Genomic DNA, 121,896 nt, shown 5'->3' with positions numbered 1-121,896 from the left:
GCACCTTGTCAGTTTGATTCACGTGGACCACTCTTGCTGCCCACACCCCTAAGTCTCTTGGTGTAGTTTTGAAGTTACTATACTGTCTCCTCATCTCTCTGTTTAAAGCATGTGCAAGCGTCATTGCCCTTCCATATTATAAATGAAAACTGTATGTCGTATAAAGAGTAATGCAATAGCTGGCTTCCTGATCTGAGTAATTTTAGGTGCCATGTGTGCTGCGAGTCCTTGCCAGGGCTGCTTTCTCTCTGTCTCTTTGTAGGTGTGTGTATTTTGTAATGTGGAAACAAGTACCTTCCCTCTTTTGCGTCATTAATTGAGATGGGGGTGGAATACAGAGTTGATTAGCTACATAAGTAATGGCTTGGAGGAAAGAAAAATGGCAAAAACCTTGCTGAATGCAATGGCAGTCTTCTCCTTCCTCTTCTGCAATCCTTACCTGACCCTGATGCTGCAGCAGAGAGCTGGCCTGCTGCTGCTGCTTCTCCTGAGTGTGTGCAGAGCAGGTAGGAGGGAGCAGAAGGAAATTGTGCTTCACAGGTCACCGGCAGGTTGCACAAGTTGCAGCTGTCTCTCGCTCCCCACCTCCCCCCCTTTCTGTTTATCTTCTAGGTAGCCGTGTTAACCTCAGTTTTTAAAAGTTTAACTGGATTTACATTTAAGACAGTGAAAGTGAATTTTTCATTAATTTCTCAAAAAAAAGTTTTTAGATTGTATTTTGTGAAGTGCTTTTGGATACTTGTGCAGTAATTTTTAGTTTTGTTTTTTGGGGAGGGAGGGAAGCATAATGACTCTTTTTTTTCTTTTTGGTCTTTCTGACTACACAGCTTGTTTTCACAGTCTGAATCACTTGGAAATAATTCCAGATACTAGTTCAGTCTAAAAAAGACTTTATTACAGGATTATAGGATTACTGATGACACCTGAGATTGACATGTTCAGTCAGTGCATTCTTTAATTAGAATCAGCTGTATAATAGGTGTGTGCTTTATAAAGGACATATTTGCATTCATTATAAGCTACAGTTGCATTTGTTCTAAGCTGCAGTTTTGCAACTTCTTTGTATTTATCTGATAATTTATGTCTCAGGTAAAGGGACAAGCCTTGACTAGAGATGGCTTTTTGTGTTTTAAAGGTAACGTACTTTACATTCTGAATGCTTATGTTCTGCAGCTCTTCAGTAGCAGATTTGGTTAGCAATACAGTGCTGTCAAACTTTCAAATATTCATGTCTTCAAAATAAGATACTATAGAGTGTAAAAGCTGAAATATGGCTTGTGACATAGAAAGAGCTCATCACTGTTGATATAAAACTTGGAAGTGGTCTTGTGCACTTAATAGTTTGAAAAATCTAATCTGTGATTGGATGGGTACTGTTAAGGATTTGATTGAAAGTTATTTAATTACAAGGGGAAGAAAATTAATAAATAGACACGAGTCCCTGCTACTAAATTATAATCACTCTTAAAAAGTGATATTTTCTCAAAATTTGTTTAGGTAAGCATCACGCTTTTTATATGAAATGACGTATGACCACTGTTTTGTGGCTTTGATGAAATTAAGCTCTAAACTTATAAACTCAGATGTCATTTTGAACTTCTGTGAGGCCTCTCGTGTTGAATCTGGAAGGTTTGTTGCTAAAGCAGTTTGTCTTTATCCGATCACTGGGCATGTATATGTATGTATCTATTGCCAATTTTGGATCAATCTGTTCTGACCTGATTTATGACAGACCTCTTTAACTTATAGTTCCAGGATCACTCAGCTGAATTATGTTGCTGGCAAAGGTGTTTGTTATTAAGAGGATATTCTGAATCTTATGTATGGGTGACCTTGTCATATCGGCTGTGGACATCAGAGTCCTACACTTGAAATACATATGCAATGAAGATGCAGAATAACAGAAACTCTAAGTTGTGGTAAAATATTTCCAAAGTTGGATTGGATGAGCTTTGCATGGTTTCCTAAAGCAGAATGAATTTAGATTCTGTTGGAAGGTGTGAATTTAAGATGTCTTGATTTTCCTCTTGAAATACCCTGTCCTGTGTGTTGGAAACTCTGTTCCTGCTGATATACTCAACTAGTGTTGATTTAGCAGGCGCTAGTATGCAGGAGGTTGTGTTACACATAGGGAGTTTTAAGTAAATAAGTAAAAATGTAGTTCTGAATGTATATTGCTGTGAAATTTGTGTACCAAGCAGTAGACTTTACATGAAGATACAGGTTTATGCTCACCTTTTGCCACAATCACTGGCTAATAAAAATTCCTGTAACCCACAAGTTATGGCATTTATACTGAAATGTTCATCAGTGCCCAGGTGCTTGAAACAAACCCTGCACTGTGTGTTCTGGAATTTAATGGAAGTGATGTGGTTGCTTGTATGAAACTTAATATAACAGTGCTGTAGTACATTTAAAAATGAAGCAAGTATGTCTGACTCAGCAAAAGCAGCATTCAGCATTTAATTAGGTACTGACAGTCTTCATGAGGACTCATAGTATAAAAGCCTAACTAAAAAACTTTTAAACTTAGAAGTAGCTTTCTAGGAATCTGCAGCTTTATTATGTAGCTACAGAGAGCTTCCAAGTTTATAGGCACAGAGTATAAAATAGTCTCAGTGTGAATGAGCCTCCACTATATAGAAAGTTATGCTTTGTTGTGGTGTTGTATTTTCAGTGTCAGAGTTGTGAGAGAACTTATAGGATTCATAATACCGTGGAAACTTTTCCCTATATTTGTCTGCATTTTGCAGCTACAGTGTTATTTTGGAATTATATGATAACAGTGAATATAAACAATGCTGTTAGGGAAAGAATGGCTTTTGCTAGCCAGATAAATGAAAATGTCTGTTTATAGAAAAAGTTATTGTTTTATTACAAATACTTGAAATACACAGAACTGTTAGCAAATATAATTTGCATGAATGCAGACTAGAAGCAAGAACCAGGATCCAATCCATGTAGATCAATAAGGTTCAGTATGAGAGTCAATTAAACATTCAGGCCCTGCATTTCTGTCAGGACTGTGTGTTGTCATTCTTGCTGTCAGTTTAACTTTCATATTTATAAATATGAAAATTCTTAAGCTTCAATCAAACCTAAAGAATGGCAAACTCATAAAATGAATTGATTAATATTTCTAGTATTTGAGTATAGAAGAATTTTATATTCACCAATAACCAGCTGCTCTTTTGTTACTAATCCTGTTGTGTAGGTGTAATAATGTGTGAAACATGATCTGGAGTTTATATTTAAAGAGATTGTTGAGTGGGAAGATGGAGGAGAAGGTATTGGGACCAGAAGTCGTCTTGGTACTCATCTGCTGCATAGTTGCAGAGGAGTCTTTTTAATGAGCTGAAAATAATTTAGATTACTGCATCAGTTATTTTTTGTTGCTATTCATAATTTACTCAAGTTTTAAACATGATTGAAATGCAAGATGACTTGAATAAATGAATAAACTCCTGATCAAGATGTTTTCAGGTTTCTTATTTTTGTAGTTTTGTAGCCGCTGAATTTTTCCTATTCGAGTGATATATACCATAGTAAGTAAATAAAATTATTTATTACACTGTGAGTCACCAAAATGTATTTTGTCAATGTGACCTCTTTATGTCTTCATGCTGACAGTGTATTTATCTGAAAATGCCTCCTGTTATTTCATCTTCATTTCTGTTCCTAAAAGTTTGTATCAAAAATGCATGCCTCTTTATGCCTTAGAATGAGAAGTGCCTTCGTGAGTCCTTTTTTGTATCACAGGGTTCCTAGTTATTAATGAAGTGTGTAATACTAGTGGCTCAGTTCTGTTACTTTGCTTTTGATTTTTGAGTTGTATAATCAACTTATGGCATGGCACTTAAAGGCAGCATACTGTAAGAAACGGGAGTGGTTAATAATTTGACTTTAATCGGTTGAGGATTGTTTTTTGTTTGTTTGGGGTTGATTTGTTTTTAGTGCAAGTATGATCCACACAGACAGCAATTGTCTTATACCAGTAGGTCTATAAATGACTTGTAGGCAGAATATTTTCAGTTCTCTGTCTGAATGGAAGTTGTCCACCAGTTTAGTAGTAGGTTAAGTGTTGTGATGATGGAATTAAAGAAAATTAAATCCACTGCATGTTATGAGAAGTGGGAGGATTCTTATGATTACTTGTGTGGGGTGGGAATTGGTGAACATTTCTTAAAATTTCACATGGATTTTTGTGTACTGCAGCATCTACACTATGAATGCAGTCTGAATGCATTGTATTTCTTTTTACTACTTCAGCATTAACTATAATCTTTTCCTGCCTCTTCTTTTTTCTTTTTAAAGGGTGCAAGAAACTTCCTTGTAAGGATGTACCGATATCATCACAAATGAATCCTCTCTGCCTTTCTCTAAGGGTGAAGTAATTGGAAGTTTCAGTCAGCTGGCATTTCCCTGCCTCCTTCGACTCCTCAGGATGGATATTTTTGAGATGCATCCAAGCAGTGTGTGGAATCCTTTGATTTGTGTTTGAGGTGTGAACAACCTCTGAAAGATCTGTTAAAAGGATAAGGAGGAACCTCTATGGGTAACCCTTGGCTGGAAACAATTACTGGTCAACCATGGTAAAACTTGCCAACCCTCTTTATACGGAGTGGATTCTTGAAGCTATACAAAAAGTTAAAAAGCAGAAACAAAGGCCTTCTGAAGAGAGAATATGTCATGCTGTTTGTGCTTCCCATGGATTAGATAAGAAGACTGTTTCAGAACAGTTGGAACTTAGTGTTCAAGATGGTTCTATTCTTAAAGTTACCAACAAAGGCCTTGCGTCCTACAAGGACCCAGATAATCCTGGACGGTTTTCATCTGTTAAACCTGGCACTATTCCTAAATCTGTTAAGGGATCTAGAGGAGCTTGTAATGAGCTTCGTAATGTGGATTGGAATAAACTCTTGAGAAGAGCAATTGAAGGGCTTCAAGAACCAAATGGCTCCTCCCTGAAAAACATAGAGAAGTACTTGAGAAGTCAAAATGACCTAGCAAATATTTTCAACAGTCCTGCCTTTCAGCAGAGGTTGCGTCTAGGGGCCAAACGTGCTGTGAACAATGGGCGATTACTGAAGGATGGACCTCAGTATAGAGTGAATTATGGCAGTTTGGAAAGCAAAGGAGTACCAAAATACTCCAGCACTTTCCCAGCTTCTCTTCCACCTGTCAGCCTTCTACCCCATGAAAAAGACCAGGTAAGCCTGAAAAATGAGAGCAAATGTAGTAATAAAAAAATGGTTCTTGTTGTTCTTTCTTTATTTACCTAATGCAAAAATAATGATTCTTTTTGTTCTTTATTTGCCTGTTTAAATATGTAAGTGAGGATACATGTCAAAAATGAATGCAGAATCAGGTCTGGTGAAGGAAGTTTACTTAGCTCCCTGTATGTTGTGATTCTGTGCTGGATAGTTTGCTTTTTGGATTTTCAGCAGGTAAACAGAGCACCAGGGAAGAGTACAGCTGCATACTCTCTTCTAGGTATGAGGCTCTTCTGTCTTGCCTGGTGGACTGGTGTTGCTGAAATGTGTGATGTGATTTGATTGTGGCCTTTTACCTTAATTTTACACCTAGGCATACTGATTTTCTTGTAGTTTGAACACCGCCTGAAATACTACAAATAGGACTCTTGATATTGAAGACTGTTAGAATTATTATTTTCAAAGATAGTTGCATGTAGCTACTTAGCTTTAAAACTGCATTTACTAGGAACTGAAGTTTTTGTAAATATTGTAGGAATGTAAGTGAAGATGTCAGAGAGACAAATTGAGCTGAACTGCAGAATCCTCCTCATATATCAGTTTTGTTGGACTTCCTACATGTGTTTATTTTTGCTGTTACTTGGGCCTTCTTTTCAGGTTAATTATTCACAGGGTTTAAGCCTTGAGGGAGAAGAGGGTGTCAGTGTTTTGTTTATGAAAGGATAGCATCAAAGACATGTCTGTAGGCATTCTCTGTTCATTCCCCATTTAGTATGGTGAAGTGTGTTTTGAGTGTTCAGTGTACTTGGAAAAGAGCTACCTGTTCTACTTGAATTGGGTTACTTAGAATATTTGTAAGTTGGTGTGTGTGTTTTCCCCCCGCTTCTCAGTGGTAAAGTTTGGCAGTCCTTTTTGGCATGGAATAACCTGGACAACTTTGTCATTGTAGAGCTGCCATTAGTGTCTCCTGGAAACTGCATGATGGTTTTCACTCACCTTTTTCTTTCAGCTGATTGTAATGTGCTGGAGGGTGCAGAGTAGGAAGTGCTTGTATTAGAAATATTTAGTGAAGTTTACAATAAAACTTGTTTGTGGAACTGTCAGGGGTGACACTACAAATGTTGGTAGCTGTAGGTTGATTTTTGTGAGCTTCTCTAAATATGTGTTAAATATGGCTGCTGTTATATGAGGATATCTGTTTCTGTCAAATTGGACTTCGTGGGTGTTTGAAGAATGCATGGAGATTCACACTCAATAAGCAGAGTGGAAGTTCAGAAGTGTTGCTGACTATGCAATTACTGCTGTAGCCATACACTATAAAGATTTAATTACTTGTAGCAATAAAGCTAAGTATTGTCATGATTCTTCTGTAATTCTGATAGTTTAGTGGCATGAAAGATTTGAATACTGGAGTACTGAGCAATTAGAATAGTTTAATAGTATGCTGCTTCACAGGAATTCTGTGGAAACAAAAATCTCACTTGTTAGGCTACCTACTGGGACTGGCATCCATTGCAAGGAATGTTAGTTGGGTCATGGTGCTGGAAAAGCCATTACTGCCGTACTAAAATACTAGTATAAGGATAAATCTGTCATTTAGAAGTTAGCCAAACAAATCTGTTCTTTTACGAAGTGCTTTGGCAAGAAATAAGCTTTCATTTGGGTGCCTCAAAATTGCAGCGTGACTTGAGTGTTTCAAAACTGTTTGGAATGCACTTTTTCCTGATGAAAATAGTTTTGGTGTGAGGTTGGCGAATCAGTAGTTGCATATCTATGTAGTGCGCTACTTAGTTGTACTAGTTGTGGCACAGGTTAATGGGTAAATATATATAGTCTTTGTTTAATTATGGGATTTTTGCTCATCTTCAAGCTGTTGGGCTTTAAATACATGTAAAAGACCATTCTGAAAGTACCTGTAAATAGATGCCTATTGTTTGAATGTGATTGCATGTTCTTTTGAAATTGGTGGTAATTCAAGAATGAACAGAATGACATGGCAAGAAAACTGTTAGACTGTTTTTATTGGAAGTATTTAAGTGGCAGTATGTGGCATGCCAAGATATTTACTGAATTTTATACAATAAAATGTAGTCAACTAGCATCTCTCAGGAATAGCTAGTCTTCTAAGAGATGGATGTATTTTAAAATTCCTTCGGCTGTTTCTGTATCTAGCACAAGTAAGAGCTACTTTTTTGTTTGGGTGGCTCTTTGTTTGTTTGGGTTTCTTGTTTTTAAATACTAGAGATGAAGTTCAAGTATATCTACTTTTGACTTTCCTTGAGGAATAGGAAGAACAGGAGGATGTGCAGAAATCTGTTTAGGTGGCTGCAGAAGTTTGAGTAATTCTGACTTTTTACTTCGTAATTAGCATCTCATGAGGATGAGACAGTTAGATTTAGTGCTTTGGAAGTGCATCAGAGTTCTGTTTGGCAATCTGAACTTTCAGTCATAGTACCAAATGCAGGCTACAGACCTTTCTTACTGAGTAAAAGGTGATCAGAAGAGATATAGTACTGTGTGTGTTTTGCTGTGTGTGAGTTGTGGTGTTTGTTTTGTGTGGGGGTTTTTTTTGTTTTGTTTTGTTTCCACACCCCCACTTCTCTCTCCCCCTCTAACCCTGCCCTGCAAGGCCTTGGAATATTTAGTGCACCTGGAGACTTGACTGTGTTATATGGTAGGTGTTCAGTGACATACTGATGTGGAACGTGGAGCTGGAAGTGCTAAGTGTTCCACTTAGTGGTGGTGATGATACAGAGCTGCTTTTCTCGTCTTAGTATTAACTTGGTGATCGAGTGCAACTAGATAGAGTCCTCTTGCTTCATTAGATGTAGACATAGCTGCAGTTAGTTACAGCAATATAGCTTGTATTGCCATATCTCTTCCTGTTACCTATAGGCCTGGAAGAAAGCATTTGTGTAAAAATGGTGTATTTCCTTCAAGTGTAATCCTGAATCTTCTGGATTTGGGCAAAGGTGTGTCAACTCCAAGTTCCAGGAAGTATGTAGTGCAGCTGTTTGAATCTTCTCTTCCTCCACCCCTTCTCATTCTCTAGTGTGTGTGGGGGGTTGCTTTCTCTCTTGTGTGTGAAGAGAGGCAAGAACAAGGCTCATAGGAAGGATAGATGCCACTGGAAGGTCAGTAGCTGTCATCAGTTATACAGTGTCTAGGCTGTACCTCATATAAAGTGTAATGGCTAGTATAAATTACATTTCAAAAGGACATCATGGTTATCCTGAATATTCTGGTGGTTATATTAAGGTAGATATTTACTTGATGTGGACAGGTAACTTGAAGCAAAGCACTTCAGCAGATGCCTGTTTTAAGGTGTTAAATTTGTGTGTTAAAGGAATTGACCAGCCTCTAGCCAGAAGTGAAGCTACATTAATGATGAAGGGAAACTGAAAACAGTGGTGTCCCTTAGGATGAAGACTTGTAATATGTTGTGGTGGATTTTGTGTGTTGTCTTGTGCTTTTTTTTTTCCACTGCAAGTAAAAAACAATAATGACACACAAGAAAGTAGAAAAAGGAAGTTTTTTGCTCAGTAGTTTGATCTTGTGTGCTTCACTATGTTGCAGTGCATAGTTAGTTTTAACAATTTAACTGCTCTTATGTGTTCTTCCTTATGTTCAGAGTATCTTGCATAAAAACCCTCTCTCTCCTGCTTCACACCTTCTCTCACCCAGCATCTTCTGAAAAGGGCTGTATGAGTATGTTAATCAGAAAATGCAGTGTAAAAACTGATAATGTAGTACGAAAGGGTGCGAACAGAGAGAAAAATCAACCAGAACGTATTGACTGTTACTTAGCTTTCAGATAAGGCTTTGATGCATTAAAATATGCTCCTGGAAATGCAGCAGTAAAATATCTAAAAGTTACAGTTAGTCTTTCAATGAGTGTTTAATTAATCTTTAATGGTGTCAATAGTAGAATGTAGGTGGTGTTTTCTGTGCATATGCACTGTGTTTTTCTTTCTTTTGCTTGTCACTTGGACAAGCTCTAGGAAGGTTCTGCAGTTTGGGAACTGCACGAGACCTACAAGGTCTTGGGAATTGGCCATCTCTTGAGCACAAAAGCTGTGTGGATGTGAACCTCAAGAAGCAGGTGTTTGTAGGCCATAGCTATTTATTTATTTATTTTAAAACATAATTTATAAGGATAAATTCAGCTTTAAAAGGTGAAGAGGCAGTAGCTATTGTAATATCTTCAGAGGACTGTGGGAATGTGTAGTATGTCTCAGTGATTACCACTTTGCTATGTTCAGTGTAATTACCACTTAGAGTATGCTTGGCAAGGTGCAGTGCAAATGGAAACGACTTGACCCATACTGCATTTTCTTGGTTCCCCTGAATGCTTTGTTGAACAGCTCATCAGCTGTATTAAGTTTTTTGCATCTGATTATTGGCATAAAAATTTTTATTAACCCCCCCTTCCAGTTTGTCTTTCTAAACTGACTTTCATGCAAAAACAAACTTGTTTTGTTAGTTTTTGATACTCTGCACTCCTGTCTAATTTTGTTTTCACTGGCCTATGTACACTTAGCTTTTCAAAGTATAGCTTGGCATGGGTTGAATTTCAGTTTTCTGGTAGGTAGCTTGTGCCAGTGCAGACACTGGGTGTTCCTCCTTCTGTCTTTCAGGCAAAGGGCCAATCTATAGAGAATTGCTTTTTTGGCATTCAGGCTCCTCCCTGCTTGGTTTTTCAGCTTCCTGCCTTCCTGTGGGTAGGCAACAAGAGACAGTTGGCTGAGATTTCTTTGCTCTACCTTGTTCCCTCTGGCCTCTAGACTTTCCAATGAGCAGAAACAGAAGAGTTAGGCAAAAAGAAAGTACTACACAGTGTATGATACTTTGGAGCTGGCTTTATGTGGAGTCTGTGCTCCTGAGGATGAGTCTGAGCACTAGAACGCAGTGATAGGCAAGTTCCTGTAACAGAGTGTCTGTGGTGCTACAGTTGAGGAAACTGTGGACAGGGGTATGAAAAAAGAAAAATGAATCTTAATGATCGATATTGTTTTTTTTCTCAGTATTGTGTTTGGATATATTTTGAAGAGACCTCTGAAAGACTTGGTTTCTAGAGAAGAGCTACTGATATATCTGAGAACAAGTTTATTCTGTTTCCTGATCTCTGGTGATAAAATTCTAATTTGCTTGATATTTTGCTATTACAAGTGAGTTTTGCTAAAAAAAATAAAAATAAAAAAACCAATCTTACAAGTTTTATGTGAAATTTACTTTTAAAGTTTTTTCCTTAAAAGTTTGTATTTTAACTGAAGAGTTAGCTGGGATATAAATATCATGGTGTACTTAATCGGAGAAGGGAACTAAAGTAACTTTCTCACCCCTGTGTAGCAAGGGAGGGAATCCTAAAATAGTTTTAGTAGCTAAAGTGGTTTTAACCTCGAGTCTCTTATTTTGTTTTTCCCCTCAAATTTCTGACAACAACATAAATAGCAAATATTTTCCTCTCCCCACAACACATGATTTTTGTTCACTTCACTCTTACTGATCTAATTGGGTGGTGAGCAGCTTTTAAGGTTAATTTTGTCTTTTATGTGCACAGCTATAATGATTCCTGTTGTTACTGCTTTCTTAAGCCGTGACAACTTGACTTTTTTTTAAGTATATATTTAATAGATCTTAGCAATTAGAGTAGACATCTGTTTGTAGATCAGTAGTAATCAAAATCAGTTACAAAGAAATTGTTGGCTCATGATACTTCTAAAATATTTCTGGAAGTTCGGCTTCTTCTTAGCTGTTGCTAAGAGAGAAATATTCATTGACATGAGGGATGTGAGGACATGTCAGCATGCTACCAGTTGTTTTATAGGCAGTTAGCTCTGTCGCCTTGCAGATGGTTGGAAAACTCTTGGTAGTGGGTAAATGTGTGCTGATTATCTCATTGAATTAAGGTAGCCTTTTGTCATTCATTGAATTCTGCAGACCAGGCACTGAGCAGCTGCTCTACTATTTGATTCTGGATTTAGTGAACACAACGTTTATGCTAAAGGGTATTTAGTCCTGTTCCAGGTACTGAGCATTGGACCACTGTAAGAACTTTTTTTATCTAGTGCTACCTTCAATGTGTTAGTAACCAAGACAATCCAGTAAGGCATTATTGTCAATATTTTGACTAAACTAGATTTTCCAACTTTGTTGTCACCACATTGATATTTTAAATCTTTGGAAGTAGGTCAGAAAGAGATTGCAAAGAGCTGTTGTTTTTTCTTCTGTCCTACTTCTCTTTCTCTGCCTTTTATGAAGTGATGCAAAGGGAAGTAACTCTTGTTTTCTGCCTGCTTTTTGTATTATTACAGTTTTGGGGTTTTTCGGTTGTTTCCCCCCCGGCTCCCAACTCTGCTTTGATACTAGCTCATGTGGCAAATATCACCTAAAATTCGTTCATGGTTTATTGCTGGGACTTGCCTCAAAAACAGTTGAAGCAATTCAGTGATTATAAAGTTCATAAATACATCTGTGTATTGACTTTGGATTATATTTGTGCACCTCATCTAAAGGTGATAGTTCACTGTCATGTTAAAACCTGCTTTCAAACTTGTTTCCCTGCCATTTTGAAAACAAATTAGTAGGCAGAATTAGGTTTTCAGTTAGTTTGCTTTTAATAAAGACTGTTTTCAAGATTGAAATAGAAATATTTAGTTTCTAGAATAATTGTTGGCAAGGGGTTGGGGAGGGACTTAGAGCATTACCTGACATAAGCCTAAATTATTTGAGATGCAAAAAATTAAAACAGTTCTGGATTGCTAGATAGTGCTTACAGACTTCAAAAAACAGCTAAGCTCTTGAGATCAGTATACCTTGTCTGTCTATTTTGTAAGGATCTGAAGGGTGGGATTTTTGATAAGAATTCTATTGCTTTGGAAATACAGTGGATAAAATATAACTGGAATAAGGTGGTGTTAGAGCAGTTACTTATGAAGGGGTATACTTTTATTAACTGTGCTGTATGGAAGGGGGCAATATACTCTGTTCTGTAACATAATAATGGATTGAGGACTTAAGGAATCTTCTGGAGAGCTACTTTCTCAAGGCTTTATGGTCCCCTCAGCAAGATTCAGAAATAGAAGTAACTGTGTAGAGTTACAGTATGTCTTTTCTGTGTTAAGAGGTAAAGAAGACTGAGTTTAAGGGTGTATGTGTAAAAGTCACTGTATAACACACCTTATAGGAGAAGGTCTTTCTAAGATCCAGTTTGGGTTCATCTTCAATGCCCTGCCTAAGTGTAACTTCAGCTTCATTCTTGAAAGTGTGTGGGGGTTTACTTTATTTTTATCAAGTATACAATGTTTTAATGGGTTCTTACGTTTCCTCCCAACCCTAAACCCAAATCATATGTACTGATTAGACTTCTGCCAGTAAATAGTTGCTCATCATTCATGCAGTTTCAGGAAGTATTGTTGGGCTGTTTTGTTGAAACTGCATTACTCAACAACCAGAAAGTCTAATTTCATGTCAGTATTGTAATGAAAAAGATGATAAAAAATCAGTATTTGAAGTATAGAATTTAGAAATTTTAAAGCTGAATGAGTTGTGTTTGTTACATAATATTATGATGCCCATCTTACTATAGTTTTCTGAAGAAATATTTGCAGGAAACTTGGGAGCTGAAGTGTTTTCCCTGCTGTAAAAATACCACAGTCAAATGATACATCTTTGAAAATATGGAAAAAGGGAAGTGGCTTCATATTTGTTTGATTACCGTCAATATATTTTTGCCCAAATAATCAAATAGGTTTCCATTTCTGAGTACAGTGTTAACACTTCGGTGGAATACATTCCATCAGAAATGATTGTTTGAAATAGCATCTTAGACTGAAGAAAAAGCTCTCCTCTTGTACTTAGTGGGATTTTTTTAACAGATTTTCTTTTTCTTCCCCTTCCAGTTTACTGAAATGCTGACATCTAACTCTAGTACATTTCCAGTAATTCCTCTCCACTTCTGTTAAGTATCTAGCAGGTTTATTTTGTGACCCAGTTCATATTTTGTAAGTTAATCATGTTCATAGGCTATAAAAATCTGAGATATTGTCATAGAGAAATAACTTTTTAAAATGGTCTGCTTAGCATCTGTGTGTTTGCCCCAGTGTTAAAACTAGCTATTGCATAATAGTATGTATGAAATCAAGCCTTTCATTTCTTGGCAACCTTTCTTAGAATATATTGGATGACTAAGCTGAAGTGGTTATTAATGCTTTCTTCAGGCAAACTGGACCAAATATGCTCATGCAGTGGTAGCTTTTAGTTGTGAGGGACTGTGGCCTCACAGGAGACGAGGATGAAGATATGCAGGCTGCGTGACAGCTTCAGAACTACCAGCTTCTAGTATCAGAGTTCAGAATGACAGCTTATGGTGTAGCCCTGGTTACAGCACTGTTGTTTCTTGGTGGTGCTATAATGTGACCAAAAATAGCACAGATAAGCATTAGGCATACTTGTTGGAACTTGGGAAGTTTTACTTGTTTGTGTGATCTAGTAGTCTCATTCACCTCAGGTCTCGTTAAGCCCTGTAGTAAAGTGTGCTTGCTTTTGAGGAGCTTTTAAATAAAATACTACAAAATATTACAGTTGGAGGGAAAAAAAATTGATTTCTTAATACTAAATTTAAACAGTTTTCTTGGAAGGAGTTTCACTAGGAAGAGGTACTACAGGGAATATTGAATATTATCTTATTATATCACTCTTTACTGAGAACAGGCTGTTAAACTATAAAGCCAATAAGAGAGGGCAATTAAATTCTTAATTGGGGTGGATATTAGCAGAGGTCCAGTGATAATTGTTTTGGTACAAGCAAAACAGCAACAGTGAAACATAATTTAGACTTGAATTTCAAACTAAGATGGCAGCTATAGCTTGTTAGGAGCGGTATGGATGTGTATTTCTTCTCCTGTAGTCTGATGCAGTGTTGACATTGATATAGAAGTAAAAATACTGTTTTTTCTGAGAGTTTTTTAGGTAGCACTATGGGAAAGTAATATTTGTTTTATTTGCAGGCTTAACTCATTTGTATTCACAAAACGGTATTCTTAGTATACAAAAATGTTTTTCTTAGATCTATTAAATTCCATTGCAGGTCTACTTGATACAGCTTATACTTGCTGTCAGCACCTATTCCCTCTGTGGCTATTACCACAGAAGATAGGTTTGCCTGGCTTTCTGTTTCCTGGGTATGGGGTGCCAATTACTTCTCAGGCTTTTCTAAGAGCAGTATCATCTAGAACCCATAACATAGTGAAAACAGTAGAATAACATAGAGTATTTTTTTGTTGTTGTTTTTAAAAAATGCTTTCTATGCTAACTTAGTGCATTGAAGATATTTTTTGAGACTAGTGTTTGTTGTTTAGCCTCATCAGTGTAAAACTCGAGGAAAGAGCTGTAGTAAATACTTGATTAACAGCTTAGTGGAGGTACTGAGAAGCGTCCTATTATGAAAGTGGGAGGCAGCATTGTATAGACTATATAAAACCCGTTTGCACTGCTTACAATTTAGCTGAATTCTTAGAGTTCTTTTGCCCAAATTACCAGTTTGTGTTTAGACTCTATACTTCTGAGGTCTATCAGGGCCAGTGAAAACAGTAGACTGTGTTTTTGTTACATCCGCGGTCACTTTAAATGCATCTCTAGAGTGCTGGTTAGGAAGTTACTAATACAAATAGCACACGTGATAGATGAGGCCCAAATATTGTGTCAGGATGGACAGGTTTCATTTTTTCTCTTCTGAATTTGTGGCTACTTCAGAAAGCTCAAGCTGAGCAGAAGATGTTTCTTTGCACAGCCATTCCTGAGCTTTTCCTGTGAGGGGACTTTAACTGATAAGATCTTAATATGGTTTTTGTGGTTTCATTGCTCATAATTAGGGGAAGGAAAAGCCAACTATGATGTGAGTTTACCATTGTGGTATAGGACACAGTATAGTTCATGCTGTTTCCTGTCATGTCATAATCTTTATTATGGTCGTCTGCAGAGCTAAATATTTTAATACTTAGCTTAAAATAATTTGGGGCAATGGGAAACATACATAGTAAGTGTTGGATTGTTCATCTGCTGAAGGAGGAAAAATAATCTTATTCTCACCATTCTAATTTCACTGGCAATATCTTTGTCCACCCACCTACTTACCTTCCAGCATCAGTTCACACAGTTTAGAAAAATAAAAAAGCTGTTTTGAGGCCCTTGATACAGCGTATTTCTTAACTAGAGTAGAATGGTCTAGAAAATGCAGGTTTAAGGCAATGCTTAGGTTTCCAAAGCCTTGGGAAGGGACAGTTCGGTCCCATCTATGGTGTGTTGTGCTGCAGGGTCTGCAGTGGTAGTGGTACCGGTACCAGTGAAGCCTCAGAATAGGACTGCCTCACCTGTTAGCTCAAGAGCTCCAGCTTTTATAGCTGGATTAAAATAATCTTTCTTTGATTCTGAGTTATAACACTGGATTAAATTGTGACTGAGTTAAATAGATAATCCACTAGAGCAGAATCAAAAGACCAAATTAATGCAATGAAGATGGTTTTTAGAGCCTAATGCTTAATTATTTTGACTTGGGAGAAGTTTCTATCTTGAAGGGTGTCATGCAGATGTCTTATTGGCAGGTGGAAAGGCTTTTACCTAGATTATAGGAGAGAGCTGTTCTGCAAAAGAATGAGAAAAGATGGAATTTTGTTAATAGAACTTTACTTAGAATTGAGCAGCTTGATTTGTCATGCAGAAGGTGTTATACTCAACTTCATCTGTATATGATCTTAACTAATGTATGCTGGTAACTAACTTGGAATTTGCTTTGTAGTCGCTGATTACAGGAATCTGAAGATTAGCCTCATTAGCTGCCTTGTCCATGTCTAAAGAATACATTTCTTTTAAGGTTGTCATGTTGAATTTGTGTCTTGAACACCAATATTCAAATCCTTTTAATGAAGTGCTGAAAACTTCCTGTTTTGGTCAGTTTCTTCCTCAAAAGTTACAATATACTGAAACTGTAATCCTATGTAATTAAAATAGTATTCTTTTGCTGTAAGGCTTTGCTTTGGGTTTGCTTTTGTAGTTGTAGCAGATTAACACAAATATGTCTCATAATTAATACTGTGATAAATGATAAAATCATTTATATTAAATGATGAAACATTGGGCTGGAAGAAGGGGGTGCTGTGCGACAGAGCTCAGTTATACTGCTGTGCTATTATATCATATGGCCATCCTGTAGAATTAGGTGAGGTATTTGCCTTGATTTTGAATTTGGTCAGTACATATTTTTATTTGTGAGATCTAGTGATCTTATGTAGAACTTTTTTTTTTTTAATGGGGTAAAAACCTGAAGTATCTTTAACGATTTAAAACAGGAATGCCAAATCAAAACTTAAGTGCAGCATATGGATTTTAAGGTGGAATCTTCCCTCGTCTTCTCTCTTCCCTTTCCCCATGGATTTTATAGCTTCATTTAAATGATGCTTCAGAAAATGCAACCATATCAGCAGGTGCTTGAGACACCTTTTCAGCTGTCACCAGCACTGATGAGCACCTACCTGTGAAAACTTTTGGAGACATCTGGTTAGTGTGTTATCCTTGATAAAATATATTCTCTCCAGAAGAAAATGTCCCAAGTGCTAGCAGGTTTTTTTTTGTGCTGGGTGTCAGACTGACAAGTGACACATGTTAAAAGTGCAAGGACCAAAAGGCAGAGGTTTTTGCTTCCTAACAGGAAGCAGCTTTGTTGTTCTTTGTTGTATTTTTTGTTGTTCCTAGTAATACAAAATAAAATACTTTGAATTGTGTGAAATTCCAAGCCATCATGATGTAAAAACAGTATTGACCATGAAAGTCCATAACAAAAAGCTGTATTGTGCAGTTAATGGGTGTTGTCCTTTAAATTCCAAGCAAGATGCAAAGAAACTATAAAAGGAGTGTTATTTACTTTCATGCCAGAAAGCAAAGTGTAGAAGTGGAAGGGGGGGAAAAATACTACCTTTCTATGAAAATTGTCTTCTGTGCATATGTATGGCAGTATAGAAACTGTTAGATTTCAAAAAGCATGCTTTCCTCATGGCTTTGTGCTCTTTAGGGATAAAGGGTACTGTACAGTACAGTTGCAGGCTCTTGAATCTTCTATCTTTTCTACTACTGCTTTCTCCTTTGATTCATTGAAGACCATTCAAGGCATCTATTGAGAGCCAACAAGAAAGGGCTTCTTGGTTTCCAGGCTTTCAGACCTTTTACACTAAACAAGGTGCAGGTATTTTCTCAGATCTTGTTCTTAGACAGAAAGGTTATGCACAAGTAGAGGAAAACATCTTATGGTTTCTCATGGCTTTTTAAAATTGAATATTTACTGAATTGTCCATTGTCTTCATGTCTACGCTACAGAGGTTGCCATTTCAAGCTGTCTGAGTAGGAGAAATTCAAAGCATGTGCATTCCAGGTTTTCCCAGAAGGGTTTAAGAGGATTTAGCATGTTGGTCACTAATATAGAGATTTGAGTCAGCTGGGAAATCCCCTGCTCCCTGTTATTCCAGGAGAGTAAATGGCATGGCTGGAGCTGCAGAACTTCTATCTGCATGTCTCATTCAGTGCTATAATCTGAAGTAAATGTATTAATTTCTAGTACTAGAGGTAAATAAATCTTGAACTGTTTTTCAGTCTCTTAAGTAATGAGTCTAATCTATTGCAGTAAAAGCTCTACCAGTCAATGAATGTGGTACTTTAAGTAATTCTGTGGTTTAAATCTAATTACTGTACAGTGCTTTTTAAATCAAACTTCTACTGGCTGCAGGGCAAAGCATCTTAGGCTTTGTCAAACTTAAACTGTATATGATGTGGGATTATTTTAAGAGTGATAACTAAGATCCTGTCTTGTGCAATGAGCTCTGTATTTACAAGAGTAGAATTGCAGCTGTTGAAGTTGGTCAGGTGTATAGGAAATAATGGGATCGACTGTACTGAGGTGCCAGAAAATAAGTGTGTAAATGAGAGCCAGACTCATTAGTCTGTGACCATCATAGAGTGAATGCGAGGTTTTAATGATAAACTAGGTACTAATTATGAAGCTTTTTCTATACTACAAATGAGCTAATTGATAAACTGCCAGCACCTGAAGAAGGAAGTTTCTTAGGGCAAGAGTCTTGTGTATTATAACATATTTATTGGTTTGATAAAAGCTGTGTTGCATTATCTGTCCAATTTAACCAGGAAGTATTTTTCTTATAATTTGAGTGTAAATCTCAAGAGGATAAAGCTGTAGGAGTGTGATTTTTGCATTCTAATACTGCTTAGCAGTAGTGATTCAGGAATTGATGTAAGTAACTGTTAAAGAGCTTCCAGGGAAGAGAATTTTTGTTTTCTTCTGAGAAGAGATTTTTGTATGCCTTGGAGTCTCTTACGTTCATACACAACGTATATGTGTGTACATATATAAATGTTTTATCTGTATCACCCTCATTTATACAGTGATTTCCAACCTCCTTGTCTTGTGAAGACTGACAGACTTTCATTTTAAAACCAGAAAAATAGGGTGCAAGTTTAAGTGAAGATGGCAATGAAAACCAGGAGACTAGAGGGAATGAAAGGTGAAAGAAGAAAATACTCTGTGTTCAGTTAACTTTGTAATGGTGATGTTTATTGTTGAGAGCAGCTTCCTTACTGCAGGTACTGGCAGCCATTCAGCAATGTTGATGTTTTTCACTTCTCAAGTTATTCAGTAACTTGGTGATACCTGCAGCCAGCTGCAGACGATTAGGCCAAAAGATGTAGGGTTGCTGTAACAAGTGGCATGGCACCATATCCCACTGCAATAAACCAAGCTTCTGTTATTGACACGTTGTTTGGTGGCCTTCTGAAATCATAAGCAAAATTGTCCTGGAAACTGTGGTGTCAGTGTGTTCCTCACCTGTGAGATAATACTGTGAGAAAGTCACTTGAGGGGTGGGAGAAACTCTGTAGGTGAGCCACTTGCGTGATTATGGATTCTTCTTTTTGTGGTAAGAACTTAAGGAATGGTCTTTACACTATCACACTTCCTTAGTGGAATAAGTGGTAGTTACCTGAACGTCACATAGTGATAGGTAACTGTTGTGTTTCTTGCTAGGTTGTCCCCCTCTTCCTTCCAGTCTAACATGTGACTGCTGTTTGCAACTCAGTTGTCATGTACTGTATCACTGCACTGTATCTCACTGTAAAGCCTGAAACTACATGTGTACATGTTTCTGCTTCTGAAAGAGTGAATGTGGAGGCATAAACTATGCAGAGTGGAAGTGGGGGGGATAGGACAGGACACAGCATTGTCTTGGGAAGTTAAAAACTAAACTTGTGAACTCCACCTCTTGAAATTGTATCAAAGATGTATTCTACCTGGAGTAGATGATGTGTGTGCACTTTGAGAAAATATAAATCTTCACTGGGTATATCATTTTACTTATATAATCTAGGATTTTGCTTGAGTGCCTACCTGAGAGCAAGCAGTCTCTTTGCAGAAAGCGTACCGCTTGTCTCATCTCTTAAGCTACAACAGAATAGAAAGGTAGATGTGTGTGGGAGTGATTAACATGATGCTCTTGAGTTACTGCACACGTTAAGCATGTTTTTAGTATAACTGTATATGTTTTGCCAGAGGTTTTCATACTGGATTATGCAGACATCAGGGTTCATGTGCCAGTATACAGTGACCATCATGCCTTGTCCTGGGAGAGCTTGGGGTAAAGGCTTCAAGCTGGAGATGTGCCCAGACTGCTGAACTGTTCACTGTGTTCTGGCAGCTGCATATGGACCTATGATTACTGCCACCTTCTACAGGGCTGCAGCTTTTGAATTTATGTAGAGGGGAGTGTTGGTATAGTTCTTTTAGCTGGATCTGTCACTTCTGCACAAGTTTGCCCAGCCCATGAATATGATGTCTCCTAAACTGGCTTTGCAGAAGCCACCCGTCACTGCTCTTGATCCCCAAGCCAACTATGTCTGGGAGCCACAATGCTAAACCACGTCTGTGTTACAAGAGTTAAACACAACTCTTAAAACAGGAAGCTGGGAGGTTGTCATAATAGACCAGGCTTCTGGATACTTCATTTTGGTGATCTTCCTGTTATTTGTCAATATGAGTTTCTGAGGTCAGTAAGAAAAGAGTATCTCTGTGCCTCAAGAAGATATATTGAGAGCAAGTAGATCATTAATATTGGCTTTTGCTCATATCAAATGTAAATGCCTTTATTGTATAATGTATTAATGGTTCTGGTTTGTTTGGGTTACTTTATAATGCACAATTGTTATAAAGGAAATGAATCTTTTTTGACTTTGTTCAAATACACCAAGCTTAATGAAAGGCAGTTCAAGCTGGATGTGATTTAATGAGCCTCACTTCTATCAAATTTACTGGTTTAAACCCAACTACAAATAAAGAGAATTAAAGACCAAATTATTTCAATATAGACGTGCATTGAGCCAGAGTGTTATAATGATTAATTTCCTCAAGTGTTTAATTCCCAGTAGGTTTTTGTGTCAACAGCCAGAAAGGAATTTATTGACTTTACATTAAGCATAGTTTGGTCTAGTTGATTATATTATTCAAGTGTGAATTAGTGGGTGGTAGAAGAGTGTGTTGTATTGGAATTTTATTTTGTCTTAAGCAAATTGGCTCATGCCTTATTAACTACCAGTGCTTAAAATGTATGGTTCTGACTCTTGGAATAGATGCAAGGGCATTCAGAACTGATTTTAGTGGCTTCTCCTATTCATTATGTGAGAACATGTGTATCCAAGCAGTGTTTTTCCCCCTCCCTTGCCTGAAGAGAGCGCTGTTAAAACAACATAGTAAGTTTGAATGTTTTATGGCAAAATAAATAAAAAAACCCTAGTGAATTTATTTTACAAGTGGTAAGATGCTTGGATTCAATTTCAGTGTATACATATGTACAGACCATTTTTTTTCATCAGGGCTATGCATAATTTAGACACAAAACACTTCCCAGTGCTTCCCTTCCAAGTCTGGTCTTATACTTGTGTTGCTCTAAATAGATGGCTTTCATTTGTCTCTGAGTTTTATGGATTACAGTCAGGAAAGATGATTTGACTAGTGTCTTCTGTCTCATGCAAAAAGATAATGCTAGAGGAGTATCTATTTTTGGTTGTGTTTTAAAGGGCAACAGAAGCCACGTGGAGTAGTTAATGCAGAGTATGTATAATTGTCAAAGAAGTATCCTCAAATGCATTATCTTCTCCCTTACTTTAGCATGGCATTCAAGTATCATTAGAAATGATAGGTGTTAAAATAAATGATCCTGATAGACCTTTTATGTTTCAATTAAAAATTATGCTGTCCAAATTTTTTTTAAAAGGCAGATTTCTAGTTGGACATGACAGCCCTTCAGTTTGAAAATAATTACTGTTGGATCAAACTTTCTGTTCCATGTCTGTTATCAAGTTATCTATCAAAGAAAATGAATGATTAAAAGGTTCAGATCAAAGGCAACTGATTTAGCTTCACTGGAGGCTCCCATCTTTTAATTTAAAATGTATCTATGTGTAACTGATTACCTCTCACATTTATAAAGAAATATTGACATGCTGCTAAAGTGTGCAATGACCTCACTTCTAGCTGAGCTGTGTGGGTTTCACTGCAGGCACTCTGAAAGCATTGATATTCCTGTAACCTTTTGAGGCAAGATATGTGTTTAGTGTATTAATGAGCTGGTTGAAGTGATGTACAGTAATTTCATCCTTGGGTAAAAACAGATGTGAAAGATTCTGTTTTAATATTTAATCAAGCTCTAAGCCTCTGTTGGCTTGTTTAAGTTGACCTGACAGTGTTATACCTGGAAACACTTGAATTAAACCCTGAGTGCTTGACCTTGTTCAAACAGTTGTAATTTAATAAGGCTGCGGTCTTTGTGGAGATAGTGCGCCGAATGGGCAAATCCTTTCTTGGACAGAATTGTTTTTTATAGCAGTGGAAAAACTTCCTATCTGCTCTTAAAGATTTTAATCAGATGAAATAATAAAAATGAAATAAATAACAAAATAAATTTTGTATGATGGTTGCTAGTCCTAGATGATAGTTAAAGAAGGGATTCTGGAACGTGCATACTTTCTTCAAGTGTCTTCCAGCGTTCTCTAGTGACGGGTACCTGGCAATCACTATACTGTAGCTTATCTCTTGCCAGAACTTTTCTTAGGGTTAGAAGGCTATTTCTCAAGTGTTCTCAGTTGGTTTGGCCTCATTAAAGTGAGTAAAGCTTGCATCAATTTAAGGCAAATTGAATGCTGCTTCCCCCCCCCAGCTTGTGCCTGCAAATATGTTTCTAAACTTTGGCATGTTTCTTAAAACAATGGGACCCAGAAAACAAGTGCTTGAATGTTTGTGAGCAAGTTTCACTGTCTTAATTAAGCTTGTGTGAAAAGAGGTGGTGATGAGGTAGAAGAATGATAACCAGTGAGCATCAAATGAGGTTTCAGCATGGTCTGTGGGGTCTAAATACAGCAGGCTATGTAATATGGAGAAGTCCTGAGAAAGAGTAGTTGTTCTCACTCATTAAGTTTAATCACCAAGGTAGGAATGAAGTGAGATAAAATTGTCCATCTTTTTTCTGCTAAATATCGTTTGTATATACTGAGAAATTGGCCAACGTTCTGGTCGTATTTTTCCAAAGGAATTGGACCTGTATGTCAGTTCAAATTCTACAGCAATATTTAGGTCAAACATGGAGAAATACTTTGTAGTGTGCATGTACATGGATTTCCCCGCTCCCCATGTTTTCTGCTTTTCTTGCACTTCCATGGAGTTTTGCTTGTTTATTTTTAACGTTTACCCAATAATGTTCTTAAATCACTTAAAAATATCTGTCTGAGTAAAACTGGAGACAGATTGTAGGTATAGGTTGAGCATTACCTAGAGATGACTTAAAGTTTGGATAGAGAAGAAAAAATAAGAGACAAATGACAAAGAACAGCTAGTTAATAAGAAAAGCGGAAGGAGCTGACGTACAGAAATGTAGATGGTTACATCATCAGGATCCACATCTTTCTGATTCTGTGTGTATATTCAAAGGCTTAATACAATTGTGTCAGACTTCTGAGCAGAGCTGTGCTTCTGTGAAAATCTGCCATCACATCTGATGGTTTATTTGACTGTCTTGCATCCCTAGGTTAAGCATGTGTTTTAGTAATTCTAGAGGCTACCTTGTTTAATAGTTTAGTAAAATCAGAATTAATTTGAAATAATTTTCATTCTGAAATATAGCAAAACTTAATTACCCTACAATATTATTGTAAAACATCGTATGGTTGTTGCTAAAAGTAGTAACATAGTTTGAAAGTATACAGTGGCAAGGACTGCCTATACTCATAGAAAGCTACTGCATGTTGTAAGAAACATGCCTCACAATGCCTGACAAAATTATCATTCATTAAATACCCTTTTTCTCACTCTAGCAAAATGTGACTGGTTCAGTAAGGCCAGTACTGTGTATGTAACTTAAAATGGTGAAACTAATCATGGCAGAATCTTGATGTCACCTAAAGCTTTTGGAGGTGCCTGGAAAGTCCCCAGTCAGCAAGGCTGGCTTGTGCTCCATGTCCCCCAGTGGATCCAGGTTATAGCCAGATGGTAGTTCAAGTAAGATAATTCTAGTTTTAATGTCATAGGGTTTACATGGATGTAGGACATTACATTACAGCTTTCTTCGTATTCCTAGGTTGCATGTGATAAACCTGATACGTATGGATGCATGCATTCTTTTCTGTTCTAGAATCAAGCAATGGATCAGGGTAAGCTTGACCATGCATTATAAAGAATGGTGCTAATACCAATTGATGCTCCAGAGTGGATGCAGCACATGGTGGTTTCTGCAACCATTAGTTTTTTCAAAGGCATTAAAAGGAAGTAGCTGTTGAGAGTTCTGCTAAATCTCACTGAAGTGTAGCTCCTTGTGTGTGGTCTTTGACTTCTGTGACTGAAGAAAGGAAAACAAATTCTGAAATAAGTGTTCTTTTATGTAATAGTTACTTACTTTATTGACACCTTGTCTTAAGGATTTTAACTACTCCTGTGGTTTGAGAGCTTGATAATGATTTGTCAGTCTTGAATTTGCTTCTCTGATCTGTCATCACTGTTGTTTTGTGCAGTAGCCTGCTTCTTCTAAAGCTTGCGTTCCTGTGGAAACTCTAGCCTGAGCACAAGGACAGCAGTGTTAGGAAGCCGCTGTCAGCTCTGCGTTAGTATTGGGAACCTCTGGCAAGGCTTTGGTTTCAGTTTTGGTCTGTGTTTTTGTGGATCTTCAGGTTCTGCTTTGACTGTTAACATGTTAGCTGACAGCATTTTGGCAGTTCCTTGTTTGGTTTTGCCTTAGAAGGCAGTTGATGTGATGCTTTTCACCTCCAGGTGACTATTTGGAGTATGGTTCACTGCCTTTACTGTGGGAGGTTATCTTGGCTATTTGCAGGCTTAGGTACATGACAGGGAGTCTCAGTCCAGTCCTCCATGAGCAGGTGTCCATTTTAGACTTAATTAGGGTAATTTCACAGCCTTGCAGTTTTCAAGAGAGTCTGGGCTATTGATTTCCTGTAGCATAGAAAATATGTCAAGGTATTGCCCTTTAATGCAGTCATCCCTGTTTTGATTTCTTAGAATGTGTCTGAAGCCATCTGAGAAACACATTTGAGGAAACTTCATGTGCTGTACTTGTTTTACATGCTAGAATTATATAGTCCTTTTCTAGGGCTGTTACAGGCTCATAGTACGTGAAGATGTGACACTGTTGAAGGTATTAAATGTTTCACAGTATCACAGTCTGTTTGGGATTGGAAGGGACCTCAAAAGATCATCTAGTCCAATCCCCCTGCCAGAGCAGGAACACCTAGATGAGGTCACACAGGAACATGTCCAGGTGGGTCTTGAAGGTCTCTAGAGAAGGAGACTCCACAGCCCCCCTGGGCAGCCTGTTCCAGTGTCTGTCACCCTCACTGAGAAGAAGTTTCTTCTCAAATTTAAGTGGAACCTCTTGTGTTCCAGCTTGATCCCATTACCCCTTGTCCTATCATTGTTTGCCACCGAGAAGAGCCTGGCTCCATCCTCATGGCACTCACCTTTTATATACTTATAGACATTAATAAGGTCCCCCCTTAGTCTCCTCTTCTCTAAACTAAAAAGACCCAGCTCCCTCAGCCTTTCCTCATAAGGGAGATGCTCCACTCCCTTAGTCATCTTTGTTGCCCTACACTGGACCCTCTCCAGCAGTTCCCTGTCCTTCTTGAACTGAGGGGCCCAGAACTGGACACAATATTCCAGATGTGGTCTCACCAGGGCGGAGTAGAAGGGAAGGAGAACCTCTCTCAATTTACTAACCACCCCCCTTGTAATACAGTGGAGGATGCCATTGGCCTTCCTGGCCACAAGGGCACAGTGCTGGCTCATGGTCATCCTGCTGTCCACCAGGACCCCCAGGTCCCTTTCCCCTACACTGCTTTCTAACAGGTCATTCCCCAACTTATACTGGAACCTGGGGTTGTTCCTGCCCAGATGCAGGACTCTACACTTGCCCTTGTTTCCTTGGAAGGAAAGTGTCTGGGCAGATTGAGTTCCTGTGAAACTCCTCAGAAGCTTCCAGGCCAAATCTTTACATGACTTTGTAGTATATGAATGCCGTGACTCACAAGAATGTTCACTGTGTACTTCCTTTATTCTGTGGTTATTAAAACTATATTAACTGCATTTAAAAATTGACAGTTGCTGATGCTGGGCCTGAGGAGGTGTCCAAGTTTTGACAAGCATAAGGTTGTTTTAAAATTCATCCCTGTAAGACTATGCAGAGGGAAGAAAAAACGGAACAAAACCGTTCCAGTGTTGTAGCAGATTGACAGGTTTTGTTTGAATGGGAAGTCACTAGTTGCTGTGCATCTTTCAACAGTGCTCGTTTCTTCTGAAATATATCCATCTTGAAGATACACTGCTGGAATCAGTAGAGATGCTTAAGGTGCGGCTGGCCCAATATGCAAGAGAGGAAAAAGTACTGAAGTATTGCAGTCTGTGTCAGTCAGATGTACTTTAATCATCTTCTCGTGGTAAAGTTTAACTTCATGGCCAGTTTCAAATAGCTTTTATTCAACCAAAATGACAAGTAAGTTTTTTGTAAATTGAGAGTGGAAGCATTGCTGAAGGAAAAGGAGGGACAGCTCTAAATACATCTTTGGTGATTTCAGATAATGGTAGAAGTGGTTGTCAGCTAAGCAATTCATGTATGATACTGGATTAGATGTGGCAAATGTTCCTCCTTGGTAGGCTGGAGACCCGGCGTAAATAGAAGAGAGGAGCAGGAATATTGGGGATGTGTGAGCTTGAGAGGTATAGTTAGAGAACTTGGAAATGAGAAGGTAGTGAAGAAAATACAACATAGGTAATCCAGTGAGAAACCAAATTCACTAAATGCGTTTTTCTGAGAAATTAACCGTTCGTAAAAATCCAAGACTCTAGGTTAAGCTAATGTTGTTACGAAGCTAAGTACATTCAAAATCTCATGGTTTAAGAGATTTCACAGCCTAAAATAGAAAGGGAAAATTGGGAAAATTGTGATTCCCCCCACCTGCGCACACCCCCCCCCCCCCCCCCCCCCCCCCCTTATTTTATAGCAACAGATGCAGATTTCATTATCTTGTTTAAACAGGGAATCTGCATATTCTGACCCTTAGCATAGGTTGTGGAATTAACCAGCTAGGATAGCCAGACATATTAAAGAAAAATACTTCAATTTCTTTGGTGTGATGTCTCTGTCCTTTTTGTCCTTTTCTCTCCCATCCTGTTGGCTTTACAAAAAATTGGTTTCAAGAAACACATTTTTCCATTTGTGTACCTTAATGAAAGATACAACAAAGCTAGGAACTCCTTAATTTTATTTAGGTGATCCAGGAATCAAATGTAAGCTCTTATTTTATTTTTTTTTGGCTGTAGACAGACTGAATATAAAATAGGCAGCCCGGTGAGTGGATTTTACTTTGATTACACCGTTTGGCCTGTATTCTTAAGAGATTACCTCTGGAATGTCCTGTATGTACGACTGCCCCCATCCTCTTAGAACTTGTGTAATAGAAGTACAAAACATGATTCCTGTCTGAAAAGTATACAGTGGTATTTTTGTTGTGCAGCTCTCTCCAGAAGTTGGAGAGCTGTAAAAAGAACAGTATGCTTTCCAGTGGATGAGGTGAAAAATTTGACAACTTATTTATGTAGTACTGATGAGTAAAATGCACTTGTATTTTTGTTGTTGTTGTTGTAAGCTTCTTCATTTGCTTTGCCTTCCTGAAAAATAAACACATGCTCATGTGATTAAACCAGGAATCAGACTAGGTTAGTTTCCTCAGTGTGAGGTGCAAATAATTTTACAACGTGTTTGTCATGACTACAGCTTTATTTTCTGAAGGTGCAAGCAATTAGCTGTGTTGATTTAGCTGTATAATTGCTATCAATACCCTGCACTGTGGCTTCAGAGTGATCAGTGTCACATTGAGTGCTGCATGGTAGGATCTGACATGCTTCTGTAACACCAAGCCCAGGGGGGACTAGCAGCATGAGCAGCAGTTTGCTTTTGACAGCAGAATGTCCTTGTTGCTATTGATTAGGTTGTTCAGTGAAGTGAAAAAACATTGATCCAGCTTTAAACTGGTGGTTATATGATAATCCTGGAGATGAATGACTATCAAGTGAAGTTTTGCTGGGGGGAGATGGCATGGGGGGAATCCAATACTGTTTTTTCATGTAGCTAATAAAAGGCTAATGATACTTTAAAAATAGATGGTTCATTATATAGATCTGCAATAAATTAAATGTAACTAAAAAATATGAAACAGATCTTTCTGTACAACAGATGTAGATAGTGGTAAAAAGGACATATGTCTCCTCTCTCTAATTCCCAAAGTAGTTGTTCTCTGTGTGTCTCTCTAGTCTGTAAGTAATGCTGATAACTTCACTGGAGATGGAGAGTGGGATGTTAGTCTTCCAGTATTTCAATGTCTGATTGATGGTTATATTGGGCACTGAGCTGCTCTGAAACAGCATATATCTGTTTTGCAACCACTGTCAGTTAATTCATGTTTCAGTCCCATCTCCCTGTCCTCGTTTCATCCCCCTGTTACATCTAAAGCTATCTGAATCATGTTACTTTCTCTGTAAAGCTTTTCCCTGCCCTGAAATGAAGAATCTTGGGAGCATGATTGTTTGCTTATGTTGTCTTACATTTATTCAACTTTCAGTCTTGCTTTATACACTTCTTGTGGTCAGGTGATTGTGTACTTAAACTGATTTGCCACTTTACAGCTTCTCAATTAAGTACTTAGTTGTAGTTGTTGTCCACAGTATCAAAATTGTGATGCTACTGCAACAGAACCTGGTTCTGTGAGTTGCCTTCTGATTTATCTTACATGCAGCATTTAAGTGTATGCACCTATGTACACATTTTCCCCTCTCCTCATTCTGTCCCTGCTAGTTTGAATATAAAACATTTCTGTTGTCTGTGTTGTGTGTTTTCCTGATCCAGCACAATTTGTTGCATGTAGTAATATAACATTAGATCCATTTGGTATAAGGTAAGCCTGCACATTAATCGAATTTGTTCAGGTGTTTTATTTCTAGCATCATTAAGTATTCTAACTTTTGATTTGCAATTAGATTACTGATGCTTAGACAGCAGGGGTAAGAGTTTCCTGCTCTGACCTGCTGTTTCCTTTTGTAGAGCTACAAGTAAGGAACTATTGGGAAAGATGTAGGCTTAAAAACTGTTCAGGACAAAACAATATACATAAGACTTCAGATATTTCCTTTGAACTAGTTTTTATGGTTTTCCTTTTTTGAGGGCAGATGGGAAGAGCAGAAGGACATACTGATGCACTTAAACTCTCAGCATATATTATGCATACTTCCTACTGTAAATGTATAGACAAAACTTTTTTATAATCTGAATTTTGGAGAAGGTCCTTTTACACAAAGGGGAGGTCTGTGTTAGAGATGCATGCAGTTTTTAAAAAGTCTCAGTGGCACGTGTATTTTCAAAAACATGACTAATGGGCTTAAGACTATTGTACATATTTATTGCTACACATAAATGTTTTTTTTCTAGCACTAGTTACTTAACTTGCTGAAGTAGTGTAAACTAAACCTGAGTACTTCTGTCCAGATAAATTGTGTATGCTGACATGATGTGTCACTGTAGGTGACAAATGCTGAATGATTTTTGGGCCCAGGAACCTATTTTGGAGACACTGAGAAATTCCATTTCTCCTTGCCATGGTCAAAACTGAAATTTGGCATTGGGGGGGGGGGGGGGGGGGGGAGGGGGGAGGGGGGCCATGTGTGTTCAATCACATGACTACGTGGTTTTATTTATTTATTCCCCCCCCCCCCCAATACAGTTTGTATGCTTGCCTAATAGGCACCTATTCTTAAAAATAAATGAAACATTTTGGTTTTCAGACTGAACACTTTTCAAATGGAAATAAAATGGAGCCTCCCTTTATTTTTCCTGATATATCAGAATGAGTGGAAGAGTGATTTTAAGACGGATGTTGCACTTTTTTCTGTAAAACAAAGTGGACTATTTAAAACCTATCAATAGCTGATCAGTTTGTAGATATGTTGTTTGGGGCATATGTGTCTCTACTGACCATGACACATTGACACTCTGTGCGTTCAGAACTGTAGTCCAATTGCATATTTGGCCCCCGTTCAAGGGATGGGGTCAGAACTCCTACAGGCTGAATACTGTCTGATGGTATTTAAGTATTGCTAGAAGAGGAAAGAACAGTCCTAAAGTTCTATAAGTAGCACTTTCTTCTAGTTAGTGTGTGTGTGATGCTATTAGCAGCTATCCAAAGACAGCATGAAGGGCATGAAATCACAGATCCAAACCAGAAGCTGAGTTTCTTCATTGAATTAGTATTCTAGCAACTCTTTCTATCTTAATTCAGGTGCTTTCAATTAAATGGGACTTTGAGAAAGCTGTAAAAATGCCCTGGTGCATTTTTTGGTATTGTGGAGACAAATGTAGAAATTAGGGATTAACTAGTGCAGCAATAAATTAATTGCTCTGTATAAACAGAAGTTGCAACTATGGTTCTGACATCTTACGCAACTGTCAGGTGGTACCACTGTGATCCATTTGCTGGTAGGTTGTATATGGTTCTCAGTAATGTCAAGCTTTTAGAAACTGGGCTTGTGATAATGGAAGGATTTATTCCTGAAAAAGTCATCAGACAGCCCAGAGAGGTTGTTGAATCTCCATCCCTGGCAGTGTTCAGGACTCTCTGATAGTGGTTTGTTATGTTTCCCTGTTGTGTGACTTCATCCATTTATTTTTTAACTGGGTATTTATCTGTTCCTTCTCTGGACATGCCATGGTAGTTCTCTATACTTTCTTACAAGGATGATTCAACAGAAGTATTCCGGGAAAAAGATGATGAACTTAGGAGATAGTGGTTTAAGGAGGCTGTATAGATTTGTATGAGGAATACCTTTTGCCTGAGCTGATGGTTTCAGTGTTCCATTCTACTTCCACCTTTGTCCTCCCAAGTAGCGCAGGTGCTCCAAAGGATGCTGTGTCAGCGGATTCTGCAAATTCTGATAAAGTGGGCAGATGTCTTGGTGGAGGTCTTGATTTTTCCTGGAAAGCAGTGGTGGAGTAGTGACTATACTGTGCAATTAGCTATGGTTATGGGCAGGAGAACAGCATTTTCTCCCAGCAGGTAGAAGTCTTAGAATGTAGAAAAAGACTCTTGCAATATCTTTTCTCTGGCAATTGTAAGGGAGGAGATGACAAGATGCAGGGGGAGGGCGAAAGTAACAAATACGCATTTGTCATGTGTCCTAACTTTTCCACATTCTTCTGTATCTGTGGCTATTATTTGTAGTTGTTGTGAAGGAGTAGGTGGTGTTTTCTTTATTTTTGGATTTTTTTTTAGTTTGAAGATACGCAGATCTTAAAGCAGAAGTTTATACATTTTAGCTTAAATTTAAATTTTCCAGGCCTTAAATGCTTTTTGTGTTTAAAGTTGAGTATTTAGGAAAACATAGCTAGTTGTATCCATTCTTCCTTTTCCCTATCATCCATAAAACAACAATTCATATCATGAATGCATGAAAGATCTCATCATTAATGTTGATGTTTTGAGGATGCTACTGTGCAAATTCTTTCCCCTGAACTTCTTGCAGAATTGTGATATTAACAGCAAATTTATCTTAGAGCTGCTGTTTTCTCAGCTGGCGTCTTGTGGCATGGAGATGGTCTTTGCCTTGTTTTTAATAAGGGGTATGGGGTATAATATGTAACAAAGTTTAGTTTTCATCAGTCTTTCCAGCACACTTTGAACAATAAACTTCAGTGAATGACCGTGAAATTTATAATTGTGCTCATATGAATACATACTAATTAAATTGCAATTATATAATTAAAAGGTATATAATAAATCTGCAGGTCATGGGCGCTGTCTCTGCTATGGGATTTGAAGAGAGACCTTTTGAGAGACATTTTTTTCTAACAGTAGAAATTCCTGACTCTTTCAGGGTGAGGTGAGTTTTGCCGGTGTGTGTGGGAATAACTTTTCTTGCTCTGCTGTCACCGGTAGAAGAGGCACTGTTGTCCTCACTACAAAGGCAGAAGGTAGAGAGACTAGTTGTGGTGTTCTCCCTGACTGCATTTTAACTGTGATTTTTATTGACTCATTGATGGACAGGAGGAGGTGGGAAAAGAGGGCAGTTGTGTTTAGTAGCCAGTAGCAGCAGAGCTACAACCTGTGAACTTTGCTCAGCAGAAGGAAAGGTGTTGCTGTCCCTAAGAATTTAGTATGTAGCAGAGGAATTGCTAAGAAACTTCTGTTTACCACAAGCTCATTAATTTTGCCAAACAGCAGCAGTTGTAAGATATCTGCCAGATAATAGTTATAAGTACCAATTTGTTTTCTCAGGTATAATGAAACTTCAAAAGCATTTAAGGGGAATACACTGTGTAAGCTAATGTCAAAAACCACTCATGACTTCTCTTTAAAGGAGAATCCTCTTCAGAACGCATTACTTTGTTCCTTAGTATGCACTTTGTGGTCTTGCTAAACAAACTCAGGCTAAATTAACTGAAATCTGTACTAAGTGGCCAGTAACATGTTAAGTGTTCTGCCTGTAAAGAAAATAGTGTTTGCTGTGATGAAAAAGTACTTGTCCTTTCTACTGGCTCTCAAGTCGCTTGGTGAACAAGTTGTGGAATTCCTGCCACAGTGCATCGGAACCCGGCAGATGTTGTGTGCAGTTTTCAGGTCTCCCAGCCAGCACCAATGAATGGTGCTGTTCTCTCTGCGTAATCCAAGATACTGAATATGAGAGTAGTAGAAATATGACAGCTTTACAAATGTCCTGAATGACTGGAAATATGCCTTCTACTACCCCCTCTGCCCTGCTGTTTTTTTTTTCCTATGTGTCACAGAGCAGAGTCCCATGTTTGCATGTCTGTGTTTTGGCTTAGGTAACTGGGTAGGCTGCTGTAAACCCTTTGAGGAGTGGAAGTGAACACTTCTGGAATATGTTTTATTTCTCCCCTCTCCCTTTTTAAAATTAAATTAACTCTTCTGTCTGCCTTTGTGGTCCTTATTTCATCAGTTACAGTGTCTTGGCCGTTTGGGGTTTGAATGCATTACCAGAGGGGCCTTCAATGGGGATTAAAAATGTTACCTGGAAAAATGGATATTTGGTTTTATTTATGTCTGGCTTTCATTGTCTATGTTTTAAACATATAATTTGAATTAATCACATTAATTTATTGGCAGGTTGGAAATGTAAATCTGAGACTGTTCTGCTGAAATGTAAAAGTGGTCTGTGCTTGATCTGAATACTGCTAGATATATCCCAAATGAGAAATGAACTTACTGTAATTAGGAGATTCCTAATCTCAGATAAGTTTTACAGAATATGTTGCATGATTTAGGTTTGTGTTTCTGAAGTTCTAGCAAACATTTCGTGAAATGGTCTGACATTTTAAAAAACTAACAAAGATTAGAGTGAAAAGTTGTTTTCAGTTGCTAGGTTCACTTGATTAATGTATTTTTGGCTTTAAAACTCCAGGCTTTGCCATGTTTTGAGTAATAAAATTATACAGGTTTTTTTTTTTTTTTTAATATTAATACTTTCCCTTTCCTTTTCCCTCTCTTTTTCTTCCTCTTGTCATGTTTTGTCACTGTCATCTCTCTTCAAGTATAGATTTATTTCTTATACAAGTTGTTGTTTTCTTTGGCAGGAGCTGCAAGCAAGTCTGTGCAAAATTATGTAATGTCTGAAAAGCTATGTTCATGATTAATTAGCCTATCATGAAACTATTTTGATGTGTGTGTGGAATAACTAGATCATACTTTTTATTTATTTGGCAGTGGTAGAAGGCACTGGTCAGATCAAGTAACTTTGCAGTGCCTTCTATTAACTATTATATACATTACGTGATTACATTTGCAGCATGAAATATGTTGGGTTTTTTTATTGGTCAGTTAACATGACCCTTGCATGTGGGTCCAAAAGAACTTTAAAGGAAACTACTTTGGGCTGCAATTATGTCTTATTTCCCAAATAGTAAAATCTATAGTTGTTTGCTTGAAGTTGAGCACCCTTTAAATGGCATATTTGAAGAAAAATTTGCAAGCAGTTAAAAATTGGGGAAATATGTTCTATCTAAGCTGTGTTGACATCAGTGGCACAGCTCTGAGATGGCAGCGGAGTCAATATCTCAACCAATATTTTAAGTCTTGAGAGGACTTTCTGTACACTTTATATTTCAGGTTTTAGTTTTCATTAGGTTTTGTTTTGGTGTGTGGTGTGTTATTTCGTTGTGGTTTGTTTGTTTTAAATCTATCTGATACAGTTAAACTAGGTTCAGAGATTACAAGGTGTAGATGTTGCATCTTTCAGATGTTGACTTGGTTAGGAAGATGACTTGTTAGTAATTAAGCGTTTTCATTTATATGGTGAGCATCCAAGTAGAAAGAGAGAGAATGGGCCTCTTCGGTGCATTGGGTTATATAGATTTGTTTATAGGCTATTAATGAAGCTATCTGGTTTTTAGACAACTAGTTTTTAAAACCTTTTTCTATGCTTTTAAAAATTCGGATTTGCATTGATATTTCAGACATGTTTGCTTTTTGCAAAACTGAGGGAGATATTGTGCTCATCCTAAATGTAATTACTCATTTAAATTAGCTTTGCTGTTAAAGACCACCACATTTTATTTTTTTACTTTCACTAAATGAATGGCGTTTTTTCTTATGCTATAAGCACAGAAAGCATTTTAAATACTGAAGAGTTAAGCTGCCAAAGGATAAGAGCTGTAAATAATACTTCGATTTTGAATGTTGAGAATTACTAGTATGGCTCATCTCTTTGCTTGTGTCTCGGGATTCACTGTCTCCTTGCTATATCTGACTGGTTAGGGGAGGTATTTTTCTCACGCTAGCCTATAGGGGAGTCTAAAATACATAGAATCTGTAGGGATCAGAATTGCAGACTTCCTTGCAAGGGATCAAGGTCAGAATTTTGTTGTATTTATCTGCTAGTGCTAAACCAGCTGAACAGTTAGTACACGACGTGAAAACTTGGCCTACTTGTTTGCTTATCCCTTGGCCTTACAGGTTAATCCAGTCCTAAAGACTGTTCAGTGTGTTATATAGTGGAACTCCTGTCATGCTGCTTCTGTTTCTGTTGGGATATTGCATTTTCTCCTGTATGTGAAAGAAGGGACAAGGGAAGAATCTCTACCCCTAAAATTTTCTCATGACATGGATTCCTGCAGTTATGTCATACATGACTTCTTCTGTGTGTCTTGGCCCAACCATGCTCTGTACTCACTTGGAATTAGATTGAAGACAGTGGTTTTGTGGTTGCACTGCACAAAAAAACTTGCATTGGAAGTAGTTTGAGTATTGCAGATAAGTCTTCTGTTTTAATGTGTAGTGGCCTTTAACTGTGGATGATGCTGTAGGTACAGATAATTTCATTACATGGAAATGAACAGGAACAGCTTCCTGGTACATTAAATAATCCTGTCAGTGTTGGAGGGAGGTTGATGCTAGAAGACTTCCATTTCAAACTTCGGCATAGTCCAATAGTATTGTTAAAACGATTTGTTAAGTGATGATTTTTTTTAATATATTCTTCAGTTATGCCTTTTTGTTGGCATGGAAGTTTCTTACCACCTTCTGTAAGCTATGTGCAATAGACTTGCCTTCTTTGAGGCAGTGCATAACCCCCTTGAAGCACTGTTTAAAAATCTCTTACAAAATTACAGCAAGAAAGCTGCTGGCTGAATGAACTTATATCCTTTTTTTTCCTGTTGTATGAATTCTGATGGTAGGACTTGTATTCTCTCCCTGGGTAGTATGGCAATTCAATATTATTGGTAGGACAGACAATGGCCTCTTGGACTTAAAGATTCTGTCAAACAAAATTTGTGAAAGGATTGAGTTTTGAGGGAGATGTGAAGTGTGAAAACACTTACTACTTGGGAAAAAGAATTTGAAATAATGTAGAAGATAGATTAATAGCAGAGTTTTAGAGCCTGATCAGATTTGTTTCCAGAAAGCATGCAATACAAATTGCAGCAATTTTTTTTCCCCAGTGTGAATGTAACACTTGAAAGCAAATCTCAAGCCTCTTTCTTTCAAGAGGGTTACATTTAACTTCATTTAATAGGCCTACTTGGAAACGTTTTTAAGAAAAGATGGTCTTCTGTGCAATATTGACTGTTTCGGTCTGAACTCTTTGAACTTTAATTTACATAGCATATCTAGTTAACCATGCTTTATTATAATCTAATGGAGATAATTGTGCTGTATTTGTAAAATGAACTACAGTGATCTGTGCTTTTAATTTAAAAAAATCACATTTTTATTTGGAGGGGTGTAATTTCCTTACAGTATGGCAATATTGGACTTTACCTATACATATAAAGAAGCAGATTAACAGAGCAATCTGTTTCATTTGTTCAAAATGCCAGCCTCTTGGGTAACTCCTTGGGGTACAGAGCTACTTTGCCTATTCATCTTTACTATCATTCAGCACTTGATCAAGTGAAAAACTGCTATTCTATTAGGTCTTGTATAAAATATGCTATATGTACTTTACAGATCTGGCAGATTTTCAATGGCATTGTGTCGAGCAATGGCATATAAAAGTAAACGTCTGCAAGTGATTTCAGTGTCTTGGCTGTTGAATAAATGGCTTTTTTACTCTCAAAAACAAAGTTCAGTCCCTGTTGGGAAGGGAAAAAAAATGAAGCTGTTGGCATTTAATCAGCTATCTGTCCAGCTTTCTACTTGTTCATAAAGGAGACCGAGAACTACTTCATTTAAAAATATGTAAATGAAAAATAAAACAGCTCTGTAGTTCAGCTTGTACAGTAGTATCTTAGTGCTGGTGTTTTTACAAAATAAAAACCAGTGACTCAGCAACAGAAAGGTCAGTGTCCTGGCTGCTGTCACTTGTTGCCCATAGGAATATAAATGTTTAGCCATGTTAGTTCTCTACTGCTTGGGCCCTGGTAAGAGAAGTGACTGTGTTGTTTACACTGACATCATTTGTATTACATCTGCTCTTAAAGTAATGGTTCAAACAGAAATGGTGTTGAATTACATGCCTGTGTTAAACTAAATCCTTTAAAAAAACCAAAAACCAACACACACAAAATCATAGAACAAAACCAAAACATGATTATTTAAAGCTTCCGTTTCATAATCGCATCAGTGGAAAAAATACAAAGAAATAGTTCTCTTGTAATGCCATATCAGGTTTTAGAATTTGCAGCCTTAATAATTTTGTTTTAGTCCTAATATTTTTCCATTCACATATATAGGGCAACTAGGCAGGGTGTTTCTTGGCTTTGTGCAGAAATTCAGCTGCTTTATCTTGAAGTAGAATGGGGCTGTGGTTGTGTTGTTAAAGATTGCATTTCAAACACTGGCTCACTCTCATGAATCTCTACTTGTGTTTTTAGTGCAGTACTACTCAGATCTAGATAGTGCTAAGAGTAAACTTGCCCCAAAGAGTAAACTAAATGAAATATGCATATCATCAATTTAATATGTGATTAAACATTTTCCCTGAGCAATTAGCATCAAGACAACTAATAATTATCCTGTGCAACACTGCAAACATATTTTACACATTGATGCAGGGATGGCTTTGATAATAAGTTATGAGTAAAAATACATATATACAAACATCTGAATAAACATAATAATATGGCAATGAACTGGAGTTTATTTAATCTGCTTAAAAGCAATACATTCCCTAAAGACTGTAAAAATTGACATACTCATGGGATCAGTCTGTGAATTGCACCACTGTTTGCCTGCTCGTGATGATGTGTGTAACCTGCTTCATCCTAGTTGCATTGAGGTAACAGGTAGAATTTGAAGTTAAGAAATGCAATCCCATTCAAACAACTGTATGTACCTGTGACAAAAACCAGTGGATTCTATGCCAAAAAGTTTGGAAATGTCAGCATATGATGAAAATGAGATACATGAAGGAAGGGTGAAAATAAGAAGCAAGAAGTGAGCAGGATTGTAGAAACCTAGGTATTTATGTAATTAAGTTTAGTTCTGAATGAAGACCTAGGATTGTAATTAAGGTAAGATTCTTGGAAGGTTGATGTACTTATGATGTGGATACTGCTTGTTTTTAACAACATGTTGTCAGACACAAGGATGGCATTGTGCTTGATGATACAGAAGATGAAGTAATGATGAGGATGATAGCGATAGGTCATTGTTTTAAGGCTTAAGTGCATCATTTTAGTGTTGCTGTGTGGGTGAATAACGGAAAGGTGTGATGCTTTTAAGAAGTCTGGATGGATTTAAACGAGTGAGTTTTAAGGGAGGTGTGAAGAGTGAAAACTTGTATTACTTTGGAAAAAGAATTTTAACTACATAAAAAGCAAAGGTGTCACTTGGAAGATGACCTCATACTTTGACTAATGATTGCTATGTAAGGAGTAATGTGACTTCAGGTATAATTTGCTTGATTGGATCTGCAGTAGCGATTTCACTTTGATCTGTGGGAGTCAATGGACTACTTTGGAGAGGGAATGAGGAAAAACAAGCCTCTTGGTACACTTAGGTATGCTGTGTGCCAGATTGAAGAGTTTAATTTAAAAGTGAACTAACTAACTAAAAATATTTATTTTATCCAGAAACTGAAGTTCAGGATATGTAGATTTTGAACCACTTGTTGTTTTCATAGTAAGCAAGTAAGGGAAAAGAAAGGATGACATTTGGAGTTGGAAAAAGAAGTTTTGGCGGTGTTCTGTTACTGAGCTATCCCTTCTGAAGACATCAGTTTTTTACATCTTAGATATAAAGAAAATGGACCTGAGTTCGCCTTATATAAAATCTTCACTTAAAAATATGTTTTGAATTAATTCCCCAAGGGTACCTTGCAGAAGGTGAAAGGGAGCAAACCCATAGTAGTTGAATGTGGAATTGTGAAGCAGTGTCTACATGCAGTACTGATGGTGCGCGATCCTTTCAGTCTCATCTGTTAGATAGAGACAACTTGCGAACGTGTATTCCTGAAGATAATTTATTGCCGCAGCTATCAATAGCCTAGCTGAAAAGTACTAAACTAACTTGCCCCCTCCCCTTGATCTTTTAAATTCAAAACCACTGAAGAGGCAGTTTCAGTAAGTTTGAAGACTGCTTGGCCCATCATTAGATTTGCACTGTGTAGATGATGGACATCAGAATTACAGGGAGATGCAACTAGAAAACTTCATTGTATATAGGATGTATTTACAGCTTGAGCTATCTATAACATGGCTGGTAAGTGTAAGTACCCCTTGGTGGCAAGATCTGTACTTGGACTGTAATCTTACAACAGAGAATGCAGAAGGGACTTGTGGATGGCCTTCTTCATAGCCCAGTTATATTAATAGCCTTTTAAATAGAACTATAAGACTTGAAATAGTGGAAAGGCAAATAATTTTTTTAAATTGTTTAGTCCCAGATGCAGGACCAAAGCAGGAAACACATACGTCAAATAACAAATTCCCCCTCATTCAGGAGGAAAGAGCCTTTTTAGTCTTGTAGTGCTACCATATGAATTGACAAAAATCACAGAAATTAGTAAAGTGTCTAACTTGGGTAACTTTTGAAATGATAGCAGGGTCTGCATATACCAAAAGTGTTGGTTTTCAGCTGTCTACAATAGTCTTGTGTGTCTATTAAACTTGCATTATGGTTTGAAAGCTTCTCCTCTGTAAGTGTAAAGGCTTTAGATTGATTCTGTTAAAAATGAAAGCTGGGCCTCCAGGGGACTGGGAGATTTATCTGTACTTTTGAGCTTCTGCTTTGCACCCTTCTCCAGATGTATCCTGTGCTTTTGGTAGTAATTTTTCAACAGAAAGTGGATTTTCAAAATTTTCAGTGGATATGAACTGCAAACAAAACATGAATGCAGTTTGGCATATGTTGAAGTTAATTAAGAAGACTGGGGAAAATGAATAAAACCCTTTGATTGGAGTTTCTTCTTCCATGCATGGTGAGCAATATTCACTATGGAGAGCACTAATCTTTGATTGTTTCTTGAATACAATGGAAACAACTTTAATAAATATAAATTAGTTTTGTTTCTAATACCTTGTACTACTATATGAAACAACAACAGTGTAACTTGAAATAGAATTATATTGTCTTTTGCAAGGAAAACAGGTGTTTGAAGCCTGAAGCTGCATTCTGTTTTCTAAGCAGTAATTGTTGTGAGATCCCCTGTTATAGGCTGTGTTATTTCCCAGTTTGGAAGAGGGAGCAGGAGTTTCCTTTTCATAACATAAAAATAGAAATGGTATTCAGAAAAGTATCTAGTAGTGTGTACTGGTTTATGTGTCTCCCTCATGACAGTGCTTGTTTATGAAGATGCAGGTTAACTTTTTGTCTGTTCAGTTCCATCAGCTGTAGTGTTGCTTGTTGACTGCTGAGGTTAATATGAAGGCACACAAAGTGATGTGGGGAGCCGTGTTCAAGTGGAACACATCATGTCCAGGGAGGTACATGATATGTTTTCCTATAAGAGCTAGTCAAAATTCCCTGGGATATACGTTTCTAAGCATAGAAGTCTGCATTGCCATATTTTTCAGGGTGGGAAGGAAACAGCAAGATTTTTGGGTTTACACTTCTTGGTTTTAAAAAGGAAAAGTTGTTTTAAGGATATTACTTGGAATTATTAGCTGAAGAACAACAAAAAATCTAGGAATAACATTGTATGCTCTGCACATGTCAGCTCAGGTTCTCAACGGAACTAGTGCGCTCAGGTGAAGAGAGTTCTTAGGCCTGTTTGAGGAACCACAGTTCCCTTAATGGGCTGAGGTGGGCGAGTGCTCCCCTTCCTGCTGTTACCTGGAGAAATAAGTCAATTTGGATGCACTTCCAGGAGTTTCCCACCTTATGAGGAGTGCAGGATGGAAGTGAGAATTTTCAGTTTTCAAGATGATGATTTAAGAACATTATATGAGAGAGAATCTTTGTATGTGTGCCCTCACAGGATGCCCCTGTGTAGTAAGGAAATTGGAGTTTTATAGGGCAGAAGAGAACACAAACCTGTATTCTAGCAGTGAAGATATTATTTTGCTACAAGAGGAGAAGCTTCAGACTATAGTTCTTCCTCAACACACTCTGTTCATGTAATTTATTGACTTAAAGGTGTAATAAAAGAATTTGACAACATGAAGTGTCATCTTTTTCTTGGAACTGCCGTTGTGCTGGCTTTTGCTTTGTGCTCTCTGAATGTATAGGTGCTGCATTAAGGTTTTTAACAAGTCTAATGTTTTCACACTTCTGCAGTGATAGCTAGTCAACGTGTTTTTACCATCATTTGAGTTAGTGTGTACTCTTAACCATGTGATACTTGCGAGGTACTATAAAGCTAATATGGGATCTACTGGACAGTTGTCATGAAGAAGTTGTTTTAAAAGATATTAAAGTTTAGCTTAATTTACAGTATCTAGTTCCTGAAACATGATGGATTTTTTCAGTTTCAGACAGTAAACTTGATTTTTTTATTTTTATTTTTTTTTAACCAACAGGATGGGTGCAGTAGCAGAATTGCAATTGAAAGTACTTTTTTGAAAAACAGTATTTAGAGATGCTACTGGTGGTACTTCTTGTTCAAAGACTTCTGTTCTTCTGTTTTTCAAACTGTGATATGATGATTCTCCCCCTCTCAAAAAAAAAAAAGGCAGCCCATGAAGGTGCTTTGTGAAAGTGCAGGAGTTCTGAGAAAGGAAGCTTGCTGCTTCTGGCCTTCCTAGGGCTGTAAATAGTTGAGGAATTGAAGCAGGGTAAAGATTGGGACCAGAACAGTAGATCCCCAGTGAAGGTCATGGCAGTTGCCATTTTTATTAAAATTTGCCTCTCTGTCCTGTTAAACCTGAAATGACTTGCATGCTGTTTCTGTTCATAGGATACTAGAGAGTTGATATTTGTGTATCATACATAAGGATGTGTCTTCCAGCAGGTTGTCAGATGATATTGATGTGTTTATGAAAAGGCATTGAGAGACAGTTGCAAATGTGAACAGTTGAGGTTTTTTGGTTTAGTGTTCAAACTTAAATTCCTTGGGAGTGTATGTGAAACTTTTAATGTCTTTTAATGTGTATGTAACATTTAATGAGACTAACATTTAAAATTGTAATTGTGTGTACACAGCTAATGCCTAACACTTTTCAGACAATCTATTTAAAGCCTCAGAGTGCTATAGCAATGCAAATAGTAATCTCCTTGCTTTCAGTGGGATTTATAGTTGTGAGTTACTTTGCATACTCAAAAACAAGATTTTTCGGGACTTAACAATGTGACATTTTGGGGAGTGGGATGTTATAACATGCTAAATGCCTTAAGAATTTCATGGGAATTATAATTGTAGTCAGATGAGCTTGTAAATTCTGCAAGCACAGAAACTACATTAGGAAGAAAATTGTTATTTTGTGCCAGAGTTTTGAGACAAATTCTGACATAAGGTAATAAAAGTCTGGCTGAATTTTTACCAAGGATTCATTTCATGCAGTGGCAAAGCTTGTTAGGTTCTCAGAATAGATAACTATGATTCATTAAAATAAATAAAATCATTTAATGGTTGCATAAATGACTTCTAAGTCTTTGCTTAAGTATGGAAACTGCACTGATGTACTTAAATGCTAACACTATGTTGTTATTTCTACATGAATATGATTGTTGCATGAACCAATCTCAGGGTTTGCAGTACACGTGAATACAGATCAGTAAGGATAGTGGGTCCCTAATGTTTCAGTTAAATTGTTGAAACTAATGTTTGGGTGGTGTGGTTTTGTGTGTGTTGTGGGTTTGTTTCGGTGGTGGTAGTGGTTGTTGTTTTTGTTTGTTTTGTTGGTTTTTGTTTTGTTTGTTTTTAAATGAATGACAAAACACTTAAGTCACAACTACCAGTATTTTGCATTATTTTCAGTCTTTATTTCTAGCACAAACTTACCAAACGTGTTTTTTCTTGTTATTTTCTGAAGCAACTGAAATGATGAAGCCATAATAAAAATTTACTGTACACACGTTTGTATAACTTAGTGAAAAACAGTCTTTAGTGTTAGGATAATTGCGAACAATTATTGTCTAAAATGACTTTAAAATGATGTTATGAAATGTGCTGATTTTAAAATGGGGTTTGAGGTGTGGGGGAGGAACCTCAACTTTTCAAGGTAAGGATGCTGGGAGCATTCAATGCTCCATTGACATCTTTAGTGCTATAATTCTGTAATGGAGTTTTTGTCAGGCTGTGGACATGGGGTTGCCATGAAAACCTCACAGTATTCCTTGGGTAGTCTGTGCCTTTCCCCCCCACCCCTGTTTTTTTTTATTTTCTTCCCTAATAGCTGCAGTAACACACATCTGGAAGCACTAATCTCTGCTCTTTAATTCCCTGTTCTTTCTGCACTGGCAGATGTTAAAGTTGGATGATATTTTAGATTCTTTATGGTGAATGATATCACTCATGCATTTTCTCTTTTCCTTTGTTATGTGGGTGGTTGCTTGTCCTTCCTTTTCCTACACTGTGTCAAAGGCATACCAGAGGATGAGCCGTGATGCTGTACTTTTCCACCTCACCTTGTGGACCAACGTGCAGTCTCAGAAATCTTCCTTCTCCCACCGCTTAGGTTGAGCATATGTAGGCAAACTGAGATGAAATGATCGGTTGGTTTCCATTGCCTTCCTGATGAAAGGCAGTTGCTTTCAAACTTGACCATCTGGTGATCTTCAGTCTTTCTCTCCAGATGCTTAATGACAGGCACTTGAATGTGATAGTTGTTCTGATAGTTTTGGTTGGTTTGTGGGGTCTTCTATGCAGCACAAAAAAAATTATATATATATCAGTGTGTATGGTATACCAGATTTCTTTTGGTAGTAACAGAGCTGCAGACCTTGCTTCTCCCCTCATCTTGTTAGTGCCCTTCTTAGAAAGATGGTGTTCATGATATCAGAGCAAGGATTTATACAGTGCCTAAAGTGGAGGCACTGATTGGGGCCTGCTAAATAGGCTGTGATACTCCAAGTAAGCGAGGCTCCTGAAAATGTACCTGCATAGCTTTTCTGGTTCGCACAGCTTCTATGACGGTGTTCTGATCAGCTGCAGTCGGTGGTTGTTTATAGGAATAATTTTGCCTCTGCATTTTTGCCTGAAGGGAAAGGGGGGATACATTTGAGACTTCCTATGGTGAATGTTAAAAATAATGCCTGGTTTAACATTTGCACTACATGTGTAGCAGGATTAAATAAGTATCTCCTACCAAACTCTAATAATTTGTTCATTAGTGTAAAGTAATATAACCTGCTTAGAACTTGTATGTTTTCGAGAAATTTATATACTGAATTTCACAGCATCATCCTTTCTTTCCTATTTATTGTAGGAAACTAAGAATGTGAAATCGGGCAGATGATCACAGTGTGTGCATCACAAGGATTTCTGAGTCAAAATTACTGATGTCAGTAATAATATTGTGATATGGTACTTGGTTTTAATGTTATTTAGAGGATTGATGGACTGTGGTGGTTGAATATGTGATTGATTGACAGTTGGATGTATGATGCTTAAATAAGTATTGTTCAGTTTCTAATTGGAAAGTAAAATTAAAAAAATAACTGTTTACAGGTGCTGAGTTGCTGGTGTATTATTGCTTTATGGTATACAATATATTATAAAAAGGTTGGGGCGGTGGAATTTACTGCCTGACTACTTTTTGCGAAGCTTCAGTTTCTGAATGCAACTACACGTTGGCACAATGTATGAATTTTCTGGAAATTTGCCCCTGCTGCAATTGGAAATGCAGAAAAACAGAGCAGCCTTTTAAATTTGGATGTACAACTTGTAGTGCCCTAGAAAACTGAACCCTTTTGAAAGTTGTAATTTACCTTTTTCCTAAATTTAAAGGAACAAAAAATTCTTCTTAGCCTATTAGCTCTGAAGAAATAGCAGTACATTAGTGGATAAGCATTATTCAGGCCTATCTTCAGTGACAGAGCAGACACCATATTTCTGAAAGTTTTTGTAACACAATTATTAATGTAGTTATTAAATATTAGATGAAAAAGTAATTTTCCTTTTAAACTGAGGTTGACTAACAGGCAAAATATTACTGATTCATCTGGTATAAAATATTGCAGTGTGGAATAACTGGCCAAACCAATTCCTGTAAGAGATGAGTTGGAATTAACCTTCCTCATGATTAATCATTGTTTTTTAGAGGATAATGATACTTGATTGCTATATTTTAGTAGAGAAAGTAGCGATTAAGAAAAGAGAGACAGGCAGGAGATGCATTTCTGTTTGGATTATATTCTGACCTACTGAAAAAACAGAACAGAAACAAAAAGCCAAAACAAACACCAAACAAAAACCTCATAGTATCGTAACAAACTTCACTTAGTTTATCCTAATTGACACAGTTGTGAGCCAGAAATAATACTACCAGTATGAATATGGTTTTGCTTTGACTGTGTAGGCTAAAGCAAATGAAACTGTGTTTTGTTCACTGTGATGACAAGAATGTGTGTATTCTTAACTTCCAGTAGCTCAGAGATCAGACTCAATAATACAACTGTTAATGTAAATGGCTTCAAAAATACACTGGAGCCTGTAAGTTTCTTGAAAACTTACCTGTGAAGTGCTAGGATTTGCAAGCTCTCTATTATTAGGTTTGGTCTAGGAACATCAGTCTTTGTATCCCTGAACTGCCAACAACCTTTGTCCTTTATTTTACCTTCAGTTAAAAAAAAAAAAGAAAAAAAAGGAAAAGAAAGGTGGGGGTGATGTGTTCTGAAATAGGGAAGTAAATGAATGTTGGCTGATGGCCATGTCTTTTCCTAGAGCAGGAAAAAAAATCTTGGAAAGATAAATGAGATTGTAGACTTGGATTTGTTTCATTACATGAATGATATGTGATATCTTGTAAATTATTTATCAGAACGAGCCTTTCTGAAATGGCTAAAGCACTCTTATATCAAAGGGAAGGAGAATGGTACAGTTGCCAAGAGGAGATTTTTACTGGATTCCACTAAAAGAATAATCTTTCTTTTTAAATTATCTGAATTAAACTTTAAGTAGCAGTTAAGAAATGTCCACAAGATGCTGCAAGTGAACAGTTGTGTTTGGCTAGCTCTGGACCATTTTTCTGCTGTGATTATTGGTGTAGTATATGTATTTTTTTTGTTAATAGCATTTTGCTCCAAAACCAAACTCTTTAAATGTCTAATAATGAAACAGAGCTGTTGAATTATGACATGTTACTGTAAAGAATAGTAACCAACTTTTTTTCTTTAATTTTTGTGTGTTGTTTTTAACTTGCAAGTGAAAAATTTTGCAGGTAATTGATATATCCTTTCCTACCTGTAGGATTACTGTTCTCATTCAATGCCATCCTGCCAAAATAAAGAATATCAATAAGTTTGTTGGTGGGTTTTTTGTTTGGTTTTGTGGGTTGTTTTTTTTTAAGCATGACTAAATTGGAATTTTGCCAGTTTTATAATGTCCATAATTATTTTTGTCCAGGTAGCAATTTAATATTTCAGCTATCCATATAATCCATTAAAAGAGGTCTTAGTAAGGACCACAGATGATGCCCATTTCTATCAGTTGTAAGAAGATAATGTTGTGGTTCCCTTCTGTAGTTTATGGAGGAGAACTGACATCTCCATGCTTAGGAATAGTCGTTGGCGCTGGTAATCTTTTACATATATTCTTTGGGGTATACATGTTAGTATTCTGATAATTATTATAATAATTGTGAAGAGATGAGCAGTGAGCAGATCTGAGGAGTAAGCTTTCAGAAGTGCTGTGCCTCAGGGTATGCGTATGTGGAAGTGGCTGTAGGAGAGGGTGTCCGTGCTCCTCTTGGCTGGGTAGGACAACTTTATCTTACTGGTGCCAGAATTCTTTGGAATCTGCTGCTTGATTTAAGATCATCCTAAAGCTCAATAATACGAACCCCATTTCAGTATTTCTGTGTTATGTTGAGGTATAGGGCGTATCTACACACAACTGATACCTTTTCAAGAATACGCTTAAAAACAGGCATTCCACACTTCTCAGAGCTGTAATGGAATACAGATTTGTTGATCAAGTGAAGATAGTCTGTCAGCTTTCCAAGTATTGTGGTGTAAAGTGGAAATGTACACATTGAAGGTGGAAACAACAAATAATTACTTTGATGTATAAAACTAACAGCATCGCTTAGCTAAATCTGGAAGCTATGAATTTGCAAAACAAACTATTTTAATTTTTGAGTTGCTGTGATAGTAGCTGCTAGCAGCCAGTCTGGGAAGGTACTCTAGCATTTTAATATCCCACTCGAAGAAATAGTTGATCATCATTTTATTTGTTACAGATCTGTTTACAAATACTTCTGTGTTGGCATTAATACATGCATGCTTTGGATGATGCAAGTAACTAGTTTCATCCAATCTCTCAAATTTACTGCAGAAACTGTTTTGGAGTATTTAATCTCTGGTAGTTTGTCACAATGCAGATTAGGAAGATCAAGAAGTAAATTTGTATTAGTTCTTAAGACTTTCTCTGAAAACATCTGTATATTGTGTGGCTTTTAAATTCTGATTGTGTGGTGTGGCTGATGGGACTCAGACTGGAATGAATAACTGTTGATTTGTTGAATCCAGTGTTTTTACCCTGAAATGGTAGTTTCAGTGGGAGATCTGAGTTGTATTGCATGGTAAAGTAATAAAATAGGTCTTAAATTTGCGAGTTTCTATAAAAATTACTGGTTTTCTTGTGGAAAGAAACTATATTAATCTCTAATGAAGGCCGGTTTGCATCTTCATCTTTGAGCACAATTGCATTTGAAGAACAAGTGATTGTATTCTGCAGCTGAAACTGTGTGTTCGAGTATGGTGTCCTAAGTTCTAATTTTTCCTCCTTTTTATTAATACTCATCTTGTACTGGAGATGTTTACATAGATTAGTACACAAGATTGCTTATTTCAGAAATTGTAAGTTGGCCTATAATACGTTAACATAATAAACTTCATTATTCCAAAATTAGTAAAATGGACACTTTATCAGAAATTAATACAAATACAAATTGGTACAAAAAATGTCAGGTAAAAATCAAAGAACAGACCACTGGGAAAGGCTTGCTTTTTTGTTATTGTATTGTTTTGTTTTGCTAGCTAACTCTATTTATTTTTAAATCTAGCCACGAGCTGATCCCATCCCGATATGTAGCTTTTGTTTGGGAACAAAGGAATCAAATCGTGAAAAAAAGCCAGAAGAGCTGTTGTCTTGTGCAGACTGTGGCAGCAGTGGTAAGTTGGCAGAATTTACTGATACTAAAAATGTTTAAGTCTGTTTTTAAGGTATTGAAAGTATTTTAAACTTCTGAGTGTCATCCTCTCTCTGGATGTAAATTGAGAACTGAAACAAAGCGAGGGTGGAAGAATTCTGTTCCCCGCCCCCCTCCCAATTTTGTCATCTGGATAACTACAAATGAGAGGTGTGAATTCATCTTTATGCCAAAAGTATAGATCTGCTGAGGAAATTAATAGGAAAACCACACTTGTAAAATATAAGACTTCTGTTATTGTTTGGGATCCATGTTTGATCTGAAAGCTCAGTTTTGCCTTGTGGCATCAAATGATGATCAAGAATTTTGCTTGCACAGATTTACAACATTTCAGAAGCTGAGGAATAATCATAATAATAAAGACTGTGTAGCAATCTGTGCTGTTGCTTGTGTATCCAGTTCAATATTTATAAAACGTGCTGAAGTTGTTAGGTACCTGTTACTTGTCAGGCCCAAGATAGTGACTCTACTGATGATGGGTACGGTGCTCCTGTGTGTTGCAGTAGCTCTTGCAGACTCCACATGGCTGTTGTGAATGCAAGTTCGTCCCTTGAAGTGAGCAACTAGGTTTATTTTGAAAATGAAATACTGTAGCACACTGTTCCTTTGTGCAGTGCTTGTGCATGGTTGATACCAAATGTGGTTTTGGCCTGAGTTATTCCTGATTCACAGAGGGATTTGGTTGAGAAACTTGGGCAAATCTCTTTAACAATTCTATGCCATAAAGCTTTCCCCAGTGCAGCTGTAGAGTTGAGGATATTAAAATCCTCTAATCAGTTTAGCTATTTTGAAGAAATCCCCTGTAGAAAATAGCTTTATGCTGGAAAAGGAGTTATTTGGCCAGTCTAGTTTGTCAGTTGAGTGGACTGCTTTTGTTTAGCTGTACCAGTAGAAAGCTTTTGCCTCCATAGGCTTACAGCTGGATTGGGAAGTACTTTTAGTGAAACTTTGCACTGCAGAACTTCTCATCCCAGCTCAAAGACAAACTTGCGGTGCTGTTTAGAGTCACTGGCTGCAACATGCAGCTGCTTAGCGCTACCCCTCTGTGATGGCACCTGGTTGCATCTAAACTGGCTTGAGGCGTAAATGGAGTTGAAAGAAGTTTGGTCTGTTCCCCAGTCCAGTTCACCGCACAGCCGTACCAACTTCTGTGCCAGAATGAAGAAGAGAGAAGTGCTTAGGAAGGAAATGAGAAGTGACATAGTCTGCATAAGCCAGCACTGCTTTTGAGAAAGCTGCAAGTGAAAGTATTGTTTTGGTGTCTTTGAATTCAGAGTCCATGTGTGTCATCATTCTGTAAGTGTGCTGAAGATAGTCTGTCTGGTGTACTGTGATAGCTACATAAGTACTTGAGTAACAACAAAACAGTGTGGATCAAAAATGTGTTTTCATTTAATCAGGATATGCTTTTATCATGTGCTTCTGAATCTGTCACCCTGGACAGATTCTTTTTATTATAGCTAGTGTATGTTTTAGTGTATTTAAGCAAGTGATTAAACAGTGAAGTAAGGAAGTGGCTTTTTTTCACCTCAATATGCAAAACCGAACTCCATAGGTATTAAACTGTCTTCCTTTAATGGTCTACAGGTTTTTTGTATTTTCAGATCTGTATTCTAATATTAGGAAATTCAGTAGGATTTTGTGCTTGGTTAGATTCTGGTTGGATTTGATGATCTTAAAGGTCTTTTCCAACCAAAACAATTCAGTGATTCTGTGGTATGCAGAGTTTACATTAATCAGCTAAGCTTAGGTATCAGCTACTCTTTGGTTGTGTAATAATCCCCTGGTAGGTCTAAGACACTTTAGAACTGGAAGTCTTGACTTTCGTGGATCCATTTGAATTAACACTGATACATTCTCTTTGCCTCATTAAGACTAAATTATCTTTAATTAGTTCCTGAGATGTATTAGATATAAAGAATTAAATGTTGAAACTGCCAATCAGATTGCTGGATCATTAAACTTTAGCTACTGATGCCTGACTAAAAAATAAAAACACTCTCAGTGCAACTTATAAATAACAAAACCTCACTCAAGTGAAGGTTTATTGTAATTGGATTTGTAATTTTGCACATTGTAGTGTATCTCAAAGCTGGTATTGCTGTCTAACAAACATAAAAGAAATTGCATGTTGTGCACAGCAGGCAAATTGTTGAGTTGATCAGAGATTAAATTGCAGTGCCCACTACTGGCATATCTGCTTTGTTTTTCTGTCAGTTGCTTGTGCCTCTTCAGGTAATGCTGTATTCTGAAAGCAGAAACCATCCAGATATCGGCACATTTCATTGATATTACTCTTATTTTGTAGTATTTGGGAGGATAATTTATTTGGGCAGTGGAAATGGAATACACTGGGCATTTTCTAAAGGAGTAAGTGAAAAGATGTTGGATGTCAGCAAACAAATCCTACTATGAAAGCAAACATAACTTTTTCCCCCATCCCACTCCCTTTTGTTTATTTCCCTTTTGATATTGAAAAATCAATATGCTTGAGAACTGGAATCGAACTCTACTTCCATTTTTCCCAATTGAGAGGTGCAGAAGCAACTAAAAAGCTGCTGCTGACGGGTTTTTAAAAGGAAGGTGAAGTTTTAGAAAGGGGATGGAAAAAAAATTGAGCGTACTGGGGAACTACAATAAATATTTTAAAAAGAGGAAAAAATAGCTATAAGTAGAACACCTGTGGGTGCTGTCCTTTCAAATAATTAGTATGTTAAGCTGAGAAGGCAAGAGGGTTACCCATTGAAGATGGGTACGGGGAGGCTGGAGAGCAGAACAACAAACATCAGAGTCAGGTCACGAGGCGCAGGAACAGAAAATGTTTGGAAAACACTGTGCAGAGATTGCTTTATAAAGGGGACTTAGAGAAACTCTAAGAAGGAAGGAATATGGGAATTGTCTTGATTATTGCTGTCTGTGGGAGGATGTTGGCTAGCTGGATAAACTGAACAGCTGAGAAACCTGCATGCAGAAAAGCCTACTACGTGTCTGAGATAGGTGCACTGATCCCCTCAGCTCATAGCATAAATCGCCCTAAGTAATACTGCTTTCTACCTAAAAGATTATCGAACACAAGGGCTTTTAATGTGAATTATCTTAGGTAAGTTCCCAAAATTTGTATCAAAGATAAACAGAGATAGTAGCATATCTCATTTAGCACTGTACTCATTTAGCACAATTGTTGTCACTGATATAATACTTGTTCTTTTAAAAGACTGCTTGTTTTGTGAAATGATTTGGAGAATAAACAAGGCCCAAATTTATGAGGAAACTAAAGTGAGCAGGTAAAATGAGTTGCGTTCAGTCACAAAGGAGTGAGATGTTCTGTTCTAATGTCCTCATCTCACCTTTTTCTGCAAAATCAACATATCACAAATCATAACCTTTTCTAACTGGGACATACAAGAATGAATTTTCAAGCCTTTAATTTTAATAGCTTAGCTTTACAGCAAGCCTATATGTATTCCTGGTGGAAATTGCCAGCTTTCAAATGTCCAAATTTCCAGTAAGCTGTTAAACTTGTGTGCTACATTAAAATATTGATGCTGTTGAGATTTACGAGAAAGTCAAGTGATGGAACCAGCAGAAATAACTGCCTGAAACACTTCACAAACTAGAGAGATTGATCAAGTGTTGAAAACTGCTTGGCAGATGTGTCAGCTTCTGGACGTGGAGAAGACAGTATGTTCTTGATTTCAGTTGAGATCACTTAGAGCTGAAATACTGCAAATTTTGAAGGCAGAAGCGTGCTTTCTCTCTTCAGCTCCTTCAAATTTCAAGTAACTAGCTGTAAAATCACTGAAGGTCACAGCGACTTCATTTAACTGACTACAGAAATTTGTTAAACGAAGTCTCTTTTAAAAGTGAAAGTTGTGTTGATTACCACTTCTTGCCTGGTAGGCATTACCCTCTACTTATTGTTTTATTTGGGATATATCAGTTTGTGTCCAAAATGAAGAGTGTAAGTATTATCAGGTATTAAAGAACAACACCAGATGATATTTTGAAATACGAAAGCTACTGCGCTGTCTGTGCTAGTGCATACCCAGGAAAGATGAGAAATGAACATAGCAAGTGCACAGTGATTCCCATTGATGCTCTTCCATCCTCTAGTGATTTGTGCCTCAGGGACTTGGACCTGCAGGAAGATTCTTTAATACCAGTGGGGTTTTTTTTTGACTTTTGTCTGACAGTAAAATTTAACACTTGAGGATATTAACAACTGTATTAAACTATATAATTGCCTGAATGAGAAATGTTGTGTTTGTAGATGACAGAGAAATAAAGTAACCCATTTACATATAATCTATGCATAGTTACCAACCAGCGAGAATGAATGTTTCTCATGGTTACACTTCTCAATTATTTACTTAAGGCCATGTTAAAATCAACAATTTAAACTACAACTTACTTGCTTCTTGAAGTAAATCACTTCTGTGCAGGCTAGATAACTGGAATTAAATGTACTTGTATGGAGGTAATTGATTTATGATTACACTTTAATGTGCTAATTTAGTTGTTAAGTCATGTTTGATGGAATAAGTCTTTCTGTGATATTGATTATTAATATTGGCCACTCTAGGGAGTTTTTTTCTTATTTCTTTTTTTTTTAAGTGAGGGACTTGTTAAGCTTTATTGAAGGGAGCAGTGTAGCATTGAACTCAGCTATGCAATTAGAGTATATTTGTCACTTTCAAGAAAAATAGTGCCTTTTAAGTTCATACTTGGTTTTAACTGCAAAAAATTGTTGATATATCTTAAATTGCATGCTAAGAATGAAGTGGCAATGTTTTTTCAATATCTTTGGTTCTGAAACTACCCTTTTAATTTATTATTGATTGATCTTTACCAATATATTATATTCCTGCATTTTATTTTGAGAATATGCTGTATTCATACCATTTACATTGTCTTTTGAAGTTTAACAAAAAGTGGGTTAAGCCTTGGGTACATACAATAAAAGGAAATAAAAGCTGAAATTCGCACTTTTCGAAGTGGCTTTTGCATTCCATCAGTCATCTTTTCCATTCATGCCTCAGTGTGTTAGAAGACAAAAATAGCAAATCCTCATGGATTAGCCTGTGTTCTTGGTTGTGGTGGTTTAGCTCAGTCTTGAACTGAGGAACAGCGGATGGAGAAAGTCTGAATTGGCATGACTAGACCATTGCCAGGAAGAAAGCACATATCCTGGCCCTGACAGCGAGAAGAAAGCTTCCTTCATGTACATCGTATCCTTGCAGCCATATAAGTGACGCACGGCACCAAGGATTCTTACCTCTGACAATTTGTGGGTTGATGTTCTTGATAATCTTTGAATATAACAATGGCAAAACCTGTTTCCCTGGGAAGGCTTATCCATTCCTGTTTAGCAGTGCTTTTATCTCTTCTGTATTAATGGTATACTCTGAGGTGGTTGACAATGTGAAAAATCACTGCCAGTATTGCCCAAGGTGTTGTATGTGTTCAGTTGTCTGATATCTTCTATTAATTGGAAAAGCCATGTAGGCCTTCTAGGCTGCCATGAAAAGAGGATAGTTGTGCCAGGGAATAAAATATAGTTTTGTGGGAGGTTGCAGTTCAGCTACTCTTCCCCTACTGCCTACCATTTAAAATCTTCCTTTGCAGTAGGTGTTTCTCGTGCCCATTGCTTGCTTAGTTTTTATTCCTTCTTCCTGCTATGAAGTTATTCTTCATATATAATTAAGTAATAAGTTGGAACAAAAAATGCATGTAGTTTGACTATTAAGTTTCTCTGGTAGATACTTAATATATTCAGAAAAATAACTAATACGGTTTTATCTAAAGATTTTCTCCGTTTCTGTTGCTCTGCTATGAAAGGGAAGTGGGGTCAAGCTTGTAAAAATACTTTTTTCAGAACCAATGGCAGTTTAATGTGCTATGAGAATAACCTAGCAAAAATAGAAATTCCATTTCAAGTGCTTGTGTAGACCATTCACAGGTGTCAATGAGAATAAAGTCAACTTTCTACCTCTCTTCATAAGTTAGTTTTATGGTAGCTATTCTTTATCTTTGTATGAAGTGAACGAGTTAAATAATGTGTTGTGAAGTTTTCAGAACAGCTGGTGTTGGCAGGGTTCTGGTGGTGCTGGCTGTGTGGCTGTGTTCTGCTGAACCTGAGAATCCAGCTCAAGCTTTTTTGTTTTTGTTTTTTTTTTTAAGGACATCCATCATGTTTGAAATTCTGTCCAGAGTTAACAACAAATGTGAAGGCCTTAAGATGGCAGTGTATTGAATGCAAGACATGCAGCGCATGTAGGATCCAAGGCAAAAATGCAGTAAGTTGCACTGTTATCTGACTCTTCTTTGTGTACTGTAGCTCTATGCTTAGCACATGTGCAAATACAAATCACTGATGTACAACTTCAAGCAATGCTGTATTAAGTATTTTTTTTTCCCTCTTCCCTTTCTCCCGCCCCCCTTCAGGATAACATGCTTTTTTGCGACTCTTGTGATAGAGGGTTCCACATGGAGTGCTGTGACCCGCCACTTTCCCGAATGCCAAAAGGTGATACTAAAAATCCTTTTGATGAAAATACTTTCATCACAGTCTTTTCTCATATTAAATGACAAAAAGCTCTTGAGCATGCCTGCTTCTTCATGCTTTTCCTAAGAGTAATTTAAAAAACAGAGAAAACACCTGTGTCTTCAGATACTCTAGATCCTGATACATAGCACCTTTCGTTTCTGCTCTCACATCTTTGTGGCTTTCCCTATTTAATCTTAAAGTTACACTGAATACTTTTTCCATTTCTGCCCACCCCGACTCCCAACCTCTACCCCCCCTAAATTCCCAGCCTTATCTATAATAAATGTGTTCAGATGTGATCACCTAACATTAAAAGGATGCCAAATTCAAGTTGTTGCATATTAAAACAAACATACCTAGGTATGATCTGGTATTTTCTTTAGTGTGCTCTAGCCGAGATTGCTTAGTAATGCTCATGTCATTTTTCTTTTGTCACTGTCTGAATTGTATATGAAGAAAGATCCTATGTAGTATAAGGAGAGACAAGCTAGAACAGAAATTCTTCCAAGAACCCATTTGCTCACAATCTTTTATGTGATTTTCTTTTTTTTTTTCTTTTTTAACCATTTCCATGAGCACTTTGCTTTCAAAAACTTCAAAGTATGAGTAGAAGTAGATGGCTTTTCTCTGCCTACTTCTCCTTCCCTGTGTCTTATTCATAAGATAATTTATTGACCTTGTGTACTTGGCATGTATCTTTGGAGACGCATGCAGTACAGATTAAATAAACTTTGTGCAATTAAACTTTTTTTTTTAATGTAGGGATGTGGATTTGCCAGGTCTGTAGACCAAAGAAGAAAGGGAGAAAGCTGCTTCATGAGAAAGCTGCCCAAATAAGGCGACGATATGCAAAACCTATTGGACGACCGAAAAATAAACTAAAGCAACGAATGTTGTAGGTTTCTCTTCAATTTTTTAAACTTTTTTTTTAATGATTCTGAGAATATAGTCAACTAAGAGTTGATGCAGGTTCAGCTACAGTTTTTAACTGTATTTCAAGTTGAGGAAAATACATGTTGAGTATTCTAGTATATGGCTTTCAACCTAAAGGCCAATAACTTCTTAGTTATAGTGGTTATTTTTTGTGTCATGTCAGAAGATGATGAAAAAAAACCTCTTCCTGTAGTTTACTTTCCCAGATCCCATATTTTTTAAACAAAACTTGTATTTATAGCAGATGCAAATAGAAGTCTCTATGATAACATATGCCACAACTGTCTTTTAAACATAACTTCAAATAATTGAACTACATACAGAATCTATACTAAGAAGATAATAGTGAGTTACTTAAATCCAACTTTAGGAGACTGTTCAGCTCTAAGACCTGTTCAAAAGTTGGATAAAAATTACTTCATTTGTTATTATCAGCTCACAAAACCCATTCCAAAAAGCAAGCTGGGCAAGTCCTACAGAAGTTCTGATTTCAGGGGTGCTCTGGAAAAAATTGTTACTTGAATTCTGCTGTTCGGCTGCCACTGGTTACTAGGGAAAGAGGTTGAAATTCCTCTTGCTTCTCAGGAATGTGTTTATCTAAGACAAGAGAGTGCTGTAATTCCTTTGGCATCTGTCTTTCCAGGGAACACTGTAGTTGGGCTTTAAGGCTTGGTTTGGAGGATTGTTTAAGTAGCTTTCAAATGCTCAGTTGACATTACATGGAGTGTTAAAGAGGAACAGATTCTGTGTTAATTCCAGTAGCATGTTGCCCTTCATCACGTGTTCTTATCCACATACGCCTTCCTTTGCCTATTTAACTGTTTGGCCACGTCAGCTCAGCAGCTGAAAGGCTTTCTGGCTCTATCTACTACTCATTCTGTCATGTGGCTGTTACCCAACCATTTTTCTCTATTGTCTAAACACGTGTCTGGTATTCTTCAGAGTTGCATGATAGCAGATGTAAAACTTTGCATTTTGCAACATAAGGATTTCTGGAGGCAGTGCGGCCAACGTGCACAAATAGAAGGAAAAAAAAATGGTACTAGAGTACAGCATGCTAGTCAGGTTGATGTACTTGGTGCTGTGCAGCTTGCTATGGTCTCTTTCTCTACTCTTTCTGCCAGGGTTTCTTTTCTTGCCATTTTGGTTCTTGTCCTAAAGGTCAGTGTGTGTTGCTCTGGGAAAGTAGTACAGGACAAGGATGAATTGTCGTGCTACATGAAAGTAAAAGGTGTAGTGGCTTATGAGAGCATGCTGTTAAACAGAGAGATGTGAAATATTCTTCTACTTCACAGTTCTCCTCCTGACTAAATAACTTGGGCATTTGAAGGTCATTGAAACAGCCATACAACTTCCAGCGTTTTAACTGAAATTCCTGTGTATCACTGTGCACAATAAAAATATTCCATATATCTCTAGCTACACCTCTGGCTTTACCTCTTTGAAAACTTCTAAACCTTCAACTAGGGTTCTAACAGAGTACTTGTCATCTTAGTTCTCTAAAAACATGCCCCTGATTTGGGTTCTCACAGTGGATTTAGCAGGAATGTCTGTCTGACACAGTAAATCTGCTTCTCCTCTTTTCTCATACATGTAGAATAAACGTTGGAAAGCTTGTGAGGGCTTTACTGTTACATTTTGCCAATGGGATTCTGAGCTACAGCTTTTAACATAAATGTCATGCTAAAGGATGCATAAGTTTTGTTAGCATTGGATGATGAATATGAATATTTTTATGAAAATCTTTTTTTGTAGCACATGAGCTCTGTTAGCATGTTGGAGTGGTACTTGGGGGTGGTTCTTTACATAATAAGTATTTGCAAGACTGTGGACACATTTCTGTTATTTCAATGTCTAATACATAAAACAAAGGAATCATGTTTTAGAAAACTGGAGGGATAAGAGAAGACACTGTTCCTTATGGAATCCTATTTAAAAGTGCTTGTAGGGTACAGAGGCTGACAGTGTCATACGTGAAAGTGTGTGGTCACATGAAATACAGGAAGGTTAGCTAATGCCACTTAGATATTTTTGTGTAGTACAAAGAAAAACTGTCCAGTAGTACTGGAATACTTTTTTTGCCTGTTGACCATCTGTGGGAAGCCCTTCCCAGGCAAATGACTGTGTAGGATTAACTAAAACCAGGTGTGTGTTGGCCTCTGGCACTGACTGCGATTACTGCATCTGGCAGAAAGAATAGGTCTTGTGATGGACATAAGCTTATGGCACCAAAGGATTCAAAAGACTTAAAAGTTTTTGGTTTTGTTGCCTCTTAGGAGCTAACCAAATTTAAGGATGTGTGAATGGAAAAGGGGCTAGTTCTTAAACTGGTGGGCCCTTGGAGTTCAGTAAGCCAGATGGTAGCCCCAGGCTGTGCAATCTCTAATTAGAAGTGACCTGTTGGAATTAATTACTTCTGCATCTCAATTAAAAAAGCAAAATCTGTAGAAGAAAACTTTCCACTGCAAAGTAAATAAGCTAACTTCAAAGAGCAGGATGGAAAAGGGAATCAGAGCACTTGATGCAATTATATAGCTTTGTTTGGATTTTCAATTAGATTGTGTCTCCTGATGCCTATTTCTTCTACTGCCAATATTTTTAAATTTTCTGTTTCTATATACTTACAGTATACTGCTCTTCAGCGTATCCTTCAATGTCGTTCTTCTCTTCAGCCCTTAGCAACCAGCTAAACCTGTACTTCTGCTGTCACGTTGGCTTTCTGTGTACCCTTTTTCTTCCTTTCTTCTTAACACCTTCCATGTTAGGCCTGATTGATTAACAGCTTAAGTGCCACTTGGTCTTAGTTTTGCTTTTTCCTTTCCTATTTTTGGTTTTGCTACTGTTACAATTTTTAAAGAAAAGAGTCCGTTCCTTTGGTTTTGTTGTAATGTTCTTAAACTTACCTCATTCTGCTTTTAAGTCTTTGATAGTAGTTTTCGTTACTAGTGTTGGCATACATAATCCAATGGGAGTATGAAAAAAAATAGCTTCTCAAAAAATGAGGACTGATAGACTTTCTCTACAGTTTAAGCCTGAAGTTGTGTTTTGATATGCAGTAACTTATTAACACTGAACTTGTGCATTTCTTTTGTGTGCACAATAATCTCTGTGGTGATGGAGCAGTTATGGTACCCAAAGTGCATTGACGTTCTTCTCCAAAGAAGCGCACTTTTGCCATGCATAAAAGTAGGTGGGGAGGCTGTATACTTGTGAGATGGCGCTATTCCAGCTGCTTCTATTTATATTTACTATAGACTGTCTGTTAAAGACAATGGGGTGGGGGGGAAACAACAGGGGGAAAAAAAAGTTGGATGTTATGTCATAGTGTGAAATGTATTTGCGAAGTGTGTATGTCTTTCTGTTTCTTTAAAGACTTTGAAGTGCAGTGGCGTAAGTAACTTTTGTATAACTGTGGTGTTATTTGACAGTAGTTACAGATTTTTAATGCTAATTTTTATTTTCTAAATTTTTGCATAGGTCTGTAACCAGTGATGAAGGATCCATGAATGCATTCACAGGAAGGGGGTCACCTGGTAGGGGTCAAAAGACTAAAGTCTGTACCACACCTTCATCTGGTCATGCTGCATCTGTGAAGGATTCAAGCAGCAGATTGCCTGTTACAGACCCCACTCGGCCTGGTGCCACCACCAAAATCACCACCACCTCCACCTACATATCTGCCTCTACACTTAAAGTTAACAAGAAAACCAAAGGGCTCATTGATGGCCTTACTAAGTTCTTTACACCATCACCTGATGGTCGCAGATCACGAGGTGAAATAATAGACTTTTCAAAGCACTATCGTCCAAGGAAAAAGGTCTCTCAGAAACAGTCATGCACTTCTCTTGTGTTGGCTACAGGTACCACACAAAAGCTAAAACCTCCACCTTCTTCACTTCTACCCCCAACCCCCATCTCTGGTCAGAGCCCCAGTTCACAAGAATCCAGCACTTCCACTTCTTCTAACTCTCCCCACAGGTCTTCCAGTCAGTCAAGCGTGCCCTCCTTTAGTGGCCTTCCTAGTAACAGTCAGATAAAGGGACTTTTCGATGGACTCTCTCATATCTATACCACTCAGGGACATTCTCGGAAAAAGGGACACCCAAACTATGCACCACCCAAACGCTTGCGTTGTAAACCAGACTTATCTTCCACATCAAAATCTAATAGCCATTTCTATGGAAAGAAAGCTGTTAGGACTAGGTTTATTTCTCGTACCTTTGGATGGGGTGTGTCTAGAGGACACGCTTTTAAAGCAATTGCTCACCTCAAGAGGGCAGCTTTCCTTAAAAAGCACAGGATTCTAGGCAGAATAAAGTATAAAGTGACCCCTCAGATGGGGACCCCCTCACCAGGGAAGGGGAGCTTGGCAGACGGAAGGATTAAACCTGATCAGGATGATGGTAAGCAAAGGTCAAAGCGCCAACCAAACCTGCGTCCCATCCAGAATCAAAATTCTTATATTGTCACATAGGTCTTAGCTATTTCTCTTGTTCTTGCTTCACTTTCATACAAAAGCAACAAAACTTTGACCTGTTATCTAATGCTGACTAAATCTCCAAAACATGTTGTGTTCTTTTTTTTTTTTTTTTCTGACTAATACCACACCACCTTTTTATTATTTTTTGCATTTGTAGTGACACTAGGAGCCCCAAGTGCCTTCATAATGTTGCTTATGGCTGTGTAGTACCGCATGAGTAGTCACTTTTCATGCTAGTTCCTTGTTATTCCCCTGCCATTTCTCTGGCAGTAGTTCTGTCATCATGATTGTGTGCTGTCAGTGCTTATAATGGTGGGAATTTCAATTCATTTCCCTCTGCTCCATTGCTTTTTCATGAACAATTCCATCCTGCTACAGTCTCCACAACACCCGGTCTGTACTGCTGTGAGCTACCTTTTTTTATAATTTTATTTAAGAAAATATGGTTTTATAATGTTTGAATGTAGATTTAGCTTAGCATTGGTCTCCAACTTCTAGGGGCAACTTTTTTACTCTTGTTTTTACTTTGTAGAGTGTACTTTAATAAGTATCAAAGTTTTAGTGATAGAATATATTCCATTTCACAAGGTTCAAAACTCATTTAGCAGAACTGGATTGTAAAGGCTTATACAGACAGACAAGCAAGTGCCAAAAATAGCTCGTGCAACAGCAAACTACAAAACCAGAAAGGGGAAAGGTTTCATTTCAGTTACTTAGTAATCCCAAGTTTAGTTAAAATGGTGAGTCATAACAGCTGTAGTTGCTGCAGTCCTATTTAGGAGTATCACTTTAAGGCATGTGTAACCTTCATGTCTGAATAAACTTTTTGCTGGTTTTAAATAACAGATACTGAAATCAAACTAAGCATCAAGCAAGAAAATACGGATATATTTCTGGTGGGAAGCAAGGTCACTGTTACACAGGAGGATTTGGAAGTATTTAAGCAGGCTCGAGAGCTTTCCCTGGAGGTAAGAATCAGTGTGTAAAATGTAGTTATTTCTGTAAATAAAAGCTTACTTTATTTTCATGTCTGTTCATCCTCATTTTTAATATATTCCTTTTTATCTAATGTGTCATGCTTGCCGTGAATTTAATTTGGGAGACACTGTAAATACAGTTACATTCTCTTAGGAGACAAGGCCTCACACTGGAATGGATCAGATGATGAGTGACACTTGGGATAGGTTTTGAAATATAAGCATTTTGGACATAGGACTACAACTGATCAAGCATAGAGATTAAGCATAGCTGACATCCTGGTCAAGACTGGGATGTTGGTTGGTAACAATGTGCTTGTGGATAAAGCAGCCACTGTGAAAAGTTGGGTTTGTCCCAGCAAATACTGCTTGATAGGAAACTGGGTTTACTGACTTCATGAGTTCATTTTACCCAATGATGTAACACACTTGGAGTTTAAATACTATAGGCTTTTTCTAGTAGCAGTGAAAATATTTGATCTGAATCTGACTAAAACTGTTTATACCAGCTGGTGTTAATGCTCTTCTTTAAGGTGTGTAGTGTTAATCTAAAGCTTGTGGAGACTGAGCTGGTTTTTTTGATAATGTTTTTGTTTGTTTGTTTTTTGACCAAGGAACCTGGACATGGCAACTTCCTGTGGCAAAATAGACCTTTATGTTTCTGTGTCTATGAATTGAGCAACTGGTGTCTTTGAGAATCTGAGTCAGAAGGGAGGTGCATGGAATGTTTCAACTGCTGTTGTTTATAAAATTGCATCATAAATTTGTCTTGTGGTTTTTTTAGTAATTGGAAATCACTTAATTTTTTTCAGATTTAGTGTACAAGAACTGTCATTACCTGCTATGGGTCAATGCAGTGACTTTTTTGTAGTTTAAATTCAGAGTTTGTTAAGGAACAAACTCAAACCAAGTTTAAAGATTCAATTTCATTATTAGTTTGTACTTCCATTTGTTCATGGAAGTGGCTCCCACCTCCTCCTTTCTTTGTCTTTCATATGCAGTCCAAAAATGTTAGGTGATAAGATTTCTAAAATTCGTGGCACTGAAATTACTTTTTTCCCCTTCTTTTTTTTTTTTTTTTGGTCTTTTGACAGCACATTATAGTCTTGCAGTCATTTTCTGATCAACTCGAGTATGATAGCCAAGATTAGTTTGTGTCGGTATACTGTTGACTGTTCAGAAGTAAACTGCAAGGACTCCAGAAGGTTTCTGCTGATGCCTTCTTTTGACAAAAGGATGGCATTGAGTTTGAACTAGAACTGTACAGAAGTCCTCATGCTAGATGCTATGGGAGAAGAGGACTGAGGCAATTGTGCCTCTTATTTGTCTGGGCCATGTACCATCTATTTGTATACACTTGTAAGCACTGCTCACTTCGCTTCATGTTTAGTTGTTTGGCACCTTGACAGACATCTTCCCTAGTTATATTTGGCTCTTTGCAAAGTCTGTCCTGTGCTTGTCCAGGTTGGAAGAACTTAAGCAACTGATTGACACAAAGCTAACTTTCCTTTTACTTTTTCTATAACTAATATTTTGCTTTTATTGCACCTGACAGAAAATTGGTTGTAAAAATGGTGGTGAAACGAGTGGGCGATACCCTTCTGTGATTGAGTTCGGAAAATACGAGATACAGACCTGGTACTCTTCACCTTACCCACAGGAATATGCAAGGTAGTAAGTTGTCAGGATGATTGGAATTTTTACTAATGTGATAATTGTGGCTTATTTTCTTGTTCTTTTGTAATTGTTCATAATTTACAACTTTTATAAGTAAATATGATTTTGTAATTTTAAGTGAGAACAAGGGTTGGCCTCTTTTTTTTTTTCTTTTTTTTTCTTTTTATTTTTTACTAGTTCTAATCAAAGATGCATTAAGAAGACTGATTTTTCCTAGTCCTGCATAGACATAATCTTGCAGCATGTATTGGTGTGGTTTTGTTGTTCTTGTGTGTTGGTGTGGGGTGGTGGTTATTTGTTTTTGTTTTTGCTTTTCTCTCCAAACCATTGCAAACAGGTAAGTCCAACTTCTGGCCACTTGGAGCAATTAACCTTGTTTATCATCCAGAATTTCTTAACATCCTTTTTCTAGGAACCAGGGAGAGGTCTGAACATGCTAGATAAGTCCAAGTGAGGAATTATGGCAACAGCGTCTTGTTTGTGGCTGCCTGTGCCAGGGCACGCCTTGGAGTCAGGCAGAGAGCATGAACTAGTGTGTGTGCTCAGCAGATCTCCTGATTTTTGCATGTGCTGAAAAGAAGTTTTTTTGATGAATCCATGGGATCAGTGGCACACATGGAGATTTTTAGAACTATATGTTTATCAAGCTCTGCCTCTATAGCAAGCACTCAAGTTATGTGGTCTATTCCAAAATACCTTTGCATAGCATTATTTTAAGCTGCCTTTTCTGTCAATCTCTCTTGTTCCTAGATATGGTCATCTTTGTGTGGTAGGAATGAGTTATGTATCATCAACTGGTAATATAAAAATCAAGGGTTTAGAAAAGTGTAGAAAGCATTTGTATTTCCTGCTTTTATAGTGTTAATATTTATTTGAGTTACTTTTTTATTCCCTCAATTTATGTTATGAGAGAGTTATTTGTTTCATCAATTAAATTAATCCCAGATAGAGGCATAATGGTGGATAATTATTAGAATGAGGCAATAGTGGGATGGCACCTGTAGGAGGCAGTGTGGTATTTGGCTCAGTGCAGTGGGATTAGCTCATGGAACAAACAGTTCAAATACGTTTATGTTGTTGATAAACTTGCTTAGAATACTGGAGTGGTGTAAACTATGGCTGTGCTCCCAATGTGATCCCAGGATCATACTGTTAGTAGCTTAAGAACACATAAAGATTGCCCTCTGCTCTAAAACTTTGTAGACTAGTTTCTGCAGCAGTCTTCCACTGCTTCAGTAATTTAAAAATGAAGGTAAGTAGCCATAAAATTCCTGAAAAGAGCAGTCCATCTCTATTGAATTAGGTTCATTGTGATTGATTGAATCTTTTCTAATGGCTGATGTGTATGTTTAATTATTCACTCTAATGTGATTATTTTTTTCTTATTTCTTTAAACTTAAGCAGTATTTACTCATGGTATCTTATATACAAATGGGGAGGGCTTTTAACTTTGTGGTAACTTTTCTGTTTATAGAATTTAACAGATTTTCTGTATAAAATATCTTTCTAATTTTCATACAGATTACCAAAGCTTTACCTGTGTGAATTCTGTCTTAAATACATGAAAAGTAAAAACATTTTGTTGAGGCACTCAAAGAAATGTGGCTGGTTTCATCCTCCAGCCAATGAAATCTACAGAAGAAATGACCTTTCAGTATTTGAGGTAAGCATATAAAAAGCTAAACTTCTGAGAGTTTGTAGATATTGTGGGCCAGTTATAGAGCTAGTGAAAACTTACTTAAATACTTCCTTGGAGACTCTTATACTGCAAAACCAAGCTCATCTTCCCCCTGTTCCACCCCACTGTATTCTGTCACAATTCTTATTTTCTTCATGCACCACTCTACCTCTTAAGATACTGTATAGTATGTATCTTTGGGGACTGCAATGGAAGCTCTTTTACTGGATTGCCTTTGCCTTCTCAGCAAAGGTACCTCTTGCACCCATTCATTTCTGGCTATTTGAGTATCTTGGGTGTAGGGAGAATACTAATAATGTAGGTGCTTCCAATGTATAAAAGCAAGCAAAGCAGTTTCTCGGTTATTGTTATAAAAACACGAACTTATCTATTAAGTGCTTTTGCCTTCATTTTGGATGTTTGAGAAACTTGCCCTGGAACAGCCTGGTTGGGTGACAGAGATTCAGTCCAACTTTGGCCAGAACAAACTGCCGTTAATTTAGAAAGTCAGAGTTGAACTTTGTGTATTATTTTTATAGTCTGAATTATTCTCTTGAGACACAACTTCTGTTAAAGTTGAGTGTTTTAAGGATATCCTGGACAATAGAATTCTGTGTTTCAAATAGCATGCCTGCAGTTACTACAGCTGTGCATTAACCTCCACATTCCTGTGTCTCGAGAGTTGTTACCTGTTGCATGAGCAGAAAAGACTGCTGGGATTACTAGGACTTCTTTTGAGGCTATTTATCAACAAGAGTATTTAGATGTATATTGATAACTTCTTTTTACCTGCAGGTATCATAGGTTCTTCTTGAAACTTATATAGTATAAATGTCAGTCATGCTTGGTTATTGCCATTGTCTACTCAAACAGTGGTTGATGGAGTCTTAAAGTCCTTACTTAAATTGGAACAATATCCTAATATTTGGTTCACTCTTTTGGATTTGTGCTATTAAAAAATAGCTATTAGCATCAAGATTCCTACCTTCCTGACTTGGGCAATGTTTATGAAGATTGTAGATCTCCCAGCAAAAGACTCTGGTTATAATATCTGTATATATATATATTTCCTGTCAAGAAGCAAAATTGTCCTAGTAAATCCAAAATAACTTAAATTTCTCTGTTAGCAGGTGTTAAGAGCTGTGCAGTATACAATAGGCAAATCCTGCTTTCCAGTTTAATTTCATTAGCTACTACCAATATGTGAATAAAAACTTCTCAAATTAAAATATAGCTCAGAGAAAGGGGTTGGGTATGGGCGGGGGATTGACACAAAAACACATGGCAAACAAGGTGAATGTGAAGCAATGTTCCGACTCTTTCTCCACTGCATTTATTGCCTTTATTTACTTTAGGTGCTTTAATAAGCACTTATGTTAAGATTTCTGAAATAAAGTAGGGTGGTTTTTTTTTTAATTCAAAGGCTATTGTCAGTTTTTACTCTGCTGATTGTGGAACCTTACTCATCAGTTGATGTCCTTCCTCACAGATACTTTCAGGAACTCTGTACACCTGTTTTCTGTTTGACAGAATGAAGGGTTTGTGGTTTCCTTCATGCTTTCTGTTTTTGAGATGAGTTTGACATTTGAGATTTATGTACCTCTGCCTAGAGCATGACTTTGACAGATTTGAGAGGAGACTTTGACATAGTTTACTACCACGCTGTATGCAAGAAACTTTTGACAGATGCTTGCTATTGAAGTTGCAGTCCCTCTTCCTCCCTCCCCCCTGATTCATTTAAAACTGATGAACAAGCTGAGTTTGTCTGGAATTTAAGGAGTTTTTTACACTTCTGTACAAATATTCTTGCTGAAAAATATATCTTGCATAATGTGGGTTTTCAGGATTGTGGGTTACCTGATGATGATTTCTACTTGGGTAATGCTTGCATTTAATTTGCACACTTGCTAATAAGTGTAAGAAGCAATAAAGCAAGCATCTAGAGAGTTGGAGTGAGTTGTATGAGAGTTTAATGTGTTTGATAGGTTCTTGAGTACTGCATGTAAGTTTATTCTGATGCCTTCAGGAGCAGTAGCTGTCCATTAAATGTTTTTTCTTTAATCCAGATACTGCAAGTATACTACTGAAGCCACCTTGAAATCCCTGGATATATCCTAAAGTTTGGGGGTTACTTAGACTTTTAACTAGGATTTTTACTAAAAACAAATTAGCATAGAAAATTGATTATTTTTTGAGACAATGCATGTACCATTTGGCTGTCTCTGCAAATGAAATATGGGTAGTGACTTTACTAAAGAATATTAGTACAAGCAAACTTTTCCATTAAGATTATTTCTAAAATGCTGTTGCCTTTGACTGAGCCTTCTCTTCCAGGGAGTAACTAATTGATTTAGGAAATCTGTGTCTGGCTCTTCTGTAGCTGTCTGAGTCACAGCTTGACTCCTTACACTCGTAACATACCTAGACTAATTGTAGTACTTAGCCTGAAAATTTAATTCTCTTGCTCAATAGTGTTTTAGTCTAGCATAGAAGTTTTGTCTAGTTTATCTAAAACATTGCTGTGATTGATATGTAGTTGCGAACTCATTCATTTGCCTTACATTTCAAGGATACAACACAATACACTTCACCGTTTTTGCTTTGTTTGACTGTTTTACACCACTGCCTTTTAGCAAACCACAGTTTAATATCATTTTAACTAGAACATTTTGTTATCTGCCAGTCACTAATTTTCATTTCAGGACTGAACTGGGAGAGGTAAGTCTCACTTGAACAATGAAAATGTGAACCGACTTTGTTTAATAAATCCAGATCCTTGGAGAATACTTGCAAAGTAATTAGTACTAACTGGAGAATTCTTATTTAACAAAAAGCTGGGGCATTTATCTTCTGAAACTTAATGTGTGTTTCTTCTGTAATTCCATCTTGTTCATGTTTCCTTCTAGGATATGATTGATGCAAGAAGTTGTTTTGTCCTAACATGTTGATGGCATTGAAAATAACTGCATCTGTCTTGCTTTCTAGGTTGATGGAAATGTGAGCAAAATTTATTGTCAGAATCTTTGTTTGTTAGCTAAGCTCTTTCTGGACCACAAAACCTTGTATTATGATGTTGAACCATTCCTCTTCTATGTCCTTACAAAAAATGATGAGAAAGGCTGCCATTTAGTTGGATATTTCTCTAAGGTAAAAAAAAAATTGTGGTTGTTTTAAAAAATACTAATTTTCACCTTTTCTTAATATTTGTGCCAACAGCAAAGAAGAAACAATTCAGTAGATTGAATGTTCTCTATAAATTTCCAATATAATGTGCCTTGTCCCAAATACACTTGTACTTTCTTGTCTCAGACACTGATGCAAATTGAGCAATTGTATGTGCATTCAGCCACATGTGGTGGGGGGTTTTTTTGTTGTTGGTTTGATTGTGTGGTGGTGTATTTTTTTGTTTGCTTTTGTTCTTTTTGTTTTGTTTTCCTTCCCCTAGAATGTGTTGTGGTTGCAGTAGAAAATCAAATCTTTTTCCTCCCTCTACCATTTTTGCAATACTATACCACGTCTAGCTTCTAAAAGTGCTCAGTATCTGAAATGTTGGTGTGTTTTCATGGTTTTACTGCTAGCAGTTCAAGCTGGATGTTCAGACATAACTGGCCAGCTGCATTCACCTCCTGTGTGCACTCTGATCTAATGCAGATACTCATTGCACTGAGTGGAAGAACGCAGTGCCTAACTTTATGGCAGATGCTTCCTTTAGAGTGGATGTCTTTTGGTTGGGGTTTTGCTTTGGATTTTAAAGTAACAGGTGACTGCTATAGACAAAAGTTATACTTCTGTAGACTGTCTTGACAAAGATGACAAAAATAATGGTGAAATAGTACTAGATGTGTCTGCAACAGAAGTTTCCATTAGTTTGTTCATAAGATATGTGATGAATTAGTAGTTACTCAGACATTCAGTACTTCTTGCTCCTAGTATCACCACCTCCCTCAGTATATAGTTTTCTTTGTTTATGAAGTGATTTTTATGAAGATGTTGCTTTTAGGAGGTTTAAAAATCATGTCAGAGTACCTCCATATTATAGTGGTTTCTTGGGGGTTGCCAGTTCCTTCCAAGATGGGGGCCTTCCTGGGATTAAAGTAACCGTGAGATGTGTAGACACAATTTGCACTCTTATGTCAGTCAGAAGTTCTTGTGGCATACAAATATGTCAACTCTGATACAGGCAAATATTTCCTACTAGATTTATTTCAGGTACTGGAGGTGTTGAATCTCTCTTGTTGTTTGTTCCTTCTTTTAGCAAGAATGCATTTCTTCCTCCACTTCACCCTTGTTGCTTTTGGCCAGTCTGTTTGTTACATCTGATGATCATGCATGTTTTAACTACCAAAACATAAGAAAAATAAAACCTGATTCCACTGAAGTTATTTACTGAACTGCATGTGTTGTCCTGGGTTTCACCCCTCCCCCCCGCCTTTTTTTTTTTTAAAAAAAAAACACATGTGTGTTCTTGCTGGCAAAAGTACTCTGGCTTTTCTTCCCTAATGGCAAATAATGTTGGCAGGATGTAAACTCTATGCTAGCAGCAGTCTTGTGAGTTTGAGAAGCCTCTACAGAGAAAATACTTCACTATACCATAGAAACTAAGACACCTGGTAAAATACAGCATGAGTATCTGCTCTCACAGCTGAAGAAATCTTTAGAAACCAATGTTCTGGCATGTGATCCTGACAGTGTCATCACTGGCCTGGTGTCATCTGATGTGTGGAAGCTGAAGTGATAACTGGTGTCTTAAACTGTCCCTGTGCCTGCCACAACTTCTTGTCGGTTATGCTGACCTGGATATTTTTGGTTGATTTATTGGTCTCCCTCAAAACTACCTAGTGCTGATGTTGAGAGATTTTTGTGTGTGTGTGTGTAATCTTTTAAAGGTAACAAGGCTTCAAGGCTCTTCCTTTTTATCAATAAATGTGAAAGAACGGATAACCTTAAATTCTTAGAACAGTTTCCTAGTTTAGATTCTTCCTTCTTTTGTCTTAATCAATGGAATATTTGCCTCCGTTTCCGGTATGTTAATTACTTCATTCTGTTTGAAAGAGCTCTGACCTCTGAGCACTCTTAATTTGGACTCAGGTGAGAAGGATTCAGCTTTGAAAAAGTCAATATGCTTCAAGTAAGACTCTGTTCTCAGAGTATGGAGTTCCTCCTCTCCACCCTGACCCTGTATTAATTCAGAGAGAGAAGGCAAAATAGAGATGGAAACCAGCAGGCACTTAGCATAGCAATTGCAGAAAATACAGCTTCACCATGTGTATGGATATTATTTTCCGCTTTTGTATCCTTGACAGAATGGTCAGTGGAGCATGAAAATATTGCCCTCTTCCTCCCATCCTTCTCCTTTACAGCACTTAAACTTCATCATGCTGTTTAGACAATGTATTTAATTTTTAAGATGCCAAGTAGTTAACTAATTAAAAAATATTTGTTTTGAAGGGTATGCTTGGTACTTCCTTGGTATAATTAAATATTAACATGGAATTATTTGACTTTGGTAATGACCCCATGTGTCTGTTCACCTTATTGGGATTATTTTACGAGGACAGTGGCAGGTGCAGGCAATTGCCTGCTTCAGCAGAGCTTTGACATACTTGATCTGTTTCTCCTTCCCACAGGAAAAGCTTTGCCAGCAGAAGTACAATGTCTCCTGCATAATGATTATGCCCCAATACCAAAGGCAAGGATTTGGAAGGTTTCTCATCGATTTCAGTAAGTGAAGTGTTTTATTTACACTTGTGATCCAGGGAGCTGATGGCTGTTACAAGAAATAGTAATATATGAAAATTTATTTAACTTGCTTTATTGTTTTTATCTATAGATAATGGGATTTCTGTTTATATTTACATAGGATAGAAAAGCTCCCTGAAGTGCAAAACTTAGTGCTGCTCTGTTGTTGTACTCAAGCAAATTGAGAATGAATCTCTCAACAGTAATATTAGCTCACAAAGCTATTACCCTGAATGAATTGTCTAAATTACTTTCCATTTTGCCTTGCTCATTAGTGTACGAAGAGGCAATTATTTGTGATTAAAGCTAAGAAGGTGTTAGTCCAAGGCATTCTTTACATTCTAATATTTCTTTTATCTTATTTGAGCTAAAGAACTTTTTTAGTGCAAGAATTGCTACATGGAAGGAATGTATTTTGGTTTTTGTCTTGAAGTTCATAACTTCCTTAGTGGAAATTGTTACCAAAAAAAGCATTTGTGCTCTTGGCTGTGTATGTACTTGCTGCTTTATTTTGCTGAGTTGTCTGACCTGTTAGAAAGCTTCAAGCACACTTGCTTAAATATAGATTTGTTATTCCCAAAATCTTTAAGCGGCAATGAAACTCCAAACAAAATAATCTAAAGAAACTTCTTAGCTGAGTGTCCTCAGTACTACTGAATCCAGATTTCTACTTTAGAGGGAGAATAAGGAAGTAGTATATATCATATACATACTAATATTTAGTTTTCAATATTATGTTTTTTAAAGCACAGTAGAATTACATGGCAACAGACATAGTTAAGATAATAGGATTCCTGGCCTGAAGGTGTATGCAAGAACATTAAAATGCAAATAAAACTACATTGCAGTATAACAGCTGGACAAATACAATAATTTCTAACTGTGGAGTCTTCAAGTTCTGTGTCTTGTAGTGTTCTGCCCAGCATGACTACACTAAAGTTGATAAGGATACTTAGTATGTCTCATCATTGTATGGGTTTATAAACAGTCTTCACTATACTCCTGTGAGTTAGATAAGGATGGTTCTGGACCACTTAATCCACCATTGGAATGTAGCCATTACTGGAGTGGAACACAACAGCTGTTCCATTGTGTGCCTTCTGCAACCTTTTAGGAAAGGCACTGAGGAGTACTGCATAGTTCTGGAACTGTGGAGTGAACTTTAGCTTACTTAGGTTGAAATTGCCCCTGGTTTAGGATTACAATTTCTGCAACAGGAGATTGGGAACCATAACTGGGCACAACTGGTAAGTATTTCTAGGCTTTTCCTTTGGTTTTTACTTTGTGGTGTCTTTCAAGAAAAGTGCTCTCAACAGATGTCATTGTGGTTGAGTTTGTGATAGTTTTGTCTACAAAACTGGTGGCACAGTTATGAAACCTGTGGATTCCATAGAAGCTCTGGATATGGATTTGCTGCGTCTCCCTGAGTCTGTGCTCTGTTACTGTGCCGTGTGCTGCTTAATCCGGAAAAATCAGTAGAGTATTCTGTCCCTCTGATCTTTCTGGAAAAATCTGGGAGCACATCGAATTGTTTGAATCATTAGGATTTATGTGATACCATTAGGTCGTGTCACAAGTTATCCTTAGCTTGAAGCTTATCTGTTCTCAGACCTTTCCTCTTTGCCAGATGTGTTCTTATCTGGGATCCGGGCTGCAGCTGTATACGTGCTGGGCATAGTCCATAGACCAGCTTCAGCTTCTGCTGTAGCAAACAGACTTCCCACTTTGGGAGCACAGTCAGTCCTTCAGTAGCTTTCCACAGTGCCTTCCCTTTATTTTCTGAACAGTGGTTCCCTTAACTGATTGGGAATCAGACTGTCTCAGTCTCCAACAGAATGAACAGAAGAACCCTGAGATGACTGAGGAAGTCTGGCTCTGTGGTGAGAGTGAGCTGCAAACTAAATTAAACGTGGTGAGAACTGCTTGTGGCTGGTTTTTCCCTAGGTGTAAAAAGGAAGGTAAAACTTCAAGGCATGTTTTCCTAGGTTTTATGTATATCCTTTTGCAGGATGGAGGCTGAATGCCATTAAATGGGACAGCCATAGCCTCTTCTGGATTAGTGAGTCCAAAATCTGTGTTTTCACAAAACAAACAAACAAACAGTTATTTACTTTTTTCTTGGAACTGTATTTGTGTTTCTACCTCCTATATTGTAATTGACTGACCATCATCTACTTTGTACTTCGCCGTTTCTGTTCATTTGTGGTGTCCTGAGAATAAGTTGTTCTAACTGGCTTGAAAAAATGGGCTATAACTGGTATATAACAAAACCGCAGTTAATAATCTAAGCTTGAAAGAGCAAGCTTATCATAGTTGAGAACTTTTTTTTTCCTGTAACATGATGTAGATTGCCATGTTCTCATAAAATTACTGGAAGATAAATTTTAAGCTCTGAGTGTTACATCTTCATTTGTCATGCGAGTAACGCATCTAAACTGCTCTATTTTGAATTCTGTGAAACAGTCACTAGTAATTGACTTTTTATAGAACAGTTTTTACACTAAAATAATAAAAATGTAACTAAGAAAGTAATTTTCAGAAAACACTAGTTACAAACCTCGAAAGAGAAGGTCTCAAGAACTGTGTGCCAGCAGTTGACTGCTCACATTACTTCTTATATATCTAGACACTTGACAGTTAGAAAGGCTGGAAAGAACGCAGCCTTAAGCCACGACATGGCTTGTGCTTTGTCAGCTGTCTGCTGAAAATGTAGTTGGCAGTACAAAATTTGCTTCTTCGGTAAGTGAAATGCATTTGTTTGTTCAGATTGTGATGCATTCTTTTGTCTTGAACTAATGTAATCTTTACAGATGAGTCTATGTGGTACTCTATAACCTGCAAGGGGAAATAATTTTTTTAATATTGCTAGAAGAAAAATACATTTATTTTCTGACCTTTTTTCCAACTTTTTGCTAACTCCACTTAAATTTATCTATATTTCAAATAGAAATTGATAGTACTGTTATTTCTTGCTCTGTAAACTCCAACACAAAGCATTGTGTAGGGTCTATCTGCCTATCTCTTCAAGAATCTGTAATCTCACATGTGGAAAAAAGATTTGTAGGAAGAGTACTTCAGTGTGAGAAGAAAGAATGCTCTGAAATGCCTGAGTTCTCTTGGCTGATTGTCTTCAGCAAAAATTTCATGTATAGTTTTCTGTATGTCATTGGTCATTTGAATAGAAAGGTTGTTTTTAAAAACAAAATACTTTTGTGTGAAACTGTTCTGTTAAAGGCTGGTAAGATTTTATTCTTTTTCTTTGTGTTGGCAGGGAAGTTATGGGCTTTGACTGTTGTAGAAACTTGTTGAGCTGTTAGAAATCGAAAACAAGTTCAGTTATAAATATTTATCAAATGGTGAAACTGTTGGTTTGTGAAATTGCAGACTTGATACTGCTTCATTTTGCTTAATTCACTTTACGGTAAGATAAAATCAGTTTAACCTGCTTTATTTTCTAGAAGCCTGTCGTACGAAGACAAAATGGTTTACATGAAATCCTCATTTTGTTTACACTCAGTATGCTTTATTATTTTATAACAGTCTGACTTTTCATGTAGGGAATCTAATTTTTACTTGGAGTGTATCTGAACGTACAAAACCAATTCCTTAAAATGAATGAGGGTCTTGATTTCCTTGTTATATTTATACCTTCCTACCTTTTACAGGTCTAATAACTCTTGCCAAACTTTTTGGGTTTGGGCTTTTTTGTTTTGTTTTCATTTCCTTGTTCTTGTATTCGGTGAGGTTGACTGGATTGTGATTGTACCTGAGGGAGAATCACTTCTGCATCAATATTTTGTATTTGCTGTAAATTATGTTTTGGGCAAGTAGATTCCAGCTTAAGCTGATCCAGAAGTAAAGCAAAGAGTGGGCTTTTATTGTATAAGAGCCCATCCTGGGTTTGTTTCTCTTCATGTCCATGTATAGAAGTCCATTTGCATGATACACGGCTGTCACAGTTTAAGGAGACTGTGAAGGGTATGAAATTTTCTTCTGGTCTTTAGTGAAATTTTGTTCTCCCTACAAGTTTGGGAAATAGCTAGTCTAGCCTGCGTAATCAGATTTTCTGTGAAAAGGAAGAGGTTTGGTTTCTGGTAAGCTTGAAGAAAAACATGAACATAATTCAAAACCAAAACCACTTATGTCTGAGTATGTTCAATTCAAACAGCATTTTCTCCTGTAGGATCAACTAGTTATTTTGAACTTCCTTATGGCTCCAATACTTTAAAGGCTCTATATTCTTATGCAGACAAAAGGTTGTTTTTAATTGAAAATAATAATTTATTTGGGGCCTAGTTTTGTCACTCATGTCTATTACTATGACTTGGGTTTTTGCAGTGTCTTCAGAAGGAGTCAATGTTAAGCTTCCCATGGCTAGTTGCAGTTTAGACAGTGAGCTCTTGATCCAGTTCCATCTTCCACACTGGCTTTGTGGTGCTTGGGTGTGTTAAGAAGGTTTGGAAATGTTGCTGTGCCAAAAGATAAGGTTCATAACTCTCGTCTCTGGTTCCTGCTATGGTGTTTCTAGGCTTTCTGCTTTAACAGCAAATTAAGTTACTCCTCTGTGAAACCTGAAAAGCAATGACTTTTTGTAAAAGCATCGTATTTGTGTGGTCATCCAAAAACATCAAGTTGAACAGAAGTTGAAACTAGTAATGGATTTACATGTGGCCTGTCATTTGAGGCAACATATGGCTGATAGATGATACTAGCATTTGAGAAAATGTCATCCCTGGTTTGAAGATGAGAAACTTATTAAAAATGCTATAAATGAGTTGGAATTAAGTGTTGGGATAGAGTAAAAATGCTGCCTGGTGTTTTTGCAGTGGTACTAAGAAAGGGTTGTAGCAGTAAAGGAAGAGCTTTGGAAAAGGTGGCAGATTACTGAAGGGGTTTCATTTTTTTGGTTGGAAGCTGGAATGAGGCAAATGAGCAAAGCGATTACATTATGGAAATGACCTTGTTTCTGTGTTGAAGTATTCTTAAAAGAAGAAACAATGACAGGCTATTGACAAAAGTACTAAAAGGGCCAAAGAGGGCAGAAATAATCAAAATACATGTAGTTCTTTGTCTTCATTATGATGAATTCATGCAATTGCTTTGCTATGTAGCCTTAGCTTGTGTTTTAAGTATGTATGTAGACTTTCCTCGTAGTATCAGGTTGATGGTGGTAACTGGTTTAAAACTCTGTATTCAGCTGGAAACAAGACGCAGACCTTGAACTGAGAAAACCTGTTTTCTTTATACTAATTTATAAATAAACTTCTGGAAAACAAAGCAGACCGGAAAAGAAATAGGTAGAGGTGGATGCTGTAATGGAGAGATCAAGTGTTTTCACATGTACGGCATGTAAGTTCTGGGATGCTTATGGAACTGCTGGGAACTTCTGATACCTGCCTGCTATTTAGAGCTGGGACCAGGCTGCAGTGGGCTGTAAGTGGTTGGGTCTACTTCTTTGGTATGGTTTATACAGGATTTATAGTCTAAATCCCTTAATCTGGTCATGGGAAATAAGGCATTGGTCAGAAGTAGACTTCTGGAAAAACTGCTTTAAGAAAATCAGAATATTTTAAATGTATAAGTACTTTAATCAAATATGGATATGAAGTAGGAATAATGTTTGAAAAATGGCAGTGTCTGTGGAATGATGAACTCTATCTGTAAACACCCCTTATACTGTTCTTTTCAAAAGTCTTGTGTTAATATGTTTTACAGTTTGCTATAACAAATGCTGAAATACAGCATAAATACAATCTAAGAATAAACACACTGTTAAAAAATGTTTACAGTTATATTTAGCTATACTGTGTAAACAGAATTGAGACAGGCATGAAGTGGGACCATATTTTTTAAGAGAAAATTTATTTTCACCAAGAGCATTTCAGCATTTCCGTTCTTACATTACAGTTCTGAAAGAACTGTTCTGTTACTGCTGAGAGTGAGGTAAACAACAGAGAGTGGGAATGAGAGGCTGAGGATGGAGAGGAACAGAATATTTTTTAATAGCCTTTATCAGAAAAATATATTCTCAAACTACATTTGTGAAGCCAACACCACAAATTTCAGGATCTGTGTAAAATGGGCCTGTGTCATTTATTACCTGTGGTGGCCCATATTGAATCATATATTGAATCATTCCAGTATTTTGTGTTAGGTTTTTATGTGTGGTTTTTTGGCGATGTTTTTGTGGTTTTGTTTTAATTAATGACTGACTCGTGTACACCAATACAGAACACTGTGCCCATCTTCTGGTCATTTTTGTTGATGTGTTTGCAGATGTATTGTGTCCAAATGAAAGGCTGAGTTACCTGCCTTTTTCCCCCCTCCTTTAAGGGGGAGATAAAAGTGTCTGTGGGAGCTGTGAATTTGTGAGGGAGCCTGAAAGCTGCTGCTTATTTTATGTTCTTTTCTTGATGATTGATTGTGTTGCTGACCTGAAGGCATGAGTTTGGCCTCTTCTAAATAACTAATAAGGAACATTCTGTCAAGCTGAGATTTAGATGAGGAGAGAATAAAGATGGATTTTGAATCAAGCTTTGTTTACTTAAGATTATTCCAAGAAAATCAGCCTCTTGGGATTTCTTGGCATCACTTTTATATAGCTTCAAGACACTGTGCATTTATCAGAGCTGCAAAAGAAATCGGGCATGTCACTTCAGATACAGAAACTAAGACTGTTTTAACTGAAGAGCATCTTTATTTCAGATAGCATTGAAAACAGCTAAAAGGCAAGGCCAAACATGGTAACAATGAAAACAAATGTTTGTTGGACAAAGCTGACTTCATAGGGCATTAGTGAACAGGAGGAGCCATTTGCTGAAAGCTGGTGGCTGAAAACAGATTTTAAGTAGCGTGTCTTTAATGATCGGGAATTTCTAGTTTTGACTGCAGAACATGGTTGTGTTGCAGCAAGTCAGTGGACAAAGTGGGTATTTTGTAGCCTGTCGCCCTGTTGTTGAGGCACAGTGAGACATCTCACCTCAGTGAGATAACCTTGTGGTTTTCTTAACGACTGTCTTTTCCAGTGCCATCACTTTTATCAGGCAGTTCTACCTTGTAAAGAAACTATTTTTTTGCTTGTTTACTGCTGTTTTGAGTAACAGTAGTTTTGCCAGATTGCCATGTCTTGGACTTAGCTTTTTGAACTGTGCTGTAATAAATTTGTGTTCAGTGCTTGGTAGATAATGTGCTCTTTTTTTTATCATGCAGCCTCTGTATCTGCTGGCTAACCAGGTATCACCATGAGATTCCCTGATAACCTCCTTAATCTGTTGATTCTATCTTTTATATCTTCCTTGGTTAATCCCTTGTTCTGCTGCATGCTTCAGTAGAGCAAATGAACAGCAAAGGTGTTTTGCTGCATATGTAAGACAAACACAACTTGCATCTTCTGTTGTGTCTAAAGAGTATGTGTGTCATGACCACTTACCTGAGCAAATACAGTATTAGCAATGATTTCCTAGATGTGCCTATTGAGTTCTCAGTATTGACTCCCCATTTTACTTTTATTCGTGTTCTGTAGTACTACTAGGTTATCTTTTGTAGGTATGAATGAAACAATTAGAGGAAAAGCTCTTGGGCTCTGGAACTTGCTTATCTACTCCAAAACTGTTAAAACCATCCCTGATACAGTTTTGATCTAGGACATCTGTAACTTTCCAAGTGTGATAACAATTCTCATGAGCCACAGATCTGGGAAAATTACGTAAACAGTCAGGTTTACACTCTAGCTGAGAGTTGGAGCTCACTGGTGTCGATGCCATCTGGTTGGCCCCAGTGCCATGTGAAGATTTTGCATGTTATATTAGGTGTAGCCTCCTAAGTCCACCCTCCTAAGTCTGGTCAGCTGAGTCTTGTAGGAGTATGTAGAGCCTCTTAGAAGGCAAACAGGTAATATTTTGTAATGGGCATGTTGAACATTTTTTTAAGAATTATATTCATGTGCTGTGAACATTAAACACCAGAAGGTAATGACAGTTCTTAAATTCATTAAATGGTTAGAGTTGTGTAAACAGTTCACTGTTCAGTGCCATTTATTTAATAATTTTAAAATGTAAATTTAAATAATAACTTTAAACATTGCTTATAAAATTGAGAACAATACAGCCGTGTTGATGTTCTTCTAAACTACTTAACCTACTGACAAACTTATTCATCCAGTTGGGAGTCAGAACTGATGCCCTCTGTGCATCCAAGTCTTGCTTTTAAGGGTACTTCAGTTCCTTTTCCCTTGCTTATGCTTTCATATCTGCTTATAAGTAGTCCATTTTGTACACATAACCTCCTCTAGAAGGGTTTACTGGCAACTGGCACAGGTAAAATAAGTGTTAGCCAATTAATTCACTCAAAGGGTGCCTTTTGTTGGTCTGACTGTAAGGCAGTCATCCTTACCTTTCTTTCCCTTCATGAAGGGCATTTGTTTAGCCCTAACCTCTTCTGTGAAGCTTTCTATAAAGGAACTAAAGGTTTTGGGCCCCCTGTGTTGAGTTTACTTGAGGATGTGGAGAGGAATGAGAGCTGGCATTATTTCTTGTAACAATAATGAGAGAATCTTTGGCTTACTCTGTTCATCACGAAGAAAGCTTTTCTATAGCCAGACAAAGAAGAAAAGAGAATGTAGCAGGTTGTTCACTGATCTAAGCATCTCAAGTTACAGCTGGTCTTTTTTTTTATTTTATAGTGTTTGTGTGGATCGTGGCATTGGGGTTCTTTGAAGCTGCCTCAAAAGTGCTTTCAAAGAGGGTACTAACACCTACTTAAGGTCCTCTATCTTTGACCTTCCTCCCATTGACATAGATAAGAACAGTTCAGAGACACACAGAATAGTTATGAAGAAATCGGTAACATGAATTACAGTTTTCGGAATCTTAAGTCTTAATAAGCTCACACTTTCACCTTTCGTATTTCTGCCTTCCACTCATGGTCATACCTCTGAACTTGGAATGCTGAGCTGCCTTAACTGCTTTGAGCCATCCTATCTGAATACTCAATTGTTTTGATTTTTCCTTTTGAACCTGTGTCTGCAGAACTTGTTAATATAATTTTGAAACCAAGTATTTGATATTTTATAAGACAAAAGGAAGTCTCTTAGGATAACTTGAAATGCTGGTTTGAGAGAAATCTTCACTTATAATACTGGTGTATTATAAAAACAGTTACTAGGACTTGCTCTTCTTTCAGATCTCTGGTTTGATACAGAACATTATGTGAAAACTTAAGAGTTCTTTGTTTCCCTATTAATGAACTTATTTTACTTGGTTAAGTTTCAAAGAAAACAAAGTTTAATAGAAAAGTGCTTGATTCCATCTGTCTGAGTCTGGTAATTAATTTGTGAGGGCTGACCTTTAAAGAGACTTAGAAGAACTCTGAACATGCAAGGGCAAATAGTTCACTGGTTGTTTCTTTTGTTCTGGATAGATTCTCATGAATGCATTTTCTTCTGATGGTAATGTTAACAAAATGCACATAGGATTTGAGGGGTGCTGATTACATAAGGGCAACCTTTTGGGCACAAACTATTGCTTATGACTTTCAGGAAGGCTCCATTTTATGACTAGAGGCCTCTGAGAAGTAGATCTCGCGCTGTTTCCAACTTCTGTCAGTATTTTGATTTTGTTGTGGCTCCCTTGTCTGCTCAGGGTTTTCAGCAATGCATTGGCGTCTTCAAATTGTGTATCTGGAAGGCTTTCCAAAGTAACTTGATTCTGTCTTCTGTACAAGACTTAGTTCCGTGGTGTTGGGATACTGTTGCTGTATGTGGAAGTGTATGTAAACCTTTATGTACTTGATTGTGATGTGCATGTGTAACTATGAACATGAGATAGCTCTAAGTTAATAAAGTTAATGAGGAAAAGCTATTACTCCTATAAACCAGACTGAAGTCCAGAATGCTAGCATAGCATTAATTTCTCATTTTGCTGAGGTAGTGTATATGTTTCTAAATGGACTTCTGCTGTGAAGGCTACATTATAAGGGGAGAAATCAGTAGACTAAAATCTGTTCTTATGATCCAAGCAACCTGCTGTTATTTGACTCTCATTTTCATGATATCAGTACGCTGTTCCTATCCTTTTGCTACCCATTCTACCCATGCTTAATTGCATGTATTGTTGCTCTAATTTGCAATGTAGGTGATCTGTACAGCTGGCACAGAGGTGCACCATGCATTTGACATACATTACTTAGCAGAACTTAGCTGCAAGGAAAATTCACTAAAAGAGAACTGGTCTTGTTTTTAACAAAACGAGGACATATCCAAATGTTGTTATTTATTATGTAATTGCTCTGGACCAAGCGATTACTTAAAATACATGTGAGTTCGTCATCTGCTATTTGAACAGCTGCGAGTCTATAGAGTTTAGAGGGCATATTTGTGCTACATGCAATACTTCCCAATAGGAAGACAGTGTTTAAAATGGTCAGAAAGGTATCTACAATGTTCAGATTAAAAGCACAAGTATTAAACATTTTGCAGCCTTTATCTGGATACAAGTTCACAGACGTGCACAGATACTGCTTCGAAGTTATATCCATACTTTTGAAACACCCTGTATATGTGCCCCTTGGTGAAGTTTCTTAAAAGTGTCTATCTTAACACTTCATGGAGACCCATACTTGTTTAAAGTGTGTTTTTCACTTTTTCATAACAGTAGTAAACATACAAATGCAATGACCCGTGCTGTAAACTCAGTATGCTGTAAAATATGATAGAATATTTGTATTAGTTTCATGTACTTAGCAACGTTTGGACTAAATGGTAGGAAATGGAACAAGATGGCTGCATTTAGAGCTGTGTGATAGTGGTTAAGGATAAATAAGGAGTTATATACAATTAATTTAGTTCATAACTCAGCATGAGCATTTTGGATCACAGCATAAAAGGAGGGAGTGTGTTGATGGATCTTTAGTTCAGAAAGTGATTGAACTATGTTTGGGAACTAAGAGACAGCAGGTGAAGTTGCTTGTCAAGTAGGAAGTCTTGAAGTGAGGTGAAGTAGACTTGTGTACAGCTTCTTATTTAACAAATGTGTGTAGCACCAATGACCAAGACCTGCAAACTGGATAGTTTAATGGAACTGTTGGCCCAGAATGGGGTGTCATGAGGGTCCAGAGAGCTGTTTGGAGTTGACACAACTGTGATGGTGATGAATCACAGGCACTAGTTGGAATGACTGTGCTGGCACATCAGAAACTAACTTGGACCAAACTTCTAGGGAAATAAGAGTCATCCAGGGCTTGGGCTTCTTGGAGAGTGGAGTTTGCAAGAGACAGCATGACTGGGGTAGGCAGGGAAAGGGGCCCTCTCACACTGCATTTGAGATCCTATTATTCTGGTTTCTCAAATCCTGAAGAAAAAAAGGAGGAATTAGAGGACTGTGCTCTGTCATAAAGTTGTAACCTTGTTGGGGTTACAGAGATGCGGTGGGGTAGCTCAGAACACTGAACTGCTGCAGTAGGTGGATAACTGCCTCTTCAGAAAGGATAGGCAGGGAAGCTAAGAAGGGAAGTTTGTGCTCTACACAAAGGAGTGACTTGAAAGCATGGAACTCTGCTGTGAGATGGGTGGCACGTCTGTCAAGTCTGTATGCCTCAGAATCAGAGGATAGGGCAGTAGTCATTAATACTGTTGTGGGCATTTGTTATATACAGCCTGATCAAAAAGGCAAGAGGATGAACCTTCCAAGTCACTGGGTGTCACTAGTGGAAGGCCCTTGTTCTCAAGGACTGCTTGAAACACTGTGCTGGAAGGGCAGCACAGCAGGGTACAAGCAATCCAGCAGACCTCTGCAGTGTATTTGCCCTAGGGCAAATGCTTTGCTGGATCTGGTACTTGCAAATAAAGATAAAATGATCGGGGAAATAATAGTCAGTGGCAGCCCAGGCTGTAGTGGCTGCGAGATAGTAGGGTTTCGGATCCTAAGGGAACTGTGGAAGGTAACAAGTAAACTAAGGCCTAGAATTTTACCTCGCTTAGAGAACCAGTAAGTGCTTTCCTGTAAGAGGCTGCTGTGAAGGGCAAAGAATCACAGAACATGTTGATCTCCAGTGACAGGGTCCTCAGACTGCAAAAATGACTCATTCTAATGTTCCTGAAAATTGCAGGCATGAGAGTAAGCCTGCCAGGCTGCAGGGAGAGCTCCTGACTGAGCACAAATCAAGTCTGCAAAAGGTACCAGTATTGTTAACATGTACAGGAATGGAATTAAGCCAAAGCTGAGGGTTATGGAGAGCAACAGGAGAGCTCTTACAAGTATGTGGGCAGCCAAAGGAAGAGTAAGCAGAACATGGTCCTGCTCCTGAATGGAGTAGGCATCGTGTGATGACATGGGCATGCATTGGGGATCTCAGAAGGGATCTGAGGTAGTCAGTATTTACTTTGCCCTGGCTTTCATTGCCAGGACCTATTCTCAGGTGTGACAGAATTGAAGCAGCAGAGAGAGATGCCATCCATGTTAGAGGAAGATCATGTTATAGAATACTTCAGTGAAATGGATATAAACAGACTCGCAGGACCAGGTGAGATTCAGCCAAGGGAACTGGCTGGCATGATTGCAAGACCTCTCCCTATCATCTTTGAGAAGTCAAGGCAAGTGAGGAACTTTCTCGGTAACTGAAAGAAACAGCAAATGTTACATACATGTTCAAAAAAGACAAGAGTGAACAACTGCAGCAATGAGAGAAATAAATGGATTTGTATCATTATGATATTACAAAGGTGACAGAGCATTTGACTTGGTGTAAGTCACATAACAAATGCTAAGGTGCTTCTGGATCTGTATAAATTCTGTCTACAGGTATTTCTACATCTGCTGTCTTCTGAAATTTCTGCTGTTAGCATTAGATTAGCTTATGGTAGGAAAACTTACTTTGGAAGTAAACTTTAGGAAGTTTGGAAGTAAAGAGTTGTCAGCAGGCTGTCATATAAGTGCTGTGTTGCATCAGTGCTTTTTGAACTGGACTTGATGTGGTACTCAACACTGGCAGGTTTCTTCAAGATCGGTGATATATTACTGTTAGTATAGCTGAATAGGTCCAGAAAGATAAAATGGGGTTTAGTTGTGCGTTGATGGCATTTCTGTGCAACTGTTTATTCGATTGCAGTGGCCTCAGTGCACAGCTGGAGAGCAAGTCTGTCCCTTAGAATGGAAACAGTGCTTCTTTCTCTCTTTGTTGTCTGTCTTGTCCTTGATTCACAGGCAGTTAAGCCATTTATAACTCAGCTGCTGAATAGCGGTACATACAGATGACATGTCTCGTAGGCAAATTGAAGCTGGTGACAGTTTACCTTACTATGACATGCTGTATGTTGTAGCAGCTCAGTAGCTGTTTCATGACTCTGTGAGAGCTTACAATCTGACAGTTGTTCTAAGCTAAGTAATTCCTGTTTGTGAGTTGAAATCTGTGTTTAAAATGGGCTTTCTGTGGAGTCAAGGCTTGAGCAAGTTTGGAACCATTGAAGTTTGCTTTTGTATTTTGCTGTGAGGCAGATTACAGTGGCAAAAAGAGACTTGATTTTGGAAGTTGAGGTTAATAAATTTGAATACAGTTCTTCATACAGTTTTTTCCCCACTTTGATTCTCAGTCATTAGCTGTTTCAAGACTACCATCTGACTTGCCAGGTTTAAAACTGATTGGAAGGTTATTCAGATGTAATGAAACTGTTGTCTGTTTTGTGGGCATTTTAGTAAATTATTGATTCTTTGTACTTTAAAAGGTGGAGAGTCCTTTTCTTGCATGTCAGTTAAAAGAAGATTCAAAATAGAAATTTTCCTCTTTGAAGCAAAGTACCAGTGTGATTGTCATCGTTTACTTCAGGGTGACAAACTGTGGCAGATGCTCTCTCTTACCCCCCTGCCCTCCCCACTAAGGAAAGGGAATAGGAGGAAAAGGGAGAGAGACTTGCAAGTTGGAAAAAGTTTTAAAAACTTTACTAATGCTACTAACAAATAGAGAAAACAATACAAAATATACCAAACCAATCTTGAATTTCCCGAGGTAGTGCAGGGTTGCCTGGCGGAGCCAGCGTTGCTCTGGCGGCTGCAGGGCAGGCACCTCGAAGTCCTGGGCTGGACTCCGCAGTAACCTGGAACTGGATTCAGGGATGCACGGTCTGGAACCAGGCCTTGGATCGCAGAGACGACAAGCAGGGTCCTCTTCAGATGCCGGCCATCGTTGAAGAGAGCAAGACCCTTGTGATCTCCTACTTCTATAGGGTGTGTAACACCTATGGGATGGAATACTCAGCTGGTCAATTTTAGTCACCCGTTCTGTCCTCCCCTCCTTGCAGATACGCCCCTCTCACTTAGGGGAAATGACGCGTGAAATTTATCAGCAACTTTGGCTGCCATAGCAGTAAGTCTAAACCTGGGCCTCTTCTGCATACCATTGCTGCCGTTATCACCTCTGGAGCGAACAGTGTCTGAAAAAACATGCAGCCAAATTCAGAAAAATGCAGTTACTTAGAAGAACGTGCTGAAAGGAAAATTCACTAAAAGGGAAACTGGTCCTGTTTTTAACAAAACCAGGACAGTGATGATCAAGCAGTTTCACTTGGAAGCATGGAAGGTGGTAGCCTAAAAAGCACGAGAGGAAGCTGTCTTCATGAAACCCTGATGAATAGAATAAATATCTTCTATTTGCCAAGTCTACTGCTGTTCTAAGTTGCTCCTATTCAAGAGCTTTGATTTCAGCTCTGGAGCCCTCAGCCTAAGAAGGACATAAACGTGTTAGAATGAGTCCAGAGGAGTGCCGCAGGGATGATCGGGGGGATGGAGCACCTCTCTGTGAGGACAGGCTAAGAGAGTTAGGGTGTTCAGCCTGGAGAAGAGAAGGCTCTGGGGAGACCTTATAGCAGCCTTCCAGTACATAAAGGGGACCTGAAAGAACGCTGGAGAGGGACTTGTTACAAGGGCATGTAGTGATAGAACAAGGGGTAATAGCTTTAAACTGAAAGAGGGAAGATTTGGATTAGATGTAAGGAAGAAGTGGTTCACCATGAGGGTGGTGAGGCACTGGAACAGGCTGCCCAGAGGAGCTGTGGATGCCCCATGCCTGGAAGTGTTCAAGGCCAGGCTGGATGGGGCTTTGAGCAACTTGGTCTGGTGGAAGGTGACCCTGCCCATGGAAGGGAGGTTGGAACTGGATAATCCTTTAAGGTCCCTTCCAACACAAACCATTCTATGAGGGTTACATTTATTAATAATTCTGTGAATGGGAGGGAAGAAATGGGATGTAAATGTTTCTGTGTAATGAGTGTTTGCAGTGAAGCAAAGTTCTGCTTATCTTCTTGCATTAAATTACTACCCATGTGGTTCTAGTTTTGAAGGAAACACTGCTTTTCTTTAAGGTAAAAGCCAATCTAATCTGCAGATGATTAAAAAAAAAAAAGTGAAGATGTAACTTTGAATTACAAATTTTGGGTGAAGAGTGGTGTTCTTGGGAAGAGCTGGGATGATCCAAGATGAGGACTCTGGAATACTCTTAATTTTAAGGTGTTGTTGGTTTTTTTTTGTTTGGTTTGGGTTTTTTTTCGTAGACTGAGTTTTGTCTCTGTTACAAGAACATTACAGGCAGGTTAATATTATTGATTTCCTAGAAAGTGATATTGAACATGACTACTTAAATAAGATCAGAACTGTGTTTTGTCTCCACTGCATTATGTGATTGATACATAAAACTGTTTCCTAGATCACAGACTGTCAGATAAATTTCTTCTAGATTTTTCAGTGTAAACTTTTATTTTCAGCCTTTTGTAGCAAACAAAAAAATCTATCCTAGCTGAAATGTAGGACTCATGAGTCTCTACCCTTAAGGTCCACTTTGAAGATGATGTTTGTTTTGATTTTTAACCTTCATAAATGAAACACAAATATATGGGTTTGTTTCTAGTAGCACAGGAGAAGGGAACTGCAATTTGTAAGTATTTGTCCAGGTACAGAATGAGATTCAGTACGTGGCCATTCAGGCATGTTTTTGCTGATTCTGTCTGTCTCTGCTGAAGACAATACAATGCATTGCAATGCGATGCAGTGAAGTGAAATATTTTTCACAACAATAGTTAAACATCATACATGGTGCCTTCCCAGTGCCTCTCTTTGTGGCACTGTTCTCCAAGAACCTGCCTGCCTGTAAGTAGTGAAGTTCAAGGACGGGAGGAGTTCTGTTAGATCAGCACAGTATCCATTGTATATGGCACAATGTCATTTGTGTGTGGTAAGGTTGATCTGTCAGATGCTCTGTTAAGGGAGCACATGGAGAGTAGAACACAGGAAATACTACTGGAGATTCAGCTGGTGGCATCTTCTAGAGTAGATTGGAGTGAAACTGTCAGAATGCTCTGGATGGATTGTATTCCAGCTACATTGAATTTTGAATAAAACGCCCATTGGAGATTGCAAGAGGTGTTGTGATAACTTCATAAAAGGAGGACTAATATACTTATTATATTCCACAAGCCTAATATAGCTCTCTATTTTACCTTCTTAGAGCTTATTCTGCTACAGTTCTTTCATTTTCTAAAGTGTGGATGCTAAGCAACCAACTGCTTCCTCTTAAGCTAAACAAAGGAATCTCTGTATTTAATATAAAATATAGCACTTCAAGGATTGTTCCAGGATATAAAGTTTTTTAAAAATAGAAATAGTAAATATAATTACATCAAAAATGCTTGTACAAAACCTTCATATTAACTAAGTTCCCTTGCTTCTCAGGTGAACAGGAAACCACTAATGAAGTGTTCATTCAATCCTGTGCAATATGCATGCCACAGTTCAACAATGGCTGTGTGTAACTGAGCCCCAATGTGGGCATGCTGTCCTGCCTGCACACAAATAAGCATCAATCAAACACCCTCGTCTAGGTTACAAATGGGCAAGAGGGAAGGGGGGACAAGACTGGGGTTTTTGGTTTTGTGGTTTAATTGAATCAAGTTAAATTACTTAGCTGAAAACCTAATGGCTTTATAATGATTGTGGTCAGTCTTAAATGCACTCAAATATCTTTTTTATCTTTTTTTTTTTTTTTTTTAGCTACATCTCTCTTCTTTGACCATTCATCAGAAATAAAATGATAAATTGATTTATTTGTTGCTATTGAACAGGGGTGTCAAACTCATTTTCACGGGGGCCACATCAGCCTCACAGTTGCTTTCAAAGGTCTGAATGTAATTTTAGGACTGTGTAAGTGTAGGAGTAGTTATATTTATACAGTCCAAAAATTAGATTCGACCAGTTGAAGGCAGCCATGAGACTGATGTAGCCCCTGGCGAAAATGAGTCTGCCACCCCTGCAATAGAATATAAAGTGTGTCTAGAGAGCACACAGGTTGCAGGAGAGTCTGTAAAGAATATCTTCACACTTCATTTGACTTCCTTCTGTCAGTTTGTTTTTTGTTTTGTTCACTTGGTCTTTCTCAGTATACCAGTTCAATTCTGTAGTGTCTTTGCTGCTTCCTCCTGTGCCACTGACCTTTGTCATCTGTGTCTCTGTCTTCTTGCACTATTTAGGGGCTAGCCTGCCTTGGCTACCACATTAAAAGCAAAGAGACAAGTCTGTATTTCTTCAGTAGATAATAAAACTTAATTCAGCTGTCTCAAGCTAAATGGTACCTGCCTTATTTAAAACTGTGGAGTGATTTGTGCTTACCATCAGAAAGGCAATGCAGTGAAGTTGGAAAGTGTGTATGGTGTGGAAGGCAAGATGCGTCTTGGGAATTTGAAGATAAGAGACTTAGTAATGAAATAGCTGCTTTATGGCAGTTTGTAACGTGAAGTATGTATAAAATTACTTTCGTGCCGTAGGACTGAAAGGGGGCAGATATGATCCTGATTTGTAGTAGTTTTTCAGGAGAAAGCTAGGGATACACAAGTCAATTAACCTCATGTCAGTACCAGCCATATTGGCGGACATGACAGTAATTAAGACTAGTACTAGTGAACACAGGTAGATGCAGTGAATGGAGGAAGAACTCTGTGCAGCTTGCGAAAGACAGTGATACTTGACAAATCTTACCAAGTTCTTAAAAATGCCAAAAAGTGTGGGGCTGGTACACATCTGGTGGGTTCTGTTTGTTTGGACAGAGCCAGATTAATTCTGTTTGTGTGTGAGTTTTGCAGAGTGGTTGCCTGTTTTAGTCTATCCCTTGGACTTTTCTGTCAGAACAGGGTACAATCAAGCTGGACCTCAGATGTCACACTGTTTGATTTGTTTTAAGAGGCAGAACTGAGCATAGCAAAACCAATAATTAACTGGAAGTTTCTGGGGACTGACACAGATGTATTATTGTTGTGGACTCCGCAGCTCTTTCAGGGGAGTTACATAATAAGACTGCTGTAGATTGAAATTACAAGGTACTGCTCAAGTTAATTTCTTTAAATGTATACTTTAATGTCTTATCTCCTAAATTTGTGTTGGAAGCATAAAATATATGTATCTTGTACTAGCTTGCCCTTTCTCAGGCTGGATTTCTTCAATTATTTTAAATCTTGAATAAGATAAAACCTTAGTGGTTCTGGGAAGGTTTGCATGACAAAAATCAAAGGCTGTAAATTGCATGTGGCATGTTGCTTCACTATGAAGGCTGAAGATAAGGCAAGAAGTAAAAATCATTAATGGTATTTTGGCTGTTTAATTTTGTGATACTATCACTCATATACCTAGAAGATGGACAACTCCTTGTTCTTCTAGATTAGGTCAAGCAGTTTTGTGTGTAACACATAGTCTGACTTGTTTACTCGTGGAGGGTGGGTGGGCAGGAGCTGTATTTTGTCCTCTGAACGTTGCTGTTGTTCGTACTCCCATATCAGGTATTATAGTTTAAAAGAATTCTTTCAGGTTCCCACTTTGAGGCTATCCATTATTAAGATGAGGAAGACACAATGACACTGGGGGTATTTGTTTAACAGGGGAATATTGTACTCATTTCAGATGCTTCAGGATAGATACACGAGCTACCAAGATCAGTGTTTTTTATTTACCTGCAACTTAGATCAATTATTTGGCGTCTCTTTGGTAAGTTTAATTTAATAGATGTCATTCAAATCACAGAATCTGTTAAGAGAAACTTTCTGTTCAGTGCTCGTTACATCTAACTGAGACTGTTACCTCTGATTTATAGTTTTGATCCTATATAATGTATCTTGGATAAGCCAAGGTTATATTGTAGAATGGAAGGAGGAAGAATACAGACAGATGTTATTGCCCTGCAGGTGAAGTTTCACTGCTTTAATGTAGAGTATGTGAAAATTACCAGTAAGAACTAATCTCAAAGTTCACAGCCATTGGAAGGATCCAATGAGCAAGGATATACTCGTAGAACTATGCGTGGTTCCCTAACTGGTGATTCCAGGCTCTTGATAGTGGTTTCTTATTAAGCCTCATGAGGTGCTTACTAAAAAATTGTAGTTAGAGCCCTGTTATGTAGGAGGAAAACGGAAGTGGAGGAAGAAAGTTCTTATCAAAGTAATTTTATAGTAAAATACAAGAATGAAGTCCAGGTCTTGCAAACAGTCTACATACGCTTTAGTGCCCAAGTTTTCTTACATGTCAAGTTGGTAGGTTAAGTTGTAAAGTTACTTGAAGCAAATATAAGTTCTCATGGATTTATTTTAATTACCTGTTTTTCTCTCTTCCTGTGTTGACACTTCTATCACTACTTGTACTGCTATAGTTTTGCATGTTTTTATATAGGCAATGATGTCTTAATATAAAACTTGTCTTCATATGTTATAAACAAGCTGATGAAAAATTCTTTCTTGGTACAAGTGAAGCTTTGTTTAAAATTATGCAGACAAGGCTATACACTATAGGTCTCCTTTTGTGCGGCTGGAAGTAAAACAATTCTTTACCTTCAAACAGTTTAGGATGCAATGTGGTTTTGAATGTGAGGTTTGGCTTTTTCTGTCAATAACAGTTACAGGTAGTACTAAGATGTGTCATCTAGTTATAAAATAAAAAATTCAATATGCTGCAACTTCAAATGTTAAAACACCCCCCTTTTCAGAAGTATTAAGGTAGTGTTTCTTCTGTGAAACAGAAGAAATTTACTTGCAGAGTTTCCAGTGGTACCATGCAGATGTAGGCAGCCGTGTGCTGTGTAGAAGTAGGCAGATGTGGGATGGCATTCCTCCTGAAGCTCTGGCATTTTATCATAAATCATGCTAATAGATACAAAGGGTACACTACTTATTTCAGTATCCGTGTTGTTAGTGATCACTTGGAATGTACTAGGATGTCTACTTTTCTGTGTAAACATTTTTATGCAAACTGGAGGTGAGAGTGTGATGTCTAGTGCATATGTATTTTCCGAATTCTGTTGTGGACCTTTACGTTGCCCTGGAAAAGGAGAAGAGCATTGTTTCAGGCTGAGTAAAATATACATGGACATGTGCATTTCATATTTTTATAAATATTTTTTAAAATGTGCATACAGTTTGTTTATGGTAGAGCATACAGCAAAAAAGAGGGAAACAGCCACTGCCTTGCTCAAAGCTGGATGTTTTTAATTTATAGCAAACTTGATTAGGAGAAACTTTATGAAGAAGTCAGGAGGATTTGTTTAGCAAATGTGACATAGCTGTACTAGATATGTTTTAAAGTAGTCTTGGAAAAACAAAAGGACAGATTCCAACTTTTTTTTTTTTTTTAAGTATTTAAGAATATTGAAAGGCAAAAGAACCATATATGTTGTTGGATTCCAAATGACTGAGTAATGTAATTCCATTAGCATGATGTCTGTGCTTATGGTGGAATAAGCATTTTGTAAGCCTAGTGTTTAAGGCCCATGTTTTAGTAGTGTTTGTAAAGGCAAAGTGCAGAATATGTATCGTGGAGGGATGAATTACTGTGAGAGGACAGATTTTATTAATTGTGCTGGTTTTTTTTTCTTTCTCCCGAGTTAGTTTTAATGGTGGCAAAAACCAGACTTCTGTTATGTCCAAGCAGGTGTGCTCTGATTTAAATTGTAAAAGCTTCTTAGAGCTGAAGAAAGTTAAAAAGGACTTACAATATACATAGAATGTAAAATGAAGGTGGGGTATTGCAGAATAGCTGATTGGTTACAGTCTTGAGGACTACCAACTAGGATTACATGAATGTTCTTAAACATGAATTAAGGGAGATTATTTTACAAATTATTTCTCCTAAGTAATTCTCCTTGTGAATTCACAAGTAATTCAACTTGTGAATTATGTGTCACCTCTAAAATACAACTAACTGTTTAATCAAAAACTTGCATCACCTGAGGCTTCCTGAAAAAAAATGACTTAAATTATATTACCCATGATACTTTCTAATGAGATTTTTCTGGAAATTCTTGGCTTCAGTGCTGTAAGTCGGGTGTAAAGTTTCTCAGAAGGCCAGGGAGTTGTAGGTCTAAACAAGATCGTGTATGATGGATCTGTTCTGAAATGTGTTTGCTTTTTGTTTCCTCCTTGCCTTATGATTAGAAGGGGTGTGGGGGTTGGTTAGTGATTGATTCTTAGGATGTCTGAGTCTCTTACAAGGATTTCATCCTTTTCTATGCCACTATGATGATGAAAACAAATCTCTTTTGCGAGTAGCAGTTCTTTAATTGCAAAAGTTACCAATAATATAACCAGTCATACTGATCTTTCTATTACTATCAAGTTTCTTAATGGGCAGTTAAAATTCTTTAGTTCTGTTATCTCAGTAAAGTATTCTGTTTCTTTTCCTTCTAGGCTATTTACTTTCTAGAAGAGAGGGTCAAGCAGGATCCCCTGAAAAGCCATTGTCTGATCTGGGTCGTCTCTCATACTTGGCTTACTGGAAAAGTGTCATATTAGAATACCTTAACTGCCACCATGAAAAACAAATCAGCATCAAAGGAATGAGTCGAGCTACTGGAATGTGTCCACATGATATTGCCACAACCCTGCAGCAACATAGCATGATAGATAAAAGAGAAGATAGGTCAGTGAATTTTGTAAAAAAAATTAAAAATACTGAGTCAAAACATTTACTTTCTTTACTTAGAAAACAGTTGATGTGAAAAGCATCTGTGTAAAATTCTGACTTCAAAATGAACAATAAGCGTCTTATTGAAGGAGTCACTACAGCCACATCTCATTAATGCGGTCTTATGTAAAGAGTATTTTGTTACTAAACAAATGGTGGGTTTTTTAGACCCTCTTTCATGTTAATAGTCATTAGAAGGGTGCATCCAGATAAACATTTTCAGTGAAGAGTGGGTGGCAGTCTTTTTTTCCACATCCCCTTTTTCAATCCCTACAAATTCTCATAAACCATGGGACCAGACCAGCACTACGTGAAGCCCTCCTGCCCAAGGTACTGGCAATGCAAATGGATTTTTAAAGTTTCTGTTTAATGTTACATCAATGTTGAAAGTCAGTGCACTGGGAAGGTGAGTTCTTATTTTGTGAATATCTTCTTTCTTAACAATCTTGATTGATGTTTTAGTTTTTAAGTGGGTTTTGTTTTGTTGTTTGAGCTCTTTTTTTCATAAAACGCCTGAAATGACTTTCAGTGGTGTTTGTGTTTCTGAAGAGCTTCTTAATTCTTCCAGTCATGGAAGGTTTAATCAAGCAAAACTGCCTTAGAAACAGTGGGTGCCAAAAAATCAAATTGGTATTGGAATAGCTCAGCCTTTTTATGTGTACCAGCACTAGTATTCAAAGTTAGCAAGTTTTGAACTAGTAAGAATACAAGACGTCAAAAAAGAGGTTGGCTTTACAGGATGGTGTTACGAGACTATTAAGAGAAGTGCTGTCAGTGCTTTAAAACCTTCACTTTCTGGAGTGCTTGTTAATGTGCAACCTAATGGGACAAATACATTTTAAGGGAGAATCAAATAAGTGTTCCTTACTTACCTGCAACTTCTGCCCTATCACAAATTATTATAGGTCCTGAATAGTGACACCCAGTTAGAAAATAACATTTTTTTCCTCTGTAGAATTCAAAATATTCTATGAACAAGGTCAGTCTTTTTTCATAGGTAGTAAAGCTTAGAAAGGTACATGAAGTGACCTGGCCAATGGTATCCAGAAGGTCAGTGGCTGAGCCAGGAAAATCAATCATGTCTCTGAAATTCCTGCCAGACACATTGGGTATGGCCTCTTATGATTTCCTACATTTTGTTAATTTTTCTTACAGGTGGTGGCACAGAAGTTTGTCACGATTCTGTGAAAAGGGTTCACCGGGATCTGATTTTGGTTATAGTATTATCTAAGTGAAAAGCAATATTGTCACTTAACTTATCTGATTTTTACAGCATTTACAATCCTTGTTTAAAAAAAAAGGTTGTTTAAAATCGTATAGTTCTTTGTAATGGGGGCTTCAGCGGGTTATGTGCTAGTAAATTTGCATACTGTACTATTGTGTTAGTCTTTACCTGCTTTTGGTATGCTACTTCATTTCATAGTAATTGGAAAGGTTTTTTTCTACTGCATCAGCATAGGACTAAGTTACGTTTTTATGCTTCGTTAGAAAACCTGTGTTTCTAAGTTGCTTTCTCATCCAGTTAGCTGCCATCTTCACTTGTAATATTAATGACTTTCTTGCTCTTTACTTGATGATCCACAGTGTTTTCTCTTTATGCTTGTATGTTTTGTGAAAATTGGAAATTATTCTGTCAGCATCTGAAGTGCCAACACTAAACCTCTGGAGTGGATTTAGCGTAGTCAACTATAAAACCTTTACTTGCTTCTCTGTTGCTCCAGTGATGATTGGTATTGAGCTTTCACTTCATACACTGTTGTGTTCCTCTTATTAAACAGTCAGTAGTGTAAGCGTGTTATCTGTGTGTGACAGCTAATATTTTTAGTTTGAGGTATCCATTTATTTACCCATATATTTTCACAGGTTATTGTGCAAACAGATTTAAACAGCAGGAAGGTTAGTTTAGGTGATCACTTTCTAAAATTACTTTTTCTTGGATTGTAGATTTGTAATTATTAGAAGAGAAAAGCTGATTTCGAGTCACATGGAGAAACTGAAAGCAAATCCACGTATCAATGAAGTAGATCCTGAAAGCTTGAGGTGGACTCCTTTGTTAGTTTCTAATGCTGCAGTTTCTGAAGAAGAGAGAGAAGCAGAAAAGGAGGTAAGATTGGAAACTTCTTATTCTGAATTTCCCTTCCGTTGGATTTCATCACTCTGAATATTCAATATTAGGCTGTCTTACATAGAGTAGTTTTAATTTTGAGCAGTGCTTAATTGTAGAGAATACTGATACTTTTGTAATGCACCATTTTTGGAAGCTGTGCAGCAAGACATGGTAACTTCAGGGTGATGAAGATGAAAACTTAAAACATGAATCACCTGTCATGGAGCTGTATTTCTCACTCGTGAGGTAGTCGAAGAACATGTAATCAGATCAAATTTGGTGCAGAGCTCAGGGGCTACAGTGTCAATCGATTCTTTGTGTTATGAACTTGCTTAAAGTGATCCATGTCAGTGGGCATGTAATGTAGTGCTAAGGACTTAAATCAATTCGCTGCATCATTAATAGTGCTAAATATCCCATGAAATGCAATCTTCTTTGGTTTGTTATCCTAACTGTTGTGAAGGAGCTACTCGATGATTCAGCTGAAATGTTGTTGCTAGGTTAGCCAGCGCTGCTAATCAGGGTTGACTTATTGTAACTCTTTAGCTGGACGTAAAGGATGTGGCTAAGTAAATGCTCTTTCAGTGACCCATTATTTTAACCTCGACCCTTCAGGCTGAGCGTCTGATGGAACAAGCTAGCTGCTGGGAAAAGGAAGAGCAAGACATATTCTCCACGAGAACTAATAGTAGGCAATCACCTGCAAAAGTACAATCTAAAAATAAATATTTGCGATCTCCAGAAAGTGTGGCAGTAGTGGGGGAGCGAGGGCAATCGGCAGAGCAATCCAAGGAAAGCAGCGAGGAGGATGGCGGGGATGAGAATCAGCAGAGTTCACCTCCCCGGCTGACAAAGCCACAGTCACTGGCCATGAAAAGAAAGGTGTGTTACTTCAATGGTTTGGTTTAAAGTCATTCATTTCTCATTTCAATCAAATTGTTTTCACTGAAATAACAATCTAGTTTTTCTACCAACATTTATTAGACTGTTTTAATGCTTTCTGTATTGTTTGGACAGTGAATAGCTCCTGTCTTTTGGTTTTTCTCCTACATCCAATTTTTTATCTTTCAGATTTTTCATCGAACTGTAAAATACTAGTGACACAAAATATCAGAATTTCCTCTTAATTTTAAAACTAGTGATTGCCCTCTGCTGTTTGGCATTGGTATTGGTTCAATATTTTAATGGTTCTTCCTTTTTTCATTTTAAGATGGAGTCTGGCTCGTGGGGTTTGTCTTCTTATTGTTTGAAATATAAGAAATGCTCAAAGTGGCATAATGTTTTTCAGAAGCAAATGCTGTTAAAACAAAAGGCTTTTTTACCCATATTCTTTTAATTCTCAAGAGATTTAAATGATAAATTTTGGTTAGTGTACTGTTTACATAATTCTTAATTTCATTGAAAAATTGACTGTTTCAATGGTTTAAATTCATAAAAGCAGGCATCCCAACATTTTAAAGAACCCACCTTAGCATGTGTATTTAGATGTCTCTGGTGAGAATTAGGGAATTGAAGTGTCACTTGGCTTAAACTTTAGATGAGCAAACTTAAAAGTAACTATAAATATGTGAAAATGGATAATAATAGAGGTATAAACTGTTGAACAGTTTTTTGGTTATAGCAGCCAACTGTAGGATTCTTTGAGTGTATTGAGACCCATGTGAAGCTTGAGGCGCACTTCCTTTGTTATCTATTTTTTCTACATCCATACTTATTTCTAAACTAGCAGAAATCAGAAATGCAGCAGAAACCTTGATGCTTGTGAGGATTGTTGGGGAATTATAAATCTACAGAAGAAAAATGTATAAGTACAATTTATGTAATATTGCTATGAATATTATTAGAGAGAAGAAGGTAAAAGTCACTACAATATGAAGAGAATTCTAATCTTAATTTTCACCTACAGAAAGGTTTGTCTGCTTATATAGATATATATGTATTTTAACTGTTTAGACATTTTGCTTTTAGATTCTGTCTACATTTGAAGTTGATGCAAGGTAAGGTGTTTATTTTAAACGAGCAGATAGATTACTGTAAACTCACTTTATAAAAAATTATATCCAGAGTTTGCTAACAAACAGGAGTGTAGGAAGAGTTATGTTTGTGGAATTATTTTTCAGAGACCTTTCATACTGAAAAAGAAAAGAGGCCGTAAACGCAGAAGGATTAATAGCAGTGTAACAACAGAGACAATTTCTGAAACAACAGAGGTGTTGAATGAACCATTTGATAACTCAGATGAAGAGCGTCCCATGCCACAGTTGGAACCTACTTGTGAGATGGATGGGGAAGATGATGACTTGAAGCCTGTAATTAGAAAAGCTTTTGATTATCAACCTGGGCAGCAGAAACAGGAGAAGGAGGAGGATGAAGAGCAGAACAAGGAGGAGAAAAATATTTGTTGTTACAGGAGTGATGACAATTGTACAAGTAAGCTGAAAATGTTCTTGTATCTTCACAAAATTAATTTGTTGGGTGGCCTTCTGAGGAAGTGGGTGTGTTTTGTCGTAAATCTGGACATTTTTAAAGGTGGTATTTAGCCATTTTGATCTTAAAGTCTTATGACCTTAACAATGATTCCTGCTTAGAGGTGCTACTGGAGCCATTAATCTCACATACTTTTATTAGAATTCAGTGGTATATCCAAATTTTTTTGGTGTTTTCATGTTGGTTTTTTTTTTTCCTGTTGTGTTTGCTTCTTTTGTTATTGCTGACCCATTAATATTATAATCTGGTTTTTGTATTCAGAAAATGGATGTTTTTCAGTCTGAAGCACTGCAGTCCTTGTCATGTTGCCAAAACCAACTTCTGTGTCCCTACAACAGGGCATTTTGTACTCAGAGCAGCGTTATCACTGGAATATTGTTTAATACTGTTTTTGTATCCCTAGTTAAAGGATAGAAGCAAAAAGTAATATTTGGTTTACACAAGTATCTTTCTATTCAGCATTGTTGGTAATTTGAAGAAATGTTTGTTTCTAGGACACAATATGTTCTCACTGGGGTCCCTTTTGTTTTTTCTCCAAAAAACAGAGGGGTAGTTTTAACTGTGATCTTTTGAAGCTGCTTATCTAGTTTGATTTCAAGGATCTTTCCTGGCAGAAAAGCTAATGGATGGAGAGTGAAGCTACTAATGAGCTATTTTGAATATACACTCATCCCTTCACCTCCTGGCTCTTGAATTGCACTTACAAGTTTTAATTCCAGAATGAATGACTGGATTCTCAGGTCTATGTATTTCCTCTAAGAAGCCAGTGGGTACTACTTTAGTGTTTTCATAATTGCATCCTCAGTTGAGGAATCATGCACTGATTTCTATTTTAAACAGTTTTTGTGCGACTAGAGCACCATGCTTAAGAATGTTGGTGCTGTTACAAACCAGTGCACAGGTAATTAGGATATTGTCACTTTTTCCTGCTTCTTGACAGAAACGAATCAAGCCAGTAGTAGCAAATTCAGAGTGTTCCAGCTATGTCCCAGTGGCCAGGTTTGCACTGCTTTAACTAGACTGTGTATTTGTCTGTGGACCATGTCATCACGTGAATTGACTGTAGCAGTGTTATAACACTACAGTGAGAGGCAGAACTTGGCAAAGGAGTATTGCTGAAGCCATTACACTCCCAGGTGCAGCATGGTATATCCTGAGAATTCTCCTTTTTTGTGGTGTATCTGTAAGTGGTATCTGGGGAGAGAGAAGTGAATGTGTTTGGGTAAGTTTTTTTATAGTTAATAGATTAATTTAGTGCTCTGATGCACTCTGTCTTTATTTTCTATTATATTTTGGCTTTTGTCATGTATTGTGAGCTGTGTCATGTTATACTGCCCATGAGAAGTTACTAGAATGAACCACTTTTTTTTCAGTGTTGGTGGTGAAGCATGGTTGTATTTTTACTGTGGCTTGTCCTCCAGAATGGTCAAACAGGCAACTCTATACTCTCATGTTATTACTGTCAAAAAAGATGAATATGCATTAGATCAGTCTACATAAAGCGATGGCCTACCTCTATTCTAAAAACACAGGTTGATAATCAAATACCTGGACAATATTTTTGCTTTAGTTTACATGTCTTGTGATTTAAATCTCTAGGGGTTTTCTAGTTTGTAAATGGTGGTTCCAGTGGTCACTGTTAGAAGGCCACCAAACCAGAATTCTATATATCTGTGCATTTTAGAGCTGTAGATATTATGTCATTCCATTGTGGTCTGAGATCTCTTTGTAACTCTTATTCTGGAGTTTCTGAATACATTTTGAATATATAAATTACTTTGGGGTTTGTGTTTGAAAATATTGATCAGTTTGTGCAAGCTAAGACTTTTCTTTTGTCTCTGTTTATTGCTTCCCAAAGATAATACAGAGGATGCAGCTGTATCGGAAGAAAGCACTAAAGACAATCTTGAACCTTTAAAGGGTAAGCAGGGTTGGCCTAAAGGAGTTAAGCGTGGTCCATCTAAATGGAGGCAAAGCAAAGAAAGAAAACCTGGCTTTAAGCTTAATTTATACACTCCACCTGAGACTCCTATGGAGCCTGACTATCAGGTGTTGGTGGAGGAACAAAAGGAGGCAGCTGACAACAAGCCCTGCTCAGTTCCTGCTGTTATGGAGGAAGAGATTAAAGAGCCTGTTGAACTATTGCCACCACCAGATGATGAGGTAAAAGAGGTAGAACCTGAACCTCTGCGTCCACCCTGTGAACCCTTTGAAAAACAAGAAAATGATATGATGAAAGCTGGGGAAGAAGAAAGGAATTTAGAAGAAGGTGAAATAAGTTCAAAAGATCGAGAAAAAGACAAAGCAGATGAGGTGTTTCTGCAAAAAGAAGAGTCCCTGCATTTGGATGATCAGGATGAGGAAGAGGAGGAGGATGAAGAACCTTCTCACAATGAGGATCATGATGCGGATGATGAAGACGATAGCCACATGGGTTCAACAGAAGTGGAGAAAGAGGAATTGCCTGGTGAAGCTTTCAAAGAAATGCTGGAAACACAGCAATCTTTTTTAGACGTAAATGTTCAAAATGGTAATTCAAATCAAGAGGACTTAATGGATTGTGGGGTGGACCTTGCAGCTGATGAGTGTGAAAGTGACCAGAAAGAACTTGCTGCAGATTCAGACCCAGTGCCTGAATCTGATGATGATCACACAGATAACAACCAGGACCAAAAAGCTGATGAAGAATTACATTCCAGTTTCAAGGGTGAGAGTACTGAGACCATGGAGATTGATTCAGAGACGGTTCAAGCAGTACAGTCTCTAACTCAAGAAGCAAGTGAACATGAAGATACGTTTCAGGACTGCGCAGAGACTCAGGAGGCCTGTAGAAGTTTGCAAAACTATGCCCATAATGACCAAAGTCCACAAATGACCACACTGGATGATTGTCAGCAGTCTGATCACAGTAGCCCTGTTTCATCTGTGCACTCGCATCCCAGCCAGTCAGTTCGTTCTGTTAATAGTCCAAATGTTGCTCCTTTAGAGAACAGCTATGCTCAGATCAGCCCAGATCAAAGTGCCATTTCTGTGCCGTCTCTACAGAACATGGAGACCAGCCCCATGATGGATGTTCCCTCAGTTTCTGATCATTCGCAACAAGTTGTGGACAGTGGGTTTAGTGACTTGGGGAGCATTGAGAGCACAACAGAAAACTATGAAAACCCAAGCAGTTATGATTCTACAATGGGTAGTAGTATCTGTGGAAACAATTCTTCTCAAAACAGTTGCTCGTACAGTAGCCTTACATCTAGTAACCTAACCCAGAGTAGCTGTGCAGTGACACAGCAGATGTCTAACATGAATGGAAGCTGCAGTATGATGCAACAAACAAACATCAACTCTCCTCCCACTTGTAATGTAAAATCTCCCCAAGGCTGTGTTGTTGAAAGGCCTCCCAGCAGCAACCAACAGTTATCCCAGTGCAGCATGGCCGCCAATTTTACACCACCTATGCAGTTAACTGAAATCCCCGAGACTGGCAATACCAACATTGGATTGTATGAAAGAATGGGGCAGAGTGAATTTGGAGCAGGGCATTACTCACAGCCATCTGCCACCTTCAGCCTTGCCAAACTGCAACAGTTAACTAACACGCTTATGGATCATTCCTTGCCTTACAGCCATTCAGCTGCTGTAACTTCCTATGCAAACAGTGCCTCTTTGTCCACCCCCTTGAGTAATACAGGGCTTGTTCAGCTTTCTCAGTCCCCACATGCTGTTCCTGGAGGACCTCAAGCACAGGCTACCATGACCCCTCCCCCCAACCTCACTCCTCCTCCTATGAATTTGCCACCTCCCCTTTTGCAGCGTAACATGACTTCATCAAATATCGGAATATCCCACACCCAAAGACTGCAGACTCAGATGGCCAGCAAAGGTCATGTTTCTGTAAGAACCAAATCCACGCCTCTGCCACCTGCTGCTGCAGCCCATCAGCCACAAATCTACGGGCGTACTTCGCAGACTGTGGCCATGCAAGGGCCCACACGGACCTTAACAATGCAGCGTGGTATGAACATGAGTGTAAATTTGATGCCAGCCCCAGCTTACAATGTCAATTCAGTGAACATGAATATGAATACCCTTAATGCTATGAATGGTTATAGTATGTCCCAGCCGATGATGAATAGTGGATATCACAGTAATCATGGGTATATGAATCAAACACCCCAGTACCCTATGCAGATGCAGATGGGGATGATGGGAACTCAGCCATACGCACAGCAACCAATGCAGACAGCACCCCACAGTAACATGATGTACACTCCTCCAGGGCATCATGGCTACATGAATACAGGCATGTCCAAACAGTCTCTTAATGGATCCTACATGAGAAGGTAGGCCCTGTGGAGAGACACACTACCAAACTGGCATATGGATTGATCTGCACAAATATATTTTGGAGAGTACGATTTCAAAACCAGCAATTGGTGTGAATGCAAAAACATTTGTTGGCACCATTTAAAAGCTGTATGCAGCAGAAAGCCTTATACAAGTTTTTATTTTTTCTTCTTGTTTTGGTTTTTGTTTCATTTTGTTTTGTTTTCAACTTTGTGGGATTTAACTTCGCTTTTCTTTGGGGGGGAATTAGGTGGTTTTCCATTTTTCTGTTTATTTCATTGAGCTTGAAGTTCTCTGGAAAGGAAGAACTCTTTCTATGAACTGCAATTACACAGCAGCTGATGGTTCAGAGCCATTTTATGTGCCTGCTCCCATTAAAAATGTGGATAAACAGACTCCAAAACTATCAAACCGTACTAGATCGTGAGCTTTCTCTCTCTCCTTTCCCCACATGTAAATGCCTTTTAGCAGTTCTTTTATTGTATTATTTTGTTTCTGAAGGTGACACTTCCGCATGCCGCTAATGTCTTTGTTAGTGACAGTGCATTTTGTAGTACTGTACAAGTGTTGTGCTTAACAGTAAGCCATTTCTTAATTTTTTTGCCTTGATTAGGTTACCCTAGTTTGAGGGGTAAATAAAACAGAACTATATTTTTGTTAATTATAAAACTTGTAAAAAATAATAAAGCTGCAAAAGCTATTCACATTTTGGTTAGTTCAAAGGGTTTTATTGCTGTATGTTTAGTGTAAAGTTGAGACTCTTTTCCATTTTTGTGACCAGTTACTTTGGGGCTGGGGTAGGAAAAAGGGCAGCTTTCTGTTTTATAAATACTGCTATGTTTTTTTGTTGATTGAAACATCTCAGTGTTTATTTGTCAAGTTTTGAAACATTTTCATATGTGTCCAAATACTTGGCAGGATTAAAAAAAAGGTAGTGGATTTGGTGTAAAGTTGCTATTTTATGGAAATGCCTCTAACTTTACATTTTCATTCCATCTGTAGATTTTTCTATCTTTATAAAATATTGGAGTTATTTTTTAAGGGAAAAAATAGAGCAGTAGCGTGTGAATAGCTCAAACTAAGCTTACAGATCGCATGTAAAAAGGCAAAAGTTATTTGTGTCTGTTTATATTGCTTCCTTTTTTGTAGCCTTTGTACCTGTACAGAGTGACTGTAAGGGCCGAACAGAAGAGGCTTGATACATGTAAAAATAGGACCCAGTGACACTCTTGTATTTATCTGTTATCTTTTTAGTCAGTCACTTAAAAAAAAAATCCCACACACAAAAAGCACCCAAGAAACAAAAATAAAAACTGCAAAAAACACTCCCCCAAGCTGTACATTTTAACATGAAATAAATTATGATGAGCCATTTTTAGCCTCTTGTGTCTTGTCATAGTTTGATGTTGCATGGGAATTACCTCCTGAAACAGTGTTTGTTACAGTGCTCTCACGTGCTCGATCTAAAGCCCATTAAAGTTGATGGGGTTTGGATTAGGTGGTTAGAGCCTAAGTGTAGGTTACTCAGCATAATTGCAAACACCTTGTGAAAATAAAGAGTATCCAAGATTATTTTTTTTAATAATCTTAATAAAATATTGAATAAATACGTATTTAATACATTACAAGCTTGTCAGTATTTAATGTATGAAACTTCTTTCCTATAGAAAATGTTAATATATATGTAAAAGGGTATATGATAGTAACAGACATGATGTTTGAACTGTATCTTAATCATAGAATTGTAAGCTCTTCCCGTGTCATTTTATCAGGTTACAAGACGATGCAAATCTTGTGTTGAACCTCCCAAGTTCTCTGTATAGGCATGTGTATGTGTGGACACATACACATGTATGTGAACACTTCTAATCTAGCAACAGAAGTCCTGTAAAAATCAAGGCTCCCTGTGTGTGTGGAGCTTTTGAGCGGACCGCTTTTAAATTGGCCGTGTGTGAATCTGCACCAGAAAAAATTCTTCTAAGATTTTTTTTTTTTTTAAATGCTTCTAATGTGAATGTTGGCACTGAATTCCCCCCCCATGCCCACTGACACTGCAGGAAGGTTGCTAGCTACGGTGAAAGGACTGGTCATTTTCATTGAAAACTCTCTGTCCCCATTCCAGGATATAAAACAGCTTTATAGGTGGTATTTTATATGCTTGAAAGTCAGAGAAACTTGTATTTCTTCAAATAAAACCCTTGAAGTGTGTGGTGTTGCCAAATCAAGAAAATGATACTACAAATCCATGTGCATAAGCTGTTCAATTTGAACATGGGGCAGCAGTCTAAAATAGAGGATCTGAATGGGAGCTAAAATTGCTGGTCAAATGGTAATTTGGAGTAACTTGTGTTTTAGGAGTTCAGAATGCTTGATAAGGAGAGCACGATACAACGAAGATCTTTGTTCATGCACTTACACTGTCACATTTGCTTTATGAAGGCACAGAGTATTCCCAGTACTTAAACTGTATGTGTGTTTGTCTTTACAAACTCGCTGTCACCTTTTTAGGCTTAGGAAAAGGGAAGGTGAACTCAACACAGTTAATGTGCAGCCTTTGAGTGTGTAACACTAGGACCTTGTATCTTTGAATAATTGTGTCTCGTAGTGGCACTGGGTTCTGTGGGTTTTTCGGTTTGTATTTTTTTACAGTGAGTGAAAAAGGCAGCTGGGTCTTTTATCCACTGCTGTTTAGTTTTGGGTTTCCAAGCCTGTAACATACAAGCATATCAGACCTTCTTGCCATTTCAGTATGTGCTGACCTAAAGCAGAGCATTCAAACTCCAGCATATTGCTAAAATTCTATATTTGCAGTATATGGATTAAAACTTGGGTGGAAAATGATGTATTGTGTGTGCACAACAGACAAGTTTCCAATATTATTTTTTTTTTCAGAACAGAATTTCCTTTGGGAGGACAAATGACTCTCCTACATCTTTTTCCATAGTGGTTATTCAGCTGTGAATTGCATTACTGCACTGAACTTTCTGTTTTATGATCAGCTGTCTTTTCCTTGACAGATCTACCTGTTCTATATGTTGTGTGCCTACTGCAGTGTCAGTTTCGACTGTGCTCTAGAACCATAGCATCTGAGAATCAGCCCTTTCAGTGTCTCAGAAGAATTCTTCACAGACTCGCAATAGATGGTTCTTGTGAAATGCAGGAGGTTTCCCTGCCCGTGCGATCTTAGTCTTTGGTTTGACAAATGGGCTACTTCATACCACTAGTGATTTGCAAGGACATAAGCTTGCCTCATTCTACGTGTACATAGCTTGCAGACCTGGCTTGTAGCTGAAGTTGGTGCTGCTAACACTTGTTAGTTAACTAGTTAACACCTTGCAAGGGTTGCCTGTTTTGTGGAAGCTACATGTTCCAGAATTTTTTGCTTTTTCTGATTTATCTAATGATTTCTGGGAGATGGTTTGGAAAAGGCTGGGCAGTAAATAAGAAGTATGTTTCCTTCAGAGTTGTTTAACTGGCATAGCTGAACCAGCAGAGTGCTTTAGGTAGACCTGGTTCTAGGGAAGATAGATCTCTCTGGAGCAGAACCTGCATCTGGGAGCTGCGGCATGACAGTGGTCCTGCAAGCTGCACTGTAGCTGTTTAGCAAAGACAGGAATGGTATGTATTGTCACACTCTGGCTACTTGATCTCCCAGTAGTGGGCAAAATATAATGAATTTTTGACTAACTTTGTAAGAAGCTGTGTGATATAAGCAGAAACAGAGCACTTCTAAACGTACAGATCTTTGATGTTAGATGGCGGTCTGTGAGTTTTAGTTTTATAAGCTGTTTCATTTGTCCATCAGGCAGGCTAGTTGATTGAAGCAAACTCCATTTTTATATAGTGTGGTAAATAGAAAGAAAGGGCCTGGTAACTACCCGTAGTGCTGAGAGCGATCCTGATACAGCCTGCTCTGCAGAGACTGACACCTTGGGCAGCAAGAAAAACTGACCAGTATAGTCGCTGTGACAACGTAGTGACCTGTCACTGATTTTCCTCCTCTTGCCTTTACTTTTAATAATTTTCTGTATTAAAACTATGTATTTCTAGTATTGTTTATAGTCATCTAGGTCAACTCTTCCATAGTGAAGGTCTGAGATATGCAATGATCAGAAGCTGGTGTTTTGAGCTTTGTGGAGTTCTATCTTATAAGAAGATAAAAGGATTACAGTTTTGGCTTTATCATAACTTCAGTTTAGTAATTGAAATGTTGCGGTTTTTTTCCCCATCTGTTAAATAAGAATAATTAAGCTTAATTAGGCCATGCTTAAGGCTTTCAAGTAGAATGTGTAAAAACCCTGGAATATGGGGTTCTATTGATTTACTTCTTGAAAAATCAGTTTTGTGCTATTTTTTTGTCTCCGTGCAAGAACAGCAGCTCCTAGTTTCTGAGTAGCTTGGAATCCTGTCCTTTGGAAATTGTCAATACATTCTTCTATTGCCATGTCAGTGTTGCCATGTGCCAGTTTCCTGATCTGCTATGTAGGACAAAACAAATGGGAACCACTGAGAGTTCCAGTATTTTGCTTTCTATCAGCAGCTGGGAGGCTGCTGTTTGAAAGCTCTGCCGGTCTCCACCAAAAGCGCCTGGACCTCAGGAAATAAAAATTTTTCCACTGTATTTGCACAAGTGTCAGAACGCAGAAGAAATACCCATCTCCAGGCCTCAGGAAACGCTGTTCAAATAAAATTCTGCATGTAAATCAGCTACACATTCTCCCTGAGTTACAGCAGTTATCAAGCTATCACGAAAGACACAAGAAAGAAAATGACCTGTGACTTGACTGAGGGAAATCCTGGTAGATATTTGTTGTATTTTAGCATATCATTTGGTACTGAATTCCAGTCTGTAAGGCTAATGCTGAGAAGCACATTGCTGCCATAGAGGTGAGAAAGTTCAGCTTTCTCCATCGCTGTAAATGGAAGCACGAGGCCATGTGTCCGAAAGGCAGGTTTGTCGGACACAAGGCTGGGAGAACAACTGCATGTCTGGGTTGTGAATTAAGTTGCAGTAGACAGGTGCTCTGAAAAGGTGCATTTAAAGGTCTGTGAAACTAGATGGGAAGGGCTGAGGGACCCTGTCCAAGAATTTTTTGACTCTTTAAACCGATATTGTGACTGCTCATTTATTTTTGAAGTGCCAAATGACTTTCTTTGAATTTCCTGTTGTGGTTGGTTTGTTTGTTTTTCTCTAATCCAGGTGTGGACATCATTAGTTTGCTGTAAGTTCCAAAGTTTGTGTATCTCTATCATGAATATTGTTCACGTTGTGATGCCTAATTTTTTTAACAATAGTCTAGTTGTGTTTATTCTGTTCTGCTGTGTCTTAGAATTTGAAGATAAGGTGTTTGTTATACAGATAAATACAAATGATAAGTCAAAAGCATTGCATTATGGGTGTTTGCAGCCTTGGCTGCAGTTGCTCTTTGGACGTGAATGATTTACTATGTTTTGGACCCCAAAAACAAGTGGAGAAATGGGAAAGCCTTCACACTAGTGATGCTAAGCCTTTAAAGAGCTGTTAACATCTACAAAAAGTGGCTTAAAATTGTGCTCAACTCTGGTTTGTAGTGTATACTCACAGTTGCCAGTGGCACATTTCTGCCCTGTGTTCTTTTATTAAAGTATCCAAGACTTCTACGGTCTATCTTGCACCAGACTTAGAAAGTCTCTGTCAGCTGGTAAAGATCATGAGAATTCTTCTGTGATCTCAGTAGCTATGTCATTCCTTCCAGGCACTAAGGCGGTAAATAGTTCTTACCTGATACTCTGAATTAGTTACAGTTCCAGTAGGGAGGGTGATGACATTTTGCAGATGCAAAAGAAAGGTGAACATGGTTTAGTTGTGATCCTCCTATGGGATATTTTAAGGATATCAAATATTGTTGAGGTGGCAAAACTCTCAGTGAGTGGTAATAGAGTTACTGATAATTTGTATCAAATAGAGTAAATTGAATAAGTTTAGGCAGAAAAGTAGGTCTAGTATCCTAATTTGTGTATTTGGACTACTTCTGTCAACAAATAAAAATTATTATCAGCTGTATTGGAGCAGAAAGAAAGATGACTAAAGCTGAGATAGGAGGAAACATCTAATAGTGGTAAATATATACAGTGGCATCTGGAAGCACAGCAGCAGCTTGCTCCTGGTTAGTCAGGTTTTTTGTTAAAGGCTTCACCTGTGTCTTTTGCCCTTTTGATCAAAACCTAAATCTCATTAAAACTACTTATAATCCATGATTATTTAGGGGGCTATTGGAGCTGCACAAGTTCAGTATTGAACTTCTCTTAGCAATGTAAAAGACATCCTATTTTTCTTGTTTATTGTTCTAGCTGTTAGTTCCAAATGCAGGAAAACGAGTCACAACACAGTTTTCTCAGGCGTTTTTTGTAGTCTAGTAAATTGACTTGGATACTCTATGTATCGGACCCTTTAAAACTCAGGCAGCTGAAGCATTTAGGTAAAGCAAGTTAAAACTGGAACTCCTAAGATGTCATGTGTTTGTATGTGTTTGCACTGTTTGTTATCTGCTTATGCATCTGACCTTCTCAAGGATATTGCTCTGTTTCTAGTTTGCATGGTCTGCTGCAGAGACCACTGTGAAGACTGGGTAGCTGACCCTCATCCGGAGGCTCTCTGAATGCTCTGCTGCCCTAGACTGTTACTGGCGAAGAAGAAATGGAGATGCCAGGAAACAGTACAAAAGGCAGATTCCTGCAAAATCCTTCAGACCCTGTCACTAAACTTAAAAATTCATCTGTGCTGCTACCATCTTGGTGTTTTTCCTGCAAAATTTCTTCAGGAAAGCCTTGCCTCACCCTTGTAAAGACCATGTACTTGGATTAGGATCAGGATTTAGGGCGTAACTGGCTAGGAGGGTTTTCTTTAAGTTGTGCCTGCTTTTGTGCTGTAAGAGCTTTTGTACATGGTAAAATTTATCTGTTGATGTAACAAAATCTGCCAAGGCTGGAGCATTCTAAGAAGATGGGTTTTAAATTTGGCTTCCCTTCTTTCTCATCTTGACAGCATTTGAAATGACTTTGTTTTTCCTTCCAAATAACAAATGATCGTTGTGACTGTGTAATTAACTACACCTTCTCTCCTCCTTTTATGGAGTTTCTTTTCCAGTAGCACAACCCTGCCAGGAACAATACTAGATTGTGGTGCTGTTCCCGTCGTCATCAGATGGTAGGCTATTTTTGGTGTTCCTCCTCTGCAGTGCCAACGCTATGTCCAATTCTCTCAGCTGCTTCAGGAAGCCCCGGTTTGGCAAGATGCATCGGTGTCTTGATACCTGCTCAATGGCATCCACTACTGTCATGTTCTTGTAAATCATCAGGTAAGCCAAGACCAGCGTGGCTGAGCGGCTGCGACCCATAGCACAGTGAACCAGAACCTTGTCTGTGGAAACAGAGATGATGCAGAAGTGACACTGAGTAATTTCTTTTTTTGACAGTGAAGTTTTCTGTAGCGCCCCTGCTCTGTTTGGTGGTTTGACTACCCTTACAAAAATGCTGGTAAGGCCCATTTTTAACAGGTTGTAAATCTTACTGTCTTAATTGAACACCATCTACATTGGAGATTACCCACTTAATCCTATGCAGAGTATCTTTGAATTTATTTATGAACAAAGTCTACAGAGAAGGCCTGGGGACTGCAACCTTGCATTAAATAACATAGCAAGCCCTGCTGCAGCCTAAGCTTGCACACCTCACAAGCAGCATGTATGTAATTCTGTGTCTGAACATAATGACGGAAGCACAAGGGTGTGGGAGGCTGTCGAACCATCCTTCCATGAGGGTAAATGGTAAGACATGAAGGTGCATTTCTCAGTTATGTCAGCTAGGCACAAAAGCTAACTGAATATGACTTTTGTTGTCGTTTTGATAATAATGTCCTTCTAGATTGCATCACTTTATGCCCAAATACGTAATTTGTAAAATATAGCTAACAAGGCTTTTTTAAGGTTCAGTCATATGTTTGAGGACAGAGGATAAGAAGAGCCATAGAAGTTAATAGGCATATAACCAGGAGGGTAGAAAGAAACCACCTCTTAAACTGCAGAAAAGATGCTTCGGAAATCTCTGGCTAGTCACCCTTACTCTATCATGTTGAATAAAAGTAACATTTCTCCACTGCCACTTTTCTGTTTTATATGGTCATGTTGCAGTAGTGGCCTGTCTTGTATAATTTGAATGCAGAGTCTCTGGTGATAGTTTTATCTCTGAATAAATGTGTCTCAAGATTTAGCTTTGTGACATTGCTTGGTTTCACTTGGGACTTCAGAGGCAGAAAGTCCTTGGCTTCAGGTACTAGCAAGGGTGTAAGCCAAAGTGGAACCTTCCCCATTTGCTGTGTCTGGAGGAGGTCGAGGAAGAGAATGGTAAGTGTGCTCAGGTCTGATTGACAGGTTTTGACACACTTCAAAAGATTTCCAAAAATGATTCAAAGCCCTTGAGGGAGTCTCACAAAGGGTTGAACTGCTGAAGGAAGTAGATTTGGAGCACGCTTAACACCCTGCTAAGCTGAATTGCCACAGGGAAAAAAAAAATCCTATCAGGGCCAATAATTGTTTATCTCTGTCAGCTATGCCTAGTGAGAAGTGTTGGGTGCAAAGCCATGACTCCTGCCGATTAACTCCTTTGCTTCCAGGCACAAGAGGATGTCTTGGCACGACTAGCATTGCTGTGTAATGGATGCATCAAGAACTGCCAACACTAGAGGATTAATGGTTACAGTCTGCATTCTAATCCCAGCAGATAGTCTTGGTGGCATCTTGGCAAAATTCCAGTCTCTCTGATAACTAAAAGTGCCTCTTCCTCTCCTATAAAATGATAATCCCTTTTATTATTGCTGCAAATATTTGAAATGGGTGAAAACACTTATTTGTTCAGCCCTTCATGCTTCTCTGTAGAGCTTCCTGTCTTGTAATTGGTTGCTGTTGAGGTGAAGAAGGGTTTTGCTTTGCGTGGGTGGCAAATGCAAAGGATCTAGGAGAAAAAGTACACATTTATACTGTGTTAACAAAGGCAAAAAAAAGGACTGTACAATTCTCTGAAATGCCTTCTGGTTGTACGAAAATGAAGTCTGTCCTTTCCTGTGTGTGCACACTTAATATCTGACTGCCTGATAGAGCAGAACACAGGTCCACATTCCTCCTGTACTGTTCTATAGTTTCTTTGGTTTTGACGTGAAGACCAGTCTGAACCCTGTTTCCCCAAGAGGGAGTCTGCTCTTGCAGTCTCTGCTGCTGACCACTTGCACCCGTCAGCGTGTGGCTGCTTATGCAGTAGCAGTGCATAGAGCCAGAGGCCTGCGGGGTGGTGACAGGTCCCCGAACTGTTTTGCTCACTTGACTTGAGCTTGTGTTTCCTGAAAATCTGTCTAGATGTAGCACTCCCTTTCCAGAGTCAGATGCAGTGATGGATGTTGATGTGTCTTTGGTCAAATGCCTTGGGTCTTTGTCTCGTGTTTGTTCTCACATTGCTTTTATCATTTCAGCCTTTAGTGTATTTTTTCCCATGACATCCTCACATGAAAATAAAATGCCTATTCCCTTCTACTTTACATTCCCAGGAGCTAAGACAGCAAGGGACTGAGTATGAAATCTGTAGCATAGAAAGGAACTTAAAAACCTTTTAAAATAATGTATTTCTTTCCTTGCTGGTATAAATTTTTAAGCTGTCCTATGATCTGAATTGCATGTTTTGGGGAATCTTTTTGCACAGCTGAATGATAGCATGTGTAATTGTGAATGGTTAGAGTTTGCCTTTAAAACTTTCTCTTAACTGCGTTCCTTTCCCTGTTATTAGGTCTATATGCCCATGCTTAAAGTCTGCAAGTACTGCTCTGATCACGGAGTTCCTTCACCATCACAAAGATTTTTGAAGCTTAAGTCAGAATTACTGCATTAGGACTGTGTTTCCGCAGCATCCAAGCTGCCAAGCTTCCTGCCCTGTTGCAGAGAGAGAGAGGCTTCTTCATTTGCGTCACAAGTTGTTTCAACAGCATTGACTATTGAGCAGCTTTCCAGCAAAAAGCATTGTATGAAGACATATGTTACAATGATTTTTGTCACTTGGCTGGCTGAAGGTCATACCCCAAACAATGTGATACAGCCAAAGCAAGTTCATTAATATATACATTCTGGCCACAAAAGTCAAAACTTTTCTTTTTCCCCTTTTCTCTCTCTTTGCATTTGCTCAGTTCTAATGCAAAGTAGAAAATGAGTGTAATGATGTTACTGATCAGATGTATTTAGCATTGTATACTAGTATACAAGTATACAAGTCCCAGTGTGCTAGAGATAAGTACTTGGTTACTTAGTATCTAAGAGTCTGAATGCTATTTGTCAGGAAGATGTACACAAATAGTCCTCTCATTAGGCACTTGAATTACATAGCACCTTTCTACACTACATGTGCATTCGTAAATAATGCATTTATGTTGTTGGAGGAGAGTTACTTGTCTCTAGTTCTTTTCCCTGCAAGTGTAAGGGACAATGCTTTACACTTTAGTTTGGACTCTGGAGTCATTCTGTTACATAAATGTGCATTAGAAATCTGTTGTAATGCATTCAATCTCAATTTCTGTGGGCCATGCATATGTGCCTTTGGCTGGGATAGGAGATGTACATTTAGAGTACTATTTCCTCATAAGAAAGTTAAGAGCTTGCTCTTTCTCTTCATTAGTATTACAGTAATTCTTTATTTTATTGGTCTCTATCAGAAAATATCCTACCTGTCTTGTCTAAAAATCATGTGAATGTGACAGGCAGTGCACAGCCACAGAAATTGGAGTTGGTAGGATGTGCTTAAGTGCTGGGGTTTTTTGTTCTGTAGAGGTTAATCCAATCTCGGTGATTTGGTCTTGTGTTTCCGTGCTGGACTGCTACATGACACTGCTTCAGAACTTCCTGCACTGACACACGTTTTTGAAACAAAAAGGTTAATGCTCCCCTCCCTGTCCCATCCTTTCCTATCCCAATAGGTATTGGGATCCAAGGGTTTTTTTTCTACCCTTTGCTGCTTCCCTTATGCTTGTTTCTTTACCTCAGTGCAGGAGCCAAAGGTCTTACAGGAACAGGAGGGAAATGGCAGTGAGGCAGTCTGCATGTCTCATTTCAGCTTCTCCAGTCTGACACTGACCTCTGGCCTCCAGCCCTGCCTAGACACAGGTGTGTGGCAGTTATCCGCTCCTTCCCAAAGGCAGCGCTTCTGACTTACTTTTTTGAAATGCTGGGTACCTTTCTTCACGAGCAAGTAAGCTCCTGACGCAGTTTCCCCCGCCATTAGGACTTTGATTTTTATAACTTACCTGCTTTCAAGACGTTCTCCGGAACAAGGATAAGGACTGTTGCTGTAGGCTGTTACTTGCTGAAAGGGTGAAATTGTAAAGACCTGGCTGGCTACTGGGGGCAAGGCAGGTGGTAGCTGGCTACAGCTGAGCTAAACAGCCCAGAACAGAAGCTGACACAAGGCTAGAAACTTGATAAGTGACCCTCTGATATTAACATCTTTGTTAGGTCAGCAGGAAAGTCTTTAAGTTCTCAGCTGGTTTCTGGTAAACTATCCTGTAGAGAATTTTTTTTTTTTTTTTTAATTTAAAAAAATTTAAAGGGCATTTTGGGGGGAGGAGTAGGAGTAATACTGAAAGCCAGTGTGAAGCCTAGGCTGCAGCACTTGACATCAGTGTAGTTTTCTGATGGAACACTGCTGCAGGTCAGCAAATAATGAATTGTAGTAATCAAGCTGAGAAATTATGAAGGCTTTAACAAAATGTTTCTAGATCTCCGCTGTCAGAGCTGTTTTGGTTCCCTGCTGCTTGGAAGATGGTGGAGAGAGAAATCTGTTATAGCTTGGGGCAGATCTGATGGCCAGGTAGGAAGGTGGATTTTGTGTTTGTAGAGTGAATCTAACTCTGCAGAGCATGAAGCTGTGGAGTGACAGCCTGGAATCTCTGCAAGGCACTGGTGTTCCATTCTCACTGCTATGTAACCAATATTCATTGAACCTTAATAGGGACTAACTTGAGGAAAAGACAGATAATTCATGGAACCTATGCAGTGTCTGATTGTATCTGTGTTCATGAAGGAGTCAAAGCAACAAAAATCCTCCATCAAACAGGAGACCGTAATGCAAGCTGTGATGTGGACTTGATCAAAGTGCGTGGTAAGGGGCTGTTGGGCTAGAACTAGGTCTGCCGTGAGAAAGGTCTTAGTTACCTCACTACCTTCTCTTAAACTAGTTCGCTGCTACTCGTTTTATATTCTTTGTTAAACTGTGTTGGACTTCTTTCATTCCCACAAGGTTGAATGACATGGACCTATATTTATAATCAGGTGGAGTAAATACTGTACTGTTTTTAACCATTTTCAGCACCCTCCTTACTTCTTTCATCCTGAAGCGCATTATCAATGAATTTAGAAGCTGAATAAAAGAACTGGCTGAGCTCGAAAGTGGGGAGGTCGTCTGCTTCCACTCCATGGTACTCCACAGTCATGTCATGATAATATTCTGGTCCTGTGTCCACGTTCCGCTGACCATGGGCTGCGTTGAGGATATGAGTGAAACCTGCCTTCTCAAGGCTATAGCGATCTAATGCAGTTTTCCTGTTAAAACAAGAGCAGAAATCCTGAAAAAAAAATCTGATTTGCTATGTTCTAAATGTCAATGAAACTGATAATGCTTCAAAAATGCATCATTTACGATTGAAAAAGTCTTAAGATACTGTCATTCAGAGTGAATGATCCTTCTGGAATTCAGATCTGTCTCTCCCATGTCCTTAGAGCACCTTAAAAATGAATTTGTTTTCTTGGCACCTTTGTAATGTAGGCAATACTGGCTTCTCTCTGTCTTGTACAAGAAGAAACTTGAGAAATAGAATGAATTATTTAAAGTCATAAAAGCAAATCAGTGAAATAGGACCTGTGAATGCTGTTTTTCCCTTCTGTCCCATCAATAGATATTGCAGAACTAATAAAGAGTCAGTTATATGTGAGTAGTGAGATCATCTGGGATTCAAAAAGAAGCTCTTCATCCCTAAAATAAGTTACTGATTTTTTTCTCCATTTCTGTTAAAAAAAAAAAAATAATTTTTTTTAAAAAAAATATATATATATATTTAAAAATCACCCTTCTGTGGTCACAAAACCCTATCAGGATTCCTTTTACTATCATATTTAGTAAAACCAGCGGTCTAAAGCAGAAAGAACTACATATGGAAATAGGATATTAATTATCACTGAAAGCTAAAAGTTGTGTATTTAGCCCAATATTCTAATTTATTCTTATCTTCTCTTCTCTTAGACAAGGGATGTCAAATAGCAGAGGAAATCCTAGATTTTTGGGTGCCTAATGCCCACTCTTAAGTGCTTTCCAGCAGCCTGTGATACCTCCGAAAGTGCAGAGTTCCTGGACAAGCATGTAAAAATTTTTTTGTTCTATTACAGAAGGCTTTTAATTTTGGAAAAAATTGTTCTGAAAAAGCTGTCAGGTTTCATTAGTGCCTAGCCAGACTACTGAGCTTTTTATAAAAAAAGTGCACAGGCTTTATTTTGTTAATATATTTTCACATAACTGCTGCTGCTATAAATGAATTAGTGCCTGATGTGAAACAGCTTTTTCCAACCAAAAGTACCTCCCTTCGTGAATGTTTCCTGAACATTTCAGCGTGTAAATGCAGCTGCTGTCACACATGGCTTTGTGGCTACCTGTTGTGTTTCATCGTGGTGACAGCTCAGAATAGCTTGAAGTTGCCTCCACCTTCCCAGCATCTGTTGGAGTCAAAATCCCCCTTTTGAGCAGTCAAGAACCTGGTGATGAGAGCATTTAACAGGGATATGGATACTGAAGCTCTCACCTATGTTCCCTCTTATTTAAGTTAAGGTCAATAATTGGCTGTTCTGTGTAGATCTTTCTCCTTTATCATTCCTATCCAGAAAGGAATTTCTGAATGTCTTGATGTTACTGGCATTTCTGCCATGACATAATGTCATGTGTCCCCTATGCAATTATTTAAATTGTAAATAAAAGCTCCAGTTAGAGTGGTGTTGTCTGCCTAGGCTCAGTAGGCACTGGAGAACAGAGGTGCAGCAGCATCTTGCTGCTGGTGCTTTGACTTCCCACCCTCCCTTCAGATTAAATAGAGTTCACTCCTTTCCTTTGTATTCTTGTTGCAGTGATTGACCTAGAAAGATTTCTTTTTCCTTTTAGGAGACTCGTGCTTTAGGATTCTCCTTAGATATGCACTATCCCGTTTGCCAGCAAAGACACCTCAGTTCTCAACTGTGAGGATGGCCAGTACCTAAAAACATATTAAATGTTGTGGCTAAAGGCTAAAGGGGCAGTGAATAACTACTTCTCTTGGGTCTGATGTTCTTGAGGTAAACTACTGATTCTGCTTTCAAATTCAGTCTTATTTTGTTGTACCTCTCTGATACTGGGACAGAGAAAATATGTTTTCTGTTGACCTGAGCATGTATCCAGTGAACAATGAAAGACTTGATGGTTTCAGGTCAAAGATCTGTGTTCCACTAGAACCCCTGCAAGGGAGCTGTATGTGCTGAATAGCAAGTAGGCCTGCAGTGTAGTTAGGGTTGGTGGAAAAATGAAGTTTTTGATGGACTGTAGATACTACCGAACTTTGGTTGCTGCAAGCACTGCTGAAGCTAATAAATAGCATTTAAATTAAGTGATGAAGTTGTTCCAAGCAAGGACAATGTCAAACAATAGGTTGCTGACAATCGTTAACATTTGACACTGTCACATTCATCTAAAATCCAGTTTTCCCATTTCCTTGAATAGGTTCTCTAGAGATTGCCTTTTGACACACTGGGTGAATCTAACACATTTGTTTGACAGTCACAGTACAAATCTTGTTATATGTCTTAGGATCTCATTTTTAAGTGTTCAGTGGCCCCAGTGTTTTAATAAGTATTCAGAAAAAGAGAAGGGATACTGGAAATTTGTGACCCAGGATGGAATTAATCCTCCTCCTTTTTGTTTAATCAGGTTGTTCGTTTTGCATCTGTATTTGCATTGGCATTGTCTGCCCCTTGGCCTGCTGGAGTTTGGGAATATGCACATTGTTATTCCATTAGGTCCCTCCGTTTCCATTTCCAGCCCAAGCCATGGGAACGAGTGGCAGCCTTGAATGCCGTTGCAAAAGCCCACTGTAAATGCTCAGAGGTAACTAAATCATCTTCTGTGAAATCTCTTCTTTCTAAAGCAAATTTTAAGTGTATCAAGGAAACCCTTTGTTATCCACTGGCTTTGGCACTGAAGAATTTATGCTGTTTTCATCAATGCTTGGCATAAACTGATCTAAAATGACATCTGCTTTTTAATTACACTTGGTATGTAAACTGATTGCACAATATCCCTTAGTCTTTCTACTGATGCTGCTAGTGCACAAAATGAATGCTCAGTGTTGAGCATTCAAATAGCTTAAGTTCCTCGTATTTTCACTGATATAGATACTGGAACTGTGCTGTATGTGGATGTAGTGGAACCTGTTAGTTGAACCAAGACCTAAAACTTCTGCCCTCGCTAAGTGGAGCATGGTCAGTTGAAGTCCTGTGGCCGAATGGCTTGTGCATCTGCAGGCTGAGCTATTGCATGTAATCTCTGAAGAGGATGTCAGGTACCTTTCTTCAGGCAGGTACCCTGGACAATATCCTCTGTGGAAAGCATTTTCCTAGGGTTTCTGATACATAATGTGTAGAGATGTGAGGAAATGGTTCTTTTGCAGTACAAAACAGGGTTCACAGGACTGCAAGAGGTGCCTGCCTTGGCCTTTAGAATCTGCATCATTTGAAGAAAGCTGAAGTGACACCCTTTTTTAAGAGCAAAAGTGTTTGGCTTCAAACTTGACATGGAGATTAGAAAGCATTTATATTCTTTCTCCTTTCTCTCCATCCCCCAGGCTTGCACTTGATGATTATGTTTTCATAAAAGGGATCTCTACTGGTCTCTTTTTTTTGTAAGACTTTCCCCAGCAGCCAGGCAGGCAGCCCAGCTGCACCACCAGCTGCCATACTGACCTGGATGTGTCTGCTTTTTCACTCCCCTCAGCTGTCTTTTCACCTTGCCCATTGATCATCAAGAGGATTGGGCAGGGATGGTCTGTGCTGAGACTCTTGAAGCTGCCATGTTATAGGCAGTTGGACTTAAGGTCCTGCTGTGTCTGCAGCGTGTCGATGCCAGTTAGCAGAGAGCAAGAAACAGACTTAAGCCCTGCATGTGCCTGTAAATGGAGAAGCTGCTGTGCCTTGTGACCTGTTTGCTTGGGCTGGCTTTAGCCATCAGCGAACTTCAGCTTAGTGTGAAGAACTGGCTTGTTTTCCACCTCAGTTGAATTTGTAGTGTAGGTGCGGTTGTGGAGGCATCTCTCATTATCTGTTTACTTTAATCAGAACCTCATTTGTGTGTGTGTTTCATCATGCATGATACTCCTGGCTACATCCCAAAGAGGGAAGAATGCTTTTGGTCTTCCTTGTAGCTTTTACCATGACTGAGGTATCAGTATTTTGGATGAAAGGAAAGAATAAATCAAGCATAAATATCTGCAAATATCCAGCTGTTTGAGGTGGCTGATAACATAGGATCATTCAGGGGTATATTAATCGTATACCTTATTGGATGATTTATAACTCTAATTCACTTTCAGCTAGAAATGACACCAATTTTACTTTTGTGGTTTTTTTCCTCCCTTGCAATTGTCTAACTACTAGATTGTAATAGTCAAGCTAACAATATTCCTCATTTTCCCTCTTTGGATGCTGCTGTTTCCTAGGGAATTGCAATTAATATTTCCATTTTTGTGATTATGGTTGAATTTTACATAGCCATTGTTAACAAGAGTTTTCTACAAATGCCAGTGTGGGTGAAGGCATTAGCATTTGACTGCCCTTGCAATTGTTTTCATTTTGTATATCTCCACAATCTGTGCTATTAGCACTTGATTTCCTATTACATGGTGCAGCTGTGGTCTCCAGTGTCTGCCTTGAATGTGTGCCTATGCAGAGAAGGTGAAGTGTGGCACTGGGAGATAACAGTGAAGATTTCTGTGTAATTCAGTTCAGTAAGAGATGAACTGGACAGATTGGTCCCATGTAAAAACTCATCAGCTCTTCAGAGCACATAAACATATGCTGAAAGTTAAGCATGCCCAGAAGTCCTTCACTCTACAGCAAAGCATGTCAAGCAAAAGCTCAGTGTTCTGCTGAATCAGACCCTGTGTTTACTGTAGTACAGATGGACTCATAAATATGCTTTTAAAGTTCTGAGGCAAGGGGGAGTACTTTGATATGGGAATGCCACCTAAAATGGTGAAAATTGGAGATAAAAATCACTTTCACGTAGGGATATATTGATAATGACAGACTATCACCAAGAGGGAGAACTGACCCAAACAAAAATGTCATCCATTTTCAGATGGTTCCCAAAAGACTATTTACATCTCTTGGGTTGTGCAAGGGCATGTAAAGGGCTTGTCCAAGACTTGAACTGTTCCTGCTGTCAGTTTTAGAGCTAAGATTTATAGGATTAGAAGCAAGTGCTGCAGCAAACTCTGCCTTCTACCGGAAGCAAAAATGTAAGTAGTTGTAATGTGAAAGAAAATCCTTCAAGTTGCTGTCTCCAGTGCATCAAATACCTTCTCTCTTTTTCAAAAATACAGTCATAACAAGCTTTAGTCCCAGCTGGTTTCATCAGGAAGATACCCAAACCAGTGAGTTGCAAGAACGAGAGAAACAGCTTGCAGGCACTGCAGACTATACCTCCACATCAAGTATTAAGTATATTAAAAGCAGCTAACAAAGGGAAGAGAAGGCAGATCATGATGAAAACCCAAGTGCATCTAAAGGAAGGGATGTAATCCTCCAAAATGTCTCGTGAGGCTGTGGGCAGAGCAGCTCCCGCCACAGGTAAGTCAGCATCTTATAGCTGGTACGGGTCAACCAGATGACTGGGATGATTATATAAAGTAGAGCCACACCTCTTAAGCTTCATGTGAATGTTAAGCAATGCAAACATATTTCAGTAGAGACTGTTAAAGCCACAGATTTATGTGACCCAGATTGACAAAACACAAGGAAATCTGAGGCAACATGTTACTAGAGGCAGAATCTTCTCTCTCAAACTTTTTCATTTTCTTAAGTGCTGAAGGAAATCTTGATGCAGGATGATAATTTACCAGATGGTCAGTGTCAGAAAGAAGCTTCCCGAATATAGGCAATACTGACACTTTCTTAAGAAAATCTGGCAGCTCTCCCTCCTGAGGAGAGATGTTGAGAATTTCCGATAATACTGACCCGATTTCCTTTGGTGACTCGAGCACTGAGGCAATCTAGAGATAGTATAGTATTGTATTCCTGTTTCCTTCTGAGGTGTTGCTTCATTTCTGTGGATACCTCCTGTTCAGTGTGAATTAGATGAATTTTTAAGTACCACTGAAAATACTGTACAGGATCCTCATAATATGTGGTAGAAAAAGATTTAGTAGTCCATTTTCATCTAACCCAAAATGGTGGATGTTGTTTTTATAAGTGATGCAAGACAGAGAGGAAATGCCTCTCTGCTTTCTGTACAGCAAAGGCATCAAACACATGTGATGTAGTCAGTCAGTTCTTAGTCCTCATACTAACAGAGTTGAAGCTATATCCTCAGGAGTGTTGTTATAATCTAAATCTGCATACACTCCTATTTTTGTATGATTAATACTGGTGTAGTTCCTAGGAATTCAAAATGCTAAACTGTAGGAGGTAACTGTTTGCTACCCTCAGTGAGTCCCATCTGTTTTATTCTAGATCAGTGTAAATTGACTTTCTGCTTGGAGAAAGGGAAGAGGAGAGAGTAAGTTAAGCATATATTTAAAATTTAGCTATGTATTTTAATTATAATACACTCCAACATGTAGGTTTGAGTTACTTGTATGTCTTGTTGAACCTGACCTGTTTAAGTTTGCAAGACCATAAGCCCTGGGGCTCTACTGGGACAAGCACAGGCCATAGTTTTCTTGGAAGTGCAAGCTCAGTTCAGCTGCATATCCAGAATATTAGTTTTCATATTTAACCTGTAGGGAATTAGACTCCAAAAGACTACTTTTCCTCTGGGAGTAGTTTGAGAACAACAGGAGGACCTGAAACTGTGATCAGGCTTAAATCCTAATGAGAGCTAGAGAATGATTAGAGGAAAAATAGTATCTTGGGAGGCCTTTGTCTTCAGCTAAAATATTATTTGAAATTCAGAAATGTGGAACCATAAACATAATCTCTGGTAATGAGGCAATCACTGAAGAGCTGCAAGAAGAAACTACAAGCTGGAAAGCTGGCAGAAATTTTCCATGTGATTGTGGTGAACCAAGCAGGCTTGGGATTAGCCAGTAAAATTGCCCATGCAACTCAACTGGTGACTGATGAAAGAAATGAGCAAGACAAAGCTGCTCTCTGTTGCTTTTTAAAAGGCTTCTGGATGTGAGAAGGATACATGCAAGCACTAATTCTGGTAGCAGATGAATCAAAACCTTGGCAAAGCATGTTTTATTCCTATCTCTGGGCTGTCTCCTACAAGTTCCAGTGTCTGGTCTTTAAAAGTCTTTGGAACTTGCTGGAGGAAAATTTCAGTTGGAGCTGAACACAGCATTTTATATTTTGAGGCTTTGATTATTCTGAGCCTGACAGGCTCATGGAGTTTTCATTGCCTCTGGGCAACATCTGCAGCAAAGCCTTGTAACAAAAGAATTGAGTGGCCTCACAGGGCTCCTTGATAGCCTGTATTGCATTAGAAGGAAGATGTGGTTACGTAGTCAGGGTAATTAATTAGCATTTCCATAAGCAGTCACAAGTCCTGTTAACCTTGTAAATGCAGGAGGCAGGAATGAAGCACAGATGTGAAGGTTCTGAAGATAAACTCTGCATGTGTGTGTTCACTTGATTTTGTTAATGAGCTCCACTAAATTCTTTCAAGAGCAACCTTAATTTAGCATGGCCAAGGATGCAAATACACCCAACATCTGTTCAGGTCTCCATGGCAGCTCTTTGGTGACCAGTGCTACAGTAAGATCTTAAAATAAACAATAAAAAAACCCTGCCACACTGACGGAGGAAGCTGTTGGTCAGAACTAAGATGTGGAGCTGGCTAAGGAAAGATACTGAGGTCCCTGGACAATGCCTGCTTCAAATAAAGTTTTAGTTCTGGTAATGAAAGCTGTATCTTGCTTGTGAACCAGCTCTCATCTCAGATTTTTGCTACTGGATGTCAATTTTGCCCTTATCTGGCAGACAATAGTCATTTTCATGCAGGGAACCCCATTTTCTGGTGAAGTATTACTTCTGTTCAACCTTCACCTCCTCCCACTTCTCTTTTCCATTGGCTTTCTCATTCTTTTGTCCTGGTCATGTGGGGTCTTGTTTCCCCTGGAAGCACCATTGCTTTTTTCCTCCTGACTTAAGACCTGTCCCCTGCAGTAATAAGAAACTGCCCGGCATAAGTGGGTGTAGCTCCAAGCGCCTTTCAAGAAGCTTGTTTTCCCATTGCTCAGGTTAGTTTGGACACCGTGCAGGTGCATATTGTATTCGGAGTTGAACCTCCTGGCATTTACAAGGTGTAACAAGCCACTGCCACGGAAACTATTACACAGAGGAGTCAGTGGCTGGTGTCTTGGGTTTAGACACTGTCTGTCCAAAGACTTGTCTCCTTAGATCTGTTTGCTCAGAGGACAGAGCTGTAGCTTCATTATGGAGATAAGAGGGAAATATTTCTAATGGCTTCATTCAGAATAATTGTGCTGGTGATTTTGAACAAGGAAGTAGGAAATAAATGCCAGAAAAGGCTGTTCTTTACCCTGAATCTTGAGCTAGAAATATCTAACAAGAGGGGAAGGGTAGG

The 121,896-nt window shown here is 38.1% G+C and overlaps 2 protein-coding genes across 3 annotated transcripts in view; one reads left to right on the top strand and one right to left on the bottom strand.

The window, feature by feature from the left end:
* The first annotated feature begins 4,322 nt into the window (after positions 1 to 4,322).
* KAT6B (lysine acetyltransferase 6B) lies at positions 4,323 to 102,388 on the top strand. Of its 2 annotated transcripts, none has more exons than XM_080347387.1 (16): positions 4,323 to 5,210; positions 47,924 to 48,032; positions 54,251 to 54,366; positions 54,515 to 54,596; positions 55,380 to 55,512; positions 59,028 to 59,410; positions 60,877 to 60,998; positions 62,563 to 62,678; positions 64,206 to 64,347; positions 67,348 to 67,509; positions 69,990 to 70,083; positions 91,796 to 92,027; positions 94,017 to 94,176; positions 94,795 to 95,061; positions 96,300 to 96,609; positions 98,525 to 102,388. In XM_080347387.1, the coding sequence occupies exons 1-16, from the start codon at positions 4,590 to 4,592 to the stop codon at positions 101,008 to 101,010; spliced, it is 5,535 nt and encodes a 1,844-aa protein (XP_080203513.1). In that variant the 5' UTR covers positions 4,323 to 4,589; the 3' UTR covers positions 101,011 to 102,388. The 2 variants fall into 2 exon arrangements, with proteins under 2 accessions (XP_080203513.1, XP_080203512.1); XM_080347386.1 differs by having other exon boundaries at positions 59,028 to 59,953.
* Positions 102,389 to 108,161: 5,773 nt separating this feature from the next.
* DUSP29 (dual specificity phosphatase 29) overlaps positions 108,162 to 121,896 on the bottom strand; it is a gene marked incomplete at both ends in the record, with an annotated part of 15,141 nt that continues 1,406 nt past the window's right edge. The window contains 2 exons of the mRNA XM_080348048.1: positions 108,162 to 108,409; positions 113,398 to 113,618. Coding sequence (XP_080204174.1) covers positions 108,162 to 108,409; positions 113,398 to 113,618 — 469 coding nt within the window. The remainder of the gene's footprint in view (positions 108,410 to 113,397; positions 113,619 to 121,896) is intronic.

The sequence above is a fragment of the Nesoenas mayeri genome (assembly GCF_963082525.1).
Source record: "Nesoenas mayeri genome assembly, chromosome: 7".
Lineage (NCBI taxonomy): Eukaryota > Metazoa > Chordata > Aves > Columbiformes > Columbidae > Nesoenas > Nesoenas mayeri.
The sequence above is the reverse complement of the archived record's forward strand: the minus strand, read 5'-3'. Positions and strand labels throughout refer to the sequence as shown.

Excerpts from the sequence above, each read along its gene's own strand:
- KAT6B (XM_080347386.1), top strand. The coding sequence starts at position 4,590 with ATGGTAAAACTTGCCAACCCTCTTTATACGGAGTGGATTCTTGAAGCT. Across the intron at positions 60,999-62,562 it reads CTCGAGAGCTTTCCCTGGAG|AAAATTGGTTGTAAAAATGG; the intron begins GTAAGAATCAGT and ends TGCACCTGACAG. Across the intron at positions 96,610-98,524 it reads GAGTGATGACAATTGTACAA|ATAATACAGAGGATGCAGCT; the intron begins GTAAGCTGAAAA and ends TGCTTCCCAAAG.